The sequence below is a fragment of the Pseudorca crassidens genome, chromosome 9 (genome assembly GCF_039906515.1).
Source record: "Pseudorca crassidens isolate mPseCra1 chromosome 9, mPseCra1.hap1, whole genome shotgun sequence".
NCBI classification, from domain to species: Eukaryota; Metazoa; Chordata; class Mammalia; order Artiodactyla; family Delphinidae; genus Pseudorca; species Pseudorca crassidens.
The window spans coordinates 70161355-70297708 of record NC_090304.1 but is presented as its reverse complement, the minus strand read 5'-3'; the positions used below and the strand labels follow the sequence as shown (position 1 = coordinate 70297708).

General features: G+C 45.6%; 1 long non-coding RNA gene and 1 pseudogene across 1 annotated transcript; one reads left to right on the top strand and one right to left on the bottom strand.

The window, feature by feature from the left end:
- Positions 1-37082: 37082 nt before the first annotated feature.
- Positions 37083-38447, bottom strand: LOC137229678 (germ cell-less protein-like 1; annotated as a pseudogene).
- A 20823-nt stretch (positions 38448-59270) lies between these two features.
- On the top strand, positions 59271-128542 carry LOC137230731 (uncharacterized). Its single transcript, XR_010946235.1, has 3 exons — positions 59271-59415; positions 109244-109314; positions 128457-128542. It is a non-coding gene; the product is annotated as an uncharacterized lncRNA (long non-coding RNA).
- Positions 128543-136354: the final 7812 nt, after the last annotated feature.

The following is a 136354-nucleotide window of genomic DNA, read 5'->3' as shown; positions in this document are numbered from 1 at the left end:
ATAAAGATGTTGAAGAAATACATTTGATTTGATTTGAGTGTACGTTTCAACAGTATATACTTACTTCCATTTTACTGGTGACTGAGGTCTATTAAAAATGAAATTCTTGGGCTTCCCTGGTGGCGCGGTGGTTGAGAGTCCGCCTGCCGAGGCAGGGGACGCGGGATCGTGTCCCGGTCCGGCAGGATCCCGCAGGCCGCGGAGCGGCTGGGCCCGTGAGCCAGGGCCGCTGGGTCTGCGCGTTCAGAACCTGTGCTCTGCAACGGGAGAGGCCATAGCAGTGGGGGGCCCGCGTACCGCAAAAAAAAAAAAAAAAAAAAAAAAATCTTTCTTAGAATTTCATCTTGTGTCAAATGGAGAAAGGGTTATCAAAATTAACATTCTGGCACATATGATAGAAGAGAAGTGTCAAGAGACAGCCCTAATTACTTTAGGAAGTTGCTCAGTAGAAATAGCAATCTTTACCAGCTAAGTCTTCACAGAGGCAGTGGGGCTTTGAACTGGCTTCTCTAGGATGTATTGGATTTGAATAAATGGATCAGAAATGGATCAGGAAAACAGAAAGATGGGACGTGGTGCCAAGAATAGGTAGAATGAGTAAAAACAAGGAGTACTGGGGGGAAGTGAGTAGATCAATTTGGCAAAAGAGAAAAATTCATGCAGGGGGAATGAGGAACATAAACTTGGAAACTTAGCTTGTGGAGAGGATCCTGATGATGCTTCAGATTTTATTTATTTATTTTTTGCGGTACGCGGGCCTCTCGCTGCTGTGGCCTCTCCCGTTGCGGAGCACAGGCTCCGGACGCACAGGCTCAGCGGCCATGGCTCACGGGCCCAGCCGCTCCGCGGCATGTGGGATCTTCCCAGACCGGAGCACGAACCCGTGTCCCCTGCATCGGCAGGCGGGCTCTCAACCACTGTGCCACCAGGAAAGCGGCAGATTTTATTTTATAGGCAATGGAGAGCTACCTTTCATCCTTGGAGTGTAAAGATAAAGATGTATAGCAGCAATGGTCAAGATGCGTTGGTGGGAGAGAAAGCAGTTAGGCCATTATTGCTGTGGTTTGAGTTTTGATGATAAAGGCACCGGTGGGTTGCTGGATCAGTCAGGGTTCAATCAGGAAAGCAGATCCACTCTGAGTATATGGAATAAGGATTTGTTATAGATACAGACCTTAAGTGTCATGAGAGAAGCCATGGAAGTAAGCGTCTGAAAGGGGGAGTTGGAACATTTGAGAAAAGTCCACTTACTAGTCTCCCTGAAGCACTGGCACAGGTGGAAAAGTTGGAGCTTCAGTTTGGAGGATAGGTATGTGTAGCCTCCAGGGTGGGACCACGAAGGAGAGGTGGTAGAAATCTCTATGGGAAGTTGCATCTCTGTGTAGCTCCTGTTTCTGTAGGTTTCCAGCCATGTGTCTGGTAGTGAGCCCAGGCTACTGTTAGTCATAAGGGCCAACAGCTGGGAAAGAGAGCCAATCATGAAGTAGATGAGAGCAAGACAGCCAGATGAGAAAGAACCCCCCTCCAAAAGACCACCTCTGCATCTGTCTGTCTTCACTTCTCATCATTATGACCTTCAGAGAGCAGTGGCTGCTAATTCACCTCACCTTTCAAAACTTGCTCAGATTCTTTGAATTACTCTAGGTCCTCTGGGAAGTAGAAGCCAAAGTGGGGTTAACAATGCAAGAGACTTTTTTTTTTCCTGGCTGCGTTGGGTCTTCGTTGTTGCATGCGGGCTTTCTCTAGCTGCGTCGAGCGGGGGCTACTCTTCGTTGCAGTGCGTGGGCTTCTCATTGCAGTGGTTTCTCCTGCTGCGGAGCACAGGCTCTAGGTGCGCAGGCTTCAGTAGTTGTGGTACATGGGCTTAGCTGCTCTGTGGCATGTGGGATCTTCCTGGACTAGGGATCGAACCCGTGCCCCTTGTATTGGCAGACAGATTCTTAACCACTGTGCCACCAGAGAAGTCCCTGCAAGAGACTTTTTAAGGGAACCATCTGTGAAGGAAAATGGAGAGAGAGCCAGGGTAGGAGGGAGGCTGAAAGAACCATCAGACCATGAAGCAGGTCTGGCCCTGGGTAAAGGAGAGAGGGAAGAAAGGAAGGTTGGGTGGATCAGTATAGTTCTAAGAGAGTTTGGCAAAGCCACTGGGGAGTCCTTAAACAAAATCAGAGGAAAGTCCATCAGAGGAATGTTCCATCTCACAGTACAAGCCTGCTTTAGTATCCCTGCCATGCTCAGTCATTGTCTGAGAGTGGCCCATGGGAAGTGTGACTTGTGTGCTTACATGGTGACGGATTTGAGAGTCCAGCATCTGGGGCCAGTCAGTTGCCCTCCCTCTAGCTAGAAATCCAAGAATCTTATTCTCATGGCCACCACATTCTTCTCTTGATCAAGTCTCACCTGGAACCCTATAGGGAATGGATTAAGTTCCAGCTTAACCAAACTGGCCACTGTTGGTAATAGTAGGGATAAGCAGAGGACTTGGGAAATGCCTCATTAAGGCAGAAAATGACAGGATGGTGACTGGATGGATGAAGGGGCCCAATAGAAGACTAAGGTCAAAATGTGTCTTGTCTAGGCTGCGGGGGATCCTTAAGAGAAAGAGACAAGGAAATTAGAAGCAAGAGCTGGTCTGGAGGACAGCTGACAAATCCAATTCTAGATGAACTGGAGGTCCCAGAAGGAGATGCAAGTAGAAATATCTAACAAGCATCTGGAAACACTAGACTGGCTCTTGGGCAAAAGTGCAGGGAGAAAGATTGGATGACCCTGCATGTAGAAGAATTTGTGGAAGGCATGAGAATACGTGGGTTCTGAGAGAGTGGAGAAAGGAGAGAGGACTTAATCCAGGCTTGTGCCCACAACTAGGGGGACTCAGAGAGTAAAGGGACAGAAGGATCATTCCAAGATAGAAAGGAATTGAGAACCAAGATCACAGGCTGCCACCAGGGCCAGAGAAAGTAGAGTCTCAGGGAGGAAACACCAGCAACGTCAATGCTCCAAAGAGGCCAGGAGATGGAGGACACACCACAGCTGCCAGGAGATTTGGGATTAGAAGCTCATTTGTGGTTTTGCATAGTGTAATTTCCAAGGAGAGGTAGAGGCAAACGCAGATCTCTGGACATGAAGAAATGAGCAGCGGGTTACAAAAATGAGGGATGTGAATGTAGGTTAGTGGAGCCGTCTGACCCGCATGGAGAACCAATGAAAGTTTCTCCAGCCAAGGCAGATTTGACCAGAGTTGTACACAGAGAAGGAGGAGCCAGTGGAAAAAAGAGAGACTGACAATATTAAAAAGGACAAAATCCTGAAAGAGCCTGGAAAGGTGGAATCAAGAGCTCAGGGGAAGGAGAGGTTAATGTCAGAAAGAAGACACGTGTATTCTTTTCACACATACATATCCCCTCCCCTGCTCCCAGCAGAGGAAATCCTGGCTCCTTCTCTAGAGGTCATGCCCATTATCCTCAGACTAATTAGCATCATGCATTTTTACTACTAACAATACCTCATAAGCCGATCGTACGTTCACAAAGTAAAAATGTAAGTCGCTTGGCTTTTGCTTATGAAAACTAACTGCATGGAACAATTAATAAAGAGAAATATCTTGCAACTCACTAGAGAAGAATCCTCCATAGACGTCAGGGTTCTGGTATTTTATTCCTACATTAAATTTAAGGACATGGGGGCTTGTTAAACTGGCTTTCTATTTGGAGATTTGTGGAGTTAGCATATTCCGAATGTCTTTGGCAAGATAATTTAGGTAAGAAAGTTTGTGCATATCTTTTAATGCAGGTGACAACATTCCAATAACATATTTTACAGAGAGCAGAACACAGTCATTAATAACGCAACATCCTCACCAGTCATGCATATTTCTTTTTTGTAACAAGCATCTTGTTTGGTAATGGCAGGACAGCAGAGTGGCTATCTTGCCACACTGACATTCATGAAGTCCAATCCATTTTATGAAATGCACATATAGAGACTTTCTGCTCGACTCTTTCTAAACTGCTGTCTCTATTCTTACGACTTAGGGATTTGGGAAATACTCTCCTGGTAAAATACTTTAAAATGCATCTCCCCTGCTGTATATCCATTATGTCAATTGAACTACATAAGAAATTCTTAAAATATAGCCTGCTTTATTTATTTATTTTTTAAAAACTTTATTGGAGTATAATTGCTTTACAATGGTGTGTTAGTTTCTGCTTTATAACAAAGTGAATCAGTTATACATATACATATGTTCCCATATCTCTTCCCTCTTGCGTCTCCCTCCCTATCCCACCCCTCCAGGCGGTCACAAAGCACCGAGCTGATCTCCCTGTGCTATGCAGCTGCTTCCCACTAGCTATCAACCTTATGTTTGGTAGTGTGTATATGTCCATGCCTCACTCTCGCTTTGTCACAGCTCACCCTTCCCCCTCCCCATATCCTCAAGTCCATTCTCTAGTAGGTCTGTGTCTTTATTCCTGTCTTACCCCTAGGTTCTTCATGACAATTTTCTTTCTTAAATTCCATATATATGTGTTAGCATATGGTATTTGTCTTTCTCTTTCTGACTTACTTCACTCTGTATGACAGACTCTAGGTCTAACCACCTCATCACAAATAGCTCAATTTCGTTTCTTTTTATGGCTGAGTAATATTCCATTGTATATATGTGCCATATCTTCTTTATCCATTCATCTGATGATGGACAGTTAGGTGGCTTCCATGTCCTGGCTATTGTAAATAGAGCTGCGATGAACATTTTAGTACATGACTCTTTTTGAATTATGGTTTTCTCAGGGTATATACCCAGGAGTGGAATTGCTGGGTCATATGGTAGTTCTATTTGTAGTTTTTTAAGGAACCTCCATACTGTTCTCCATAGTGGCTGTATCAATTCACATTCCCACCAGCAGTGCAAGAGTGTTCCCTTTTCTCCACATCCTCTCCAGCATTTATTGTTTCTAGATTTTTGGAGGATGGCCATTCTGACTGGTGTGAGATGATATCTCAGTGTAGATTTTTTTTTTTTTTGCGGTACGCGGGACTCTGACGGCCACGGCCTCTCCTGTCGCAGAGCACAGGCTCCGGACGCACAGGCTCAGTGGCCATGGCTCATGGGCCCAGCCACTCCGCGGCATGTGGGATCGTCCCGGACCGGGGCACGAACCCGTGTCCCCCGCATCAGCAGGTGGACTCCCAACCACTGCGCCACCAGGGAAGCCCCATTGTAGTTTTGATTTGCATTTCTCTAATGATTAATGATGTTGAGCATTCTTTCATGTGTTTGTTGGCAGTCTGAATAATTTCTTTGGATAAATGTCTATTTAGGTCTTCTGCCCATTTTTGGATTGGGCTGTTTGTCTTTTTTTCATTGAGCTGCATGAGCAGCTTGTAAATTTTGGAGATTAATCCTTTGTCAGTTGCTTCGTTTGCAAATATTTTCTCCCATTCTGAGGGTTGTCTTTTGGTCTTGTTTACGGTTTCCTTTGCTGTGCAAAAGCTTTGAAGTTTCATTAGGTCCCATTTGTTTATTTTTTTTTATTTCCATTTCTCTAGGAAGTGGGTCAAAAAGGATCTTGCTGTGATTTATGTCATAGAGTGTTCTGCCTATGTTTTCCTCTAAGAGTTTGATAGTTTCCGGCCTTACATTTACGTCTTTAATCCATTTTGAGCTTATTTTTGTGTATGGTGTTAGGGAGTGATCTAATCTCATACTTTTCCATGTAGCTGTCCAGTTTTCCCAGCACCACTTATTGAAGAGACTGTCCTTTCTCCACTGTACATTTCTGCCTCCTTTATCGAAGATAAGGTGACCATATGTGCATGGGTTTATCTCTGGGCTTTCTATCCTGTTGTTGGAAGATTTTTAATCACAGTTTCAATTTCAGTGCTTGTGATTGGTCTGTTCATATTTTCTATTTCTTCCTGATTCAGCCTTGGCACGTTGTGCATTTCTAAGAATTTGTCCATTTCTTCAAGGTTGTCCATTTTATTGGCATAGAGTTGCTTGTAGTAATCTCTCATGATCCTTTGTATTTCTGCAGTGTCAGTTGTTACTTCTGCTTTTTCATTTCTAATTCTGTTGATTTGAGTCTTCTCCCTTTTTTTCTTGATGAGTCTGGCTAGTGGTTTATCAATTTCGTTTATCTTCTCAAAGAACAAGCTTTTAGTTTTATTGATCTTTGCTATCATTTCCTTCATTTCTTTTTCATTTATTTCTGATCTGATCTTTATGATTTCTTTCCTTCTGCTAATTTTGGGGTTTTTTTGCTCTTCTTTCTCTAATTGCTTTAGGTGCAAGATTAGGTTGTTTATTCGAGATGTTTCGTGTTTCTTAAGGTAGGATTGTATTGCTATAAACTTCCCTCTTAGAAATGCTTTTGCTGCATCCCATAGGTTTTGGGTCGTCGTGTCTCCATTGTCATTTGTTTCTAGGTTTGTTTTTTTTTTTTTTTTTTTTGCGGTACACGGGCTTCTCACTGTTGCGGTCTCTCCCGTTGCGGAGCGTAGGCTCCGGACGCACCGGCCCAGTGGCCATGGCTCACGGGCCCAGCCGCTCCGCAGCATGTGAGATCTTCCTGGACCGGGGCATGAACCCGTGTCCCCTGAATCGGCAGACGGACTCTCAACCACTGCGCCACCAGGGAAGCCCTCTAGGTAGTTTTTGATTTCCTCTTTTATTTCTTCAGTGATCACTTCGTTATGAAGTAGTGTATTGTTTAGCTTCCATGTGTTTGTATTTTTTACAGATCTTTTCCTGTAATTGATATCTAATCTCATAGCATTGTGGTCGGAAAAGATACTTGATACAATTTCAATTTTCTTAAATTTACCAAAGCTTGATTTGTGACCCAAGATATGATCTATCCTGGAGAATGTTCCATGCGCACTTGAGAAAAATGTGTATTCTGTTGTTTTTGGATGGAATGTCCTATAAATATCAATTAAGTCTATCTTGTTTAATGTATCATTTAAAGCTTGTGTTTCCTTATTTATTTTCATTTTGGATGATCTGTCCATTGGTGAAAGTGGGGTGTTAAAGTCCCCTACTATGATTGTGTTACTGTCGATTTCCCCTTTTATGGCTGTTAGTATTTGCCTTATGTATTGAGGTGCTCCTATGTTGGGTGCATAAATATTTACAATTGTTATATCTTCTTCTTGGATCGATCCCTTGATCATTATGTAGTGTCCTTCTTTGTCTCTTGTAATAGTCTTTATTTTATAGTCTATTTTGTCTGATATGAGAATTGCTACTCCAGCTTCCTTTTGATTTCCATTTGCATGGAGTATCTATTTCCATCCCCTCAGTTTCAGTCTGTATGTGTCCCTAGGTCTGAAGTGGGTCTCTTGTAGACAGCATATATATGGGTCTTGTTTCTGTATCATTCAGCCAGTCTGTATCTTTTGGTGGGAGCATTTAATCCATTTACATTTTAGGTAATTATCGATATGTATGTTCTTATTACCATTTTCTTAATTGTTTTGGGTTTGTTATTGTAGGTCTTTTCCTTCTCTTGTGTTTCTTGCCTAGAGAAGTTCCTTTAGCAGTTGTTGTAAAGCTGTTTCGGTGGTGCTGAACTCTCTCAGCTTTTCCTTGTCTGTAAAGGTTTTAATTTCTCCATCAAATCTGAATGAGATCCTTGCTGGGTAGAGTAATCTTGGTTGTAGGTTTTTCTCTTTCATCACTTTAAATATGTCCTGCCACTCCCTTCTGGCTTGCAGAGTTTCTGCTGAAAGATCAGCTGTTAACCTTATGGGGATTCCCTTATGTGTTATTTGTTGTTTTTCCCTTGCTGCTTTTAATATGTTTTCTTTGTATTTAATTTTTGACAGTTTGATTAATATGTGTCTTTGTGTGTTTATCCTTGGATTTATCCTGTATGGGACTCTCTGTGCTTCCTGGACTTGATTAACTATTTCCTTTCCCATATTAGGGAAGTTTTCAACTATAATCTCTTCAAATATTTTCTCAATCCCTTTCTTTTTCTCTTCTTCTTCTGGGACCCCTAGAATTTGAATGTTGGTGCATTTAGTGTTGTCCCAGAGGTCTCTGAGACTGTCCTCAGTTCTTATCATTCTTTTTTCTTTATTCTGCTCTGCAGTAGCTATTTCCACTATTTTATCTTCCAGGTCACTTATCCATTCTTCTGCCTCAGTTATTCTGTTATTGATCGCTTCTAGAGTATTTTTAATTTCATTTATTGTGTTGTTCATTGTTGCTTGTTTCCTCTTTAGTTCTTCTAGGTCCTTGTTAAATGTTTCTTGCATTTTCTCTATTCTATTTCCAAGACCTTAGATCATCTTTACTATCATTATTCTGAATTCTTTATCAGGTAGACTGCCTATTTCCTCTTCATTCATTAAGTCTGGTGGGTTTTTATCTTGCTCCTTCATCTGCTGTATGTATTTCTGTTTTCTCATTTTGCTTATCTTACTGTGTTTGGGGTCTCCTTTTTGCAGGCTGCAGGTTTTTAGTTCCCGTTATTTTTGGTGTCTGTCCCCAGTGGCTAAGGTTGTTTCAGTGGGTTGTGTAGGCTTCCTGGTGGAGGGGACTAGTGCCTGTGTTCTGGTGGATGAGGCTGGATCTTGTCTTTCTGGTGGGCAGGTCCACATCTGGTGGTGTGTTTTGGGGTGTCTGTGGACTTATTATGATTTTAGGCAGCCTCTCTGCTAATGGGTGGGGTTGTGTTCCTGTCTTGCTAGTTGTTTGGCATAGGGTGTCTAGCACTGTAGCTTGCTGGTCATTGAGTGAAGCTGGGTGCTGGTTTTGCAATGGAGATATCTGGGAGATTTTCGCCGTTTGATATTACGTGGAGCTGGGAGGTCTCTTGCGGACCAGTGTCCTGAAGTTGGCTCTCCCACCTCAGAGGCACAGCACTGACTCCTGGCTGCAGCATCAAGAGCCTTTCATCCACACAGCTCAGAATAAAAGGGAGAAAAAGTAGAAAGAAAGAAAGAAAAAGGATAAAATAAAATAAAGATAAAATAAAGTTATTAAAATAAAAAATAATTATTAAGAAAAAAAAATTTTTTTAAGTAAAAAAAAAACAGACAGACAGAACCCTAGGACAAATGGCGAAAGCAAAGCTATACAGACAAAATCTCACACAGAAGCATACACATACACACTCACAAAAAGAGGAAAAGGGGAAAAAATCATAAATCTTGCTCTCAAAGTCCACCTCCTTAATTCGGGATGATTGGTTGTCTATTAATGTATTCCACAGATGCAGGTACATCAAGTTGATTGTGGAGCTTTAATCCGCTGCTTCTGAGGCTGCCGGGAGAAATTTCCCTTTCTCTTCTTTGTTCGCACAGCTCCCGGGGTTCAGTTTTGGATTTGGCCCCGCTTCTGCGTGTATGTCGCCTGAGGGCTTCTGCTGTTCGCTCAGACAGTACGGGGTTAAAGGAGCAGGTGCTTCGGGGACTCTGGCTCACTCAGGCCGCGGGGAGGGAGCGGTACGGATGCGGAGCGAGCCTGCGGTGGCAGAGGCCGGCGTGACGTTGCACCAGCCTGAGGCGCGCCGTGCGTTCTCCCGGGGAAGTTGTCACTGGATCACGGGACCCTGACAGTGTGGGCTGCACAGGCTCCCGGGAGGGGAGGTGTGGATAGTGACCTGTGCTCGCACACAGGCTTCTTGGTGGCGGCAGCAGCAGCCTTAGCGTCTCATGCCCGTCTCTGTGGTCCGCGCTTATAGCCGCGGCTTGTGCCCGTCTCTGGAGCTCCTTTAAGCGGCGCTCTTAATCCCCTCTCCTCACGAACCAGGAAACCTAGTCTGCTTTATTTATATAAGGATAATTATTTTTGGAGGATGCCATGCTTAGAAGGAGTAGGGGGAAGAACTAATCGCTGTATTGGAGGACCATCCTGGGACTCAGCATCTTTGGAAGAGCAGCTAGGAGACCATTCAAAAATATTGGTTTGGCCAAAAACCTCGTTCGGGTTTTTCTATAACATCTTACACGGAAAAAACCTGAACGAACTTTTTGGCCAACCGAATACATCAAGCAAATCAAAAGATCAGCATTCCTCTCCTTTTGTAAATGAAAGGGAACAATGAAGAAGGCGCATGCTCAGCATCGCTCTGGTTAAATTCCTTCCTGTGGGCTGACCTGCCAAACCTGGCTTATGGAGACTAACTGGAGAGAAGTGTCTGATTTATAGAATGTTTTATAAGAAATGCACTTAGTAACTCAAACCTAAATGCAAATGGTGACTCAAACCGGGTACAAATTTTGCCAGGTGGGTGTCCTGGAAGCACCCGTTCCCAGACTGGAGCCGACAATGCTTTGTAATTAGCATAGCGACTGTGTGTGCGGTACGTTGATGCTCCTAAAGGGCCGTCTTTAAGCCCATTTCTTAATCTTCAATATTCTCACTGCAACTTTGTTTACCCTAGTAAGTAAACTTTTGGAAATAAACTTTACTCATGTCCCTGTTCCATGAACTCAAATTTAGTGGGACCTCAATTAAGGAGGATTTATTTGTGTGTGTTTGTGTGTGTGTGTGTGCACGTGCACATCTGTATGCATGTTTTTAGCCATTTTATTTTTAACCCAGGAAGGAGAAAAAGAAAACACCAAGACACCACCAAGTTATAGGCCACAATGCCATATACGTTCTGCACACGGTGATAAGGGCATGGTCCTCAAGGGAGGTGAATTGATAGTTTTTGAATGTATGCCAAGTTCCAGACCCTGAATTAGGTGATTTTATATTAGAATCTAGGATTTATAAATCTCAGCCCAGGGATTCTTGTAATATAATATCCTAGTCATCTAATTCTTGTAATATCAAAATACGCTCCCTTGAAAAGACGCAAAGAAGCTCAGGAGATAGCAGAGTAATCAGGAGTCACTTAGGTAGCAGCCTCAACTCGCTGAAAAAAGTAGATGACCTAGAATAAAGACAAAGAAGAAAAAACAACCAGAAAACGTGTGTCCCTGAAAACAAGACAACAAAAAACTCTGAAGCAAATCAAATACAGAGCAAGTAAAATATACGGACTCAAATCAGCAAACTTGAACTCATGCACTTTTCTTATAGTAGAGCTCCACGACTTCACTGAGAATCAATATATTCTTATATTGGACCCAATTTTAAGTTGCTTGAATGAGTGCTGTCTTAGCCAGCTGGAGATTAGAAGCAACCTGTTCCATTAAGGTGCTGTTGGTGGCAGCTCTAATTCTAACTGAAGGAAGAGCTATCGTCCTCTATGTCTAGCAGATGTCCAAACTCAACACCTGCCAATCTAGGATCTCTGATGTAGAGGATGAAGTGCTTCAATAATCCCCACATGTATTTCTATATTATAGCACAGAGAACTATGACCCACATTTAAATTTTATTTTACTTTTAAAATTTTTATTGAAATACAGTTGATTTACAATGTTGTGTTAGTTTCAAGTGTACAGCAAAGTGATTCAGTTTTTTATATATATATATATATATATGTTCTGTTTTACATTCTGTTCCATTATAGATTATTACAAGATATTGAGTATAGTTCCCTGTGCTATATAGTAGGTCCTTGTTGCTTATCTATTTTATGTATAGTAGTGTGTATATGTTAATCCCAAATTCCCAATTTATCCCTTCTCCCGTTAAATTTTATTGATGAAGAATATTTCATTTGTGACGGAGATGGAAAAACACTATTTTTTCTTTTACTTTCATTCATTCTTTTCCTCAATCATTTACTTGCTCATTATTTTCATCCACTCAACAAAATCTGATGTGGCTGAGGTGTTTCTATATTAAGACGTTAAGGAAATACTGTATTTTCAGGTGGTCTGACTTCCGATTGATCTTAAATCACTTACACAGATCTAGCAACTTTTAGGATCCAAATGCAATCTGGGGAAATGTTTCCCTGATGAAAGGGAAACGAAGAACTCTGGAGTAGCCATGAGAATGAAACCACAATCCAAGGCAGTTCTTTAGAGAAAATTTTAATTGTGAGTGAATGAATGCTCTTTGTCATTAATATAGATCTTGTCCATATAAACAGAGAAAAACCGCTGAGGCAATGTTATAGATTTAAAAGAATAAAAGGGAAAAGGAACAGAAGAGAAACAAAGAAGAAAGAAAAGGAAGAAAACATTAAATAAAACAAGAGGAGGTCCCACTCTGAGCAATGCGAATACGCATTAAGCTACTTCTCAGCTCAGGATAAAATAAACTCTTCAACTGCACCAAAATAATGTACCGACCCAATAGGTACAGAGAACCAGCCGGAACTATGTCCTAAGGCAAAGTTTACCTTTGCTTGAAAACTCTCTTTCAGAATTCGGTTCCATTTATATATTCAGTTCTGTTAAGCTAATTTCTCAGACATTTATTGAGTCTTAAAATAGTGTAGGCCTATTCAATCTATGCACGCTGTTAAAACTGTCTCTTACCAATTAGTTCCAAAAATATTTGGAGATGTTAGACCTGCGCGGTCTCCTAGGAGTTTCGACTCGCCCAGGAAACAACAAGAGTCGGAAGTCGATGCAAAACGCAAGAGGTTTATTGAAGGCCGGTGCACCGGGGTTCCTTGGTCCTCACGCAGGAGGTCGAAGAAGGAACCCTTTTGGGCGCGAATATGTCAGTTTTATAGGTTCCCACTTCCCCGTATGTAAATTATAGATTTGGTTGTGTTCTCCTGCTGATTGGTCCCGGCTTAGGCTCGGACCAGAGAGGGAACTTGTCCCCAGCTGCCTGATTGGTCTTTGACAGACACCTTTTTTACATTTTATCTCCCTCCTTCTCCCCAGCTGTCTGATTGGTCTTTGACAGACACCTTTTTTACATTTTGTTATCTCCCCTCCTTCTCGGAAGGGGGCCGGACATCCTGGAAATTCACCCATTGTCTAAGAAGCCCCTATTGTCTGGAGAGTTTCTTAATCATTAGCTGGAACAATGTCCCTCGAGTCCCACAGAGACACACACACACACAAACACACACACGTGCCTACATTTTTATTACTTTTAAATAACCCTAATCAAGTGTGCCACTTCCTTGTGATTACTGTCTTTTCTTTTCCTAAACAATTGGAAACCAGAGATGTCAAGTCTTACACAAAACAGCTAAAAGTAACTATAATAAAACGGATTCAATAAATCTGTGAAATTGGCTAACTTGATTTTCTTTGCTTTCATGACTTGCCTTTCCTGTAACATCATTTAATTTCCTCATTATTGAGCACTTACTGTCAGGCATTAATAAACATTTTCTCAGAAAATATTTTGATATCAGTTATTTATTTACTTATTTATTTGTTTATTTACTTACAAATGAATATCTATCCATCTGAAACAGGAGGGAAGGGAACAGGGCACAACCTTTAAAAGAATGACATAGCCATAGGACATGACAAAAACTGGTTAGAACCAACCAAAAACTGGTTAGAACCAACTAGTCCAAGATGGTAGAAGACTGACTTCCAGTAGACCTTGAGCCTCATTATACACTCATTGTAATACATTAGCATCTACATGACACACCCACCAGCACCATGACAGTTCTGAGGACAACCATAAAAGGCCAAAAAGTGGGTGTGGCCCAGTTCCTGGAAATCTCCACTCCCTCCCCAAATAATTGCAATAATCCTCCCACTCATTAGCCTATGAAATTACCGAGCCCATAAAAACTAGCCATGCCGTATTTCAAGCTCTCTCTCACCTTCTGAGATGACCCACACTCTGTGAAGTGTGTTTCTCTCTAAATAAATCCACTTCTTACCTATAACTTTGTCTCTCACTGAATTCTTTCTGTGATAAGACATCAAGAACCTCAAATTCACCTGGAACATTATCTGTCTATCTATCTATCTATCTATCTATCTATCTATCTATCTATCTATCTATCTCTTCTTTTAAGTGCCAGGCTAGGTACTGGTGTTTCACCAATAAACAAGATAAATATATTTACAGTCCAAGAGTATGGTCTGTAAATCAATGTGCTGTCTTCCCCAGGGTATCTGCTTTTAAACTCTCTCAGATTGCAGAATAAAAGGCTTCGAGCTGTAAAAAATCGGAGGAAAAAACTATTTCCCTACCCTCTTATCATGTGTCTGAGGCCTGAGAATTAAACGGACAAAAGACAGACTAAGAGAAGAAAAGTCATACACATTTTATTTGATGTTAATATTTTAATTTTTAGCGCATAGAGACCTTCGCAGAAAAGAAATGAAGACCCAAAGAGGTGGTTACACCTGGGGGCTTATATACCATTTTAACAAAGGGCAATATATATTTAGAAAAATGACAAGACAAAGGAAAAGGGGTTTGGGCTTCTGGGAGCAGTAAATTGTGGGAAGGTAAATATATGGGGAAAACTAATGGAAGATAAGCGTTATTTTATTAAGACTTGTTTGTGCAGACCCATCTCGGGGCTGACTTTCTATCTCCAGTGGTAAGGGTTGTTCTACACCTTGTACGAGAGAGAGGAAGGAGAAAATGTTCCCAAAGGAAACTTTTTAATCTGCTTTTAGGCAGATAGGGGGAGGGCAAAGAGCTCCTTCTGTGTTTGCTGCTTCTTAATTTCTTCAGCTCAAAAGTAATCCTTATGCCAAAGTGGCATATTTTGGAGTGGCATATTCTGACCCCTTTCAGTACCTTATTAAAGGACTCGTTATAGTAAAGGGGTGGGGTATTGGGGCCTGGAGACTGAATGGATGGGGACCACATCCCCATCTGGATGAAGGCATTAGGAAGGTGGAGGCTTTCTTTCTGGAACAAGTTACTGGTTATCTGCACAGCATACTCTCCAGTAAACCTTCTGCGATGGTTTCTTCTAAGCTGTTGAACTTGCCTTCTTCTTTTAATCAGGCTTTAATTTGGGCTTCTATTCACTGAACTCCCTGGTTCCACCCCAGTGTTAACGCTCTTCGTTTTCCATTTCCCCTGTCTTCCCCACACTCCACCCCCCTGACCCGGTGGAGCTAATTTCCTTGGGCTGTGAGCTTTCCTATTGGTTATGAATGTAGGTGAAAAGAGGGCCTTGGAGACAGAAAATCAACACTCCTTAGTCTATAACTCAGTGACCTTGGGCAACTTACCTAATTTTCTAAACCTAGTTGCTTCAGCTGCAAAAGGCGGTGTTAATAACTTCTGCCCCAATGTCTCTGTGAGAATTATATGTATGAGAAACTCTCAACTAATAATAGCTAGTGTTTATTGCATACTATGGAATGCCAGGCACTTTTCTAAATACGTGAAGTGTATTTATCTCAGTAAATCATTAACAAAAATTGTATAAGTAGAAATCATTCTTTTCAATCTCCTTTTTTAGAGGAGGAAATTGGGGGCAGAGGGGAAGCAGAGACACCTGAGGTCATATGGTTATTTAGGTGCTAGAGCTGGGTGTGGGATCCAATCTGTCGGTCTCCAGAGCTCTGTTTGTAACCCCTATCTTATTGGCAGCCAGCACAGGCTAATTTTCTCTCATTTCTTTGAGTGTTTCCAATGCTTGCCTACCGGCCTCCTGGTCCTCACTGTGGACCCGTAATGGACACCAACACAACAGCACCAGTAGTCCCTTGGGCCACCGAGGGCTCCCTTTCATTAAAGCTTGTGGCAGATGAAACCTGGCAGGAACCTTCTCCTCAGGGATCCCCCTCTCCCTGCCCTATTGCATCACACCAGCAATAGCCAGTCTCTGCCCACAGGTCTAACCAGCTGCAGAAACCCTGAGTCTCTGGAAGGCAAACACGAAAGCTCACAGGGTCTGGCGTTCAGATCCTTCTCTTCCAGTTTTGACCCAACTCCCCAGAACAGTCACTTAGACATAGTGCAGCGAAACTGGTTTGATGAGTGATTTCCAGACTTCGGTTTGTTCTCTCTCCTGATAGCTGTTCTCACGTAGCTGAAGGCCCGTGGACTGGAAGAATAAGAAACTCTCTCTGCGGAGCCCAATGAGAAGAAACTACCAGAGGTCAATTTCAGCTCCACGCAGAGGAGACATTTTTTTTTTTTTCTTCAACAATTGAGCTTGTTTCCATCTATAGAAAGGGCTCTCAGAAGGATGGACTCTCTGCCTGTGGAAGTGTTCAGGCCCAAGGAGGACTCCTAGTCCAAGGCACTGGAACGTCATGGTTCCCAGTAAAAGCAACGTGGACTTTGAAATCAAGCTGAGCTGGGATCCCAGCAACACAACTTTCTCGTGCATTGAATGAGTCACTTAATCTTGCTGAGTTTCCTTGTGTATGAAACGGAGTAAGGGCTGGTGAGAGGGTTGAATGATAAGACACCTTGACTGGTGCCACACTTAGAGGGCACTCAACAGATGGTGTTTATTTATTTAACTGACACTCGTAGAGGCCTTATTATGTGTCAGACATTATTCCAATTGCCTTGCAAATATTAACTTATTGATTCTCATGATAATCTTATGAGGTAGTACTCTTTATTATATCTGGGTGGAATATTGGATGCAGTGATTTCTAAAGTCCTTTGCAACTCTGAGAGTCTATGACCAGGATCCTGTCATGGTGATGCTAATAACAGATCCAGCCGGGCAGCTCTTGGTGAACAGAACTGCTTCTCGAAGGACTGTTTGATTATATTAGCTACTAGCTTTCCTGATCCTAAGGGTCAGGCATTTAGATGGATGCACTCCTCAACTCTCATACAGCTCAGGGCCCATGAAAATACCTCCCAATCAAGCATTTTCTCCCTTACAGTCAAGTCCATTAACAAAATTTTCCAGTGTCTTTGAAAGCATACTCTGCCTGCCTGGAAAAATGTTCTCCTTTTCCCCCTTCTCTCCCTTCTCTGCCTTCTTTTGCTTCTTAAAATTAATTGCTACCATGTACTTAATACTTATATATGCCAAGATCCATGTTAAACTATACACATGTATGTGCATATCTATACACATACATATATACGTACATACACACATTTTTGAGTGATGTGAAACAGCTGTGTTTTGGTAAGTTCTTAAATATGGTCCAGTCTGATTTCATTCAGGTCCTTCGCTTATTTACATAGCTGCTTTATGTGCCTGGGATCTATTCCTGTCCCCGAAGATCCCTTCCTCCCTGTCTGGGAGCCCCTGCTCCAGCTAAGTAAATAGCAAAACTCAGGTTTCCCCTGACAACAACTTTCTCATTATTTAGAAGAAAGGAAAAGTGCTTTATAATGAAAGGTGATCAAAACAAGATTGAGGTAAAAGACAAGGCAATCAGAAGGTAGAAAATGAACATGGCATCTGAAGAACTGCATAAGGCCGTGAGAGACCAGGCCAGTACAAGCTGGTAATTATGTGTTAAGACTGAAGCATTACTCACAAGCTAACATTTTGCATGATGGATTTTCTGTGAGTAAATGCATGGGTCGTTTCTTTTGTTGTTGTTGCTCTTATAGATTTTTTTTAAACCAGAAACATAGCCTAGAAGGAGGGAGGAATAAAAGGAGAATCATTCCTTCATTATTGATATAACTATTCAGTAGTCATAGATGAAGTTTTTATTTTGGCTAGTTTGGGGTCCCCTAGTATGGGAAGTATTTGGAAAACTATAAAAGCAAACAAATTGATAAAAGGGTAAAAAAATGGGCTTTGCTAAAAGGTGAACAATGGTTATCCATTCAAGAAAAAATATGGAAATTTACCAGTCAGTGCCTTTAATTATAGGAGAGGTTATAATAAACAATAATGGTCAATAATTTTTCTTTGTCAGGTGGAAAAAATAAGAAGAAATAGGTCTCAGCTACAGCAAGAAGAGTTGAGAGGCTATAATGGAATCTCATTATAGAATTATTAAGAGCCCGTGTGACTGGGCTGTGTTAGCACAGCGCATGGCTGTGAGATAAGGACCTTCTCACTCTACTTTCTGTTGGTCTCATTACTCACTACACCCACACACCCTCAATCTCAGTTCCAGTGGGACAGATTGTTGGAGCTGCTCCTGCCACCTGCCTAATCGGCATTGCTGGGCGGCCTCTGCTGTGTCTGATTTGACTCCCAACATCACACCTCCCAGGCTCCAGCTGGGGCAGGGGACAGGGCAGCAAGCCCAGCATTAGGGGACCTGGCTGACAGGTCCTGCTCCCCAGGTTGCTTTCCTTCTTTGGACCTCCGTTTTCTCATCTATAAAATAAGCAAGTTGGTCTTAATGCTAGTAGTTCTCCAACTTCGGTGTAGTGAAATCTTTACAATTATTGGATTTTTTTTTTTTTTGGAGACAGTGCTTGTTTAAAATTTAGAATTCTACCTGTTTCCCCACATAAATTTTTATTTAGTTAGTCTGGAGTGAGGCACAGGACCCAAGATCCTGTGTATTAATAAGCATCTGATATGAGGGATCCTGGGCTAGGGTACTGGTTTGCTTGGGTTGCCATAACGAAGTACCACAGACTGGGTGACTTAAACAACAGAAATATATCTTCTCACAGCTCTGCAGGGTAGAAGTCCAAGATGGAGCTGTTGGCAGCTGTGGTTTCTCCCGAGACCTCTGCCCTTGGCTTGCAAATGGCACCTTCTTGCTGTGTGTTCCATGGTCCTTTTCCCTGGTGTCTCTGTGTGTGTCCTAGACTCCTCTTAGAGGGACAGTCAGATGGGATGAGGGCCCGCTCTTGTGACCTCATTTTAACTTAATCACCTCTTTAAGGGCCCTATCTGCAAATATAGTCACATTCTGAGGTGTTGAGGGTTCGGGGTTCAACAAATGAATTTGGGAGGGGGACACAATTCAGCCCCTACCAGCTAGATAATCTCTAAAATTCTATGACTGATGACAGCTAGTTCATACCTCTTTCCACGCTCAGCTTCCTTACAAGTCTTCTTATAGAACTATCATGGAATAGCGAGACGCCTATTTTTATAGTCTCTCCACTTCTCCAGCCAGAGTTCCCAGCATTACTTTGGTGACATCTGGCCTTAATCTCCTGGCCCTAATTGCTATTACCACCCAATCTAAGGTGCCTGCCACCCCGCCCCCCCAACTCCTGCACTGATCTGAGGTCTATTATTGCTTTATTAATTTGTTTCCTTATTTCCTATCTTTCTCCCCTGCTAGACTGTAAATTCTACAGATCAGCCTATCTGTATAGTGTGTTTTGTCCCTAGTACCACACACAGTGCCTAGCATACTGTAGGCAGTCACTAAATATTGATGCATGAATCAATGACTGAAAAACTGATCTGAGTTGCGATGACCTTAAGGTCCAGTCAACCACAGATTTACCTTTTCCTCTTTATTCTTTCACAGGGACAACGTTTAAGAGACTTCTCCCCAGCCAGAGGGAATAAAATCTTTGGAATACTATCCACCATATCTATGTAGACGCCTGGGAGAGGTGAAAATTATGCTCACTTATCATTCTACTAATGTCTTAGTCACCAAAGTCCTCATAGTGCCCTGGATCTAATGTACCCAGACTGTACTACCCTGAGACAGGTCAGGGACAGAGGGAGGCAGCTCATGAGCCAGGAACAAACGCCACACACCACCCGTGATGTCTAAAGTCCTGCACGGATGAGTCTGCACGTGAGACAGGCTGGGACCTGGGACACTCTACCAGAGTGCTTGCACCTGGACAAAGTCTCCTCAAGCAACAGAATACAAAGAAACCATAAAGGCCTAAAGGTAACTGCACGCAGGCATGGCTGGGGCAATGATGAACAATAGGATACCAAAAGGCCACAAACCAACTGCCATTTCTGAGGTGCTGGGAGCAAAAGCAGGGTATTACGCGTGATCCCTGAACACAGCACCACCATGGGGGTGGGCAGACCACCTAAGCCACACCTCCTGCCCAACCCACCCATCCCCCCCACCCTCTCCCCATTTAAGGGACCAGCTCCCCCCTGCCCCTGGTTGGGGAGCAAGCAAGAACACCTGCTTCTTGTTTTTGCTCCCTTGTGCTGTAGCATAGCCCCTATAAAGCCTTGCCTGAAATTCTCATCTGGCCTTATTAATTTCTACTGATTAGAGAGTTCAAGAGCCTGGGGTGGTAACACATGGGTCCCCAACTGGAATCTAGATGTGATCATCCATCTTCTTGCAGATGGCCAAAAGCTCTTTTTTATAAACTTTGGGCCTGAGACATTTGCTAGGAAAACAATTAAGCTTTTTATTGCCTGTCATTCTTTTAGCTTGATGGAGTAGATGCTGGATTCTATCAATGAAAGCAACACTATTAATGCAATAAAACTAAAAATAAATTAAAAAACAAAGATATCAACAATAGTTTAAAACAGAGACAGTCTGTGGCACACTGAAGATAGGTGAATTTTAATCTCACGTTGGGTTGGATCTACATAAATGAAAGTGGGATCATATCTTCGGGCTACAAGGAGGCAATATTTTTAGATAGCGCTCATATGTATCTTCACTGAAGGCCTCAACCCCACATTGAGTTGATTGCTTCTTCCTTATATTTATTAAATTTGAGAGCAAATATTTGTTTCCATGCCTATTTCCTCTACTATACCAGTGGTTCCTAGAGAGAAATAATCACATCTTATTTATTTCTGCATCTCCTACACCTGCTACATGGCCTCAAAAATTGAATGAATAACAAGGAGATTTAAATATTATTGACTAGTAGATATTGCCAAAATGTTTTATGGCAGATTAGACTGAGACACATTAATTATTGCCATGATCATTCTAACAGCCCACTCCCAATAATTCTATTTACAGAATTAAAAAAAAAACCTGGTTTTAGTCTAAGGCTAAAATTCCTTAGAATGGAGAATGCCATGCATATTTGGGGGAAGAAAGAAGCCAGAAGAAGGATGCCTGCATGGCCCACCTCTGGGACTGCAAAATGATTTTCAAATTATCCCAAGTCAGACATAGTCAAAAAAGTAAATGTATTGGAGCGGAGTCAAATATCTGTAGGACAATGCAAAGCATTTTTAAAAATCATCTTGTGCTCCAAATTCTACACAGTGTCATGCCGCTCAATAATGTACATAATAGTGAATTAACTCTAATTATTAATACCAATAGTCCCATTCACTGAGAAATCAGTTTATAATAAAGAGTTATTTAGTTTCCAAGCTCCCGGGGCCATAGCCAAGCACCTACCTGCCAGAGAGGCAGTCATGGGGGATCACTATTAATTATCTGTCTTATTATTCCTCTTTCCCTAAGAAAGAGCAACAATATACGCTCCACATCTAACGAGGGCACGAAGGGTCCATCCGTGCCCACCTCTCTATTTCAGGGTCCTTCTATCAGGGAGATTGGCCTGCGTTGGCACCTAGGAACACTCAGCAGGTAACACAGCTCCTTAAGAAGCCTTTAGAGCTGCACAGAAATTCCCTTTTATTTTTTTTTAAGAAAACATCTTTAATCTTACAGTACAGTACCTTGAAAAGTACAGTAGTATGGTACAACAGCTGGCATACAGGGGCTGGCATCGAGTGAACAGGCAAGAAGAGTTACTAACTGGAGGAGGGAGAGGAGGTGGGAGATGGTAGAGCTGAACGATCGTCAGCAACAGGAGATGGAGGCCAGACTGTAATTTCACTTACGCCTGACGTTGATGGTACAGGTTCTGGTTCCTTGCTGGATTCGATTCTGTCTACCCTCTTGAAAAAAAAAAAAAAAAACGATCCAGTAATGTCTGGGTAATAGCTCTTTTTTTCTCGTCATAGACGACACGGTAGCCCTGTATTGCATTCTGAATGGCTGCTGCAACCTTCGTGTTCCATTCTATGTTCAAGAAATTCCCTTCTTGAGCTAATCTTTCTCACTGTGCTCCCAACCAAACTGTTTTTTTCTTGGTGGGGAGATTATAAAAGAGCCATGAATCATCCTTAAGTTGAACAAGGCTTTTACAACTGTCTTTTATTTATTTATTTATTTATTTATTTATTTATTTATTTATTTATTTATTTATTTTGCGGTACGCGGGCTTCTCACTGTTGTGGCCTCTCCCGTTGCGGAGCACAGGCTCCGGACGTGCAGGCTCAGCGGCCATGGCTCACGGGCCCAGCCGCTCCGTGGCACGTGGGATCTTCCCGGACTGGGGCACGAACATGTGTCCCCTGCATCAGCAGGCAGACTCTCAACCACTGCGCCACCAGGGAAGCCCTGAACAAGACTTTTAAAAAAAAATTATGGTAAAATACATATAAAATGTATCATTTTAACCATTTCAAAGTGTACAGTTTAATAGCATTCAGTTCATTCACGATGCTAGGCAAGCATCACCACTACCCAAGTCCTGAAGATTTTCATCAGCCCAAAAGGAAACTCCGTCACCATTAAGTAGTCACTCCCCATTCCCTCTTCCCCCACACGTGGCAACCACTAGTCTGCTTGTTCTCTCTATGGGTTTGCCTACTCTGAATATTTCATATTCAGTCTGTGGCCTTTTGTGACTAGCTGCCTTCACTTAGCTAGGTTCATCCACTTTGTGGCATGTATTAGTACTTCATTTTTTTAATGACTGAATAGTATTCCATTGTGTCACATTTTGTTCTTTAGTTGATGAACATTGGGTTGTTTCCATCAACCAAACTTTTTTTTCTTTTTAAAAATTTTTTATACAATTTTTAAAGATTACTTTCCATTTATAGGTATTACAGAATATTGGCTCTATTCCCTGTTCATCAACCAGACTTTTTAAGGAAAGCCACTATGCATTATCTCCACCTCCTTAATCTAGTGGGGTCTGGCTTCTGCCCTAACAAGAATAACAGGCAGTATCGACAACAGCCGATGGTTATGGAGAGCTTGCTCTGTTCCAAGCATTGTGCACAGTGGTTTACGAGTATAACCCCACTTAATCCTCATAGGGCAAAAGCTTGTGCAGGTTAGTCTTATACCAGGCAGCCTAGCAGAGGGGCTGGGGACTGAAATCCAGCTGAGATTCCACTGGCTGTGTCCATCCTGTGGGAGAGGCACTGGGCTCCCCAGTGTGCACAAAAGCAACTGTGTCAACAGCACTTTGGATAAATATTATCATTATTCACAACCTATACTTAAGGAAAGTGAGAATTAGAGAGTTTCCATAATATTCAAGATTATACAAAGATCTAACAAAAAGGAAGACACCAGGGCTTAAACCCAGAGGCAACTGAGTCCATATCCTCTGCTACCATCCTGTACCAGGATAACGTTGGAAAGGACTTCTGTGGTCTCCCTTCTTCTTCCAAGATTTTCTTCTACCATAATCCAAAGTAAAATATGTATTTTACACTGTGACCCAGTACCTAATGCACATATATAACAAAATAAATTTCATGAAACTACACTTAACCTTAGTAACTGCAATGCACTTTTCCATATTATTCCATTAAAAAAAATACTGGTGAAGCTCCACTAAATTGACTTCTAACAGACAGTCACTCACACTTTAAAAACCATGGCTGAAAACTCAACCATCCATTTTTTCAGTTTTTTTTCACTTGAACTTCTGGTGACATTTGACACTGTTAGATGGACCTCTACTTCTTGAAATTCAACCTGTTTTTGGATCACTCCCTCCTGAGCTTGAGAACACTGTTTCCAGCTCTTTCCCCACAGCTCCTAATCTCAGTTAATGCCTTCTCTACCTTTCCAATCTCTCAAGGTATATAAAGAGCTCTTACAACCAAAAGATAGAACAGACGCTTCAAAAAAGCATATATACAAATGAACAAGCACATGAAAAAAATGCTCAACGTCATTAGCCGTCAAATAAATGAAAATTAAAACCACCATAAAATACCACTATATATCCACAAGAATGTCTAAAATTGAAAAGACCAACAATGCAAGTGTTGGCAAGGACATGGAGCAACGTATATTGCTGGTGGGAATACAAAATGGTGCAAACACTTTGGAGAATTGTTTGGCAGTTTCTTGTAAAGTTAAGTTTATATTTATCATGTGCTCTAGCAATTCACTCCTAGTTATTTCCCTGATGAGAAATAAAAACATATTCCACACAGAGACTTGTATAGAAATGTACATAACAGCTTCATTTGTAGTAGCCCCAAATGGAAACCAACAGAAACATCCATCAACAGGTGATCATCGGTACATATAAACAAATAGAATTTGGTACATCCACTCAACAGAATACTATTCAGCAAAACAAAGGCACAAACTACTGACACAGACAGTATTCTATATGAATTTCAAAAATATTATGCTGAGTGAAAGAAACCACACACAAAAAAGAGTGCATACTGTAAGATTCTACCTATATGGAATTTTAGAAAAGAAAAAACTAAGTTCTAGGGACAGAAAACATATCAGCGTTTATCTGGGTTGGGTGGCGTAGGGGACTTGTTTACTGACTGTCGAGGGCATAAGAGAACTTTTGAGATAATGAAAATACTTCATGTCTTGGTTGTGTATATATTATATATGTATTATATTATATATTACGTATATATTATATATATATTATATATGTGTATATGGGTATATATATTTGTCAAAACATCAAAACTATATACTTAAAATTGGCACATTTTAATTTTATGTAAAGCATACCTTTATAAAGTTAATTTAACCAGTCAACTGGAATTTTTTAAAAAGTGTTCAACCTCTTCCTTCTCTTCCTTTTTGTCACCTCCTACAACTAATCAGTTATTCAGTTGTCCTGCCTCAACTTCAAACATTTCTCTCAAATGAGTCTCTCCTCTCAGTCTCTATTGCCTCGTCTTAGTTCGGGTCCTCAATATCTCTCTCCTGCACCGAGGTGAAAGCATTCCATTTTCCCCCACTCCCTCTCCCCTCAACTCCAGCCAATGCTTTCCTTCTCATCCATCTAATCATATCCTGTCACTCCCTTTATGAAAAGCTTCCATTGGCTACACTTTGTCTACAGGTTGAGATACACTTTCATACTTTCCTCTCTCCCTCTCTTCATCCCACAAATAATTATTGGCAAGAGGCATTCAGCACACCATGCAGAAGCATTCACAAACTAGACTCTCTCCAGGCTCACCTTTAGTCACCTGGAACTTTCACAACTCCATATCTTAATACATTCTGTACCTGTCACCTGTTTTTTGCTCTTCCCTCTCGCTCTTCTTATCTTTTTCTATGTCTTAGAGATTCCCCTTCTGTGAAGCTTTCCCCCACCTACCCAGGCAGATATAGGTGTCTCGAAACCTTTTACTTAACCCTAACATAACATTGCCTTGTTATCATTTCACGGTCTATGAAGTCTGTTCCCTTTTTATTTTCTTTTAAATTTTTTAAAATTAATTTTTATTGGAGTATAGTTGCTTTACAATATTGTGTTAGTTTCTACTGTACAGCAAAGTGAATCAGCTATATGTATATATATATATATCCCCTTTTTTTGGATTTTCTTCCCATTTAGTTCACCACAGAGCATTGAGTAGAGTTCCCTGAGCTATACAGTAGGTTCTCATTAGTTACCTATTTTATACATAGTATCAAGAGCATATATATGTCAATCCCAATCTCCCAATTCATCCTGTTCCCTCTTTCCCCCTTGGCGTCCATACGTCTGTGTCTCTATTTCTGCTTTGCAAATAAGATCATCTATACCATTTTTCTAGATTCCACATATATGCGTTAATATGTGATATTCGTTTTTCTCTTTCTGACTTCACTCTGTGTGACAGCCTCTAGGTCCATTGTTCCCTTTTCAGACGGTATGATTTGTTGGTACAGACTGCTGTATTCATACCTGTGCCTCTAACAACTAACATGATGGTGCTTAATAAATGTTTATTGAATTAGAAGAACCAGGCACATACATTGGCTATATTTCTGTTGATGATGAAGTTAGTTAGCAACATAAATTCTACTGTTAAAATTAATCTTTCCTTCTCCTGTCCTCCCATAATCTTTTGTCAATGTCTCTCCTGTATCACTTATTATTTCCTCACTTGATTGTGAACTTTAAAAAAGTTTAGAAATATTTTAAGCACCTCAGAAAGTGTAGAGTGAATAATAAAATAAACTCCCAGGTACCCATTCTTGTCAAATCTTAGCACTTTTGCTCTATTTGCTTCAGATGTGTTAAAAGGTTAAAAATAACTTTTATAGATACAGTTGAAGGTTCCTAGGACCCTTTCCCAATGTCTTTCCCTTTCCTTCCCCTCAAAGGCAATCGCTGGGCTTCCCTGGTGGCACAGTGGTTGAGAGTCCGCCGGCTGATGCAGGGGACATGGGCTCGTGCCCCGGTCCGGGAAGATCCCATATGCCATGGAGCAGCTGGGCCTGTGAGCCATGGCCGCTGAGCCTGCGCGTCCGGAGCCTGTGCTCCGCGACGGGAGAGGCCACAACAGTGAGAGGCCCGCATACTGCAAAAAAACAAAACAAAAAGGCAATCATTCTCTTAAATTTGATGTTTATCATTTCTTTGCATATTTTTATACCATGTACGTACAAATTCACAAACAATGCATGGTGTTTTTACATATTTAAAAAATTTATATAAATAAATATAATACTGCACATATTATTCTGCAAGTTGTTTTGTCTTAACATTATATGATGATTTGTCCATGTTGATACCTGTAACTCTAATTTAAATGAGTGAGATAAAAAATATATGGCAGGGAATTCCCTGGCGGTCCAGTGGTTAAGACTCTGCACTTCCACTGCAGGGGGTCCGGGTTCCATCCCTGGTCGGCGAACTAAGATCCCACGTGCTGCATGGCGCGGACAATAAATAAATAAATAAATAAACTTACACATTAAAAAATATATATATGCTAGCATAAATGTTCAACGAGGTGTAATCTAACTTTGTGTAAGCAGAGAACGTGTTATATTGTGCAGTCATGATTCTCATAATTTGCCAGCTACAATATGTGACTTACCAATCATTAGCCTGCCTTCTGCTGACTGCCGTACTGGAGACCATGTCACAGTATAGTACAGATATCTCTGAAGACACATTACATTAAGAATCAGAACTGGACAGCATCTTTCATAAACTATAGAGATGGACTAAATCTACAGGTTTGAAATTTATCAAGGACAAGTGTAAGGTGCTGCTTTGGGGTAAAAAAAAAATCCAATGGCACAAATATAAGAGGGGAAGATGTGGCTTAGAAGCAGAACATGAGCAGAAAATGGTTTTTTTTTTTTAATTGACAAATAAGAAAGGCTGTGAAAGGCAGCTCCAGTGGGGAACCGCTGAGCTGGAGTCTGGAATGAGGAAGTTGGGCAATGGAGGGCTGCTTGGACCTTACCGGAAGGCAGGCTTCAGTTTCTGAATGTGGAGCTTGTGCAGAAGAAACTAACGAGAATGGTTGAAGGAAAAGGTAATGTTTTCAAGAAAAGAGGTTGAGCCCCATGGGGATCTTGATGTATGATTTCCATGATGGAAAGGGAGTTCCGTGTGGCCCTGAGAGAGGCCTGGGCCAGTCCTGTTCCTCTTTCTGAATTGCTACCTCGGCACCACCACCTGCCCTATCACAGAAGCTGGAAACCTGGGAAGCGTCCTCAGCTCTCCCTCACATCCTGCCTTCCTACCTACCTGACCATCATTTTACCTAATCATTCAGCAGCTTTGGATATTGGGACCAGTCTTCCTGCATGAAACACTATCTTCTGTTGGTTTTGTGGGTCGCCTGTATTCCTAAATTTCCTCCTACCTCTAAGAACGCCAGAGGTGCAACTGGATTTTGTGGAGCCGGAAGGAGTTTCAATTTGGGGGTCTTTCTTTAAAAGAATACCAAATTATTAGTAAAAGGCCTTGAATGGGGCCCATACAAGAGAGAGAATTATTTTTCAGCAAATCCATCTCAGGCCTTTTTACACTAATCTTCTTTCAAGCCACATGGTAAAATTCCTGAAGACACACCCAAACCCTTTTCTCTTCTAATGCTGTACACGTTCCTGGTTTGGAGGAATTCGTATCTTAATTGTCCATGACTACCTGGTGACTCCCAAGATTATGTCTCCAGCTCTGGCCTTTCTGTCTCCAGTCCCATGCTCAGACTTCGCCATCCTGACTAAGCTATCTCACAGACACTGCACATTTCCTGTGGCTGAAACTGAAAGGTGGCCTTCTCCCTCACCACCTGGTCCTTTTATAGGGTCCCCATCTCATCAAATGGCACCAGCATCTACCCAGCTCTGAAAGCTAGATGCCCAGGCACCATCCTGAACACCTCCTTCTCCCTCAACTTATATACAGTCACAGTTAACTTTATCTCTTTTCTTTCTCTATCTACATTACCACCTTCCCAGCCAAGACACCATCAGGTCTTGGCTGGACCACCACAATGGTCTCCTGACTCATCTTCCTACATTACTATCTGACATCCTCCCCCACCCCTTCTCTCCTCTACACAGCTGCTGCGGTATCTTTCCAAAAGGCCTTTCTGACCAGATATGAACCTGATCTTAGAATGTTTTGAACGCATCTATTACATTTAGGATAAAGATCAAATCCTTAACTAGGCCCTAAAGGCCCTGCCTGGTCTAGTCCTGCCCAGCTCTCAGCTCCCCTCCCACCAACCTGCCTCTGCTCTTCCGTCTCTCAGGCCCTCCGGCATCCTAGCCTTTGCCTGGAAATCTCTTCCTCAGCCTCCCACTCCTGACTCCTCAATCTAGGTCAGGTTCCCTGGTTACTCTCTCTTAAAGAGCATCATTTCACTCCCGAGTCTATGGACTCAGTATTACACATTCACTAGTGTGATTGATTTGATTGATTTAATGTCTGGCTTTCAACTAGACTCGGCTCCATGCAGGCTTAGACCATGCATGTCTCTGTTTGCTTTTCCATGTGTCTAGACCTTGCTCATAGCAAGTCCTTCGATACATAATTGTTAAAGAGTGAATAGACCCCTGGGAAGTGGATAAAACAAAATAAAATAGGATGATGCAAGCCTAGCTTCTAGGTCTTGGGCCAGAGAATCTTTAACTTTGAACAAACAAGATTCAAGGACACTATAAGTTGTGGAGGCATGTGCCCTGCTACGCCAGAAAATATATTCCTCTCCAAAGGTTAGGATTTGGCAATTCCCAAAGTCCAAGGACACGGCTTTGCTGTCAGGGCCATCTGTCTGCATGCCTGTAGCTTTAATAGACTGTTTTCCAAGTATGCATTGACGTCAGCGGGAGTTCCTTGGGCTCAGAGCACCTGACTCAGCCTCTGCAGTGCAATTTGGAGAGAAGGATTTGTCCTGAAGACATTTCACCTGCTACCTCTTTGGGGCTTAAAGTGAAATTTAGCTTTTATATGTTTTTTTTTTTGCCGTGGTGTAATTTAATCTTCAGTTGCTCTTTGTATTTCCTATTTCATTATTTACAGACTATTAAATAAAAATCTAAATGTGGAGCTGGGGCTGGGGGAGGGGAGCAGAATCAAATTCTTTTTGGTCTTTTGCCAAAGTTCCAAACTGGCACAGTTAAAGGTACAAGGAGAAATGTTTTGACACTTTAGGGCACGATAGAGGCTGCAGGATTTTAAGTGTTCCATGCCTTTTTTATTATTAAAAAAAAAATCAAAAAAAAAATCACCTTCAACCTTCAAAATAAAATGGGATCCCAGAAAACCCTCGCCAAAGGACTAATCAGGGCAACATATTATAATACAAGAAATATGCTTGTAGGGCTTCCCTGGTGGCGCAGTGGTTGAGAATCTGCCTGCTAATGCAGGGGACACGGGTTTGAGCCCTGGTCTGGGAGGATCCCACATGCCGCGGAGCAACTAGGCCCGTGAGCCACAACTACTGAGCCTGTGCATCTGGAGCCTGTGCTCCGCAACAAGAGAGGCCGCGATAGTGAGAGGCCCGCGCACCGCGATGAAGAGTGGCCCCCGCTTGCCACAACTAGAGAAAGCCCTCGCACAGAAACGAAGACCCAACACAGCAAAAATAAGTAAATAAATTAATAAACTCCTACCCCCAACATCTTCTTTAAAAAAAAAAAAAGAAATATGCTTGTAATGAAACAGATATCCTGTCAACTGTTCATAGAAAGTAGTCACATGAAACCTTACATTTCATACGGGCTTCTTTAAAATACAATATAGCAAGATACTACAATATTGTCAGAAATGTTTGCAAAGGCCTCAAAATAAAATTCTCCTTCATTAGTGCTCTCAAAGTGTCTTGGACGCACCTTCATATAGTGCCTCTCACGGCACTGTGATAAGTTGTTTGAGTCTCCTTGTTGAGACTGGGAACCCCCTGAGGCTGGAGCACATTTTTTAGCTATTTGTGATAGGCCTAGCTTCAGGGTGTCTGGCACATGGTAGGTGCAAAGAGAACAGGAATCAGATTCAGAGAATTCTGTGCTCCAATCCTGCTCTCATATTTTCAGACTCTATGACCTTGGCAAATTCCTAAACTCCTCAAGTTCCATCATTCTGTAAAATGGGGAATCACATTTCCTCACAGAGCAGCTATGAGAATGAAATGTGTGTGTCCTGCATGTGTGTCCTGCATGCAGTAGGTACTCAATAAATGTTATTATTAAGGACTTAAGAACTAGGATTCTGGGCTCTGCCTTTTGCTAGCTCTGTGACCTTGGGCAGTCCCATAACCACTCTGAGCCTTGGCTTCTCCATTGCAAAATGGGAATAATAATATCTACCCATCAGAATTGCAGTGAGGAACAGATTTTAGACTATTGGATTCAAAGGACCAAAAACAGTCTAGTGACTAATACACGGTTGTCAATCATTTATTTTTTCATGTAGGAATGTTCCAAAAAATAAACGATCATCTACCCTCACCATAAAATAAAGAGTATTTTAACACCAAAAGAATAGGAAGAATTAATTTCTTTAAATGAAGATATCTTTAAAGAAAAATGTTTTCCAATGGCTTTATTTTAGACTGATGACAACTTTAGTCTTGTGCCAGCACTAGTCCACATCCAGCCTTTGGAAACCATTCACTATGAGGATTAAATGAGATGATGTGTGTTAAATAGCTGAGCATAGAGCCCAGCACACAGGAAACACTAAATAAGTTTAACTTCTCCTATTTAATATTATTTTATCATCATCATAAATTAAAATACATAACTCTTTCATTAAAAAGACTGATAACTGAATGAACAAATGCCTGTTATGTTTGTAATCAGTGGAGCTAAAGAAGGAAAATAGGTAATGATACAAATGACTGGTCAGAGGCTTTGGGAAGAAGAATATTATCGGTAAACATTCACTGAGGACTTCCTACGTTTCAGGTACTCCTCTTAAGTAATTTACACGTATGATCTCATCTGTGCTTCATAAAAGCCCCACTTTTACAGATAAGGCAACAGAGAGGTTACAGAACTTGGTCCAGGTTACCCGTTAGGAAGTGGTGAGGCTGAGATTCCAACCCAGACAGACTCCAACACCATAATCTTCTGCCTCCCTCTAATAAACATAAATATAAATTCCAATGTAAATGATACGTTGAAAAAATAGAGAAAAGAAGTAAAACACGATTGAGAGGGAGAGCAGCAGACTGTGTCATTGAACTAGATGCTGGGCAGCAAAGAAAAGCATTAGAAGATGGGCACGTTGCCCCATAATCATACCTAGTTTTATGTAAAAATGTCATGCTCTGGAAACGTGTCAGATACCATTTTCAGTGCAGTTCTGAAGAATTTCATGTGTCAAGGGCTTGACACATCATCTTTATTTTCTGCTGTGCTTCTCCCTCTGGGTTTTCTGAAGTGTGTCATACCTTTGATAGCGATGCTTGGAAGGGGTTAGGGGTGAGAGTGAGGGGGAAGCATGCCCCTTTGGCTCTGAGTCTTGTTGAAGTGTTTTCAATCCTCGGTATTGCCAAGACCACTAGGGGGAAGTGCTGGGAGGGCACCATGTTCCAGCTGGGGTAGGGGTGAGAGGCCAAGTGGACAGGGGTAGCCTCCTTGGCACCGGTCACCTGCGTAGAACCCAGGCTGGTGAATCAAACTGCCTGAGAAGTAGCCACTGCTTCATTGCTCTCCACCAGCTCCATGACGGGGGCCGAAAGCCCGCTCCGGAGACAGGCCCGTGCAGAATAGAATGAAACAAGAGGCCACATTTTCCCAGAGCCTCACTGTCAACACGTGGCCAGCGCCTAGCTAAAATTGGCAGCCGTGGCCACCCAAACCTCCCTCCAGCCCAAAGCAGAGAGACTGGCTTCTTGGAGATGGTTCAGTCACAGCCATGCCCCGGATCGTTCCCAAGCTGATGCTCCACAGGGACCCGTGGAGGACCCAGCCAAGGTCCCAGTGTCTTGGAGGGGGCTGCCAACGCCAGTTGCTCTTTTGAAGACCGGATACCTCTGTGTGGGTTGAGATCAAGGTTCTGGGGCTCACGGGATGCCAAATCACACATGCTTTCTGCCGTCTCATTATCAATCTTGTTTCTTATTAACCCAAACAAACGCTTTAGCCTTGACATCTGTGTTAGTCAGCACAAAAAATTATCCCCTCTTTGAGGTTTAAATTGATAGCATTTTCTGTGTTCCAGGCACTGAACCAAGCACTTTATGTGGATTATCTACTTCTCCCAGCCACCCTTCGCAGAAAGTGATGGGAAAGCACAGAGAGGTGTAGTAACTCACCAAGGGGCACACAGCGAGTGTGCTTAGAGACCAGATTAACTCCAAAATCTAAGAGCTTTAACCACACATCAGCATCTCTCTCCCGTGAGGGTTGCAAAAAGAACGATTATTTAAGTGTTCAAGTCTCTATTTCTTCCTGAATGAATTACAAGCTCCTTGAGGGAAGGGACCATTTCTTACCAAGGTGCTTCCATAATGTCTCCGTCATCTTGTATTGCTGTAAAAAATGCGACAGGCTGGGTGGTTTAAATAACGGGCATTTATTTCTCAGGCTGGAGGTTGGAGATCAGGGTGGTGCCAGCCTGGTCAGGTCCTTGTTGAGGGCCCTCTTCCTGGTCATGTCCTCACATGGCTTTCCTTGGGGAGTGCATGCAGAGAGAGACCGTTTCCCCCTCTTATAAGGGCACAGATCCCATCCATAAGGGATGAGACCTAATCATGACATAATCATCTCCCAAGGGCCCTACCTCCTAATACCATCATATTGGGGGTTAGGATTTCTACATACAAATTGGGAAGGGGATGCAGACATTCAGTCCATAATACATAGTATTCATTGGTGCATTGGGGAAACATTTATCAAGGACCTATTATGTACTAGGGACTGTGCTAAGCATTTGCCAAAGCAAAGATAAAAAATCATCAGGTCTGTTCTTCGGAAGCTAACAGTCCTATGAGGGTAATACCCAGGGAAGTCGATGAGTTATTACAAAATAACCAAGTCTACCTGGAATGACATATGCCATGCTAGCAGATCTGCGCAGTTTTTTACAGACTATTAACATATTTTACCTTAGATGCAATAAACCAGAGTGTTATGATCAGATAAAATCCTTAAATTAGTCCAGTGGTGGGTGTAGCATAATCAGAAATATATATTTGGTCTTTATTTTCAGTTCCTGACACAGAGCTCCTAAATCCTTTTGGAATTTCCCGAGTGATAAGGATGCTAGGATATTTTTTGTTCTAATGAGGTACTCTTGGTGGGGCCCCCAGATAGCTTCAGGATGGGGGCATGTTGCCAGAAAGACCAAATCTTGATTAGAAGCCTGTAAATTTCAGCCTCATTCCCCAGCCTCTGAGGAGGGGAGAGGGGCTAGAGATTGAGTCAATAACCCATCATGCCTACATGATGAATCATCCAGGAAAAAAAAACCCCTAAATAACAAGGTTTGGAGAGCTTCTGGTTCAGGGAACAGATCGAGGTACTGGGAGGATGGCATCCCCAGAGAGGACAGGAAAGCTACGTGCACTGCCCTTCACTTTCAGGCCCTCTTCATCTTATCCCTTTGGCTGTTCCTGAGTTCTAGCCTTTATAATAAGTTGATAATATAGCAAATGAACTGTCTTCCTGAGTTCTGTGAGCCGTTTTAGCAAAGTATCAAACCTGAGGGGGTGGTGGTGGGAACTCCCAACTTCTAGCTGGTCTGTCAGAAGTACAGATGCCTCAGGACTTGTGACTGGCCTCTGAAGTGAGGGCAGTCTTGTGCAACTGAACCCTTTAACTTGTGGGATCTGATGCTAACTCCAGGTTGGTAGTGTCAGAATTTAATTTACTGGTAGGACACCCAGGTGGTGCCTGGAGAATCAGAATTGGTCGTTGGTGTTGGAAAGCACCTCAGTGGCATTCTTGAGAGAACAACATAAATTTGTTCATCATTAAACGCGATGAACATCAGAAGACACAAACTTTTCTGTCAAAAGTGGGTAGTCAACTCGAAAGCACATACAATTTTATTTTTTAAAAAAATAAATAAATTTATTTATTTATTTTTGGCTGTGTTGGGTCTTCGTTGCTGCGCGTGGGCTTTCTCTAGTTGTGGCGAGCAGGGGCTACTCTTCGTTGTGGTGTGCGGACTTCTCACTGCAGTGGCTTCTTTTTGTTGCGGAGCATGGGCTCTAGGCGTGCAGGCTTCAGTAGTTGTGGCACACGGGTTCAATAGTTGTGGCTTTCGGGCTCTAGAGCTCAGGCTCAGTAGTCGTGGTGCACGGGCTTAGTTGCTCTGTGGCATGTGGGATCTTCCTGGACCAGGGATCAAACCCATGTCGCCTGCATTGGCAGGTGGATTCTCAACCACTGCGCCACCAGGGAAGTCCCACAATTTCATTTTTTATGAATTGTATTAAGATCAAAATAAGAGATGGGTGTTCAGACATTTTACCTTGTGTAACCTCGTGTCCAGATTCTTAAAATGCCCTCCTAACTCATCTCCCTGCTTCCACTCTTGTCCTGCTCTAATCTTTCTTCACTGAGCAGCCCGGGGATATTTTTGTTTTGTTTTGTTTTGTTTTGTTTGTGGTACGCGGGCCTCTCACTGTTGTGGCCTCTCCCATTGCGGAGCACAGGCTCCGGACGCGCAGGCTCAGTGGCCATGGCTGACGGGCCCAGCCGCTCTGCGGCATGTGGGATCTTCCCGGACCGGGGCACGAACCCGTGTCCCCTGCATCGGCAGGTGGACTCTCAACCACTGTGCCACCAGGGAAGCCCCCGGGGATATTTTTAAAACAATAAATCAGACCATGTCACTTGATGTGCAAACTCCTCATCAATGACTTGCAGTTCTTTTTAGATTAAAACACAGATTTCCTACCACGGGCTGCAGTGACCTGCATGATCTACCTCCTAACTCTACAAACTCATATGATGATGATGATTGATAGACAGATAGCACTTATTGAGCATCTACTATGTACTCTACACCCTTTGTCTCACTGAATCATTTCGACAGCCCTAGCTCTCCTGCTCTGAAATTTACAAAGCAGCCACACTCTGCTCCTTTCTATTCCAAATACCCACAGAGCCCTGTCCCACCTCTGGACCTCAGCATTTTCTCTTGGTCCCAGAGGCTCTTGTTCCAGTTCTCATGGCTGGCTCATGTGCATCCAATCAGGAGTCTGTGCAAACGTCACCTCTTCAGAGAGACCGTCCTTGACTTAATCTAAGCAGCTCCCTCCCATTGTGAAATCCTTTCCTGTGATGACTTCTTGCTGATGAGGACTTATTGGAGCCTGCCATGGCTACGTTTATTTCTTTTCTTGTGTTCATTTGTTTTTCCACCTAGAACATTTTTTTTTTCTCTAACAGCTCTTGATTTTAATACTGTTACTGGTTTTTCAACATAATGAATACATTTAAAAATTCATAACAAAATCCATACACCTGTGGTCAATTAATGACGACAATGGAGGCAATAATATATTAATACAATGGAGAAAAGACAGTCTCCTCAACAAGTGGTGGTGGGAAAACTGGACAGCCATATGAAAATCAATATGAACACTCCGTCACACCATACACAAAAGAACTTCAAAATAGCTTAAATACCCAAGTATAAGACATGACACCACAAAACTCCCAGAAAATAACATAGGCAAAACACTCTCAGACATAAACTGTAGCAAAATTTTTTCTTAGATTAGTGTCCCAAGGCAAAAGAGATATATAAGCAAAAATGAACAAATGGGACCTGACCTAAAAAAACTTAAAAGCTTTTGCACTGCAAAGGAAACCACAAACAAAACGAAAAGGCAACCTAGGGAATGGGAGAAAATATCCGCCAATGATGTGACCCACAAGGGGCTAATATCCAAAATATACAAACAGCTCATACAACTCAATAAAACAAACAACCCAATCAAAAAATGGGCAGAAGACCCAAACAGACACCCCTCCAAAGATGACACACAGATGGCCAACAGGCACCTGGAAAGATCCTCAACATCAATAACCATTAGAGAAATGCAAATCAAAACCATCACGAGATATCACCCCACACCAGTCAAAATGGCCACCATCAAAAAGTCCACAAACAATAAATCTGGACAGGGTGTGGGGAAAAGGGAACCCTCCCACACTGCTGGTGGGGATGTAAACTGGTGCAGCCCTCATGGAAAACTGTGTGGAGATCCCCCCAAAAAACAAAATTAGAGCCACCACACCCAGCAATTCCACCCCTTGGCATACATCCCCAAAAGATGAAAACTCTAATTCAAAAAGATACATGCACCCCAATGTTCATAGCAGCACCATCCACAAGAACCAAGACACTGAAGCAGCCCAAGGGCCCATCAACAGATGACTGGCTTAGGAAGATGTGGCATGTTTACATGCAATGGAATATGTATTACTCAGTCACAAAAAAGAACTAAATATTGCCATGTGCAGCAACATGGATGGACCCAGAGAATATCACACTAAGTGAAATAAGTCAAACAGAAAAAGACAAAGATTTCACTTATATGTGGAATCCAAAAAAATAATACAAATGAATACAAATAATACAAATGAAAAATAATACACAAAAAATAATACAAATGAATCTATCTTTGTCTGTGAGAAGAACTCACAGACAAAGAAAACAAACTTACGGTTCCCAAAGGGGAAAGGGAGGGGTGGTGGGATAAATTAGGAGTATGAGATTAACAGATACAAACTACTATACATAAAACAGATAAGCAACAAGGATTTACTATATAGCACAGGGAACTATATTCAGTACCTTATAATAACCTATAATGGAAAATAATCTGAAAAAAATATATAACTGAATCTCTTTGCTGTACACCTGAAACTAACACAATATTGTAAATTAACTATATTCCAGTAAAAAAAAAAAATATATATATATATTTAATGAACAATGCTATGACGCACCATACTTACCCTACCTCACTGTCTTGTTCTGCTCGGAACATAGCAAGCCACTGCTGTTTATACACAGAAGATAGCCATTCTGAAGGTACTAGAGAATCTTGTTCGATAATTCTCGCGGAGGCCAAATCACTGATAATATACTGTAACCTTAAATGTCTGAATACTGACACAAATGGTTTTCCTTGCTCAGTTTCAAGGAAGGTCATACCTTCAAAATCTTTTCTCCTCTTAGAAAACCAGACATCTGTTTCAGTCAAAAGCTGTTTTAAAGATCCATTCCAAGAAAGCACAAGTTGAAGGAACATCCACTTTTTTTTTTTTTTTTGCGGTACGCGGGCCTCTCACTGCTGTGGCCTCCCCCGTTGCGGAGCACAGGCTCCGGACGCGCAGCCTCAGCGGCCATGGCTCACGGGCCTAGCCGCTCCGTGGCATGTGGGATCTTCCCAGACCGCGGCACGAACCCGTGTCCCCTGCATCGGCAGGCAGACTCTCAACAACTGCACCACCATGGAAGCCCAGGAACATCTACTTTTTAAGGGCTGTGTATACATTCATCTCCACTTGCATCACAAATAAGTTAGATGAACCAATGAGTTGTTTCATGATATTTATACTGAGTTCTTTAAAAAGTTCAACATTCTGGTGAGTCATCAAATTGTTTAGAAGCCATTCAAGGCACTTTTTCTTTAAAGAATCCAGTCCATAGGTCCCTGCCGATGTGTAATGGCCACATACGGGTTTTCACATTAATTATTTCCTTCATTGTCTCACCACACTGCTGCATTAAACCATCCAACTGTAGCATACGAGCTGCTGCCAAAATGGCAATAACTCGACTGGGCTTTATTAAGACATCATCTCGATACAATGACCCAAATGCCACCTGCAGTGCTTCTATATCAATATTCTGGCCTGGAGTCTCCAGTTCAATAATATTCATGCTGGACTCCTTCCATGAACCACTGAACATACTAGGAAAGTAGCCAGATTGACATAAATACATTTCGTGTAAGCTCCACTCTTCTAGAGCACAAATCTTAATGTCACTGTTTTCATCATTTAAAAATAATGTTTGATAAATATATTTGGATGTACTCTTCAGTGTTTTCCTCCGAGGGGTGTTGAGGAGTCGCTGCTGCCCGTCCCCTTCCTGCTCATCCTCGTGTGTCTCGGAACCAGGGTGACAGTAGCAGAAGGCCCCGCTGCTCCGCTTGCGCTTGCGGCTGCCTGGACAGTAGTAGAAGCCGTGCGCGGCCGTGTCGCCACCAGTCTCCGGCCTCCAGGGCCGAGCGCCCAGCCCCAGAACCCGGCTCCTGCTGGGCTCGGGCTCGCCCCTGGTGGCGCAGCACTCGGCTGCCCAGCGAGCGCATGGGTCACGGCTCGCAGGGACTTCAGAGAGCGCACCTCAGCGAGCCCGACGAAGGCGGTTTCCCGCCATGGCCCGGCCGCCACCGCCGGCCTCCACGTAGCCCGCGTGCCTACACCGCCACCTTCTCATGTGCAGCCCGGACCGTTGCAGAGGGCGCTGCTGCCTCCATCCTCCGCCCTGCTCCCCGCGTCTGCCTGCGCCGCGCGCCCGGACCGCAGGTGAACATTTTTTTTTGAATTTTAGTTTTTTTAATACAGCAGGTTCTTATTAGTTATCTATTTTATACATATTAGTGTATACATATGTCAACCCTATCTCCCAATTCATCCCACCCCCCCCAATGTTTTGCCCCCTTGGTGCCCATATGTTTGTTCTCTACATCTGTATCTCTATTTCTGCCCTGCAAACTGGTTCATTTGTACCATTTTTCTAGATTCCACATGTATGCATTAATATACGACATTTGTTTTTCTTTCTGACTTACTTCACTCTGTATGACAGTCTCTAGGTCCATCCACGTCTCTACAAATGACCCAATTTCATTCCTTTTTATGGCTGAGTAATATTCCATTGTATATATGTACCACAACTTCTTTATCCATTCATCTGTCGATGGGCATTTAGGTTGCTTCCATGACCTGGCTCTTGTAAATAGTGCTGCAATGAACACTGGGGTGCGTGTGTCTTTGAATTATGGTTTTCTCAGGGTATATGCCCAGTAGTGGGATTGCTGGGTCACATGGTAATTCTATTTTTAGTTTTTTAAGGAACCTCCATACTGTTCTCCATAGTGGCTGTATCAATTTACATCCCACCAACAGTGCAAGAGGGTTCTCTTTTCTCCACACCCTCTCCAGCGTTTGTTGTTTGCAGATTTTCTGATGATGGCCATTCTGACTGGTGTGAGGTAATAACTAACTCATTGTAGTTTTTATTTGCATTTCTCTAATAATTAGTGATGTTGAGCAGCTTTTCATTTGCCTCTTGGCCATCTGTATGTCTTCTTTAGAAAAATGTCTATATAGGTCTTCTGCCCACTTTTTGATTGGGTTGTTTGTTTTTTTGATACTGAGCTGCATGAGCTGTTTATATATTTTGGAGATTAATCCTTTGTCCGTTGCTTTGTTTGCAAATATTTTCTCCCATTCTGAGGGTTGTCTTTTTGTCTTGTTTATAGTTTCCTTTGCTGTGCAAAAGATTTTAAGTTTCATTAGGTCCCATTTGTTTAATTTTTTTTTATTTCCATTACTCTAGGAGGTGGGTCAAAAAAGATCTTGCTGTGATTTATGTCAAAGAGAGTTCTTCCTATGTTTTCCTATAAGAGATTTATAGTGTCCAGTCTTACATTTAGGACTCTCATCCATTTTGAGTTTATTTTTGTGTATGGTGTTAGGGAGTGTTCTAATTTCATTCTTTTACATGTAGCTGTCCAGTTTTCCCAGCACCACTTATTGAACAGACTGTCTTCTCTCCATTTTATATCCTTGTCTCCTTTGTCATAGATTAGGTGACCATAGGTGCGTGGGTTTATCTCTGGGCTTTCTATCCTGTTCCATTTATCTATATTTCTGTTTTTCTGCCAGTACCATACTCTCTTGGTTACTGTAGCTTTGTAGTATAGTCTGAAGTCAGAGAGTGTAATTCCTCCAGCTCTGTTTTTTTTCCCCCAAGATTGCTTTGGCTATTTGGGGTCTTTTGTGTCTCCATACAAATTTTAATATTTTTGTTCTAGTTCTGTAAAACATGCCGTTGGTAATTTGATAGGGATTGCATCAAATCTGTAGATTGCTTTGGGTAGTATAGTCATTTCACAATATTGATTCTTCCAATCCAAGAACATGGTATATCTCTCCATCTGTTTGTGTTGTCTTTGATTTCTTTCATCAGTGTCTTATAGTTTTCTGAGTACAGGTCTTTTACCTCCTTAGGTAGTTTTATTCCCAGGTATTTTATTCTTTTTGTTGCAGTGGTGAATGGGATTGTTTCCTTAATTTCTCTTTCTGATCTTTCATTTTTAGCATATAGGTATGCAAGAGATTTCTGTGCATTAATTTTGTATCCTACAACTTTACCAAATTCATCGATTAGCTCTAGTAGTTTTCTGGTGGCATCTTTAGGATTCTCTATGTATAGTGTCATGTCATCTGCAAACAGTGACAGTTTTACTTCTTCTTTTCCAATTTGTATTCCTTTTATTTCTTTTCTCTGTTTGCCATGGCTAGGACTTCCAAAACTATGCTGAATAATAGTGGTGAGAGTGGACATCCTTGTCTTGTTCCTGATCTTAGAGGAAATGCTTTCAGTGTTTCACCATTGAGAATGATGTTTGCTTTGGGTTTGTCATATATGGCCTTTATTATGTTGAGGCAGGTTTCCTCTATGCCCACTTTCTAGAGAGTTTTTATCATAAATGGGTGTTGAATTTTCTCAAAAGATTTTTCTGCATCTATTGAGATGATCATATGGTTTTTCTTCTTCATTTTGTTAATATGGAGAATCACATTGATTGATTTGTGTATATTGAAGAATACTTGCGTCACTGGGATAAATCCCACTTGGTCATGGTGTATGATCCTTTTAATGTGTTATTGGATTCTGTTTGCTGGTATTTTGTTGAGGATTTTTCCATCTATAGTCATTAGTGATATCGTTCTGTAATTTTCTTTTTTTGTTGTATCTTTGTCTGGTTTTGGTATCAGGGTGGTGGTGGACTTGTAGATTGAGTTTGGGAGTATTCCTTCCTCTGCAATTTTTTGGAAGAGTTTGAGAAGGGTAGGTGTTAGCTCTTCTCTAAATGTTTGATAGAATTCACCTGTAAAGCCATCTGGTCCTGGACTTTTGTTTGTTGGGAGATTTTTAATCACAGTTTCAATTTCATTACTTTGTGATTGGTCTCTCCACCTAGAATATTTTGTAAGCTCTTTACGGCAGTTTCCTCATCAGTCTTGCCTGCTACTCTATCACCAATACCTAGTGTGTGCAAGGAACAGAGGAAGTGCTCAATATGTATTTTAAAAAATTTTTATTGGAGTATAGTTGACTTACAATATTGTGTTACTTTCTGCTGTACAGCACAGTGAATCAGTTATACATATACATATATCCACTCTTTTTTACATTCTTTTCTCATATAGGTCATTACAGACTATTGAGTAGAGTTCCCTTTGCTGTACAGCAGGTCCTTATAGCAGTCATCTATTTTATATATAGTAGTCTGTATATGTCAGTCCCAATCCCCCATTTATCCCTCCCCACATTCCCCCCTGGTAAGCTCAATATGTATTTGGTGAATGATATCTTAAGAATATTAAGTAATAAATTCTAAAAAAATCCTATACATTTCTTTGTAAGTAGTGACCACCTAACCATGTCAATATTTGTAACTTAACATGCCTGGTTTTAGTACGGTCACTAGATAGGCATGCATTTGTTGCCTGAGTAGCCATACAAAAAGCAGGTCAGGTGAACCTTGGGGAAACATACCTAAGGGTTTCAGATGTAACTGGATGATCAGGTGAGTACTGCCACGCAGTTAAGAGCAGAGACCTGTGAGAGGAAGGAGTGAGAGCTGTCTGGGGCTGTCAGAAAGTCAGCTGGTACGTGCTGTTTTGTTGGGGAGTGGTTTGGCGTGGGCTGGGCCTTGGGATAGAGGGTTAACGATGGAGGGGTGAGGAGTGGCAGGAGATTAGGTTGAAGGTTAGACCACAAACCATGGAGAAGGGTGCTGAATGCCACGCTAAAGAGGACGAACTTTGCGCTGGAAGCATGGTTGGCCGTGGAAGTGGGAGAGAGCTTAGGAAATCAGAGTGATTAGATTAATGCCACACAGGTGAGGGAACATGGATTAGAGAAAGCAGAGCCTGTGGGCAAGACATGAGGCCTGTGGTGCAGTAAGAATGAAGAGGATGCTGGGCATTGAGTTAATGTTCAAAGTGTTTGCTCAGTAAATGGCAGATGTTCAAAATATGCAAGATGAAATATACAACACATCATATGAACTGGTTAAAGGAAATCTGGGTGGTGCGATAGAGAGGCATATGCTTCTTTAACCCCAGTGTGACTGTTAATGTATAGACAAGCATTGTGTGTCCTTGAATGAAGGATTGTAGATACAATTTGTAGGTAAGGCACAGCATTAAGAACTAGAAGGGCTTCAGAGTGGACCTGTGCCCTATTCTCATTCTCACCTGTGTAGCCTTGCTCTTTTTTTTTTTGTGGTATGTGGGCCTCTCACTGTTGTGGCCTCTTCTGTTGCGGAGCACAGGCTCCGGACGCGCAGGCTCAGCGGCCATGGCTTACGGGCACAGCCGCTCCGCGGCATGTGGGATCTTCCTGGACCGGGGCACGAACCCGTGTCCCCTGCATCGTCAGGCGGACTCTCAACCACTGTGCCACCAGGGAAGCCCTAGCCTTGCTCTTTTCACCAGGGCTTTTTTCACATTCCCTGACTATGTCACATGCTTGCCACCTCCAGATTTTTGCCCCGATGGTTTCTTTCCCCTATCCCTGCTGGCTGAGATCCTACTCATTTTTCTTGGCCAAGATACATAGTCATGTCTGATGCCTTCCTTACTTTCATTCAGATGAAATCCATTGCTCTGCTCTATGCTCCTGTGTCATTCGCATTGAGGTCTATTATGTGAATATGCACTGGGCACAATCTGTGGTGAGTAACAGGGTAGACTCTTTTTTAAACTGAAGTTTAGTTGATTTACAATATTGTGTGACTTTCAGATGTGCAGCATAGTGATTCAATATTTTTGCAGCTTATATTTCATTATAGGTTATTATAAGATAATGGGTATAATTCCCTGTACTGTACAGTAAATCCTTGTTGCTTACCTATTTTCTATATATAATAATATCTGTTGATATCATGGTCCTAATTTGCCCCTCCCCCCTTCCCTTTCCCCTTTGGTAACCAGAAGTTTGTTTTCTATATCTGTGAATCTCTTTCTGTTTTGCATATACATTTATTTGCATTAATTTTTAGATTCCACATATAAGTGATATCATATAGTATTGATATTTGTCTTTCTTTGTCAGACTTATTTCACCAAGGATAATATTCTCTAGGTCCATCCAATTTGCTGCAAATGGCAGTATATCATTCTTTTTTATGGCTGAGTAATATTCCATTGTGTATATGTACCACATCTTCTTAATCCAGTTGTGTGTTGATGGGCACTTGTGTTGCTTCCATGTCTTGGCTATTGTAAATAGCGCTGCATCAATCTTTTCAAATTAGTGTCTTTATTTTTTCTGGATCTATACCCAAGAGTAGAATTGTTGGATCATATGGTATTTCAATTTTTCATTTTTTAAGGAACCTCCATACTGTTTTCTATAGTGGCTGCAGGGTGGTCTCTTAAACCAGACTACCTATGTTTGCTCTTGACTAGCCAGGTAAGTGACTGAACCACCCTGTGCTTTAGTTTCCTCATTTGTGAAATGAAGGTAATAATAGTATGAATAATACTATCCACTTGTACGGTTGTTGGAAGGATCTTATGAGCTAATATGTATGAAATGCAAGAACAACCCCTGGCACATAGTAAGGCATTGAGTGTGTTAGCTACTTCCCTATTTGACTGTGGGTTTCTGAGAGTAAGTGGTGTAGGTCTTACTCTTTTCTGTGACCCCAGAGCCTGGCCAGTGGGTGGCTCACTGTGGTCCTCAGAGAGTGCTGCTGAGTGAATTGACGGCACAGGTGAGGAAACTGGGGCTCTGAGCAGTTAAGGGGCATGTCCACAGCCCCACGGGAGCATGCACGCAGGGCCTCCTGAGACCCAGGTCAGTGCTCTTAGGTTGGCCATTGAATTGGTCATGTATGAATGTGGAGTAAGCTATTCTGTCTGTGTGCCTTTAGCACAGAGGACTCAGTGCATTTAAACTCACTTTTCAAGTTGCCTTTTATGACATCTAGGAGAGAGACATTTACAGTTACAGAACATAAAAAAAAAGTGAATGTAAATGTAACCTTCTGAAATTACTGTGATTTAGGGAATGATAGGTGTTATTTTTTCACAAGCTTTATGTACTGTGAGTGCATGCTATAGAATAATCTGAACAACAGTTGCAAATAAGCCTGAAGAGTACTTATTTCTACGATAGGATATGATGGCAGTGTGTGCCTTATCTTTCAAACGTTTGCAAAATGTGTGGCATTTCTGACAGTTTAAGTGTGAGATATTTCCTCATGATATTTATTGGCCTAAGACGCTGTGAAACAGAGGCATACGCATGTTTTGGGGCCCTGATTCAGAACCTCCATTCCCTAAGTGTGTGTGCTAGGGAGAGGCAGGAGGGCAAGAGAGGGTCCAATTTCCTTCCCTCACAACGAAGACCTCTTGTCCTCTACCTGCAGGTGTCCCCTCTGCCCCGACTCTGGGTCCAGTTCTGGTTTGAGTGGGAATTTAAGGAACCCAGATCCATTGCAGGTTAGCTCTGCTGTTGGGCCTACTGATCTGGGTCCTGATGCCAGGTAAGGAAAACAAGTTATGGATTGCCTTATCTATGTCAGGCTCCTACATGCTTTATCTCACTTACTCTTCGTAAGAAAGCCACATGTGATGAAACAGGTGCCTAGAGAGGTTAAGTGACTTGACTTAACCAGGATTCAAAATCTGGTGCATGGTGGAAACAACCCAAATGCCCATCAACTGGTGAATGGATTAACAAAATGTGGTATATCTGTACAATGGAATAGTATGCAGTCATTAAAAAAGTGAAGTACTGTTACATGTTATGTGTATATATATATATAATATATAACACCTATATTATAATGTATATTAAATATATTAATATTGGTATACCTATATATCTCCTACCAATAGGAGACATATAAAATATATTAATATATTATACACATAATAAGGAATTACCTCACATGGTTATGGAGGCTAATAAGTCCCAAGATCTTCAGCCTGCAAGCCAATACTCAGGAGAGCCAATGGTATAGTTCCAGTCCAAGTCCAAAGGCCTGAGAACTAGGAGAGCCAACGGTGTAAGCTCCAGTCTAAGTCCAAGTTCATGCTTGAAAACAGGCAGAGAGAGACAGAGAACAAATTTCCCTTGCTGAGCATTTTTGTTCTCCTCAGCCCCTCAATGGATTGGATGAGGCCCACCGTCACTGGGGAGGGCAATCAGCTTTACTCAGTCTACCAATTCAGATGTTCATCTCATCCAGAAACACCTTCACAGACACACCCAGAATTAATGTTTAACCAAATATCTGGGCACCCCATGGCCCAGTCAAGTTGACATATGAAATTAACCATCACAGGTTACTCCATGGATGAAACTTGAAACCATTATGCCAAGTGAAAGAAGCCGGACACAAAAGGTTCCCTGTTGTATGATTCCATTTATGTAAAATGTCCAGAATAGACAAATGCAGAGAAACAGAAAGCAGATGAGTGGCAGCCAGGAACTGGTGGGCAGGTGGAATGTGAGTGACTGCCTAATGGGTATGGGGTTTCTGTTGAGGGTGATGAAAATGTTCTGGAACTCGACAGTAGTGCTGGTGGCACAGCACTGCTAATGTAATTAATGCTACTGAATTGTACACTTTAAATCAGTTAAAAGGATAAATTTTATGTTCTGTGTATCCTGCCACAATTAAAAAACCAGCACATCTATCTTTGAAGACCTTGTTATTCTCATACAGCAGGATGTGCTTCGGCTGCGTCCCTGATTCACAGTGATTTCTCTCTGGAGAAACTGCTTAGTCTTCCAGTCCCCCTACTGCAGGGGCTCCTTGCTTTTTAAGGCCACCCCTCCATGTCTCTCCTCTTCCTGCAACAGCCGGGTTGGAGCTTTGTCCTGGGGGGCGGGGGACCTATGACGTCACTCATTCTGACTTCCTGCCTGCTTGTAGCTTTTGGCTGGGTGCTCCTACGTCTCTCTGGTTCCACCTGATACCTGCTGCCCGTCTAAACGCTCATCTTCGGCCTGTCATTTTGCGGGCTGGATTTCCATAGTCTGTTGCTGGGCCAGCTAGGCCTGGCCCCATCTCAGGGAGCTGGTCAGGCTGACCTGAGTCAAATGCTTTACGTGTCCTCCTCTCACTCACCTTATGCCCTTTCCCTCGTAGACACTTCCTCACTCTCCTACCCTACTCCTGACTCACCTGTTCTGCTTTTCTGACTGCCTGTACCTGTCAAAGTGTCCCCAGAGTGACAACTAGTCCTCTGCAGAAATTGGGTGAAGCCTACTCATTCTGGTGTTTCTTACCCTTCACCAGCTGGGCCCATCTTCCCAGAAAACCAGTGTCACCCATACCCACCCCACCCCTAATTAATCTTCCTAACATGTGCATCTAAGGCAAGACAGTGTAGAAGGGAAGAAGCCACATGATCTAAAACAGAGAAGAAGTGAAATGATAGGAATTTTCAACACAGAAGGAATGAAGAAACCATCACAAGCTCAAAGGAACATGGTAGGGGACCCTTGGGGTCTTACAGCATCACTGAAATCACATGATACAGGCAGCTATGGCTTTCATCCAATTCCCCCATCCCAAGGCCCCTGTCCTCTCCTGTGGGTGCCTAATGCTACTGAACCCTTTCCTCCTGCCAACACGATCCACACACCACCTCCTCAGCAGCCTTCGGTCACCGGGAGACAGGGCACAGCCTGCTGATTCTCTGAATAAGCAGCCATACTTCATTTGCCATGAATTTCCCAATGTCCCCGCCTGAGAAGGATGATGTCATTAGACATGTAAAGGGAAAAAAGAACGCTTTTCATCTTCCAGCTACAAAGGAAACAGGCTGCCTCTGGAAGAGGTGGTAGAGCAGGAAAAAAGCCCTAAGCGAGGCTGGGCTCACCTGTGCGGGGCAGGCTGCGTACAATGACTTGGAACCTTGTCAGGCTTCCCCGGGAGGAAGGAGAGGTACAGAAGCTGGGCAATAGGCTCAATGCTTTGGCCTGAAAAAAATCGGTCTCCTGCTGATTGAGAGAATCAAGCACTTTCCATCTCTCAATCCTATCAGGTCCTGCAGTAAATACAAAGAGGAAAAGGACACAGTCCCTGCCCTCAGAGAGGATTTTTGCTGAAGGGGATGGGGGCTGGGGGCGGCAGGGAGGCAAGATACAGCCTCTCTGCCAGGCGACCCCTGCACATGGTCAGTGACCAGTGGGTGGTGTAATAAACCGGGATTCAGAGGAGGCCGGAGCACTGGGGGCCGAGAAAGCTTCTTGGAGAAGGGGGAGCCGTACCCCGAGGAATGGGGGGATTTGGGACCGAGAAGGGAGAGCCATTCTGGGTGGAGGTCCCTTGTGACACAGTCAGGGGACGGTGAGGAGAAGCCCGGCTGAAGCTGAGTACAGAAATGGCCGAGGAAGGATGGAAAGGAAGGTGGCAGGGAAATGTGGGGAGGGCTTGCCCAGTGTGCGACTTTGAATGACCTCGAGCCTGATTTCCCCATCTCCAAATGGCCGTGAAAAGACCATGATGCTCATAAGCATCATTTAAGGCACTTGATGGGAAACCTAACCAAGCACTCACCACTGTCCGGGGCCTCAAAAAACGGCAGTGCTGGGCTGAGATGCTTGGGCGTCATCCCGCAGGCTGTGTGGAGACACAGGGGTTGCTGAGCAGGAGAAGGATTTCAAAACCCAGGCAGAGAGGGAATTATGAAGGATGTGAGAGGGGCTTGTGAAAGGTTAATCCTCGTCTGCTCTGACGGAGGCTGGCAGAGACCGAGAACTCTGATGGGAGACACTGAGGTCCTGGAGTTACTGGAATGGGAAGCCTTTCAGTGATCTCTCAGACCCTGCTTGAGGCCATCAGATCATGTCGGAAATCTTTTCCCGAAAGCTCTCTAGAGCTCTCAGGCGGTAGGGGCTGCCAACCCCCAGTTCCCCCAAGCAGAAGCAGCATGTGAGGGATAGGACAGGAGAGACCCTCCTCCCTTATCAGTCATCACTGCCAGCCGTTTTTCACTCCAGCAGAAATTTAGCAGGTATATTAAAATGCATCCAGGCACAATAAAACCTTGTTTGAGGTTTAAAATACAGCTTGTCAGATGAGTATTTAGTGGTGTGTTTTAATATGCGTAAGTGCAAACCGGAATTTAATGTGTAGGCTAAAGTACACATTAGCAATTTCGTAAGTGAGCTAAAATTGTAGTGTACATGAGCAACTCGGGGGGCCTGTGGGGGGAAGGGGAGAGAGGAAACAAAATAGCATAAAACTTTGGGATCTTTTTTTCTCTTTATTATTTATTTTATTTTTTTAATTAAATTTTATTTATTTATTTTTTATACAGCAGGTTCTTATTAGTTATCTATTTTATACACATTAGTGTATATATGTCAATCCCAATTTATTATTTATTTTATTTTTTTAAATTTAATTTTATTTATTTTTTATACAGCAGGTTCTTTTTAGTTATCTATTTTATACATATTAGTGTATACATGTCAATCCCAATCTCCCAATTCATCCCACCACCACCAACCCCCGCTTTTCCCCCTTGGTGTCCATACGTTTGTTCTCTACATCTGTGTCTCAATTTCTGCCTTGCAAATTGGTTCATCTGTACCATTTTTCTAGGTTCCACATATATGCGTTAATATACGATATTTGTTTTTCTCTTTCTTACTTCACTCTGTATGACAGTCTCTAGGTCCATCCACATCTCTACAAAGGACCCAATTTCATTCCTTTTTATGGCTGAGTAATATTCCGTTGTATATATGTAGCACATCTTCTTTATCCATTCGTCTGTCGATGGGCATTTAGGTTGTTTCCATCTCCGGGCTATTGTAAATAGAGCTGCAATGAACATTGGGGTACATGACTCTTTTTGAATTATGGTTTTCTCAGGGTGTATGCCTAGTAGTGGGATTGCTGGGTCATATGGTAATTCTATTTTTAGTTTTTTAAGGAAGCTCCATACTGTTCTCCATAGTGCTGTATCAATGCACATTCCCACCAAGAGGGCAAGAGGGTTCCCTTTTCTCCACAACCTCTCTAGCATTTGTTGTTTGTAAATTTTCTGATGATGCCCATTCTAACTGGTGTGAAGTGATAGGGATATTTTTTCTTCATTCCTCTAAGTAGGCCCTTGAATTCCCAGGTGACTTTATAATGGAGTTTCCTCTGACTTATTGACTTTTTAAAAGATTTATTTATTTAATGTATTTATTTTTGGCTGCATTGGGTCTTCGTTGCTGCGCGCAGGCTTTCTCTAGTTGCAACGAGTGGGGGCTACTCTTTGTTGTGATGCGTGGGCTTCTCATTGCAGTGTCTTCTCTTGCTGTGGAGCGTGGGCTCTAGGCGCTTGGGTTTCAGTAGTTGTGGCACGTGGGCTCAGTAGTAGTGGCTTCGGGCTCTCGAGCGCAGGCTCAGTAGTTGTGGCACATGGGCTTAGTTGCTGTGCGGCATGTGGGCTCTTCCCGGACCAGCACTCAAACCCATGTTCCCTGAATTGGCAGGCAGATTCTTAACCACTGTGCTGCCAGGGAAACCCTGATTGATTATTTTACCGTATGTTTTACTGAGATAGAATTCACATAATATAAAATTAGCCCTTTTACAGTGGATAATTCAATGGCATTTAGTACATTCACAGGGCTATGCTCTGCATCCATCATCTCTTTCTAGTTCCATAACATTTCCATCACCCCAAAAGGAAACCCTGCATCCATTAAGCAGTTACCTCTCCTTTCCTCCGCCCTCTGGTGCATGGCAACCACTCATCTGCTTTCTGTCTCCATGGATTTAACTATTCCAGATCTCTCTCTCTTTAATTTTAAAATTTATTATTAAGTTTTTGCTTTTTTCTGTCTTATGATTCATAGAAGTGTGTGTGTGTTCCTCTGGGTCACAGGCAATAATGCCTGCTGCTTTGGAGAAATTCAGAGGTAGCAATGCTGGGAGCCAATATGTCAGGTTGTTGAAAGGAGAGGAACTACAGGATAGAAGGTATACGGGTAAGGCTGTAGAACCAATACCCGTAAGGCTAGGAGACAGTCCTACCAAATTTTTCCCAAGGGGGCTAGTAACCTTTTTGTATTATCAGCCCCTTGGCAGTCTGATGAAGCTCTTGGACCTTTTCTTAAGATAATAATTTAGATGAAATAAAGCATACAGGATTATAAAGGAAGCCAATTATACTGAGATGCAGTTATAAAATATTAAAGTATTTGGTGATCAAGTGTTCTGTATACCTCGTTAATACATTGACTAATGAAACCTAGCTGTGGATCTAATAACACTGTAATTTTAAAGTAGTGAGAGGTGTAAATTATATTTTGAGATATCTGCAACACTATAATGTGATATGAAAATATCTGAGTTCTATTGATGCCAAAGTCACAGGTATTGCTAATAATACTGTGGTTTGTTGCTTATATTCATAATGGAAAGGAACAAGCGTGGAAGCTAGTGAAAGCAAAGATATCATTTTCCCCCAACCAGATTTATCCACAGACTTTGCTTAAGAATCCTTGTTCTGGAATCAGCGGTTTCTAACCTATTTTCAGCCACGGATTCTTTGAGAATCTAATGAAAGCTATCTGTAGGCCATCTCACCCCCAAAATGCATTATCTACAGGTATAAAAATTATATCATATTTGTGGAACTCCTAATGGACATCCATGGACCATTTCCAACCATGGACCCCCGGTTAAGAACTCCAATTCTACATGTACCAGCAGTCAAGGGCAGTGTATTATTTAGCATTTCTTAGCTGTAAATAACAGAAACTAACTCTGGAGCCGGGCAGTTTTAGAGGACCTCTGTAGCAGAAGTTTCTGGACAGTCTTATCTGTATCCCATATCTAGAATAAATAAGTTCCATCTGGGGCCAGGTTTTCAACCCTTGATCATTGTTCCAATGTCTGAGTGGGCCTAGCTCAGGTCAGGTGCCCATCTCTGCACTAGAGGAGAGCTGGGCACCTTGATCAAATACCTCAGCAGACTGTATCTAGTGAGGAAGAATAATTTCTCAGAGGAATTTGAGGCACTATTATCAAAAAAGAAAGGAAGAAAACAGAAAAGAAAAAAAAATTACTGTGGCTATAAGGCAGGCAAAAGAGAAGATAAATTTTAAGTCCCATGAAAACTAATGATGAGTACTGATTTTTAAAATTATTATTATAAGACATACTTTTTGGGAACATGTTGATGTTTCTGAAATCAGGATATCGCTCTCAATATGTGTATACACTGAAAGCAGCTCTCTCCTCCCAATGCCCAGAGAAGTAAACTGTTGTTCAATCAAATCAGCGTTGCATCTTACAGCTGAGTCTTAGAACCGGGGAACTGTGGTCTCTCAGAGTCAATCAAAGCCATACAGGCCAGATTTCCTGAAGCTTCAGAAAGTGCTTCTATTCCTATACTCATCTGTGGCCTCTCCCGTTGCGGAGCACAGGCTCCGGACGCGCAGGCTCAGCGGCCATGGCTCACGGGCCCAGCCGCTCCGCTGCACGTGGGATCCTCCCGGACCGGGGCACGAACCCGTGTCCCCAGCATCGGCAGGCGGACTCCCAACCATTGCGCCACCAGGGAAGCCCGCCGTTTTCTTTTAATCTCTGCTCTTCTAAAGCATACGTACTTTGTCTAGTGGGGCTCTTCTTTCATATCAGATGTTTACCACACAAGTAAACGCTGAGATGAAATCCAATTCAATTAAGCAGGTGTTCACTGAACAGCAGCTACGAGGCAAGCTCTTTTCTAGGCACTGTGGGCATCGCGTAAGGAGAATAAAACAGAGTCACCTGCTCTCCAAGAGCTTACGGCTTAGGTGTAGAGGCTGCACACACACAGGAACCAGGTAAGCCACTCACCTGGACTGGTAACCTAAGTGATCCTCACTTGATGTGCTCACCCAAGTGCCGCCGCCGGGAATCAGGAGTTGAGAGAGCGGAGTGTGGGTTGAGTAGTGAAGGAAGACCATCCCTGTCCTGTGTCTGTACCCGTGAGGCCACAGGTCTCCCAGGACCCCTCTCTGAAAGCAATGAGGTACCGTGGAGTTGCACTCCTTGTCCTGGCCATCATCCAAGAAATACAGAATCCCTGGGTGAGGAGGACCACGTACCCCAGCATGGGCTCCCCATGGAGCCACCCCCATTCATCTCGCAGGTCTCTGCTTTAAGGTCACTTCCAGAAAGGTCCTCCCACACCTCTCAATTTAGAATTAGGTCCTGTTATTAAACTTTCTCAAGGTGCCTTGTTCTTTTTCTTCAAAACACTTAAAATCATTTGTAATTACATGTTTATTTTTCTCTCCACTGGTCTGTGAGCTTTTCTAGGGAGGGAAAGGACTGTGTCTTTTTTGCTTGCCTCTGCATTCACGAAACTCAACAGCAGTGCCTGCACATACGAAGTGCTCAGGAAATACGCGTGGAGTGATGGGAGAGTTAAGTATAGGCTAGAAACCGCATCAGTGCTTTCTGATGATGATGAAGCTCCTTTGAGGACAAGCGCACAGTTGATAGGAAATGCCGTTTGATGTTAAAAAATGTGCCAGACCACAGGGGCAGCTGGTATATGAGTCATTGATGAACATCTTAAGGGTTATGAGTCTGAGAGTTAAGGTAGTTAAGAAACATTGCTTTTTGGTTTGGAATTGAAAACCTGTGGTGAAATGCTTACAACCTATGCAATAAAGGTGGGGTCTCCTGCTCTGTTCCACCCACGCCAACCATTCCAACCGTTCTGCCTTTAACGGGGCTCTGGGGAGTTGTGTGTTACTGTGGTCTTACTTTCCCGACCCCCCCCCAAAATGCCATGAAACCCTGAAAGGAATTAGATGACCATGAAGACAGGCAAGTTAATGAAGCTCTTATTTCTGTTGAAATAGAAACTTAACACTTGTCAGCAGGGAGAAAGTTGTGAAGAAATTAAGTTGAAAGAATCCACTGGTGTTGCTGGCTTGAGAGTTTGCTTTGGTTGCTAGCGGTGGGGTGGAGTAGGGATTCCTTTCCATTCTTTAGCTGAAGACTTAAATTTCAGAAACCCAGAAGCAGTGAGCATGAAGATCTTGGTTGAACTTTTCATTACTGCTCCAATGTCTTTGTACAAATGAAAGCAGAGATCCTAAAACTTTCCTTATATGGGATTTTACAGCTTTATGAAAATGGGCAAGTCTCCCTTTACTGTAGAATTGAATAGGTATAAAATTTGGTTTCAAGTCTTTATTTTTTTAAAAAAGTATATATGTATGATATTACTACCAGTGAGAAAAAGACTTTTTTTTTTTTTTTTTTTGCGGTACGCGGACGTCTCACTGTTGTGGCCTCTCCTGTTGCGGGGCACAGGCTCCGGACGCGCAGGCTCAGCGGCCATGGCTCACGGGCCCAGCCGCTCCGTCACATGTGGGATCCTCCCAGACCGGGGCAGGAACCCGTGTCCCCTGCATCGGCAGGCGGACTCTCAACCACTGTGCCACCAGGGAAGCCCCCAAGACATTTTTATTATAATACTTGATACTTATGCAGTAGTCTTCTCTGAGGAATTCAAATTCCAGCTAAGAGTATGAAATGGGTAGGTGGAAATGTAAATGTATGGGACTTAATGCTACACCACTTGTCAAATACAAGAAATTGGGTATTTTCCTCAGTTTAGGGAAGATAAATTTCACCCCTTCTCTAGTTCTAGAAGAGTCTTTCCAGAATGTCAGCTTCTGGGAATTCTTATTGGATTTAACTTTAACACCAGTTGTGTACCTGCGGAGGGAAACATTGCCAAAGGTGTTAACTGTTTGACGTCTGTATTCAGTTGGGCTTTAGGTGAATTACTTAAGTGTGCTAGGTCTCAGTTTTCCCCTTTGTAACACAGGGATTAAAAACAATATCTCCTCTTAGGAGTAAGTAGCCCGCCTCTGTTGGAACAGTGTTGGTGACCTAAGAAGGACTCCCTTTGTCACAAGCACACACCTACATGCCTGCATGCATACACACGTGCACACGCACATACACACGTACTCTGTCATTGACCAGACCCCAAGCCCAGAGCCTCATTCCTGACCGGACATCTCCGGAGCCACCACCAATCTCCTCCTGACCCATGGCCACAGACGTGGTCCTGGGAGTGAAGCCTCTTTAGGCTGTACATTCTAACCAGCTAATGTGTCTGCCACGTAGGCGACAGGCAGGAAAGGAAACAGAGGCACGATTCAAACAACAACAGCTGAATGAGTGATGGTCTATTGAGTCTGCTGAGCCTTTGCAGGGGTCACCCAGGTCTCTGAGATTGTAAGGTAGTAACGTCCAAGGCTTTCAGATTGCATGGCCCTGTAACATTACAAAGACGTTTAGGGGGGTACTGAGATTGCCAACTTTTTATTTTGCTGAAAAATGGCTGAAAACAAAACCCCAAGCTCTCACAAGTCTCATATTCATTGATACAAAAATGGAATGCTTTAGCTTTACATTGCTCTGATAAGATCTTGGTTTGCCCCTGAGTAGTAAAAACATCTCCAAGGACCTGCGGCCGTCAGCAGATGAGCCTGGAACCCTGCTGTAGAGGCTGCACAGCCGGGTACGGAAGGGGCTGAGGGAGAATTTTATGAACATACGCGGCTAACCTGTGCTCCTGGCAGCTGCAGCCAGGCCACGAACCCAGTTTTAGCTTTGAGGCTTCCTACTTCTGCAAACACACTCTGAGGCACGCTGCCTCCACCATTCTAGACCTCCCCTTTCTTACTTCACTGCTTCTATAATTTATCTCTCAAGACTGGCACAGCCCAGCGCAACATGGCACATCTAATGCACAAGGTAGTGTTTCCTCCTTCATCCTGAGTGTGAGTTCCTGTCCTCTCCACAGTGTCACAACAAGGTGTGTCTTCCACAGACCTATACCCTCATGTTCTCTTTGTTTTTTTCACCATTCTTACAAAGCTAATGTCATGCGGACTGAGTCAGAAGAATCATAAGGCCCATATTATTCATTCATTCATTCATTTAATAAATATTGAGAGCCGATTATGCCCTAGGCTCCACACCAGGTGTTGGGGATATAGTAGTGGGTAAACAAGCACAGTCCCTTCTCTCGTGGAGGGAGACCATGACAGAAACAAACAAACAAATAAATATATATTTATAAAATGTGATGAGAACAGTGAAAAATCAGGAGTGTCATGAAAGAGTATCACAGATGGAGTAGTTAAAAGCTTCCCCGAGAAAATGACATTTAAGCTGAGGCCTGAGAGATAACATAGTGGACATTCATTGGCTTTGGTCACCTTCCATCCACTTTCTCTTCTTTTGGTAACAACACCTGATGATTAATTTTGGGGGATTTCATTCGGGGAGCCCCATTCTTCTTGGGTTGGGGTTGTGATCAAGCTAGGTCATGTGACCAAGCCAGGTCAAGCTGGCTTTCAGTCAGGGCTTGGAATCTTGTGTGGAGTGATGCGAGGACAGAAAAAAATTGGAGTGGGCAGAGTGTTCTGAGGGATGGGTTTGCCAAACGAATGTCTCTGGAGGGCTAGCTGCACCAGACCCTGTGGGGCAAGATGAAGACTTTGGATTTTATCCTAAATGCAAAGGAAAGTTGTAAAGCTCTTTTCAGCATGGGGAGGATATTTTTAGTAGCAACCAATGTCACAAAGAAAAAACAACCCACCAAACAATCCAATCCAAGGAACAGCATAAAGATCTTTGAGTTGGTCATCTCAGTTTTGCTCTGAGCCAGCTCCAGGACCCTAGGAATTTGTAAGGCTCTTCTAATCTCACTTAGCCCCAGTGGCTTTATCTATAAAATGAGGTGGTAGATTAGCAGATCTAACTTCCCTTCCTTCTCTGATGTTCATGATCTATAGTCAAACCTTGTCAAATTGGACAGGGTGTCCGTCATCAAGAAGTTAATAATAATATAGAGAGATAAGGACTTCCCTGGTGGTCCAGTGGTAAAGAATCCACCTTCCAATGCAGGGGATGTGGGTTCCATCCCTGGTAGGGGAGCTGAGATCCCACATGCCACGGGGAAACTGAGCCTGCACAACTACTGAGCTCACATGCCTCAACGAGAGAGCCCACGTGCCGCAAACTACAGAGCCCACGCGCTCTGGAGTCCGCGCACCACAACTAGAGAGAAGCCCGCGCCCGCAACGAAGAGCCTGCGCCCCGCAACAAAAGATCCCACGTGCCGCAACTAAGACCCGATGCAGCCAAAAAAAAAAAAAAAAAAAAAGAGAGAGAGAGATAAATACCCAACCTCTGTAACACCTGCTGTGCTCCAAGGAGTTATAATGTTTAACGTTGTTTTTAAGCTGATTTTGCCAGCTTATTGTCCTGTTGGCTGCAAAAGGATTTTAACCAGTACTAGGCTCAGTAGCCATTCAGTGAAGAATTTTGAAAGAAGGAATGACTTAAAGTGTGATACTCTGCTAAGCGGAGACACATTAACTTCAACTGAATGCTTCATGACAGAAAACACTAGTGAGAGTATTGACTCTTGGCCGAATTTCACCGAGACCTTGCACCTGTCGAAACGCCTGTGTGTGATGTGTCTATCAGTTATCTATTGCTGCCAGCACTTAGTGGATTAAAGCAACCACCATTTTATTTCTCACAACTGTTGGGTTGCCTGGGTCATTTTGGCTAGTAGCGCCTAGGCTCACTCATGTGGCTACCTTCAGCTGGTGGGTTGGCTGGGGTTTGCTACAGCTGGGATGGTGAGCCTCTCTCTGCCTGAGTCTTTCATTTTTAAGGAGGTTGGACCAGATTTCTTCACTTTCTTCACAGTGTTTCAAGAAGGCAAGGAGCGAGGCACACGTGCTCATCAAACATCCCTGCGTTTGCCATGTTTGTTGATGTCCCAGTGGCCAAAACACGTCGTGTGGCCAAGCCCAGGGTTAATACGGGAGGGGGCTACATCATGGGCATGGGTAGGTGGTGTGTTACATTAGAGGTCCACAGTATGTGGACTTTCCCTCTTAGATATGCATTGCAAGATATGCAACTTTAACTTATAAATTCTGGTACTCTCACAAAAACACAATGTACATGTTATTTCTAGTATAAGGAAGCATTGGGAGTCACCTTATTAAGGGACTGAACCCTACATCAAATGGTTCTGTTTGCCTCACAAAATTATTCATTAATTTTTTGCAGTGGTCTTGGAAAGTTATGTACATATTTAGAGGAAAATGGCATTTACAATTATAATGAATTAAAGCAACCTATATTGCAGAAACACTGCCCCAATTTGGAACTGAGGCTTGCTAATTTCATATTAGCAGCATGTATATCCTCCCAACCCCTCTGCCATAGCGTGTGGGTGCCTGTCTCATCCACTAGACCTCAGACTCCTTTGAGGGCAAGAATCGTACCTCACCAATGTTTGTTTCCCTCACTCTTCCAGCACCTACAACACTCAGTGGATGCTCCCTAAATGCTTGTTAAATAAATGAATCGATAGTTGCCTTTTATTAAACACCTATATGTTCCAGGGACTTCACTCACAGACTGGATCACCAATTCTCTCAATGTCACAGATAAGCATCATTCTCCACAATTTACAATTGAGGGGACTGAGGTGCAGAAAGCCCAAGGCGGATGGGCTGGGATTCCAGCCCAGTCCTGTCTGATGCCACTTCATTGCACTCACTGCTGTTTTATGTGCAGAGCAGGAAGGAGACTGTTAAAAATGAAAAGACGGCCTCAAGGTGTTGAGAGAGGGCAAGGAGAAAACAGGAAGAATCTGTAGACCACAGGGGCCCTTAAACATTGACTGCCTTTGCAATAAAATAAACACTTGTTCATTAAGAGATTGGCCACCGAAACCACGGAGGAAAACCTACAGGAGAGCCAGTTCTACAGCTCTTAAGACCAGCTCATAACTGGTCTTAAAACCCAAGACCCGTTAATTCTTCGGGGTGGGGAAGAAGAGTGACTGGAAAGGCCTTGCTCCCGGGGCTGGCTCTCCTGGGTAGGTGACAATACCCCACATACAAGGGTATTAAGGTGTCCCCAGATGAAAAGGTAGCCATTATTTTAATTTTTGCCTGTAGTTTTTATTACCTACTAGATTAGTAATAATAGTAACAGCAGCTACCACTTAGGTACAGTATAGGTGGGGTGGAGGGGTTGAGCAAAGTGCTTTACACAGAGTGCAGGATCTCAATTAATCCTCACAACAACTCCATGAAGTAGATTTTATTACTCTTAATTTATAGATGAGGTAACTGCCCAGGGAGATTAGCTTTCCCGAGAGTTCCCAGCTTTTAAGTGGTAGATCTATGTAAAACCTAAGTCTGTTTGACTAAAGGCCCTGAGTAACTTAGAGCTGCGGGCCTTGTGCAACTTTGGTGCTAGTCTGAGGTGGGGAATTGTGAATCCTATTTATTCATGCAACGCTGCGCAAGCGTGTGTGTGTGTGTGTGTGTGTGTGTGTGTGTGTGTGTGTAATTTACAACAACAAAAAATCCAGGTGGGGATATCTGTCCTCTGGAGGTTTAGAAGCCTACGTGGGTGGAGAGCGGCCCAAATCTCTACTCATTCATTCACCCTTTCACTGCTTCAAGAAGTATTTGTTGCGCCCTTGGGTACTCCAGGCAGGGCGCTAACCTAGCCCTAGGAGAGAGAATGACGAACACGAGAGACGTGGTGTTTGTTCCCCAACCCTATTTTACTTTTTTGTAGGCGAGGCATTCAGATTTAGAGAAGCAGGAAATGTATCGACCCAGGTGGGGCACGGAGGAAGGGCGCCGAGAGGCTGGCTGGTCAGGGCAGGCTCCCCGGAGGCAGCGGCGGGGCCGGGGCCGCCACAAGGGAGGGTCTCCGGCAGAGCGGAACCGGGCTGGGAGCGAGCCTTGGGGCGGGGGCGGCCGGCGAGTTAGGGTTAGGGCGAGAGGATTCGCCTTCCCGGCGGCAGAGGGCGCCTGGCGCTGCGGTCCGGCGCGCCGGAGCCGCCCGCGCGGACGCCGAGAGAAGAGGCGAGGCGGGGAGCTCGAGCGGCGGCCACTGCCACGTCTTCCCGGCAGTGGCGGCGGCGGCGCGGGAGGAGGTGAGCGGCGGCGGCGCGGGCGGGCAGGTGGGCAGGGAGCGGCGCGGGCGGGCACCGGGCACCGGGCGGGGGTGCCGGCGCCGGGACAGCGCGGTTCCCGCCACGCCGGCTCCTCCTCTGCGCCGGGCGGACAGCCGAGGCCCGGGCGCCGAGCGAGTCCCGAGCGCAACTCGTGCCGGCGGGGCGGGCCGGGGCCGAGGGGACACGAGCCCGCGCGCCATTCGCGGCGCGGGACGCGGTATCCCTGCCGCTGCGGGGCCGGCGCCGCGGCCGGGAAAAGTTGGGGCGGACAGAGCCCGAACGGGCCGGGCGGGAAGTGCGGGTGCACGGCTGACACCCGGAGCGCGGAGGGACGCGGGGAGAAGGGGGTCTGGGCCGGAGGCGGGAGACGCGGGTCCTCTGCGGGCGGAGAGAAAGGGGTGCGCTCAGATTCTCGAGCTGGAGCAGGCAAGTGTCCGGCGGGGACCCCGCGAGTGAGGAGGGAGGGAGGCCCACGGGGGGCGGCCACTGGGGGGACCGGAGGCGAGTGGGTGGCGGGGTAGAGCGATGGGCAGTGGGCTTTGCCTCCTCGCGCCTCTGTTGGGGCAGACGCTGAAAGAGGGGTCGGGCTCAGAGTGGGGGACGCCTCTTGGCGTCTGAAGATCCGGTGGGGAGTTCCAGTAACTGGTGGAGGAGGGAGCGGAGCGGTGCTTCCTCTAAGGCTTGGGTCAAATACCGTCCCTCCCGGTCTGCCAGATTCACCTCCCAGACTGCAGTGCTTTTGTCCTGGGGAAGTTGAGGAGGGACCCCTGAGTGGATGGGATATTTAGATGTTCCCAGGGGAGTAAGATTGGGCTGCATGAAATCATAACTGTTGCCGGGAGAAAACGCAACTCTGACCCTCCCCTAGCCACCCCCCCCCCCATTCCCTCTCCAGTACCGGCAACGTCTGGATTCCCTGGGCTGGGCTAGCAGATCCCCAAAGCCCTGCAGCGCATCTGCTCACAGGTCGTGGGTATCCTAAAGGGGCATAAGACATGGCCTTTTATTCTCTGGGACTGAGGTTGGCTGTTTCAGAAACAAGTGGTTCTGGAGATGCTGGATGCTTTATTAGAACAATCTGTGTGGTGCCCCTTGACAAAGGAGATGACTCATGTTAGCTTTTTTTTTCTTCCCCTTCCAAATAAACTTCGTATTCACGACACAAGTATGCCAGATCATTTGCAACAGTGATAGAGCTGGAGATCTACATTGTAGGCCTTGCTAGTCCTAGATATATTAGCAAGGATTATGGCCTTGGATGCATCACTTCCCCTCTCTGGAACTCAGTTTCCTTATCTGCAAAATAGTGTATAAATAAAGAGCTAGACAGTCTGATGGCGCAGGAGAAGGTGTCTGAGGGAGACTGACATCTTTTTCCTTGTAAGTCGAGATCGGCCACACAAAATCAAACTCAGCCTATTACGAAGAAACTAGGGTGGACTGAACACAGCTAAGAAGCAAGAAAGGCTGCATAAAGTAAAACAAACCCCAAAACTAATAATAATTGGTATTAGATTTACAGTATGGATATTGCTCTCATGTAGGCAATTAGTGTACATGGCTGTCCAGCTGTCATTACCATAAAGCTGTTAACTGTGCTTAAAAAAATTACGTATGTTTCATCTGTGGACCTGAATTTTATTCTTTTGTTTGAATCTTCAAGCCTGGAGTAGATGCTCAGTTGGATGGGTCTTGGCTCAGCCTTCCTCGAAGGACCTCCCCAGGATCTCTCATTGCCATAGTAGCCTAGATTTCCTCCTGTCTGACTGATGCTGCCTTCCTTGTACCAACACACTTCTGTCATCTTTTCCGTTCTAGCTTGAGAAGTGGGGAGCTGATCCCTGTTGCATCTGGCATTTCTGAACTTCCCAGGTTTCTTTCCAAGTGAGTAAAATTAAGTGAGGCAAACAATGCATTAGATGCAGCACATTAAAAATAGCTCAAGGTAATAATGTATCTGCCCCAGCCCTATTCCCTAGACCTCCTGGGCGACCTCTCACTAGGACATCCGTGTCACTTGCCGGCCATCTCGTTTTGGACGCTCAGGGTCATCACAGAGCTGAAATGACATGGTTGGGTCAAACAGCACATTCATGATCAAGCCGTGATGCTGGAGGGAGAGGAGGATTTTTTGTGTATTTTATCATAACTGAATGCTCCTGCCGTGTTCTCTTCCATTCGTAGCTGTCAAAGTCCGTATTGGGTTTGACCACATCACGTTCAGTAATCCTTTTCTGTCAGTGTCTTGGCAGCAGCAGTTAGTGGTTATCTCTAAGTTTGAGGTAGTGGTAAAATTATATCCTCTCTAGCAGGTAATTAAGTTGAATCTTTAAAATATCTGTAGTTTATATGTGTGTGTGTGTGTGTGTGTGTGTGTGTGTGTATAAATTTTACTTTAGCTGAGGGCTATTAAATGAATAAAAATCATGTTGCTAATAATAGTTGTCATTTGAGCCCCTACCATTGATCTTGCGCTGTGAGGTGAGGAAACAAAGCTTCGACAGGGTACAACTCTAAGTGCTACCACTGGCTTTCACAAGTTACTGGTGATCTTTGAAACCAAACAGTGTTTTACAATAGTGGAAAAGTAATTCTTAACTATCCTATAGGGCTGTGATATTGAATGAGATCTCGTATATGAAAAGCAATGTGGAAACTTGTAAAGCGCCCTCCAACCTAGGACAGTGTTTTACCCTAAGCACCTGGGGATACCCAGGTGCTTAGGGTAAAGCTTATGAGTCCATGAGTCTTGATGTCTGATGGGCCTGGTGTACATGCTGAGCCCATCGCCTGATCCCTCTGAGCCCGATTTCCCCGTGTGTAACATCAGGATGATAGTATCTGCCTTGCATTAAATGAGATGCACTTGTGAGTTGCAGTGGGTGCTCAGTGATGGTTGGCATCCAGCCCTTTCTCTCCCCTTGCCCATGGGCACTTGGGATAATGGGATTAAGTCTTCCAGTAGGAATTGTCCTCGAGGGAGAAAGGCTTTTAAAGTACATTTTTGTACTTATAAATAATTCTTTTAGCTTTTAGCTGCCCACTCCATCCTCAGCACATGCAGTGGATATTCTAGGACCTACTGTCATCTAAAAGGAGGGAATTGCTGGGACTGGCACAGCATTGTGAATCAACTATATACTTCAATAAAAATTTAAAAAAAAAGAAAAAAAAAAAAGAAAAGGAGGGACTTGAACCAAGCCAGAAGCCAGAAGGGACACGTCTTTGGTAGGAGGCTGAAGATGGATGTAGCTAGTTTCCCCTTTGCCCATTGTGTGCCCTTCTCTCCTCTTTTATTCATTTTGTGGGACAGGGAAAAGATACTGAGTTTTGGGACTTCGAGCTGGTAGGAGGCATTGTTAGAGCTATAGTATAAGGTGGGAGGGCAGTGCAGATGTGGGCTGGGAAGGAGATGGAAGAGTTGACTTTGCCAGTAAAACCTGGACAGTTTGGTGTGGGGGAAGTCTCTTTTAGTTGTAGGATTTGGCTAAATATGGGGCCAATTTGTATCGAGTGCTATAGGCTGTCTTGTGGGGCTTGGAAGTTCTTATGCTCCAAGCAGAGTTTGACTGGTTGCGGTGGCATCATAAATGAGTTGCCATAGTAAGTTGTATGCGGAAAAGGAAATTAAATTCCAGGAGGGTGTTTGTTGTGACTGATGCCAGAATTTCTCTGAGAATTTTATTAAGATTCAGTCAGTCTATAAAAGTACTTCTTAGTCCTCTGAAGGTATTAATTAAGAAATAGTTTTTTAAAAAAAACCAGAAGGGTCTCCTTTGTGAGCTTTTGAAATGTAATCTTCCTAAATCTTTGGAAAAAATGAAGTCTTTAAAAAAAAAATCACAGAGCTGTCTATTTTAAAAGCAGTCCCTCCAGAGTAATGTTTCCTTCTCTTCCCATCCCTTCATTCCTCTCACATTATTTTGATAATGAGTTAATTTTGGGGTCCTCTACATCTTGGGAGCCTAATGTGTACGCCCCTTCATTTTTAGATCTCGGATATGCCTTCTTCTGCGTTTACTCGTATTCATTCGTTACGAGGAGGTAGCACCGCAAGGTGGTGAAGAGCAGAGAGGCTGGAGCCAGCTTGGGGACAGGGAGAGTCGTGGTCATTCTTGGAGAGCTGGGCTCTCCTCAGCTTGGATTAACCCCCGTAGAAGCTCTGGAGGGCGATCCTGTTATTCCCGTTGCACAGATGAGGAAACAGAAGCCTGCGCATCCTCATAGTTGGGGGCGGGGTGGCATGTGTCACAGTCCGAGCGGCAGCTGTGATCTCTGTGACGGCACAGGCTGGGCAGGCAGAAGTCGCGCCCACCCTGCCAAGGTTGGACTCCGTCCGGAGGCTGTGGTTTAGAAGGGTGGCTCCGTAGGCTGTGTGGACTATGAAATGCCCTGAAGAGAGACAAGGCCATCAGGGTAATGGGCATGAGAGAGGATGAGGGCTTGAACTCAAGACGTTAAGACGGTGGCAGGGGTGATGCAGCAGAGGGAACGGGCCAGCATGGTTGGTGCTCAGTGCTCTGGACTGGGGTTGGGAGAACGAGCAGTCAAGCCCTCTTTTCTCTCCTCACCCCTTCCCTGTTGCCCCTCTCATCCTCACAAGCTGGGTAGTGGAGACACTGTCTGTAGACTGCAGGCATCTCTGTAGAAACTCAAATTTGCCTCCTTTGGTCTCTCATGACAGCCAGAGAAAGGTGCCTGAGGAAAACCCCAAAGCGCCTTCCCCTGTCTTTGCCCACCCACCCTGGCCTTAGTTTCTGCCTTTCCTGGAGCATCTCAGGATGGAAGTCAGGTTCTCAGACCCCATTCAGAGAAGTGCTGGTTTGAACATTCAAATGTATAGTGAAACTGTTGAAGGGGAAAAGCCCCCAAAGGAGGAAGTCTCCCTGGGGTGCAGTCGGCACCCCACAGTTCCCTGGTGGACCCAGTGGACCACAGTGGCTGTGGTCCTCAGTTTGGGCTGTTCCCCAAGGGCTGATCTGCCTCTAGGCGGGGGTGACTTGTGGTCACCAAACATGCAGGGGCTGGTCGGGAACGGGGAGTGGAGGTGGGCGAGTTCTCAGTGGTGGCCAGCCCTGCAAGGAGGGGAGAACACCCTCCCCCGAAGGGTGCAGCCTCGGTGAGGAGCTGAGCCATACTCAGGAGAACCGGAGTCAGAGCGAGGGGACACGGTTGGTCCTGGTTGCTAGCGTCCGCATGTCCCCATCATAGGATGCACCACTGCCGCATCAGAAATATGCTGGTGCCGTGCCCTCTCCCCTAGTCAGTGCCAGAGTCTGTAAGAAACTTGCCCAGGCGTCCGTTTTCCAGAGTGCATAATAGCCGTGCCCTTCAGATAGTTTGTTCTTGCTGGGCTCTGGCCAGTTGGTCGGGTTCTGGCTTTGCTTGGGCTGCGTCCTCATGGAGAGGAGGCTGAGAGTTACTTTATTGGTCTGCCTGCTTCCTGGTGTCCGCAGTCATGGCCATCTCTGCAGTGAGTCACTGCACAAGGACTCCGCTCCCCTACTGTTCGATGGTCACCCCTTTCCCTCCGAGATGGGACTTCTTTTCCTTGTCCTGTGGGTAGCCCCCAGCCGTGGACTGTTGAAGTGCCCAGTGAGTGTGGCGCACTAACAGGGTACCTATTTAATGGGAGGAGAGCGTTTTGTGTGGGGATGTCAACTGTCAGGCTGCCTCCTGAGCAGCATGTCCTAAGCAAAGCCCCTCTGTTTTCCTTTTTGCTCCATGTTTAGCTGCGTGTGTGTGTTTGGGCTGCGTGTTTGTTTTAATTATTACTAGGAAGCCAAAAAAGGTATTTATCAAATGTTTGAATTTACAGAAGTGTTACTATGGACAAGCAGAAATAGTAGCTATATGTTTGTCCAGGATACCACTGATTTATCTCTCCTTATTCCACCTTGTTGCTGTTTTGTTGGAAGAACCCTCTGATTTGTATCCTGGTTCAGTTTGGATTTTACTGTTGAATGTGAATAGAGGCTGGCCTGGTTGTTTGCTGAAGTGGAGGGACTCGAATGGGTGGGCTTCAGGCTGCCAGCCTCGGCTGTCCCTGCAGCCCCAGGAGCCTGACACGCAGTGCCTTTGTCGGGAAGGTGGAGTTTGGCCAGGCTTTTTCTTTGGCTTCGCCTGGGAGTAGCTCTGCTGGCGACAGCAGGTGGCCTCCTCTCTGCTGCGGGAAAGGGAATTCTCTCTTCATCTGGTTTTTACTTTCTTCTCATCCTATGGAGGTGAGAGGGAAGAGAGTCTCAGAAAAGTGCATCCTGGAGCCAAGCGGGTTCAGGGCAGGACAGGTTTGCAGCTTCCACAGAGCTTACCCCAAAGTTTTCCTTGCACCCGGCATTTCCCTTCTTCCCTGTTGATCCCGATCCAGTCTTGTCATCTGTGGCTTAGAGACTGCACTTGAACTTTATCAGTCACTCTTGGGAAGACCTTGGAGTGTGGCACTAAAACTTGTCCAGATTGCTCTGTCAGTTTCACACCAGAACACGAAACCCTGTTTCGGTGGCTGTGGTGCTATTTTTAAATCAGTTCGATGGCTTTTTTCTAAATGATATAGGGGATACATGAATATATTATGCTCGTGCACCTCACCCTCCCGTCCAAATAGTGGAGAAGTGAACAGCAGATGTAGAGTCCTCCTTCCTCTGGCGCCCTTCCCCCCTGTGCCGCCTCCCTGCTGGGTCCTCAGCACTAACTAATTGTAATTTCCATCAGCCTATACAGACGCAAACACATACAGTTTTGTTTCTTTTGTAAGCATAAATCTGATTGCACGATATATATCGTTTCATTATTTTATCTTTTCACAATGGATCTTGTAGATCTTTTCTTGCATGTAGTTCTTCTCGCTTTTAATTTGTCTACAAAACATTTTATAGTATAGATATATCATAATTTATGAGTCAGTCCCCCATTGATAGGCATATAAAGGGACTCATTAGTTTTGCTATTATATCTTCATACATACATGCTGTTATGCACACATGCGTGTGTTTCTCTAAGAGTGGAATCAGTATGCCACAGGTTCTACTCATTTAAACTGTTACAGCAAATCCCGACACTGTGCTCGCCAGGGCTGTACTGGTTTAAACTACCAATAGTGTATGAGGCTGCCCATTTTCCCACAGGCTGCCATTCTGCTAGGTGATAGAAATGGACAGTGTTTAGTAGGCATTTCACCCATCACTGGTATGGCTATGAGACTCGTTTGGCTTCCGGATCTTAATTGGGCGGGGGGAGGTGTCTATCATAACCATGGAGGATGAGGGAGCTGAGCCCCCGAGGACCAAGGCTCTGCTCAGGGTGTCCTGCCGCCAGGGGTGGCAACGTGGCCCTGGAAGCCAGCGCTCCTGGTTTCACGTTCTCTCCGCTTTTCCCAGAGGCTGGGCACTGTAATAGAGCACTATAATTTTGGTGTCACCTGCCAGAGTCTTTCTGCGAGCCTCTCCCCGAGGAAGCAAGTGCTTATAAGCAGCACATTGATACCAGTTGTGTTCTGCACAGCCAAGGCAGGGATTCCAGGCTGGTGAGCTGAACTGGGGGAACGTATAAGGATCACATGGTGGAAAATCAGACTCTCTTGCTTCTGAAATAGCCTCCATGCATGTAGTGAAGCGCGGTTCTGCGTGTGGTAGGGCTTTCCTTCCAGCAGTGTGGTGGTCCGTGCCCCACTTCCCTGGTTTGTTATGGGAATATTGTGATGGTTTGTCTCTGAGCAGGGTTCCTTAGAAGGTGTTCCAGGGGCCTGATCTGGTAGAGGACACATCTGGAGGCCGTCACCTGGGCCGTCCCTGCAGGCTGAGCAGCCCAGTGGGTTTTGGGAGGCTCTGACTTACTGAATGACAGCGTCCTTTACCTGTGGTTCAAAGAGGGCCAGGGAGAAGGAGTGATGGAGGGGCAGCCCGGGGTGGTGAAGAGACTCTAGGATCATTTCCAGCTCCCACTCCATCGTTTATGGCTGTGTGACTTAAGCACGGTTATCCTTTCTCCCTGGGCCTCGGTTTCCTCACCTGTAAACCAGGAATAGTATCAGTACCCACCTCACAGGGTTGTTCCGGGGATTCAGAGCGTAATGTTTGTAAAGCTCTGAGCGTATTACCCAGTGAGTACTCAGCAGTTGTAAGCAACTACTACGCTTGTTTGTGTCCTCCTGTCCTTAATAAGTGTTTTTTAAATGCATGAATGAGCGTTACATTTGCTGAATGTAAAAATGCACATCCTCTAGTAACGAATGTCAAGGAGGGCAGAGGCAGGCCTGGATCAGCTGGGGTTGTGGGAGGGTAGCCGGCGAAGGTAGCAGGTTGGGCAGGAGCGCACATTTGATGTCCTTTTCCGACACCAGTCCTGCTGTGAGACGCCGAGGCCCCAGAGCAGAGGCCTTCCCTTTTCTTAAGTAGATTGTGTGCTGGGGATCCTTCGTGCTGCCTCTCCCTTTTGTTTTGGAGGAGGCCGAGCCAGGCCCTGAGAGGTGAGGTGCAGCTACGGGCCTGGTCGTTCAGAGCAGAGGTGGGACCAGGTCTCCAAGCCCTGGGAGGTTGAGGCTCCTTACCCTGCTCTCCACGCAGGGTAAATGGGCCACGTGCTGCCCATTTCAAGATGCAGGAAAAGAGAAGCACACGGCGTTGGGCGCTTTGCAGAGCCTGCTGTCTGCTGCTACTGAGTTTGCTGTGAGCTGAGGTCGCTCAAGTGCAGGGAAGGTAACGGAAGCGTAACCCGCAGTGGGGCGGGGCTGGGGCTCACGCCTGGGTCTGCCTGGCTCATGCTTTACCTTCTGCCTCGTCACAGCCCTAACAGTGCTGGCCCTGGGATGCTGTCTGTGCGTGTTTCATACCCCCGACCATGCACGTGTGCCTGTGCATGTACGACGGCAGGTTCGTGTGAAGCCCCTGATTTGTTTGCTGATGGTTTACCCAAACTGGAGAGACCTGCGGTTGAGTGTGGGGAGGACTGTACTCAAGGCTCCAGAGCCGCCCAGGCCGCCCAGGCGCAGGTGGGCAAAAGGAAACCTCACTCCTGGGAGTGGAGCTTGGTGGAGGAGCCTGGTGTCTGCGGGCCTGGGAGGACCAGAGCTGGCTGGCGAGGACACGGGCAGGGCCTGGGCAGACTGCAGGGCTTACAGAATGCCAGGTGCAGAGGCCCGAGATGTGAGTCCAGTAGTGTGTGTGGAAGGGAACTACGAAAGCAAGATCAAGTGGCCTGCGGTGTGAGAGAGGTTTCAGAGTAGCGCGTGGTGCGTGCCGGAGGTGCTGCCCTAAGTGTGCATCAGCGGCACGGAGATGTCACCTCGGCTCCCGGGGCCTGAGAGGGCCTCTCAGAAGTGGCACAGATTAAAACAAGCCTTGCTTGCTCCTTGGAGAGCAAGTCGACCTGGCTTGTGATCCACCCTCAATTTGCAGATGTGGACCCTGGGACCTGGTGAGCTCCCTGGTTCGGGGTCACAGCCCTAACGAGGACAGGCGAGCCTGGAGCCTGCCCTGCCTGCCCTCCTCTCCACACGTGTGCTCACGGAGTGCCGCATATAGCAGCTGTTTGCTCGGCACCTGGAGTTGCTCAGGGTTACTTCTCAAAAGAGCAGGCTGGGTCCCAGTTCAGTTCTGGTCCTGGCTCTGCTGTCTCTGAGCAGAGCTGGGACGTTAGCCCCTCAGTTTTGCCCTCTTGTAGGGTGGGTATAGCACCCCTGTCTCCCTTCTAGGCTTGTCTTTGTTCACTCAAGAGCTGTTCGGCAAATACATTCTTTTATTCAGCTGGATGCTATTCTGTGTGTCGGGCGTTTTGCACCAAGCAAAGGATGTCAAAATCTTGTTCTCCTGGAGCTTATTTTCTCCTGAGGGGCAGCAGACAGTAGCTGGTTATAGTTGATGGTACGTGTCCTAGTTTCTTAGGGTGCTGTGACAAAGGACCACAAGCCGGATGGCGTAAACCTCAGGACCTTACCCCCTTGTGCCCTGGGGCTCTGAGGGAGGACCTGTTCCCTGCTTCTGCCCCAGCGTCTGGTGGTGCCGGCATGCCTGGTGCCTGGATCTTGTGGCTGCACAGCTCTGCCCTCTTGCCTCCCTTACCACACGGCCTCTTTCCCGGGTCTGTGGCCCCTCTTTTCTTATGAGGGCCCACCCCCCTCCAGTGTGTCCTCATCCTAACTACGTACTTCTGGGAAGACCCTCTCTGCAAATGAGGTCACATTCTGAGGTTCCAGGTGCACGTGGATTTGAGGGGACGCTGTCCGACCCAGAACGGTATGCGAGGTAGTAATGGCTGCTGAAAAGTCCGGGCAGTGCCTGGGGCAGGGGTCGGTGAGGTGCTGAAAGGTGGTGCAGGCGGGCCTTGCTGAGCAGGTAGTGTTTGAGCTTCCACGTGGAGGAGGGGGGAGGGGTGGAGGAGCTGAGGTATGGAGGGGATGTGGTCCAGGCCGAGGGAACAGCAAACACGGAGGCCTTGAGGTGGGCATGTGCGCCTGCCAGACTGGTACGGGGACAGTGACGTGGAAGTCGTGTGTGTGTGTGTGCATGCACGTACGCGCGCGTGTGTGTTCATGAGGCTTTGGCCTTTTGCCCCCGCGAGATGGGAGCCACTGTTGAGTCTGCGAGCATGCCGACAGCAGCGTTGGCGTGTGGACCAGCTCGTCAAGGGTTTTTCCAAGTTCAGACGGCCATCGCAGCGCCTCGTCCGTGCGCCGTGATGTTTTGCAGTGATGGTTACTCGGCAGTTTCTTTTTGAAACGTCAGTGCTGTTGACCCTTGATCCACCGCCCTTTCCAGTCGGTTCTCTGTTCCTTCTGGATGCCTTTCCACCCACCCGCTTCCCCACACTGAAACCACAAGCATGAAGAAGAGAAAGTAGACAAGGCTGGGGGTGGCCAGGGCTGCTGGGAAGCCCGGCACGCGTGGCAGCCCTGGTGGGAGCTGCGCCTTCCCGCCAGCCCCGGGCCATCTGGTGAACGCTGTGCCCATGGTGAAGGTGTTCCTCGCCCTGGCAGATCTAGAAACTGCTGAGGTCAGTGTGAGGTCAGTGCGAGCTCAGGGCGCTCAGCTCCCCGCATCCTTCTGTGGATCAAGTCACTATGCCGTGAAAAGAGGTGAGTCAGCCGCCTCGGGCAGCGGCCTCCCTTGGCCTGGAAAATACAGGGCAGGGAGGGACTTGCAGAAGCACCTGCGGAGAGCCCAGGAGCCTGTCGGGCAGTCACTGCACTCACTCGGCCCGGGGCCCTCACTGCCACCCACTTTGTCACTGGCCTGCAGAGCTTTACATTCTCATTCACATTTGCTGTAAAAACAGTCAGGCCTGCGATGCGAGTGCCGTCATTACAGAGAAGAAGGCACCCCAGGTGTGGCTGGCCCCATGGTCCGGGGCCCATGCCAGTTTGGTTCGTGTGGTCCTGGGGGGAATCATAACTTTGGATTCCCTGGCGTCAGAGCTGAAGGGAATCTCCTTATCTGGCTCACATTTAATTTCCTCCCTAGGCCTCCAAAGGAAAGGGCCTGGCATGTCTGTGACTGGGGCTCCGGAGGAGCGGGCCACGGGTGGCCTTGATTTCAGGCGCTCTTCCCGGCCTCCGCCTGTGAGGGCGGTGCCAGGAGCAGCCCGTCCAGGGAGGTGATCCGGGAGCCCCCTGGCGCCGCCGCCCCTCCGGGGAGCACCGCTTTAGAAGATAGTTCCGTGTAAGCGGAGATGGAAATAGAATTCCCCGGCGCTAGGAGCAGCTGCTCCTCTGTAGGATTTCAGGAGCTGCCTTTGGGCACCAGTCACTCACTAACCCCTGCCTCCCAGCAAAACACACACCCACGCAAAATGAAAGTGAGGCAGACTGTGCCTGGCTAGAGACGGAGCGTTAGAGTGTGTTTTGTGGGACTGTAGTTCCTCTCCAGAGTCTTTTCTGAGGGTGCTTCCCCAGTACAGCAGAAGAGCTTCCTTGTTTGCCAGACGCTACAGGAAGCTTTGAATCAGGTAGCGTCCCCAGGAGTCTGTGGAGTCTGGCCTCGATTCCGCATTAGAGGCAGGGAGGCCATGCCCAAGAGTGGGAGCCAGGCAGGACCCCAAGGGTTCTCGTAGAACAGGCCACTTGTCCTGTGCCCAGGTGGCCTTTGTCTCTGTGCTGATGGATCTCAAGCACTTGGTAAAGAAGTGCTTGTACATAAGTACAGGATATGGGCCCTGATTTTTGTTTGTTTGGTTTTGGTTTTTGTTTTTTAAACTGGGCATCTGTGAGTTAGCTCAGGACCCTGAGAGCTCAGTCTCCTGGCCCCACAGCGAGACTGGTCTCATCCCTGCAGCCTTGGGGCATCTTTAACCTGGGGGTTGGATGACATGGTTGTCACGCGTGTCTCCTTCCTTGTGCTCCTCGCAGCCCTTTGCACAGGTCCTGGGGTGATTTGCCTGCACCTACGGTGGGAGCTCCCTGAGGGCAGTGGGAGCCTGGCACATGCGGAGCTTCCAGGAGCTTCCCTGCGGCCCTTGTCCTGCTTGGCCAGATCCCCAGTGTCTTGCTTTCTGGGTGAGCGTTGAGGTGGAAGGAGGAACAGGTGGGGGGATTTGATGTGAACCCCCCTTCTGGCTCTGGGGGCAGGCGTCCCCAGCTGTTCAGCATGAGCTCCTTGTTCCCGTCTCAAGTTTCATGCAACTTTTGATCCTTGTGCTAAACAAAGTGCCTTTATTTCTGGATGTTGTCATGAGAGTTGTTTTTGCAATTATTGGTGAGGCAGAAAAGAACGGATCATGACGACAGAGTTGTCTATATATTCCAAATTTAAGAAATGTCTCTGCATTAGAAAAATACTACAAAGAATTTAATTTCAGTGGTTGTGTCTGGATTTTGGTATTACAGGAGGTTTTTTATCTTTCTGTTTTTCGGCATTTTCCATGTTGAGCATGTATTGTCTAGATAAAAAAAGCTATAAAAATTACTACAAATAATAAATAGCTGTGTATTAGGATCCAGTATGTGCTGTACACTGTAAGAACTTGCCATTACACTCTTATTTGATCCTTACTATGAACCTGTAAGGTTCTCTTTTTAAAAAAATACAAATGCTGACATATTTTATTTTATTGTGGCGAAATCTACAAAACTTACCTTTTTAACCATTTTTAAGCTCTGTGGCATGAAGTACATTCACCGTGAGATCCTTTCTTTAAACTCCTTATTTTATAAATGAGGAAGCTGAGATTTGGAGAAACACAGCTGCTTAAGGTCACAGAGAGTAAGGAGTTCCAGAGGCGGGATGTGGATGTAGGGCGATGATACTCGGAGGTCTGGGATCTCTGGTTTGTGGCTGTTGGAGTCTGTGATTACTTACCCTGCCCCACGATCGCCGCTTGATCGCAGAAAGCCTGTGTGTGTCTCATGTGTGTGTCTCATGTGTGTGTCTCCTTTGACAGCTCTAGGGTTGGGCTTTGCGTTTTTACAGGGAGGAGCGTGGTGAGCCTGGCTCGGGGCACGAGTGGCTGACATAAGTGACACCAGGGTTGATGATTTCCGTAATCCTGTTTGCCTTTGTTCGACCCGTGGAAGCGTGTGTGTACATGGGGTGGCAGGGTGGTGAGGCCTGTGTGTTAAGAGTTCTGTCTCCAGCAGGTGCTCAGCCGTAGGGGACAGTGGAAGGAGCAGTGGCCTAGAGCTTAGGTACCTGGCTTCCTCAGGTCTGGGCGCACGGCGCGGGGTGATTTTAGAGAAAGGGCATTGCACTTGGAGTTACAAGGTCTGTGCTGCAGTCCTGATTTTACCACGTGGTTGACACGCTTTGGCCTCAATTTCCATATTTCTAAGTGGGTGATGAAAATGCTTGTTCTGCTTGCCTCCCGTGATTGCAGAGGATTAAATGTCATGATGGGGGAAAAGCGCTAAGTAAACGAAAGGCCTACCAAGGAAATGTCTAAGATGGGAATTTTGAGCGCTCAGTGGTGGGGGGAGGAGTGTCTGTGGCTGACCCCGGAGACTTGAGAAGGGAGGATTTGGATGTGAAGAGTGGCAGGTTTGCTTTGGCTTGTTTTCTTTGGTTGGGGCCATCAGCGTGCTTCCTCCACCATTGCTTAGTTGGTAATATATAGGGTCCCATTGCCTGCCTGTATGTTGGGATGCTCTGGGATTTTACTGGCATGTGACTCTGCCAAGGTCCTTGGTCCACGCCCCCCACCCCCAACCTCCCCAAGACTCACATCCGCCTAGTGAAATGAATTGTAACAGAGGAGGTCATTTTGTAGCCATGTGGTGGTTGAAACTGTGCAGCAACTTTCCCTAGTTTTGTCTGTCTTCCTCGTCTTTACAGCAAGTACCAGTCTGTCTGTTTCTATTCCCTAACCTTGAGGAGACACACACAGGAGTGGGTGGGGCCTGGAGGATTGTGGCTGGTGAGGGAAGGCTCTCCCCATCTTACGGTGGATGCAGCGCTTGCGTCTTTCTGCACCAAGACACCGTGCTATGCAAGACACTGTGGAATATCACAATAAAGAAGACAGGGTCTCAGCTCTCAAAGAGCCCACTGTGTCCTGGAGAAGACGCAGCTACTCCAGAAACATCTAGGAGGGTAAGGGCTAGGTAGCTTGCAAAGCAACTGTCAAGAGAGGTGGTAGCCCTTTGTCTAAATGAATGAAAATGCATCATAGGGGCTGGTCAGGGGGCTGAATTGTCAGCATGACTTTGGGACTCTTTGCTTTTTAACAACCACTTGAATCAGCTGTTTTAAAGCTAGGGCTTCTGTCTGGCTACCCCCAAGATAATTTTTTGAGCCATCACTGTTTCAGTGCACATTTCAAATGACAGGAAAGCCAAGGATTCTGTGTAGGGCCCTGCGGAAGTCAGTGGTCCCATCTCACCGCCTGCTTGCTTTTGGCTTTGGGAATGGTACTAGAAGACTAAGTAGGTCACGGAGATCTATTTTGAACTGAGCGTGGCTGGGCTGCCTGGACATTTAATTTCCGGATCAAATCCTGTTGGACTTGTTTGCCCCGGAGGTTGGCAACGGGCATTCTCTGGTCAGTCGTGTTGTATATTTATAAAGTGTGAAGAGTCTGGAGGTAGGGAGACATGCCAGCCACTTCTCCGTTCCTGTAGGTGCGCCGGTGGTGGAGAGGTTTCAGAAACCTTCCAGAAGCCAGGGGAGTGTAGTTTTCCCACGCTGCTTCCTTGAATTTTCTGAAAATGGTCAGTCCTCGCTAACTTCATGAAACCTTTTTCTTTTAAAGAATGAAATTTAGTTAGTACCCAGAGCCGGTTGGCTTCTGTTTATATTAGTAAGAGCTGCTAGTTGCTGATTGGACCTTTTATGTACATTATTTTTTTTTAATCCTCACAACAACTTTGGAAAGTGGGGATTACTGTCCCCGTTTTGTAGGCCAAGAAACAGAACCAGAGTGATGCAGTAATTTGCCAACAGACCCGGTGTGTAAGTAACAGGGCCAGAGATTTGAACCCAGGTCCTTCTGACCAGAGTCTGGCCTTTTGTACCACGCCACACTGGTCTTGGGAGCCCTGGGAATGGAAGACGTGCCCCGTTGGGAGTGGGGAGTGTGGTAGCAGCTCCTGGGCCTGTTGTGAGGCAAGGTGTGACCTTCCTCCCAGGAGGGGCCAGCCGTGGGTGTTGAGGTTGCAGACCCCCCAACTCAAGGGGGCTTCTGTGTGCAAATGGAGTTATGTTTTAAGCTATCGCTCTGATATAACTGGACCACAGAATCCTCAGAATTTTTACTCTTTGTTGGATTTGTCTCCCGTTTCACTCTTTTGCTCTGGGTGTTCTTGCCTAAGACCTAGGGTGAGTGCAGTGAGGGGGTGAGGTCCATGAGAAAATGTAGGTGGTGATGGAGTCATTTAAACCTCCTCCCCTGTGTGCACGGGCTGTCCACCTGAATATCCCTCTATCTTCCCTACATTTTTGAGAAGAAAACACAAGCTTTTGGGTATGCGTTTGCTTTGTCTTGCTCTGCAGTTTCTTCCCCCAAGCTGCTTACGGAGTCCCAGCAGTAATGCCGCTGCTCGAGGTTGTTTATATTTGTAGATGTGTTGGAGTTTTGGGTGCTTTGCACAGACATGGCCTCACCTGATGTTCCCAGCGAGCCTTCATCACCCCCAGTTCACAGACAGGGATTCTTAAGGGACATCACAGACCTGAGACTTTGAGGTAGCATACGCCATAGCCTCCTCTGAAAGTATCGGACACATCAGAGGAGGAGTTTATTTAAAATCAGTTGTCTGGGGACTTCCCTGGTGGCGCAGTGCTTCAGAATCCGCCTGCCAAGGCAGGGGACACGGGTTCGAGCCCTGGTCCGGGAAGATCCCACATGCCGCGGAGCAACTAAGCCCGTGTGCCACAACTACTGAGCCTGCGCTCTAGAGCCCGTGAGCCACAACTACTGAGCCCACGCGCCACAACTGCTGAAGCCCACGCAACTAGAGCCCATGCTCCGCAACAAAGAGAAACCACCGCAATGAGAAGCCCGAGCACCGCCACAAAGAGTAGCCCCCTGCTCGCAGCAACTAGGGCAGCAACGAAGACCCAACACAGCCAAAATAAATAGATAACTAAATTTAAATAAATAAATAAAAATAAAATCAGTTGTCTTCTGAAAGTGAAAGCATGCCCCCTTCAAGTGCTGTCCCCACTGGCGGGTATGCAGTGGGGCTTGGGGGCAGCATCCTAGTTGGCTGCTGGACCCAACATAGTTTCCCTCCCAGTCATTTCCTAGCTTTTTACTTAACCTCTGAGTCTGTATCCTATAAATTGGGCATGATAATAATATCTAAAAGAGCTGGGTGAGATGTAAATGACACAGTATACATGAAATCACCCAGACCTCAATGAACAGGTTATTATTTTCTTTTTTATTTTATTTTATAGTTAATTTGGGTTTTAATTTACCTTCATTATGTAGAAAATGACACTCTTAAAAAAGAGAGAGAAAAGAAAATGGCATTCTAGACCTGAAATTCAATTCAGAAGCAACCAGTAAGACAATTATTGGATCTCATTCTTACAGAATTCTGAGCAGATATATAAACTATGTGACACCATAAGCAATCTATTATAATATTAAACACATGTTCTACACATGTTCCGTCTTTGTTTTAAACCAGCATGACTTGGAGAAATCAGTCCTCAGCTATAGGAGCAGAGACCTGGGAAACTGTCCCCTCCCTAAGAGCCTTAGTAACTGACCTCTCCCGTAAACTCCCTCCTCCAAAGCAAGAGGGAGAGGATGAACTATAAGGACCCTAATTTTAACTAGAATTTTCCCAAGATTTTCCTATTCTTTTTGGTTTTGCAGTGGAGTAGCTGATGTATGCTTCATTTGCTGGGACCAGAGCTCTGAGGAGTCCTTATTAATAACCACAAGGCCACTCTCAAGTGCCCAGGCCCAGTATTTTAAAAAATGAAGAGATGCTGAAACAGGATTTTAGAAACAGGTATTTTAAATTTACACCCTGGACACATTAATACTTTTAGCCTACACACATGCAATGACTGTATAATTATCTTGAGATGATTTTTTTTAACATCTTTATTAGAGTATAATTGCTTTATAATGGTGTGTTAGTTTCTGCTTTATAACAGAGTGAATCAGTTATACATATGTCCCCATATCTCTTCCCTCTTGCATCTCCCTCCCTCCCACCCTCCCTATCCCACCCCTCTAGGTGGTCACAAAGCGCTGAGCTGATCTCCGTGTGCTATGCGGCTGCTTCCTACTAGCTATATTTTACGTTTGGTAGTGTGTATATGTCCATGTCACTCTCTCACTTTGGCCCATCTTACCCTTCCGCCTCCCCATATCCTCAAGTCCATTCTCTAGTAGGTCTGCATCTTTCTTCCCATCTTGCCCCTAGGTTCTTCTGACCATTTTTTTTTCTTTTTTTACATTCCATATATATGTGTTAGCATACGGTATTTGTTTTTCTCTTTCTGACTTACGCCACTCTGTATGACAGCCTCTAAGTCCATCCACCTCACTACAAATAACTCAGTTTCGTTCCTTTTTATGGCTGAGTAATATTCCATTGTATATATGTGCCACATCTTCTTTATCCATTCATCTGTCGATGGACACTTAGGTTGCTTCCATGTCCTGGCTATTGTAAATAGAGCTGCAGTGAACATTTTGGTACATGAATCTTTTTGAATTATGGTTTTCTCACGGTATATGCCCAATAGTGGGGTTGCTGGGTCTTATGGTAGTTCTATTTTTAGTTTTCTAAGGAACCTCCATACTGTTCTCCATAGTGGCTGTATCAATTTACATTCCCACCAACAGTACAAGAGGGTTCCCTTTTCTCCACACCCTCTCCAGCATTTATTGTTTCTAGATTTTTTGATGATGGCCATTCTGACGGGTGTAAGATGATTTCTCATTGTAGTTTTGATTTGCATTTCTCTAATGATTAATGATGTTGAACATTCTTTCATGTGTTTGTTGGCAATCTGTATATCTTCTTTGGAAAAATGTCTATGTAGGTCTTCTGCCCATTTTTGGATTGGGTTGTTTGTGTTTTTAATGTTGAGCTGCATGAGCTACTTGTAAATTTTGGAGATTAATCCTTTGTCATTTGCTTCATTTGAAAATATTTTCTCCCATTCTGAGGGTTGTCTTTCATCTTGTTATGGTTTCTTCCCTTTGCTGTGCAAAAGATTTTAAGTTTCATTAGGTCCCATTTGTTTATTTTTGGTTTTATTTCCATTTCTCTAGGAGGTGGGTCAAAAAGGATCTTGCTGTGATTTATGTCATAGAGTGTTCTGCCTGTGTTTTCCTCTAAGAGTTTGATGGTGTCTGGCCTTACATTTAGGTCTCTAATCCATCTTGAGTTTATTTTTGTGTATGGTGTTAGGGAGTGTTCTGACTTCATTCTTTTACATATAGCTGTCCAGTTTTCCCAGCACCACTTATTGAAGAGGCTGTCTTTTCTCCACTGTATATTCTTGCCTTCTTTATCAAAGATAAGGTGACCATATGTACGTGGGTTTATCTCTGGGCTTTCTATCCTTTTCCATTGATCTATATTTCTGTTTTGGTGCCAGTACCATACTGTCTTGATTACTGTAGCTTTGTAGTATAGTCTGAAGTCAGGGAGCCTGATTCCTCCAGCTCCGTTTTTCTTTCTTAAGATTTTTTTGGCTATTTGGGGTCTTTTGTGTCTCCATACAAATTGTGAAATTTTTTGTTCTAGTTCTGTGAAAAATGCCAGTGGTCGTTTGATAGGGATTGCATTGAACCTGTAGATTGCTTTGGGTAGTAGAGTCATTTTCACAATGTTGATTCTTCCAATCCAAGAACATGGTATATCTCTCCATCTATTTGTATCATCTTTAATTTCTTTCATCAGTGTCATACAATTTTCTGCATACAGGTCTTTTGTCTCCTTAGGTAGGTTTATTCCTAGATATTTTATTCTTTTTGTTGCAGTGGTAAATGGGAGTGTTTTCTTAATTTCACTTTCAGATTTTTCATCATTAATGTATAGGAATGCAAGAGATTTCTGTGCATTAATTTTGTATGCTGCTGCTTTACCAAAATCATTGGTTAGCTCTAGTAGTTTTCTGGTAGCATCTTTAGGATTCTCTATGTATAGTATCATGTCATCTGCAAACAGTGACAGCTTTACTTCTTCTTTTCCGATTTGGATTCCTTTTATTTATTTTTCTTCTCTGATTGCTGTGGCTAAAAGTTCCAAAACTATGTTGAATAATAGTGGTGAGAGTGGGCAACCTTGTCTTATTCCTGATCTTAGTGGAAATGGTTTCAGTTTTTCACCATTGAGGACGATGTTGGCTGTGGGTTTGTCATATATGGCCTTTATTATGTTGAGGAAAGTTCCCTCTATGCCTACTTTCTGGGGGGTTTTATCATAAATGGGTGTTGAATTTTGTCGAAAGCTTTCTCTGCATCTATTGAGATGATCATATGGCTCTTCTCCTTCAATTTATTAATGTGGTGTAACACGTTGATTGATTTGCGTGTATTGAAGAATCCTTGCATTCCTGGGATAAACCCCCCTTGATCATAGTGTATGAACCTTTTAATGTGCTGTTGGATTCTGTTTGCTAGTATTGTGTTGAGGATTTTTGCATCTATGTTCACAGTGATATTGGCCTGTAGTTTTCTTTCTTTGTGACATCTTTGTCTAGTTTTGGTATCAGAGTGATGGTGGCCTCGTAGAATGAGTTTGGGAGTGTTCCTCCCTCTGCTATATTTTGGAAGAGTTTGAGAAGTTTAGATGTTAGCTCTTCTCTAAATGTTTGATAGAACTCGCCTGTGAAGCCATCTGGACCTGGGCTTTTGTTTGTTGGAAGATTTTTAATCACAGTTTCAATTTCAGTGCTTGTGACTGGTCTGTTCATATTTTCTATTTCTTCCTGGTTCAGTCTCGGAAGGTCGTGCATTTCTAAGAATTTGTCCATTTCTTCCAAGTTGTCCATTTTATTGGCATATAGTTGCTTGCAGTAATCTCTCATGATTCTTTGTATTTCTGCAGTGTCAGTTGTTACTTCTGCTTTTTCATTTCTAATTCTGTTGATTTGAGTCTTCTCCCTTTTTTTCTTGATGAGTCTGTCTATTGGTTTATCAATTTCGTTTATCTTCTCAAAGAACCAGCTTTTAGTTTTATTGATCTTTGCTCTCGTTTCCTTCATTTCTTTTTCATTTATTTCTGATCTGATCTTTATGATTTCTTTCCTTCTGCTAACTCTGGGTTTTTTTTGTTCTTCTTTCTCTAATTACTTTAGGTGTAAGGTTAGGTTGTTTATTTGAGATGTTTCTTGTTTCTTAAGGTAGGCTTGTATAGCTGTAAACTTCCCTCTTAGAACTGCTTTTGCTGCATCCCATAGGTTTTGGGTCGTTGTGTTTTCATTGTCATTTGTTTCTAGGTATTTTTTTGATTTCCTCTTTGATTTCTTCAGTGATCTCTTGGTTATTAAGTAGTGTGTTGTTTAGCCTCCATGTGTTTGTATTTCTTACAGATTTTGTCCTGTAATTGATATCTAGTCTCATAGCGTTGTGGTCGGAAAAGATACTTGATATGATTTCAATTTTCTTAAATTTACCAAGGCTTGATTTGTGACCCAAGATATGATCTATCCTGGAGAATGTTCCATGAGCACTTGAGAAGAATGTGTATTCTGTTGTTTTGGATGGAATGTCCTATAAATATCAATTAAGTCCATCTTGTTTAATGTATCATTTAAAGCTTGTGTTTCCTTATTTATTTTCATTTTGTATGATCTGTCCATTGGTGAAAATGGGGTGTTAAAGTCCCCTACTATGATTGTGTTACTGTCGATTTCCCCTTTCATGGCTGTTAGTATTTGCCTTATGTATTGAGGTGCTCCTATGATGGATGCATACATATTTACAGTTGTTATATCTTCTTCTTGGATGGATCCCTTGATCATTATGTAGTGTCCTTCTTTGTCTCTTCTAATAGTCTTTATTTTAAAGTCTATTTTGTCTGATATGAGAATTGCTACTCCAGCTTTCTTTTGATTTCCATTTGCATGGAGTATCTTTTTCTATCCCCTCACTTTCAGTCTGTATGTGTCCCTAGGTCTGAAGTGGGTCTCTTGTAGACAGCATATATACGGGTCTTTTTTTTGTATCCATTCAGCCAGTCTATGTGTTTTGGTTGGAGCATTTAATCAATTTACAGTTAAGGTAATTATCGATATGTATGTTCCTGTTATCATTTTCTGAATTGTTTTGGGTTTGTTTTTGTAGGTCTTTTCCTTCTCTTGTGTTTCCTGCCTAGAGAAGTTCCTTTAGCATTTGTTGTAAAGCTGCTTTGGTGGTGCTGAATTCTCTTGGCTTTTGCTTGTCTATACAGCTTTTAATTTCTCCATCAAATCTGAATGAGATCCTTGCTGGTTAGAGTAATCTTGGTTGTAGTTTTTTCTCCTTCATCACTTTAAATATGTCCTGCCCTCCCTTCTGGCTTGCAGAGTTTCTGCAGAAAGATTAGCTGTTAACCTTATGGGGATTCCCTTATGTGTTATTTTTTGTTTTTCCCTTGCTGCTTTTAATATTTGTTCTTTGTATTTAATTTTTGATAGTGAGTAATATGTGTCTTGGTGTGTTTCTCCTTGGATTTAACCTGCATGTGACTCTCTGTGCTTCCTGGACTTAACTATTTCCTTTCCCATATTAGGGAAGTTTTCAACTATAATCTCTTCAAATATTTTCTCAGTCCCTTTCTTTTTCTCTTCTTCTTCTGGGACCCCTATAATTCAAATGTTGTCCCAGAGGTCTCTGAGACTGTCGTCAATTCTTTTCATTCTTTTTTCTTTATTCTGCTCTGCAGTAGTTATTTCCACTATTTCATCTTCCAGGTCACTTATTCATTCTTCTGTCTCAGTTATTCTGCTCTTGATCCCTTCTAGAGAATTTTTAATTACATTTATTGTGCTGTTCATCACTGTTTGTTTGCTCTTTAGTTCTTCTAGTTCCTTGTTAAACGTTTCTTGTATTTTCTCCATTCTATTTCCAAGATTTTGGATCATCTTTACTATCATTATTCTGAATTCTTTTTCAGGTAGACTGCCTATTTCCTCTTCATTTGTTAGGTCTGGTGGGTTTTTACCTTGCTCCTTCATCTGCTCTGAGTTTCTCTTTCTTCTCATTTTGCTTAACTTACTATGTTTGGGGTCTCCTTTTCACAGGCTGCAGGTTCGTAGTTCCCGTTGTTTTTGGTATCTGTCCCCAATGGCTAAAGTTGGTTCACTGTGTTTTGTAGGCTTCCTGGTGGAGGGGGCTAGTGCCTGTGTTCTGGTAAATGAGACTGGATCTTGTCTTTCTGGTGGGCAGGTCCATGTCTGGTGGTGTGTTTTGGGGTGTCTGTGGCCTTATTATGATTTTAGGCAGCCTCTCTGCTAATGGGTGGGGTTGTGTTCCTGTCTTGCTAGTTGTTTGGCATAGGGTGTCCAGCACTGTAGCTTGCTGGTTGTTGAGTGGAGCTGGGTCTTGGCATTGAGATGGAGATCTCTGGGAGATTTTTGCCATTTGATAGTACGTGGAGCTGGGAGGTCTCTTGTGGACCAGTGTCCTGAACTTGGCTCTCCCACATCAGTGGCACAGCCTTGATGCCTGGCTGGAGCACCAAGAGCCTGTCCTCCACATGGCTCAGAATAAAAGGGAGAGAAAGAAAGAAAGAAAGAAAGGAAGAAAGGAAGAAAGGAAGGAAGGAAGGAAGGAAGGAAGGAAGGGAGAAGGAAAGAAAGAAAGAAAGAAAGAAAGAAAGAAGAAGATAAAATAAAATAAAGTTATTAAAATAAAAAATAATTATTAAGAAAAAAACATTTTTAAGTAAAAATAAACAGACCGAGACAACCCTAGGACAAATGGTGAAAGCAAAGCTATACAGACAAAATCACATACAGAAACATACACATACACACTCACAAAAAGGGAAAAATATATATATATCGTTGCTCCCAAAGTCCACCTCCTCAATTTGGGATGATTCGTTGTCTATTCAGGTATTCCACAGATGCAGGTACATCATGTTGATTGTGGAGATTTAATCCGCCGCTCCTGAGTTTGTTAGCGGAGATTTCCCTTTCTCTTCTTTGTTCGCACAGCTCCTGGGGTTCAGCTTTGGAACTGGACCCGCCTCTGCGTGTAGGTCGCCTGAGGGCATCTGTTCTTCGCTCAGACAGGACAGGCTAAAGAAGCAGCTGATTCGGGGCTCTGGCTCACTCAGGCCGGACGGAGGGAGGGGCACGGAGTGCGGGGCGAGCCTGCGGAGGCAGAGGCCGGCGTGACGTTGCACCAGCCTGAGGCGCGCTGTGCGTTCTCCCGGGGAAGTTGTCCCTGGATCCTGGGACTCTGGCAGTGGCGGGCTGCACAGGCTCCCCGGAAGCGGGGTGTGGATAGTGACCTGTGCTCCCACACAGGCTTCTTAGTAGCGACAGCAGCAGCCTTAGCGTCTCATGCCCGTCTCTGGGGTCCGCGCTGATAGCTGCGGCTCACGCCCGTCTCTGGAGCTCCTTTAAGCGGCGCTCTTAATCCCCTCTCCTCGCACACCAGGAAACAAAGAGGGAAGAAAAAGTCTCTTGCCTCTTTGGCAGCTCCTGACTTTTTCCTGGACTCCCTCCTGGCCAGCCGCGGCGCACTAACTCCTTCAGGCTGTGTTCACGCCGCCAACCCCAGTCCTCTCCCTGGAATATGACCTCCGAAGCCCGAGCCTCAGCTCCCAGCCCCTGCCCACCCCGGCGGGTGAGCAGACAAGCCTCTCGGGCTGGTGAGTGCTGGTTGGCCCTGATCCTCTGTGCGGGAATCTCTCTGCTTTGCCCTCTGCACCCCTGTTGCTGTGCTCTCCTCCGTGGCTCCGAAGCTTCCCCACTCCACCACCCGCAGTCTCCGCCCACGAAGGGGCTTCCTAGTGTGTGGAAACCTTTCCTCCTTCACAGCTCCCTCCCACTGGTGCAGGTCCCGTCCCTATTCTTTTGTCTCTGTTTTTTGTTTTTTTTTTGCCCTACCCAGGTACATGGGGAGTTTCTTGCCTCTTGGGAGGTCTGAGGTCTTCTGCCAGCGTTCAGTAGGTGTCTGTAGGAGTTGTTCCACGTGTAGGTGTATTTCTGATGTATTTGTGTGGAGGAAGGTGATCTCCACGTCTTACTCTTCCGCCATCTTGAAGTTCCTAGAGATGATTTTTAAAGTCTAAATTTGCGGCCTCTGGACTTGCCTCTCAGAAGGCCTACTTAAGCATCTAGCAGATTCAATCTCACATTTTTTTTTTTTTTTTTGCGATATGTGGGCCTCTCACTGTTGTGGCCTCTCCCATTGCGGAGCACAGGCTCTGGACGCGCAGGCTCAACGGCCATGGCTAACGGGCCCAGCCGCTCCGTGGCATGTGGGATCCTCCCGGACCGGGGCACCAACCCGTGTCCCCTGCGTCGGCAGGCGGACTCTCAACCACTGCGCCACCAGGGAAGCCCCAGTCTCACATTTTTGACCATCTAATGGGAGGCCTTTCATCCTACTTACCCTCCCTGCCTCTTGTAAGTTTGATTCTAGACAAGTATAGAGCAAGTTCCAGAGGAACTGGAAGAGTGGTCAGCAATTTTCGATCATTGGTGATTCCAGTTTTGTGAATACTTGTCATGTGATCTTGAGCAGTTCACCTTGCGTCCAGCCTAAGGAACGTATCGTCTCATCGGGGGGCAGCCCTGGAGTTGTGACGGTCCTGATATTGCTGTGGGTACAGACAAGGATGCTTTTCTTCCAGGCTTGAGTCTTGGCTTGGTGGTGGTGGTTTCTAATTCTTAATACATGAGCAATTTGTTAGCTTTGTTTTTTTCTACTAAAAGAATTATAAATAGGATTGTGGAGTGGACTTTTCAGCATGAGCTGCTCTCTCCTTGGGCTCCTGGGCTTCAGTTACACCGTCTGGCACAGTGGGTTACAGTCACCTGTTTACCATTCCATCTGCCCAGCTTGACGGCAAGCTCTGCAGGGGCAGGCACTTGGCCTCGGCCCTGTTACAGCTTACATGTCATGCTTTCACGTGGGACACAACAGTTACCTACAGAAAAGATTTGAAGGCGTTGGGATCACTTGACATGGTGGAGAGGCTGTCGGGGGAGTCGTCAACTGCAGCCGTTTATTTTGCAGAATTGGCTGTCAACCACCAGGGGGCGTTGGGAGCTGTGTGGGCCCAGAGAGGCTAACAGTCCTCTGATGTTCAGGCCAGTCCTACAGAAGAGGCTTGTCTCCCTTCCCCACCCCATGCCCATAGCACCTCTGTTGAGGAACGTGGAACCAGGTACCAGGCAGGTGTCTTATAACAAGCCCAAGGGGTGAGTAGTATTATCTCCTATTTTATAGGCCAAGATCTGGAGCACTCACCCAGCTAATACACAGGCAGGTCAGTCACCATTTGAATGCAAGTCTACAGATTCCAGATCCCAGGCCCTTAACTAACATGACACACTGCTGCCTCTGCCCTGGAGATATATCCAGCCATACATATTTAATTAACCTGACAGCCCAAGAAACTTAAATTAGACGTAAGGGAGAACTTTCTGATATTTCTTGCCTTTTTTAAAAAAAAACTTAGAGTTAATGGGGCATTCTAGAGCAGGACTTTTCAAGCTGTCATCCAGAATCCGTAGTCACAGAATGAGTTTAGTGGGTTGACACATTAAAAAAAAAAAGGAAAGGGACCTAGGGGTAGGAGATTAAGAGATACAAGCTGCTATGTATAAAATTAATAAGCAACAAGGATATTCTGTACAACACAGGGAATATAGCCAATATTTTATAATAATTTTCAATGGAGTAGAATCTATAAAAATATTGAATCATTATGTTGTACACCTGAAACTGTAATATTGTAAATCAACTGTACTTCAATTAAAAAAAAAAAGGAAAGAATTAAAAATATCAATGCCTCACACATGGTAAGGCTTAGTATATGTGAATGTGTCCCAGATTGTGATGGAAATACATTTCTGACTGGAAATACATTTCATGGCCAGAAATGCCCTAGAGAGATAGGGATTGGTTTAGATCAGTATAGGTTAGATGGTAAAGTCCTTGGGGGTAGGGATCTGCTTCCTCTTCCTTTTTATGCTCCCACCATCCTTGACCCAGTGCTGGGTACATAGTTGGTCAGTTGGTCTGTCTGGGAGAACTCGTTAGAATTTTCCCTTCAGACTGGAAGAAGTCAGAACCCACCCTGCACTCTCCTCAGGAAGAGATGACAGTGGCGGTTCTTCCTGGGCTTTGTGTGTGAGGAGAGCAGAGAGCCACCCGGTGTGTGATCGTTTAGAGCTCGGCTCTGAAGTCCGAGCAACCTGGGTTTGTATCGTGTGTGCAGCGTCCAGGTGTGTGGCCCTGGGTCACTCTCTTAGCTTCTCTTACTAAGCTTCACTTCCTCTGTCTTTAAGCTGGGCGTAGTAACGAGGGCACCTACCGCAGAGTATGGTGAGGATGAGAAGAGGGAACTTGAGCTGAGGGCCTTTAGTACAGTGCTTGGCATCCGTTGAGTGGCAGGAAGCCTTATCTGCTGCTCTTGTTTCTATGATTCATATTAAGAGAGATTAAGTGACTCATGCTGGACCTACTGCAGGTGGCCCCTTTTTAGGGCTCCAGTTCTGTGAGGGTTGTGGATCTTGAACGGAACTAGCAGCCCAACCCTGTGGTTTGGTTGTGTAGTAAAAGGACGTGGTTGTTGCAGTGGAGCAGGTGTCTGTGCAGGGAGATGTTCTGGTTTCATAGTTTCGAGAGAACAAAGCATCTTCCGCATACAATGGGATGGCACTATTGTTGTAAAATCTGAGAATATGATGGCATTTCTTAGAAAAGTCAGGTGCTTTTTATTTAATCAAAAGGCATCAGTTTCAACTTAATGTTATTTTTTTTAAACCACAATTTTCAAAAAGTAACTGTTTTCTGAAACTGAACATAGCCATGTATATGATTAAACTGGTGATTTTGTAATGTTTTTTTTATCTTTATTGGAGTATAATTGCTTTACAATGGTGTGTTAGTTTCTGCTTTATAACAGAGTGAATCAGTTATACATATACATATGTTCCCATATCTCTTCCCTCTTGCATCTCCCTCCCTCCCACCCTCCCTATCCCACCCCTCTAGGTGGTCACAAAGCACCGAGCTGATCTCCCTGTGCTATGCGGCTGCTTCCCACTAGCTATCTGTTTTACGTTTCGTAGCGTATATATGTCCATGCCACTCTCTCACTTTGTCATATTCGAAGCTCCAAGATCTGGTACATACTGTTTTCTGAAATCGCCACCTGGGCCTGGCAGCACCACCGTCCAGTCAGAATTTAACTATGTGAAAATAAATATGTGACTTGTTGAAGGTGTAAGACACTGGGCAAAATCCCAAAGGGACGCGATTTTGGCTTCAGCTTCTAAGTTTTCAGGTCTGAGTCTGATCAGTTCTGTTGTCTAGGCTGGAGAGTCTTGAGCCTTCTTTCTCCCCATAGTTAAAAATATTTTTGTTCTTTATATCCCTTAGTGCTAATTGGTTTTTTTTTATGTCTTGGAGGGAAAGGTGATAGACACTAAAAATTATCCGGTGAAAGAACGTTTCTGGTGTATACTTTAGTTGAAAATGTGATTTCCTCCCTTGCTTGGAAGCAGTCAAGTATAAATGTTAAGAGCACGGATTTCAGCTAGACCTAGATTTCCATCCTGCCTGTGTAGCCTTTTTTCCCTCTTATTTTTTTCCTGCTTCATTAAGGCATAATTAACAAATAAAAAGTGTATATTTTTAAAGAATACAGTGACATGATTTGATATACATATACATTGTGAAATGATCGTCACAATTAAGTACATTGACACATCCATCGCCTCACATAGTTACCACTTTTCTGTGTGTGTGGCGAGAACGTTTAAGATCTACGTAGCAAATTTTAAACATACAACACAGTATTATTAATTAGTCTCCATGTTGTACATTACACCCCTAGAATTTATTCATCTTATAACTGAAAGTTTGTACTCTTTGACCATCATCTCCTTGTCTCCCCGCTCCCCCAGCAAGCACCATTCTGTTCTCTGCTTCTCTATGAGTTTTGACTTTTTTAGATTCCACATATAAGTGAGATCATACAGTATTTGTTTCTCTGTGTCAGGATTATTTCACTTAGCATAATGCTATCCAGGTTCATCTATGCTGTTGCAAATCTGCCTGTGCTTCTAACAAGCTGTGTGACTTTGGGCAAGTAGCTTAACCTCTCTGTACCTCATCTGTGAAATGGGCTAATGATAGTACTACTGCCTTCTAGTTTGTTGAGGACTGAATGGGATAATATATGTAAAGCCCTCATTGTAATGTCTGCTCGTAAACTCTTCAGCACATGGGTGCTATCGTCGTCGTCATCATCATCATCGTCATGAATATTGTTTAGAGGAAGGCCTTCCAGGAGACCAGGATTATAGACCTGGCTTTGCCATTGTTAACAGTTGGTCCTGGATATGTTGCTGAACCTCTCTGTACCTCGGTATTGTTTTCTCTAAAACAAAGGAGTGGCACGGATGCCTCACACTCCTTCTGGCTCTAATACTTGGCTTTGCATGCCAAGCATTCTGTTTTTTCTTGGGCCCGAGTGATGTGATGCTGGTTGCCAGGAGGATCCCATTTTCTGTGAAGGAACTGTAGCTCTCTGCCAGCTGTTGGTCCTGATAACCTTTGTTTTTCTTTCCTAGGTTTTATATTCTCAGCGAATATCTCTTCCCCTAGCTTCTGTCAAATGACTCCTTGTGCTTTTCTATATTCCTTCCAGTGTATTCAGACCATACGTATGCCTGGTGGGCTGGAGTTCTCAAGTCTCCGTTTGATAGAGCCTTGCATGTAAGGGTTGTTACAGATAAGGATGATCCCATCACTTTGCTGTTGGTTTTTAAATCACGTCTGTGTTTGTCTTTATCACATTCCCCTGTCCAAGCACCAGGGCTGCCTGTATCTGAAGCAACCAGGGAAAGCCACTCACAAGAAAAGCATGACTTGTTTGATTCATAATAAGCTACCTTCTCGCTTTGTTTCCTTCCTGGGTTTAGTTCGAACTTCAAAGGGCTTACTAGAACTAATCTGGGTGTGATTTTATCTTTTGCAACTGCATCTTTGCTAGCCTCTGCTTTTGCCGAAAGTGGAGCTGTGGAGTTAATCTCTGGCCTGCCGCTGGTATTTCAGGTGTATCTTTGTGTTCTCTGGGACAGGCGTGCACAGTGAATTAATTGAGTTGTTGTCAGCCCGCTTCCTAATCGAACACCTGCCCAGCGAATGCCACCAGCATGCCTGCCTGTTTCCTGACTTGCCAGCCGTCCCAGTCATATCGGTGTCTTGCTTGTATCAGAAGAGTCGGTTTTGTCATTTGTGGTTAGCTGACTGTGCCTTCAGAGAGCTATTTTCTTCTTCACTTAATTTAAAGGTGGCGACGTGTCCTCTTTTGGTACAGTCCCTCTGCGTTCCCATCTTGCTACTGTCCTCCCAGCTAAAATCATTGGTGATTATCAGCCTCATAAAAGCTTCTGGAAGCAGATGTAGAGAGAGGGTATATGTGCACCCTGGGCTGCTTCTCAGGCTTGCTTCACTCTCCCTTGGTCCCAGACTAAGTTTCAAGCGAGTCATTCTTAAAGTGGTGCTCGTGGTTTAGAGCTGATTCGAAATATTACTTTAAGGGACAGGACGTACAATTTTTTTTATTAAGACTTTACCTTTTTAGCGCAGTTTCTGGTTCACAGCAACCTTGAGCAGGAGGCACAGTGATTTCCCACGTTCTACCTGCCTGTCCCCACCACATATGTAATCCCCCCATTATCAGCCTCCCCCACCAGAGTGGCACGGTGGTTACAATTGACGACCCTATGTTGACACATCGTAGTTGCCCAGAGTTCATAGTTTCCCTTAGGATCCACTCTTGGTGCTGTACATTCACTGGGTTTGGACAAATGAGTAATGACATGTATCCATCATTACGGTATCATACAGAATGTTTTCATTGCCCTGAAAATCTTCTGTGCTCTGCCTGTTCGTCCTTCCTTCCCCACTAACCCCTGGCAACCACTGATCTTTTTTTTTTTTTTTTGCGGTACGCGGGCCTCTCACTGTTGTGGCCTCTCCCGTTGCGGAGCACAGGCTCCAGACGCGCAGGCTCAGCGGCCATGGCTCACGGGCCCAGCTGCTTCGCTGTATGTGGGATCTTCCCGGACTGGGGCGCGAACCCGCGTCCCCTGCATCAGCAGGCGGACTCCCAACCACTGTGCCACCAGGGAAGCCCAACCACTGATCTTTTTACCATCTCCATAGTTTTGCCTTTCCCACAACGTCGTATGGTTAGAATATACAGTATGTAGCCATCTCAGATTGGCTTCTTTCACTTAGTAATATGAACTTAAAGTTCCTTCATGTCTGTCCATGGCTTGATAGCTGATATCTTTTTAGAGCTGAATAATACTCCATCGTCTGGATGTATCACAGTTTATCCATTCACCTACTGAAGGATGTCTTGGTGGCTCCCAATTTTTGGCAGTCGTGAATAGAGCTGTTATAATCACCCAAGTGCAGGTTTTGTATGGACATAAGTTTTCACATCTTTTGGGTGAATGCCAAGCAGTGTGATTGCTGGATTGCTGGTAGAATGTGTGTAGTTTTGTGAGAAACTGCCAAGCTGTCTTCCAATCCAAACTGCTTTATATTTCCACCGGCAGTGAATGAGGGTTCTTGTGGTCCCACATCCTCGCTAGCATTTGGTGTTATTATTGGTGTGCTGGGTTTTGGCCGTTTTAATAGGTGTGTAGTAGAATCTTGTTGTTTTAGTTTGCATTTTTCTGATGACAAATGATGTGGCAAGATGGTTTTTTAAAGGGCGCTGGGGGGTTTTTTGGGGTTTTTTTTTTTGGCACCAAGGGTTTGTCTTTCCCAAAAGAAAAATGGTTTTACTAAAAATGAGAGCCAGAGCAGAGAATCCAGTCTTCCCTGATAACAGGAAGCCTTCCCAGTTTAGGGCCTGTGCTGGGTCCTCTCGGCTGTTTTCTTTGGTTCAGAAGTCTCAGAGCCCACCTCGTGGTTTTGAGTGGACCCTTGGCTTGGGTGTGATTTTGTTGTTAAAAATATTGTGGAGACACTGCAACCCTTGTTAATTATTTGCTAGAATTGCATTTCTTAACTTTCTCTTCTTAGTGTTTTTGGCCTTTTAAAAAGAAGTGTACCGTTTGGGTTCCTTCTGCCCAGATTTGAACTTATGGAAAGAAGGGGTGAAACTAGAAAAACATTTTTTTAAAAAACTTCTTTGATCTCACTGAGGTTTTGCATTTTGCTTTCAGTGTCCTTTTGGCTTTTTGGAGTATTTCATATTTTCAAAATATTTTAAAGGGTTCCTCAAAAAGTTAAATGTAGAATTACCGTAGGATACAATAGTTCCACCCTCGGTATATGTGTGAAAGAATTGAAAACAGAGATTCAGATCTTTATACACATGTCCATAGCAGCACTGTTGACAATACCCAAATGGATACAACCCCGATGCCCATCAGTGGATAGATGGGGAAACCAACTATGGTATATCCATACAATGGACTGTTACTCAGCCATGCAAGGGAATGGAGTACAGGAAGACACTGCAGGATGGATAAACCTGGAAAACGTTATGCTGTAGGTGAGAGAAGCCACAAAAGGCCACATGTTGTATGATCCCATTTATATGAAATATCCAGAGTAGGTAAATCTATAGACAAAGAGGAAGCAGGTGGTTGCTAGGGGCTGGGGCGAGGGGAGCATGGGGATTGACCATGCTCATCACCCCATCATTCTTTTGGGGTGATGAGAATGCTTTGGAACTAGATAGAGGCAGTAGTTGCATGGCATTGTGAATGTCCTAAATGCCACTGAATCAAACACTTTACCGCGGTTAATTTATGTTATGTGAACTTCACCACAGGTAAAAAAATCTTTGGAGGGCCAGCCGATATGTGTCCTTGCCAAGGGTGGCTTTTCCAGTGCCAACACAGAAGAGTCGCTCTCCAGTGAGGGTCTTCAGTGCGGGTGCAGCAGGGAGTGTGCGGCCCCCCTTCTGGGGCTGGGCTGGGCCTCGCTACTAGGCTCAGCTGATCACCAGCGGGGAGTTAGTCCAGAGAGCTGCCTGCCCTCCCCCCCTCCCCTCAGCCTTTTCCCTCTTCTGTAAAGAGGGCTTGCCGTGAGCATCAGGTGAGACAAGGGAGGAAGAGCTTGGCACCCTGTGAGTGGTCAGTAAATACCAACCTTTGTCTCTGGTCTGTGGAAGGAGACAATGAAGTGGACTCAGCTCAGGGAGAGAAGCAAAATGTTGGAACTAGAGAAATGGGGGTGATTTCAGTCATCTAGGTTTACGTTAGACCTTGGAGAAAAGTATCAAAAACTCCCACTTCTTAGATTCCTTTTAGAAGTCACCATAACCACGTGCGGCCAGGGGAGCCAGCGACAACAAAGAATATTTGTAGAGCACGAAGAACTGTGCCTGGCAGGTAGCGAGGGCGAGAGAAGTGTTTGATTAAATTAAAGGAGAAGAGGGACTTCCCCGGTGGTGCAGTGTTTAAGACTCTGCACTCTGAATGCAGGGGCCCCGGGTTCGATTCCTGGTCAGGGAACTAGATCCCATATGCATGCCACAACTAAGAGTTCACATGACACAACTAAGGAACCCACACGCCGCAACTAGGCAGCCGGCGAGCCACAACTGAGGAGTCCGCGAGCTGCAACTAGGAGCCTGCCTGTCGCAGCTAAGAGACCCAGGACAACCAAATAAATAAATAAAAAGAGGACTCCCCTGGTGGTGCAGTGGTTAAGAATCTGCCTGCCAATGCAGGGGACATGGGTTTGAGCCCTGGTCCGGGAAGATCCCACATGCTGCGAAGCAACTAAGCCTGTGTGCCTCAACTACCGAGTCTGCGCTCTAGAGCCCACGGGCCACAACTACTGAGCCTGTGCTCCACAACTACTGAAGCCCGAGTGCCTAGAGCCCGTGCTCCGCTACAAGAGAAGCAGCTGCAATGAGAAGCCTGCGCAGTGCAACGAAGAGTAGCCCTCACTCGCCGCAACTAGAGCCCGTGCGCAACAACGAAGACCCAATGCAGCCAAAAAATAAAAAATAATAAATAAATAAAAAGAGAGACACGTAGATCTCTTAAAAAAAAAAAAAAGGAGAAGGAAGAAAACCCCGGGTGGGTTGTAGCCGTGCTAACGAGGCAGCGGCCGGGTCCGTGCCTCCTGCCCACTCCTTTCCCTTACGCGGGGCCCCTCTGGGGGCTGAGTGCGTTAGCCCGTCAGTCTCTGCAGAGAATTGCGCTCCCGCCTTCAGCTCGGTGGACTTGGGTTTGTGTTTCTGATTCCTGCTTCCTTCCTCAGAAGGGACTTTAGCAGTCCTCTGTGCAGAGTAGAGGACTAAGAAGACGTGGACCTAAGGAGAGACCCCCTTCACTCAGTTGTAAGAACGGAGAAGGGAGGAGGGGAGGAAAGTCTGACGTTCATTGATGAAGAAACAGAATGTGTATTTCTTCCTAGCACAAAATTCTGGCGTGGAGATCTCTAGCTTTAGGATATTACTCAGATGTAGATGGGTACGTTGATCTCTCTTTTCTAATTCTGTTTGTACTAAGCGTCTTTACCGCACGATTAGCACCGTATTATGCACTGGCTGTTCTTTACTGTTGTTGCTTCACATTTTAGTGCCAAGTAACGTCAGCTTTGGTGTAGAACGAGTGAGGTCACTGGACTTGGGGTCTGAAGAGCAGTGGCTTAGCAGTTGTGTGTGCAGGATTTCTACTTCTTTTTATTATTTAATCTGCCTTAAATAAGCCTTCTTCCTTCGTTTGGAACTGATACTTCTTCCCCCTTCTGGAGAAGTGCTTCTCTTCTACCTACTCTTGGGACCTGCCAGGTGTGGTTCCTGATTGGTCCCCTGTGCCATCTGTGGACCACTGACCCGACTGGGCCAGTCGGGGCCCTCCTCGAATCTTTTTTTTTTTTTTTTGTAAAAGGGAAGAATTTATTATGAGGCCCCAGGTATCTCAGAGACTCCAAGGCAGTAATTTCAGCCATGTGATAAGGAGGTTAAAATGGGGCTTGACCCCGCCTGTTTCTACAGAGCTGCCAGTGCAGGGCTATCCTGTACCAAAGGCAGCAGCCTCCTATGTGGAGATTACAAAGGAAAAGCGTAAAACCGGTTTTACCACTTTGGGAGCCCTCAGCCAGATCAAAGAAATTAAGGGGAGGTGGTGCAGACTGTGGAGAGGGGAGAGGATTTGATGGAGGGATGTCTTAGGACATCATTTCAAATGCATCTCCCTGGAGATTTGAACTCGAGGCCCACGAGCCTCTTTGTCTGGGGTGGTGAGGCCAGGGACATGGGGGTCTGGCACTCCAGTGGCCCTGGTTTCCTGTCTGGAGGAGAACGCTGGGCTGCCCGGGGGTGGGAGGAAGCTGCAGGCAGAGAGAGGCCAGGAGAGGGACGGGGTCGCTGGGAGTCCCTAGTTGCCCCACGGCCCCGTCGCTACAGCTAGTTTTCTCTTGTGCCCGCACCACTCAGAGGTGCTTTCTTTTGTTGCTTATAACAGAGTTCTGAGTAATAGGCATCGTGACCCTCAGCGACTCACTGAACTTCTCTCAGTCTGGTTTTCTCTCACGTGTGCAGCAGGTAACCATAATTGCCTCAGTGACTGAGATGTTCAAATAATGTATGTGAGAGCGTTGGGCAGAGTGTTACATAGGAGATAAGCCGTTACGAGTTTTGTGATTATTTTATTAACTACTTGACACTAATGATTTGATTATTCTGAGCGTTGTTTGTTTCTTAGTTTAAGTTAAACATTCTTGTTTTTGAAAAGTTTATTTTTATTTTTTTTTGGCCCCGCTTGTGGGACCCTAGTACCGGGGGCCGCTGCAGTGGAAGTGCGGAGTTCTAACCACTGGGATGCCAGGGCATTCCCTAAACACTCTTTCAGAAACAAGTGATGCCTTTAGCACATTCCATTTGTTGAAGTCATGGAGTTAAAATAATCTTGACGTATGTATTTGTAGGAAGTGAATGAATGGGTCTTGTTAAATTGTGGCCTTCTCAAGCCTAAAAAAGCTTTCTCCGAGTTGAGCCCTGTTTATGTCTTTGGTGAGTATGGAGTGTGGACTTCATATCAGATGGGCTGTTTTCCAGCCTCTGTGCCAGGGAAAATAGTGCCAAAATTCTAGAGTGATTGCATGCTTATTTGACTTTGGAGTTGAGCAGCCTTGGGTTTGAATCCCAGTGTTGCCACTTACTAAACTATGTTGTCTTTTTGAAGCTCAATCTTGTCATCTGTAAAATGGAAATAATAATCCCAACCCTGCAGATTGAGGATTGTAGGAGATGTATTTAAGGTCCTTAGTTGTGCGTTGTATGTGGTAGGTACTTAATAAATACAACTGTTACTATTAAAAATGACAGCTTTAGTAACAGTTGCAACTAAAGGGGGTAAGACTAGAAAACATGAATCTATTTGGAATCTAATGCCAAAATAAATTAATCAGTATAAAAATCAGTCAACTACTATGGGGTGCCTTGTCTGTGCAAGGGATGGGGGTGGATGAATAAGAAGGTGTGTAATACCGTTCCTGTCTGTTGGGGGTATAGGTCATGTATATGTAGGAAAAACAGGTGACATACAAGGAACTGGGCTTTGGAGATGGCAGAGGATCGGAAGCAGAGAGGCATGCCATCGAAGGCCTTGAGCTGATGGAAGAATGTAGCAAGCGAAGTGATGCAAAGAGTTAAACATCCAGCATGACCTTTGGACGTTTCCTGTTTTATATTTGGTCTTCCTGATTCTCTCCCAGACCCGCTTAGTGTTTCTCATCATTATGATGAAGATCCCACACCCATCGTGCATTCCAGAGTCTTAACATTTTTTGAAGACTCGTTTTCTCTGTGAACAGTTGGCCTTTTGTTGGCTCACACCCTTAAGTGACCAGAATTCTCCTGGCAGATTCTGCCTCCCCACTCCCATCTGCCGTGCCTTGTCTCAGTTTCCTGAACTGTAAGTGGCCTTTTCGGGAGTTTTATCCTGTTGCATCGCTGAATTGAGCACCTACCAGAGGCAGTGGGTAGGGCAGCGTGCTGGGGAGGCCTGGCGAGCAGAAAGATGGTGGGGTGAGCCAGGGTGGTCCCTGCCCTAAAGCAGCTCACTTAGTAGAGGAAACAGTTGGGCAGACGGACTCTAATTAAATGTGTTTAGTGCTGGATGTTGGTCAGATAAGGAAAGACATTTGGCGGGAGCCCCAAGTCCCCGGGTCCTCCATCAGGCACTCACTCACTTCTGGGCATGGTTCACAAAGGCTGTCCACCTCCCCAGCACAGTCTGGAAAAACGCATTCTGTATCAGTAGCTGTGGTTCTGGTGTGAGATCTCTCTACGTGGTTCCCTGCTTGGTGGAAAGCGTTTAAGTGAAGGCTCCCTTTGTCACCTCACCCAAATCCTCCCGGCAGGAAGTTTAGAACGTAGAGTCTGATCTTTCCATCTCCTCCCACAGACGTACACCTGGTTCCCCGCCCCCCCCCCCCCCCCCCCCCCCGCCGCCACCACCGCCAGGTTCCCGTCTCAAATGGTACCATCATCATTCCAGAGGCTTGAGAGTCACCTGACACCTCCCTCTCTCCCCTGTAACTGACTAATCATTCCCCAATCCTATCAGTTCTCTCTCCTCCATTGTCATCACCCAGGTCCAAGCCATCATCTCCAATTGGAGGTCATGACCCCAGTGACTGGGTTCTGAAATTAATTTAGAGGGTCTTTACCAGCGTTAAAAAAACAAACAAAAAAAAGAAGTAGAACGGAAAGCATGAGAGTGGAGTACACATAGTAAGGTTGAGTTTTATTTTGTGAAAGTTGTGTTTGTGTATAATAAGAGTTTTACAGAAAAAGGTTAACATTGTGAAGGGCTTTTCATACACTGACTTACTTCTCCCTGCAACAGCTGATGCAGTGGTATCGTTGTTGTTATCTCTGCCTCACAGGAGAGGAACTGAGGCTCAGGGAAACTAGCCAGGTCAGGCTGGTAGCCTGCCTCTCAGACCCTGTGTGTGTGGACACATACTGGGTTACACAGTAAAGTGTCTTTCTCACTCTGCAAGTTGTGGTAAAAACAAAAGTTGGAAAGTTCTGTGTGACAGACATCTGTACCTTTACTCTTATCCTCTCCCCCTCTCCAAGCTGCAGCCCCAGTACTCTACATTGCAAATTGGATGCTGCGGCTTCTCTGTAGCAAGGCCCTACGCTTTTAGGAGGGTGTGTAATCTATGGGGTCACAAGGCCTGCCTGCGCAGCCTGGTCCTGCTGACCTCCTGAGCCTCGCAGCTCTTCCTGGCTCGAAGGAAGGCTTTGAGAACCGCCGGGACCCCTGCCTGTGCTCCCACGACCTCTCAGACTCAGGCCCTGCATGCAAGTTCCTAGCACCTACTACATCTATAGAGAAATAGTTCCTTGTTCACTTGATGTCTGTCTGGGGTCCAGGGGTGCAGAGACTGGTGTTCCATTAGCTATGGGTGGTGAAGAAAGGTGGAGCCTCGCGTTTGGCTTGAAGACCTGTTGGTCCACGTCTGTTGGGTGGGCTCTCAAACCCCCGTGAGGGTGGGCAGTGTGGTCGAGTGAAAGAGTCCTGGGCCTCACATCAAGAGATAGGGGTCGGGGCTTCCCTGGTGGCACCGATGCAGGGGAAACGGATTCATGCCCGGGTCCAGGAGGATCCCACATGCCGCCGAGCGGCTGGGCCCGTGAGCCATGGCCGCTAAGCCTGCACGTCCGGAGCCTGTGCTCCGCAACGGGAGAGGCCACAACAGTGAGAGGCCCACGTACCGCAAAAAAAAAAAAAAAAAAAAGAGATAGGGGTCCTGGCTACACCACTTCTTTGCATTTCAGCCCTGAGATTTAAAATGGGGGTGATGACACTGTACCCATCCGTATCCTGGCTGATTATCACAATCAGGGGAGATAAATTGTGCATGAAAGTTACATGACAGTGGCGTTGGCTGTTTCGGAAGGTGGTGGTTTGACTTTTTCTCCCTTCTTACTTGGGACTTCTAGTGCTTGGCATGTCCCTTTGAGATTGGAGACGCCCTCGGGGCCCGGTGGTAACAGGCCCACAAGGTCAAGGGCAGTTCTCTCATCTGTTGAGTGAGTGTAGCCCTGGGCCAAAGCCATTCAAATTCCTTCTTTAAGCTCACATATTGGTGATTTTTCAAACCATCATCTTTGACCTTGGGAGCTTTCTGGCTTAGAGTAGCGTAGTGTCAACTCTGTATTCTACATAGGCCCTGAAATCATAATTACAGTGAGAATAATTACAGCTTGCGTTTACTGAGCACCTGTCACATGCCAGCTGCACGCTCACTTCCCTCTTCTGCCACCAACTTTGGGGAGTCCATGGTGGACTCCCAGTCTTGCTGAAGAGGAAACTGAGGCCAAGTTCGAGAAACTTGCCAAGCTCTTCTAGTTGAGTTCTTTAGAGCACACCATTCTCATTTTAGTTATAACTATCCTATTGATTTTTTGTTTTGTTTCTGTTTTCTTGACTTAGAAAATAATGACTCTAAGCTCCTCGAGAGCAAATTTTAATAGCTGTGTTTGTCTCTTCTCTGTGTTCTTGATTGGCGTAATCCACCTTTTCCTGGGTGAGACTCTTGTCCAGGCGAGCATTTCCGTTCCAGTGGTGGACTCTGCACGGGCCGCCTTCCTCTCCAGGTGCTTCCTGCACCCTTTGCCCCCTGCCCTGTGGTGGAGTGGATAGATTGCACGCTCTGGAAATAAGAGCTGATTTTCCCTCCTCCCGACTTCTGTTTATTTCTAAAGGCTTCTGTTTGTCTTCTCTGGGCTGCATCCATTTTCCCTCTTTATTGCTGCGGTTTATTGCTCTTACTGGCTCCTTTATTTTTATTCTTCAGACTTGCCCCAAATGCATCTTGATTTTGGTCTCTTTCGATTTTTAAAGCCCTGGACTCTGTTACTGATGATTTCCCTCATTTTGCAGTATTCTAGTTGGTTGCAAGTCTATTTTGCAAGACCCTGCTTCTTTCGCTTCCATCATTAAATTTTAATACATTCTGTTCCTACTCTTTTATAGAAATTTATATTTCAGTTTTTAGATTGTAGTAATGGACCTTCAGTGTGCTACAGTTTGACTTCCCATCAGACTGACTTGCTTTTAGAATCATAAGTTCATGGAGCAGAGGGCAGCTTTATGTTGTCCTTGCTCTTTCTTTAGAAGGCAGATCTGCCCGTGTCACTTTGGTGCACTACACCCCTTCTCTGGTTCTTGTCTGATCAGTTCTGAACCCCTCATCACAGTGCGGGAGGCCACTGCTAGCCCTCTCCTGCTGCCTCTTCACCCTTCCCTCCTCACCACCCATGACCGGCAGCTCGCCAACTTTTCGTTTCAGGACCCCTTTAAAAATTCTTAAAAACTAGTGAGACCCTCAAAGAGCTTTCAGTTATGTGGATTATATTTAGCAATATTTACAATATTAGCAATCAAAATTGAAAAGATTTTAAAGTATTCATTAAATTAGTTTAAATATAGCAATAATAAACGCATTACATAACACAAATAACACTTTTAATGAAAAATAACTATTTCTAAAGCAAAAAACATTTAATGAGAAGGGCGCCATTGTTTTACTCTTTTCCAGGTATCTTTAATGTCTGCCTTAATGGAAGACAGCTGGATTCTCATCAATGCTTTTGCCTTCATTCTGTTGCAGTATGTTGTGTTGGTTGAACTGTATGAAGAAAATACAGCCTTACATGGAATGTAGTTGGAAAAGGGAGGAATGGTTAATAACCTTTTCAGTTAATTGTGGAGAGTCTTTGAAAGTACATCGGAGCTTGACAAGTGATAGTTTCTTAAAGGTTTGTTGCAGTATAGAATCTGAAACCATGTATCAGTGAACTTCTCATATTCTGTTACATTAAAATCTTTTGGTCTGTCTTGCACTTTAAAAGGATCTTTTATGCATTTTGTAACATCATGCATGACTTATTTGGATAATATCACGTTTGTTAATGTCACTGCTGCTGTCATCTGAAAAGCCAAGTACTGAGATGCTCTAAAGCTCACAGTGGCCAATACAAGTTTTTCCAAATTTTAATGTTTGCTTGAAAGCTCAAATTTTTCTTTAGCAACAGATACTGTCAGTTTTCCTTGAAATAACAAGCTCACTTTATTCCTTCTAAAAATACCCAAATCTGAGTCACCGAAGTTTTTCTGTCAGTCATTCTTTCAGTTTAAAATGGTGTTTGGTGGAAAGAGTGGCTAATTCAGCTTGCGGCTCAGTCGTACGAGTGCTTTGTCTTCCCGAAAACCAACCACCATACTTTGGCTTGTAGCAGAAGTGCTTTATGAGCGCTTCTCATTTTGTCACAAGGGATTTTAAAAAGATGTGTACTCGAGGTTAATATTTAACGAAATTAATAATTTTTACTGCTTCATTAGGATATTCTTAGTTGAAATTGACCTTTTTTTTTTTTTAAACCGTGAAAGTATGGCAGTAGAGAACACAATGGCCACTAGTACAGTCAGATGCCACTGCCTTGATTCTTGCTAAGGTACCAGCAGTTTTCCCCACCATTGTTTTCACACCATCAGTGAAAATATCACACCGTTGAAGTTAGTTTTGACCTGGCAGCACCCTCCGAGAGGGTCTTGGACCATACTTTGAAAACCACTGGAGAAGAACAAACTGTCTTCATTCCTCTGCACACATTGGACGCTCTTGCTTCCCGTCTGCCTGGAACACTCTCTCCCTTCTTGTGTCTAAGAGTGCAGATATTCACATACGTATGTATCTATGTATGTATACATGCATATATGCGCATGTGTCTGTCTGTCACTTCAGTTAATACTGGTTGTACTCATCGTGTGCTCGTGGGTCTCTTCCAGTAGACGGTAGACTGTGAGCCAGGTTTTGCATTTATCTTGGGTGGCAGTAGCACCAAGTACCATGCCTATTAAATGTTAACTTGTTTAATGTTGCCTGTCTTCATCATCATCATATTATGATCATTTCAAGGGCTTAATAAATGGTCTTTGAACAAATGAAGAATTTGTGTTAGTATTTTCCCCGGGTTACCTTAGAACATTCGTTCTCTGATATCAGTAAGTGTTAATCATGAAAGGGCTTCTGTGGTTAAGTTGATTTGGGAAGTTCAAATAGGTATTTAATTGAAAGCTTTCCCATATTCTTTATTATGTAATATGCATTGTGAATTTTTAAGGGAGATGGGAGGCTACGGAATGTAATATTTCTCCTGTTGAATAGCACGTGAACCTTCTTTTCTTGGTATATCTCATAGGATTAGTTTCCTTGGAATTTTCTTTGGGAAATAATTTTGTAGACTGGCTTTTCCGTTTTTACAGATTATGAAATTGATTACCCGTGTTTATTCATGCATTAATTTATACCTCAGGTATTTAACGAGTACTTCTTAAGGTTAGACGCTGGTAGGTTTAGGCATACAGTGGCAAGCAAAAAGAAAAAAACAGACTTTGAGAAAATAGTAATACACTATTTGTGTGAAGTAGATGGTTAAGTGGGAGATTCACGTATCATCAACTGATCCCCCGAAATTACAAGTGTTGTGTTGATAGTATGTTGGAAGGTACAGCTGTCTGTTGGTATCCAGGGGAGATTGGTTCCAGGACTCCCGCAGATACCAAAATCCCCAAATGCTCAAGTTCCTTGTATAAAATGGCGTAATATTTGCATATAACCTCTACCCATCCTCCTGTATACTTTAAATCATCTCTAGATTACTTATAATACCTAATACAATGTAAATGCTACGTAAGTAGTCGTAAATACAATGTAAATGCTATGTAAATAGTTGCCAGCGTGTGGCAAATTTGTTTTGCGTTTTGGAACATTCTGGAAATTTTTTTTCTTTTTTCGAATATTTTTGGTCTGTGGTTGTCGAATCGGTAGATGTGGAACCTGCAGACACAGAGGGTGGACTGTACACAGTGCTAAACCATTTGCTTTCTGTTGTTTTCATTTTCAAAGCTCTGCCGGTCCTGTTTAGGTATCCCTCCCAGCATTTTGCTGCTGCTGGCGTCCCTGTGATCCAAAAGACTGATGAAGAAGCTCAGTAATGATGGGGGCCGTTTGCCCAGCCGCATCATCTGAGAGTATAGCGTGTTGGAGATAGGGTCTTTTAAAATGTGAGCCAACCTCTTCTTAGTGCCTGGCACATAGTAGGTGCTTTTATATGTTGATTGGCTGGACAAAGAGCGAATAAATGTGCTCAGAGACTAAAGGATAAACCCCACGCTGTGGTCCCATTACTCCAGTGCCCGAGCTTGCTGCGCGGTACAGGGTGGGCTGAATAAAGCCATATATATGCTTTTCATGCCTCGCGGCTCTGACCTGGCCCACGTTGGAGGGAACCAGTGAGTTTTACCTTCTCTGCACCAAAAAACAACACACGAAGCACATCCTCCTTTCTGTTTTGATCCAGTTCTGCCCATATATTGCGGGAAAATGTTAATACACTCTTTATATGAAAATATTTAATCAAAGGATGTGATGTTGATACAGTAAAATTGGGCTTTGGTCCTCTGACTGCCTGGACAGATGATAGCAGGAGGGTTTTGCAACACAATAGGATTGGACTCCGGGCTTCGGTAAGAAGATTAAGCCGGTGTTTCATGTGATGATTCATTCTGTGAAGTCACCTACAGAGAAGTCAAACATTTCCGTGCTTATTAAACAGAGCTCTTGGTTTTTGGTGTGTGGCCCACACCACTTTGGGCTGGATGAGCTCTGGGAATGCGTAAAGACCTCCGTCTGGTCCCTCCTCCCCACTGCCACGTGTGGATAGAGAGACAGGAAAACATGCAGCAGCTCAGATTATCCTCTTGTTTCAAAGCCTGAAACTTCTTCAGCCACGTCATGTTCCTGCCAGAGTCTGAAAACAAATAGGCTTTAGAGAGGCTGAGGGTTGAGTGGAGTCACTTAGGGAATGGAATGCACCTGGGTGGCTGATTTTTCAGGTTTTGTTCTGAAACTGAATTAAGAAAATTCTCAGGGAGTTTTCTTGATTTCTGATTTTTATGATTGAGTTAGAATTGCAGAAGTATGATGAGTTGCTAATTAAAAAAATTTTTTTCTTCGTTTCTTTGTAAAAGGAATTCACATTAATTGTAGAAATTTGGAAAAATACCAAAAGGCATAATGCTGAAAATTACCCATAATTCTAGTATTCAGAGATAATCACTACAAAACGTCTTGTTGTATTTGCATGCATTTTTATATGCATAATTAAGATCATTGTGTATAAATTTTGATTTCTACTTTTCCCATTTAACATATGAATATTTTATCTTGCGTTGAGAGCAGTACAGCATGGGAGCTTGTGTTAGTTTCCTGTGACTGCAAATTTCCACAAACTGGTTGGCTTAAAGCCACAGAAATTTATTCACTCAGTTCTGGAGACCAGAAGTCTGAACCAAGGTATAAGGATTGTACTCCCTGTGGAGGCTCTAGGGGAGAATCCATTCCTTGACCCTCTCAGTTTCTGGTGGCTGCTGGCATTCCTTGGCTTGTGGCCCTATCTCTTCAATACCTGCCTCTGTTTTCACATGCCTTTCTTGTGTGTGTGTGTGTGTGTGTGTGTGTGTGTGTGTGTGTGTGTGTGTGTGTGAGATCTCCCTCTGTCTCTCTTTGAGAGCATTTGTGATGGCATCTAGGGCCCACCCAATGATCGAGGATATCTCTCCATCTTAAGGTTCTTCATCTGCGGAGACGCTTTCTCTATCTAAGGTAGCACATACAGGTTCTAGGGTTAGGACCTCTGGGGCCATCACTGTATTCAGACTATCACAGGATTTAAGAGTATGGACTTTTTTTTTTTTTTTTTAGCTTATGATGGTCTGCTTTATTTAATATCATGTTAATGTATGTTTTCTTCAATGGATATATATATTTTTATTTTTCAAATTCTTTTCCCATTTAGGTTGTTACATAATATTGAGCAGAGTTCCCTGTGCTCTACAGTAGGTCCTTGTTGGTTATCCATTTTAAATATAGCAGTGTGTACATGTCAATCCCACACTCCCTAACTATCTCTTCCCCCCACCGTTCCTACCTGGTAACCATAAGTTCATTCTCTAATTCTGTGAGTCTGTTTCTGTTTTGTAAACAAGTTCATTTGTATCATGTCTTTATAGATTCCACATATAAGTGATACCATATGATATTTCTCTTTCTCTGTCTGACTTACTTCGCTCAGTATGATAATCTCTGGGTCCATCCATATTGCTGCAAATGACATTATTTCATTCTTTTTAATGGCTGAGTAATACTCCATTGTATATATGTCTCACATCTCCTTTATCCATTCCTCTGCTGATGGACATTTAGGTTGCTTCCATGTCTTGTCTATTGTAAACAGTGCTGCAGTGAACATTGGGGTGTATGTATCCTTTCGGACCATGTTTTTTTCCAGATATAAGCCCAGGAGTGGGATTGCAGGATCATATGGTAGCTCTGTTTTTAGTTTTTTTAAGGAACCTCCATACTGTTTTCCATATTGGCTGTACCAATTTACATTCCCACCAACAGTGTAGGAGGGAGGGTTCCCTTCTCTCCACACCCTCTCCAGCATTTGTTGTTTGTGGATTTTTTGATGATAGCCATTCTGACTGGTGTGAGGTGATATCTCACTGTAGTTTTGATTTGCATTTCTCTAATACTTAGCAGTGTTGAACATCTTTTCATGTGCTTCTTGACCATCTGTATGTAAGAGCATGGACTTTTGAGTCAGACTGTGTGGGCTCAAATCCCTGTGTGGTCTCTTACTAGAAGGATGATCTTGAGCAAGTGTCTTAACACTTGGTGCCTCCATTTTCTGATCTGTAAAGTGGGAATAATAACAGTACCTACTGGGAATTCCCTGGCGGTCCAGTGGTTAGGGATGTGTTCTTCCACTGCAGGGGGAACGGGTTCCATCTCTGGTCAGGGAACTTAAGATCCTGCATGCCGTGCAGCGCAGCCTAAAAATAAAAATAACAGTATCTACCTAAGTAGATTAAGAAGGTTCATATATGTAAAGCACGATAAGCTTAGGACAGTTCCTGGCCCATGTAAGGATTAACTGTTATTATTGTAGTTGTTACTTTTATTAGAAATACTTTGTAAAATGTCATTTTTATGGCTGTGTAAAACTTGATTCATGAATCTACCATAATTTGTCTAATCATTTCCTTTTCTTGGCTATTAACTTCATCTCTAATTTTTTAAATCTCATATATAACCCTGCCATGGATATCTTTGAGCATTAAGTTTTGTCCCCATTTCAGATTCTTTCCCTAGTGTAGAGGTCTGAAAATGGAATTACAACATTAAAGGGTGCGTCCAATTTTAAGCCATTTAATAAGAATTTGTCAAATTGCTTCCAGGAAGATTGTGCCTGTTACACTCCTACCAGTAGTTGAGTGATGGGAGTGCCCGCTTTGCTGTGGCCAGACCTGCATCAAGTGTTATCATTTTAAACATTCTCTGGTATTTTGACATGGTCTGCGCCTTAAGGCTGAAATGTAACATAGCAAAAGGAGTCAACATAGTAGTTCCTTTGATAAGGAGTGTTCTTGCAAGGTAAGAAAACTTCTAATGAGAAATGAAATCCTTGCTTTGTCAAATTTCCAAGCGCTGCCTCCATCCTGTTATGAAGCCTGGAAACTTCCTGAGTGTTTTCTGAGGTTACAGGGCAGGATGTTGGGGGAGAGGATATGTCAGCAGCAGGACAGGTACACAAGGATTTTAATAAACCAGTTTTGTTTCTGTTCTCAAAGTTGGACATTGAAAACTCTGAGCATTTGATGGGACGAGGGAGGCGCACTTGAACAAAAAACCCTGATAAATTTAATCACTTTACAACTGAAGCCATTTGAGGGACGGGAGGATGGAGCAGGGAGGGAGCGGCTTCTGCACTGCCTGCAACGTAAGGTGGGAGACCAGCCTTGGGAAGGGCTGAGGGAACAGTGTGCACCTGCCCCTCACCGCCCTGCCACCCGGCAGCCTCCTTTCCTTTACCAGGGGTGTCCGTTGCCGTCTGGTCTTGCCCGGGCTCCTGGGCTGCAGAGGAAGAGCTGGGGTCACAACTGAGTGAGAGGCAGGGCAGCGTTTTTTTTCTCCAGCAGTGAACTGATATGAGTGTACAGTGCACAACATGTACAACTGGTCACGCATGAATTCCACAGTATCCAAAGCAGTTGTAGTCGGCGGTATGATGGCCCCAAAGATGGGTTTTGCTCTTTACATTTTCTTATATTATTGTTGTATATTTAAGTTTGGTTCTAATATGCTGTTGAATTCGGTTTGCGAGTATCTTGTTGAGTATTTGATCAGGACTCTTGAGAATGAGGAGATGTTACACTGGCTTCATTTACTCATTTATGTGTGTCCCTGCTTATATCAGGGCCCTGGAAGGCAGGAATTGAGAAGCAGCTTATGTCTTTTGTATACCTGTGTTAGGAAACGTAGTGTACCCTGTTGCTCCCTCCCTCCAGGGTGATCTCCCTTAAACCACGTCATTACGTTGCCTTAGCAACTGCTATTTGCTATGCTTTTCTTTTCAGAAAAAGTTGTATAAGCTTTTCCAAATAAGGTCCAAGTAATGTGACCTTATTTGGAAAGACGGTCTTTGTAGATGTAATTAAGATAAGGATTTTTTTTTTTAAGAAATTAAGATTTTATTCTAATGAGAGTCCACCAAGATTTCTACCCAAGGAGTGACATGATTTAATTAACATTGCTTAAATCTTGTTGTCCTTTCTTTTTTCTTTGGCCCTGCCATGCGGCCTGTGGGATCTTAGTTCCCTGACCAGGGATGGAACCCGTGCCCCCTGCAGTGGAAGCTCGGAGTCTTAAGCACTGGACTGCCAGGGAAGTCCCAAGATAAGGATTTTTGAGATGAAGTCATCTTGGATGACTTCTCTAGTGGGCCCTAAATGCAATGACAAGTGTCCTTATAACAGAGAGGAAGAAAGAGATTTTACACACACACACACATGCACACACGCACGCACACACAGAGAAGGCAGTGAAGCTGAGGAGTGATGTGGCCCCAAGCCAAGGAAAGCCAGCAGACACCAGAAGCTGGAAGAGACAGGGAGCATTTTCTTCTTCCCTAGAGTCTCTGGAGGGAGTGTGGCCCGGCCGACGCCTTGATTTCAGGCTTCTGACCCCCAGAACTGTGACAGAATAAATTTCTGTTGTGTTATGCCACCCAGTTTGTGGTAATGTATTGTGGCATCTGCAGGAAACTTGTACACCAGTCTGTGATCTGTTCAACAAGACATTTCCACTGATCGCGTGCTTGGCTGTGTAGCAATGTCATAAGCAGTAAAAGCTTCAAAGCTGCCCTTAATTTCTGTACTTATTGTGAGCCAACAGCAAGGAGGTGGTGGATGGCACTGGTTTGCAGACCACCCTCTGAGTGCCACAGGTCCTGTCTCCCTCCCTGGTTTTGTGGACAAGGAAACTGAGGCCCGGAGGGGAGAAAGTGGGGCTGAGTTTAGAGCGCAGGTGCCTCTGCTGCTGGGAATGGACAGATAGGATGTGGCACCAGCCTCCCAGGGGCCAGGTCTGGGGTGAGCGGACAGGATTGCTGCCCTTCAGCCTGTCCTGCAGGCCCGCTGGTGTCCCTGTCGCTGTTCTGCACCCTGCAGAGTGAAAGTTGATGCTCCAATGAGCCCCTGGAGCACTGAGCTGCCTAGAAGGCCCAGAAGCCTTTGCTGCAGCTAATGAGCCGAGAGTAGCAGGCGAAGCACCCTGTCAAGGGTGGAAGTCACAGCTCGCTGTCGACTTAATTTCTAGCTGACTGCTTCAGTCTTTGTGGTTTGGGTCATATTTTCTCTCTGTAGCCCAATTTTAACATTCTACATTTTCGGAGGGGTAATTATCTCTTAGAGAATATGGGATTAGACTACAGTCATCTAGACTCTTAATGCTGCTTGAATAAAGTCCGTCCAACTTAACCTGGCATTCAGACCCCCTGAAGACCCTTCTGCTCTCCAGCCCTGCCTCCCAGCCCTCTGTTTCACACACCCTCATCTTTGAACTTCACAAAAACCATGCTCCCTAGCAGAGGGGACTAGAAGGTGTTCAGAGTCTTGAAGCCCTACAGTAGGTGAGTTCATGGTTGACCAACTCAAGAACCAATGGAAAAGTAGGTCAAGGGGTTAGAGGGCATAAATCTTTCAAGATCTCAGGAAAAAAAAATGTTCACATTTACTAAAGTAGACTCTAAAGGCAGCACAAACAGCTAGTACCAATCACTAGCATATGAGCTAAGGCATCTGGTCTACCATCCGGCTCCGTTGAGCCACCACATGACTGTAGCCACATGAGTAGACCAGAAGAAGAACCACCCCGCTGAGCCCAGCACTAATTGCTGACCCACAAACCATGAGTAAATAAAATGTTGATTGTTTAAGACAAAAAAAAAGCACAGCGCAGTAAATCAAGACTTATCCTTGAGTTATTACATTTCTCTTTTTAGTAATGATAGGCATTGTATAGTTACTCAATTATTCCTTACTTGCTATAGACACTTTCAGAGTCTCCCACCTTTGTATTTCATTGAAATTCTTATTTTGTTTTGTTATGGATAGTACCCATATTAAGAGCCCCTTTTCCCCAGTATCTGGGTCTCCATCTTAATATTTAATACTGCCGGGACTTTCTGAATTATTTGTTGGATCTACTCTCTGGGTTTCCCACATCTCTCTCTTCCTTTCCTCTCAGGTGTTATGGGACAGTAGTTCAGAGGCCCAGGTCACTCCCTCTCATCTTATTTTTCCCAAGGCTTTGTTTCAGAAGCCTTTATTTCTTCACCCTCTGCTTGTGTTTGTTTTCTTAGTCCCAACCCTGGATCTCTTATTTTTAAATAAGTAATTTTTGTTTGCAAGGAACAGAAATGCTCTCGTGCCAGCTGTAGTTAGCAGAGGGTCTGTTGCAGGAATCTCAGGAATGCAGGGAGCAGGCTGGAGCAGGAAGGCTCCTCTAGTTCAGGGGCTGTGCGGTCCTGTTCATCTCATGTGTGTGTGCGTGCGTGCGTGTGTGTGTGTGTGTGTGTGTGTGTGTGTGTGTGTGTTTCTCTGGATCAGGGCTCACTGCTGCCTGCCTAAGTTTGCATGTCTTTATTCTCAAATGAGGAAAGAAGGAAGGGAGGGAGGCAGTGTGGCTGCTGCAACATGCCAGTCCCTCGGCGGGGGGGGGTGACTGACGCGAACGGACTTGGCGGGGGTGTCACAAAAAAGAGGTCTGTGGAGGTAGTCCCACCAAACCTATTATACCTCTTTTTCTGATTTCTCAACAGGAATAACCCAAGTCACCTTTCCTGGAAATCAGTTTGCTGAAACTATTGAAACAGCAATTCTTGAAGAAAAGGTAAATAGAAGTGAATCTGTGTCCTACTGAAATTCTCTTAAGAGGGAAACCATGTTTGGAGGGTTGACCGTCCCTGTCGTTCCTTAAACACACCCAGTTCTGTATGTATTATTTTACCTTCCTCTGCCTGGCCAAGTTCCTAGTCATCCCTCAAGGCCTTTATCAAGTGCTGCCTGTTTTGAACCCCACAATACTCTCTCCTTCTAACTGACACGTATCCCAACGGGCTTTACGTTACCATTCGTGCCCCTCCTCTGACCGTTCTCTTGTGGCTGTATGGAATGCAGGCGCTCCTTCTCTGTGGCCCCCACCCCGTCGTAGCACTTCCACACTTGATTGTAGTTGCCTGTTTTCCCCGGTTACTTCCTCGAGACATATCTGAATTGGGCCTTGGACATAGTAGAGGCTCCGTAAACGTTTATTGAATTCACAGTGAATTGGCCTCCACTCTAGACGGTCAGCTCCCATGCGGATTCACTTTGTACCTCCACCGCTACACCCTTGTAGGGTCTGTACTATAAATCCTCAAATCGATTCTGTTCTTTGAGCATGCATCCGAAATTGTTAATCTTCTCTAGTTGTCCTTTGAGTTTTGGCTGGTGGTGAAATGAAGCAAAGCTTTTATATCTAGTTTTTATTTTCCATGGGCAATTTGGGTCCATGTTAAGAGGAGTAATCCAGAAGCGGGAGGAGAAGGGAGGTGACAGGCGGGTCAGGGAACCAGTGACGGTGGGAGCATGGCTCCCCACCCTGCCTCTGCCTCCCTGTGGTTGAATGGGATTACTCGAGGTGGGGTTTGGTCATGCCCCTCTTGTCTGCTGGATGGCAGATGCCCTCCCCCATCCATCCATCCATCCATCCATCCATCCATCCATCCATCCATCCATCCATCCATCAATCCATTCATCCATCCATCCATCCATCCGTATGATCTTCCGAGCTACCTCAATCAACAGACAGTTGCATCTGAACCCACCTCCCTGCTCCAAACCTTTTTTGCTTTAAATCATTGAGTCAGCGGATTCCTTTTCTCACCTGCTTTTACTGCACCTGCTGAATATCCTGAACACTTTCCTCACTAATGTAGGAATGTCATGTAATGTTATCTGTTTTGTTGGTCACTATCCTCTTAAGAGGACTTGTCCCAGCCTTTCCTACCTGACAGTAACCAGCAGTTGTCTCTTCCATTTGAGGAGTTCTTCTCCTTTTAGAGGGTGCTTCTACACACAGCACCAGAGTTTCTTCTCCTACCAATTCTAGGAAACAGGCAGGGGCAAACGGTAACTTCCCATTTCAGTAAACAGGCTCAGAGCAGCTAGGCGTCCTGCGTGAAGCCACGTCGCCAACGCGAACGGCGTCTGGTTTTTCTCTCCCCTGCGCCACCTTGCGCATTCCCCTTGGAAGCAGCCGCTGCTGTCACAGAACCCAGGGGCTCTGTCTCACCCACTCCAGTGTTCCTCTCAGTGGGGGGAGCTTTGGCCTGCTGTGGAGAGATGCCATCTGACCCTGGTGTTTCCTCTACCGCCAGCCATGCTGCTTTCTTGAAAAAGTAGGTCTCTTCCTCCCGAGACCTTCCAATCAGTCTTATAAGTTTTATTTTGGTTGGGGTTTATTTAAATGCAGGAACTTTTCATTAGTTTACATGAATGCTGTGCTGTCTTACTCTAGGAATACATAGGAAGACACTCACAGGGGCTAGAGCAGCTTAATCTAGCTGTATCTAATGCCTTTCTTCCCTTGCCTTCTCCTTTAAATAATTGCAGATGGTACCATCAGTCAAGGTGGCAGAGCACACTGCTTTATTGCCATGTAGAATTGTTTAGTTAACTGTGATTTTTAAAAAAATGGCTCAACTTTTAATTAGAAAGCAGATCGTCAAAGAGATTGGAAAATAGACCCATCATGATAGGAAACCAGGTTCCGGTCCAGAAGGGAGCGTGTTAACTTAAGAGCAGGATGTGATTTCAGTGAGTCATTGTTTTCCTAAAAAAGGCCATCTTCTCCGGTGTTTTTTTGAGAGAGAGACCTTCCTCTACATCTGTACTGCCTTAGATTAACATTTTCCTGGGGGAGATTCTACTTGGAATCCCCCAAACAGGATGGTACAACCCAGCAGCGGAACTGTCAGGGCACAGGGCTAGATACCGAAACCCTTCTGCCGGGACTCCTTGAAAACATCAGTGTCAAGAAATCAGCAGACCTGTCACGATGCTTGTAATTGAAGAATTATCAGGCTACATACTTTACTTCCCATTGTGGTGTGATGCAAATCCCATTTTACTGTTAACAGCACTGTTTTCTCAGCCCCAAAGCTGGTGGTATCTGCTTTACTACTGGAGATCATCTTAGAAGCAGCTTGCACATGTCCTGGCCGAGTTTGGCCCCATGAGCTCCCTGTGTGGTGCACCCCCCCACCTTGAGCTGGCACAGTGGTGGACACACGAGCACCCCGAGAGGAAGGTGGGAAGGATCACCTGTGAGAACGGCCCCAGGCGTCCATCGCTCCACACGACTCCTCTGTGCTTTGTAGGTCCTTTTATACCTTTGATAGCAGCTAGTGAACTTGGATAGGTCATGCGCACCTCAGTTTCAACTCTTGCTCTCCTATCACAGACCCTTTCCAGACCTCCCTTCCCCCCATTTCATTAAGGTGCACAGCTGTTAATTCACTTTCTCAAGCCAGAAACTGGGGAGTCATCTGTTATCTCTCACCTTTCTCTTCCTCCAAATCACCAAGTCCTAGTGGTGCTTCTGAAGCAGATCTTGAATTCTTCTGGCTGCCCTTCCACATCCGTCTCCCAAGTCCAGTGACATCGTCATTTGCCTGAATCACTGCAAAGGCCTTTGAACGGTTGCCCTGCTTCCACTTTCCCTCCATTCTGCTCACCATGTTGGACCCAGGGCATCTTTAACAATGCTTGTCATATCATCTCACTCCCTTGCTCAAAGCTGTCAGTGACCTCCTCCCGCACTGGGATGGATCCCATGTGCCCAGCATGGCCCACAGAGGGGACTGTGCGATCTGGGCTCCGGGCCTGGCTGGAGATCCCACAGCATTGCTGCCATCATGTTGAAGTAACTTGTGAGATGCTTTGCCCTTTCACTTTTGACTTCCTCGGCAGATCGCAGTGACTGATTTTCCAGGTCGCGTTCCATGCAGTGGAATGCTCCCGGGGGACTTTACACTGGGGAGATCCTGGACGTTTGATTTTACAGTAGGGATTCTGTAGGCTGGGTCTCTACTTCTGAGGCTCCCTCCTGGATGGCAGTGATCTGATTCAGACACGCAAGTCCTTTCATCAATTCCCACAGGTGTGGGACTCAAAATTCCACAGACTCCCAAGTTTAAGGCATGACTGCAGGCTATCTACTAGTAATCACAGGGATGTCATTAAAAGTTACTGGAAAAAAAACAAACAAACAGGGTAATGGTGCGATTTTAAGGATTGGATATGATGCGATGGCCACTGTCTCTAACTTACAAGATGCCTTCCTCCCTCAGAAGAGGCAAAACCCACCTGCATCTAAAGTGGAAGCCCACCAAGGTCAGTCACAGGGTTCTCAACCTCCTAAATAGGGTTCAATGGGTCATCTTCAAAACTACTTCCAATATAAAATAAATGGCAAAGTGCAACTTACTTAAATTTAATGAGAATTTAATACATAATACTATGTACTGTTTGCTAATGCTGAACTTTTCTATTTTCATGAACTTTCAATACTTCATAAAGTTGTACATAATCTTAAGAATAAATCTCAAGATTAAGGTTATCTTGAATAAATTTCATCTAGATAAAACCACAAAAAAAAAATGTGATTGATGTTAAATTACAGTCCATCCTCCATGCAGGTTCTGCACTGGGGGATTCAACCAACCATGGATAGAAAATATTTGGGAAAAAAAATGCCAGAAAGTTCCGAAAAGCAAAAGTTGAATTTGCCACATACCAGCCTATTCACATAGCATTTACATTGTATTAGGTATTACAAGTAATCTAGAGATGATTTAAAGTATATGGGAGGATGTGCCGTAGCTTATATGCAAATACTATGCCATTTTATAGAAGGGACTTGGGTACATGGGGGAGGCGGGGTCCTGGAACCCACCGCTTGCGGATCCCGAGGGACGACTGTACTGCAGGCTGGAGTTTCTGGATGACTGCCTCATCCTCCACTAGGAGTCTGGCTGCCTCGCCACGCACGCAGCGGTGTGTTCCAGGCTCCCATGGAGCGTGGACTTACACAGGCCCTTGGATTTCCCGTAGAATTTGGAAACAGTACCCTAAGAGTGCACTGTCACCACCGTCTTGAATTTGTGACAGTTTTTAATTGCTAGGAATCTAGATGTTTAATTGTCAATCACTGTTAGCTCGGCTTTCTCATTATTAGTTTAGCACCATTTGGTTGGTTGTTTACCTTGAAGAGGGAAGTGGTGCATATTTACACCAGGGATGTGTTTTGGCTAACAAGTTTCCAACAACTGGACTTTAAAACACGTGTGAGATTTAAACGAGTCATTCGTACCCCTTTCCTGAAGCAGACGTGCACCTCTCCTGCATTTGCTTCTACGGTGATTCTTCACAGTTAACCACTGCATATGTTTTGCTGGGAAGGGGAGAGTGTGTGGGGCGGGCCCACACCCATCCACGGGCAGTGATTTTAGAGGGATTTAGAAGTGTTTGTACTATTTAGGGCTTGAGAAAGCGGCGAGGTAAGGCAGGGAAACACAGGTTAGGCTGTTGCAGAAATCCGCATGAACCAGACGAGGGCCTACTGGTAGTGGGGATGAAGCGGGAGGATGTGCTGGGAGATGTTTAGGAAGAGGGGTTGGTAGGTCTTGGGGGACAATTTGATACAGGGGATGGGGGGAGGGGAGACATCGAGGAAAACCCCCAAACCTCTGGCCTGGGCATCATTAGCAAGAGGAACAGGCTTAGATCATTCATCAAATACTTACTGAACCCCTGGTGGGGGAGGTGGACAGAAATGATGAACTCTGAAAAGAAAAGGGGGAACGGAAGAAGGGTTATTTTAAAGGTGTAGAAGTAGGTGAAAGGGCCCCTAATTTTGACTAAGGGGATCAGACAAGTTTTCTCAGCAGAGACAGTGTGTGATGCAGGCCACGACGAGAAGCCCCAGGCATAAGTGCGCGTTGGCTTGTTCTGTACCACGTGCAGCGGGACAGGAGTAACGGCTGCACTGAGGAATGGGGAGGCTGGAAGCAGGAAGACGTGCGGGGTGAGGCCTCGGTGAGGGCGGGGAGGACAGACGGGCTCTGGGTATGGGTGCAGCGTTGATTTCACTTGGAGGTGGGGGGTGGGATCTAGAGTTGGGGCAGGAGGAGAATAATCAGGCCCTGGTGAGGGCGGCGGGGGGAAGCGGAGGTGAAGGAGACCAGGGCTGCCTTAGGAAGCAGCCTCACCGTGGTCAGCGGGGTCTCTGTGGCGCCTGCAGATGGGCCACAGGCAGAATCAGCAAAGCCGATTTCATCTTCAGCGCTCCAGGGCCTCTTGTTCTGTGCCCTTTGCCCAAACCGTCCTCATCAACCGTTCAGGTTGGTAAACAGGCTTAAGGTTCAGCAAACAAGGCGGGCTTCAAATTAAAGATCAAATATGTATCACTTTGTTAGTGGCAGACCCCACTTCAGCAGCCCGAGTTCGTTGTCTGATGGGGTCCTTCTCCTCCCCCGACCCCAAGCTGACCCTTCGGAGACTCCAGAGAACACCTGGCATGCCACCGGGTAAATATTGGCTAGCAGCCCAGTTTACCGCCTGCCTTTTGCAGAGTATTTGGATTTTGGCAGCGGTCGGGGCCTGCAGTGAAGCACAGATGATGGGCTTGGAGCCTTCGCCAGCGGGTCTGTAGCGTCCTCTTTGGAGTGATCTGCTCGCCTCTGCTCCTCCTCTGGCTCACCGGCTGTCAGCCGCAGGCCCCCGTGACCCTGCATCGCGGTGCTGCAGAGGCACACTCGTTTCAGGCGCCCTCCTGCCCTAGTTCTGCTCGAGGCTTGCTCCCACCTTGTTTTGTGGCCTCTGCTCTCTAATCAGAGATGCAGCCCCTTGTAATGCTGTCTGTACTACAGCACGTCCCCCGCTCTCTGTCACCTTACGCTGCTTTGTCTTCCTTCACAGCACTTCACTCCTTGACACGCGACATATTTATTTGTCTCTCGTCTGCCTCCTTTTCCTGGAATGTACGTTCCGTCAGAGCCAGAACTTTGTGTTGTTCATTATTCCATCCCCGCTGCCCGGACAGTGCCTAGCGCATCGAGGTGAATCAGTACCTGATGAGATGGACCAGTCAGTTCATCCGTCTGTATATGCACAGCAGTTGAGCAGTGCCTGGCCTGTGGTAGGTGCCCGCTAAGTGTTTGATGGAATGAATTGGTGAGTGAGTGACTGTGTGATTGGCTCGTCCCCAACACTTAGGTGCCCAGCAGGTGTCTGTGGAATAAATGAATGGATGTGAGAGCTTGCCCGTCTCTTTCTGAAGCTGGCCCTCTGGGCGGGGTGAGCCCCAGTCTCTGTATCTGAGGAAGGCCCAGGCGTGCAGCCTTGGGCGCATGTTAGTTGCGGCTGCTGTTTGCATTTGACGCTTCCGCCAGTCCCTCACTGTCTCTCAGTATGTGTGCCATCAGCCAGGCGCTGTAATTAACTTGCTGTAATTTAGCTTAGGGATGAATTTTTCATTTTGAAAATGCCATAAACAACTGGTGCTTGTGATATGTTGGTTGTTAATGAAGCTCATGCCTAAGAGAACATGAGGACGGTGCTCCGCGTCTGGGAGAGAAGGGCTGTGAGCCCGCTCCTGGCCACAGGAGTGTGAGGAAGGCAGGGGAGTTCTGGTGGACCTGTGGCTCTGCATGCCCGGAGCGTTCCCCAGCGTGTAGGCAGAGCCCTGGGGTGTGTGTGGGTCCTGTTTACCCAAAGGTTTGGGGGAAATAACATTTAAAGAATATTAAAACAAATATGGTTGGTTGTTGGAGGAGAATTCAACATAGCTTCGTGGTTACAAGCAGGGCTCTGGAACCAGATTGGGTGCGTTTGAATCTGTCCCACCACTTATTTGCTTCGTGGTCCTGGGTAAGTTACATAACCTCTCAAAACCCCATTTCTCGCCTCTAAGATGGGAGCCTGGGACGCAGTGAGAGCCACGGCAGGCTCTTATCACAGTGCCATGCCCGTCACGAGTAAACAGCAGGGGATAATGCTATATATGATCGCTTGACATTTAAAATAAGACACAATTAAAATTTTATTCTTGCAGTGGCTTTGCCCCAGACTTGGCCTCCAGGAATGAATGTCCCCTCTCCATATTTGAGATGGAAAAGTTAGAGAAGCACTGCCTGAAAAAAAAATCCAAAACAGTGCATACAATTGGCTGGTGTGCATGTCTTCATGAATTTCCCCCCAACCTCACCTTAGTCTTGAGCTGCCAGAGTTGAGCTGTCAATAACAAAGGGATAAATTAGTGACTCTTGCTTTTAGTACCTGCTGTCTTAAAGTACCTAATTGAATAGCACATGAAATCGAGAGAACCTGCAGGTTTGGGTAAAGAATTGCTAGTTAAGGAATGACCACACCTAGAAGAGCTTGTAAGTTTTCTCGTTCATTACTTCCTTTCATTCTCCTAGGAGCTTATTATTCATCAAGGTAGAAAGACTGTCAGGGTGTTTCGGTGACTTCTCCTGGGAATGGGATTGAAACACTTACCAGCCCTTCCTGCCTTGAGGTCTTCTCCATCCAGTGTTTTTCGAAGGCAAGTCACTTTCCATGGGATTAAACTGACATTTTTTTCTAATGAAATGAAACAAAGGTGAAAATTTCCGAGTGTGTTGCACATAATAAGCTTACATACCATGGCATAAAACTTTGGTTTTAGTTTGTGCTGTTAATTGTATTTCTTTCTGTGCATCTTAACCGTTTCAAAGCAGTGTTTTGTACCTTCTTACGGGAATTTCACTTAACTTCGTTTCTGTTTAGTCATCTCCTTTGTCCTTTCCGTGGTTGAGTTTGCTTCAGGTCAACGAGTGAAAACAAATTACTGTGCTTGAAGTTGCTGATCGCTGTGAATTTAACTCTAACTTGTCTGGGTTACATAACGAGATCATCAAAGGCTTTTTTGCCCACCCGTCTTCAGTGGGAGGAACTGATGGTTGAGCCGCACCTGCAGAGCTTGGTGGAATTGCAAGGCAGGTCCCGGAAAGCCAATATTTCCCCAAGGCTGGGAGAGCCTCTTCACCGCTGGTTCTTGGAAGAAGCGTGCGGGGACTAGTCTGCCCTCGCGTGACCTTCTTTGTTCTCTGAGACCAGCAGGAGAGGCCTGGGAAATGTGACAGTAGCTTGAACAGAAAAGGGAGGGAATTGGCTTAGTGGAACGAACAGAATTGAGGCTCCTGCAGAGTTTTCCGCTCCTGAGCTCTGTGTGTGTTGGGGGTCAGGGAGGCGCACGTGGAGGGAGTGGGGCTCCTTGGACAGGCCGCTGAAGCCTGAACAGCGGCAGCGCTTCAGATGCCAGGTCCTGGGCCAGGCGCTTTTCTTTTGCAATCTCATGTAACCCTCACCTTGTGTCATAGTGGCCTGACAAAATCCTGTCCTGGTTAAGTCTAACATCCCCCGACTCCATCCCCTGTACCTGCACCTGCGCGTTGGTGCCAGCCCCCAGCCGCCTTGCTCTAAGCTCTGAGGCCTCTGACTGCAGGCTGGTGGTCACCCGTCGTGCTCCGATGCATCCATCCCGCTTGCCCGCTGTTTCAGAGCTTCTCTCTCTTCAGACTCCAGCATCTCCTCCCTCTTCCTGCCTCCCAAGCTGATGACCTTCTTCCCATTTCACCGAGAACCAGCAATAGCCCTGCGAGAACTTGCACAGACTCCCACCATCACCTTGGGCCCATCCGGGGCCAGCCCAGCTGGTGCTCCAGCTCCCCTGGGCCGCTCGCCAGCACTTCTTTTTCCTTCCTTCTCCTGATCCATCTTCCCCTGTGACACAAACATTCTATAAGTGCCTTAAAAAACAAACAAGTAGAACAAAACTCTTGTCCTTATATCCCCTTCTGATTCTGACCCTATTTTCATAGTGACGATGAGGATGACGTTGCTGATGGATGACGATACTTACATAGTAAATACTACGGGCCAGGCATTCTTCTCATATACCAATTCCTTAAGGGATTATTCTCCCCATTTTTCAGATGAGAAATGTGAGGCACGGAAAGATTAGGGAACTTGCCCGAGGTCACAGGGCTGATAAACGGCAGGACTGGGATTGCAGTGTAGACACTCAGCCCCCGGGTCCTGCCTTGAGAAGCGTTGGTGACTCGTGGTCTCCGTTCTCTAGCCTGCTCCCTCCCTCCCTGCGACCCCTCAGATCCGGGCCCCCTCCCCACCTCGCCACCCCACCAAAACTCTCCCCTCAGGTCACCGATTACCTATACGTGACCAAGCCTGATGAGCGGCTCCTTCTTCCTGGAACACTTTCTGCACTTGCCTTCCAAGACACCTTACGCTTTCAGTTTTCTTCCTTTCATACCCTTTTAGTCTCTTACTCGTTGCTCTTCAACTCTGCAAGTCCGAAACCTCAGAGCGCACTGGCCCTTCTCTGTCTGCGCTCGCTCCCCAGCCTGGCGGCTTGCAGTGCTGACAGCTGCCACGCTGCTGTCTCCAGCCCAGCTCTCTCCCCAAGCACAGCCTCATGCATCCAGCTGCCTGCTCAGTGTCTCCACTGGGGACAGCTAATCGCGTCTCAGACTTGACGCATCCCATTGTCCCCACACCCCTACGTGGTGCCGCCATTCCTGCACTTCCTTGGGCCATAGAGCCTTTCATCATTTTATGTTTTCACACTCCAGTTCCAATCTGCTGGTGAATCTTGTTGGCTGTCCCCTCAAAGTACCCGACCACTTTTCCCTACATCTGCCCCTCCCTGGGACCAAGCCACCACGTACCTCCTGAATAATTCACTCATGTCCTCACCGAGCTCCTGGCTTCAGCCCTTGCCCCCTGCAGTCAGTCGTCCAGCAGTGCTTTTCCTTAGCACAAGCAGAGCCCTCCGGTGGCCCCCGTCTGGCACAGGTCACTTCCTCACCTCCTTTGAGCCTCTGGTCCGGTGTCACTTTCTCATGAAGCCTTCCTTGATTGATTTCTCTAATTTTGCAGCCTCTCTTCCCCCAACCTTTATTTTCTCTAAAACACGTAGCATCATCTGACACATATTCTGTTCATTTGTTGGTTGTCTGTCTCCCACATTCCCTGTAAACTACCCAGCATGTCTCCCGACATACAGTTGATGCTCAAAAAATATTTAAACGCTAGGTAGTTTTATCCCTGTTTTACAGACAGAGTAATTGAAGGTCTAAGGGCCACAGACCCCAGAAGTGCCAGGATGGGGATTAACACCCAGACGTGAGCTTAATTGCTCTGTCTGCTATTTTTCTTGTGAAAAAAGGACAATAATAGGTAAGGTAAAGAGTTACCATGAGGAGGAAATGAATACTGCACAGGAAAGCACTTTGCAGGAATGTTACTTATCCGATTTACTGAGAACCCTAGCTCTTTATGTCTGTGTTATGCAGCAACCCACCCCAAAGTTCTTTTGTGTTCTCGGGTTTTTATTTAGGAGTAGCTGACACTGCCACCGAATTACATAGTTTCTTCTTCCTTCACCCTCGGTGAGAGAAGTATGTACACGTGTTTGTGCCTGTCAGCTTCCGTCTGTGGCTCTGACCCTCCCCACAGGCCGGCCGGTCGGGAGCTCCCCGACCTCTGAGGCCGGTCGGCAGCGGGGCGCTGGAGCCAGCGTGCGTGGCTGTCACTGCTCACGTCTGTGTTCCCGGGAAGGCGCTTGTGTTATCAGCTGGTGCCTAGCGGGTGTCGGGAGCCCCATCCCGGTCAGTTCTCCTGGCAGCCTGCCCAACCCCTGTCCCCGTCTCTGCGGCAGACAGAAGTGAGGTGATCACGGCCCATTACGGCTAAACCCCAGGGACGTACAGTGAAGTGAGCACACTCCATGAGCCACAGAGCTGCTGTTCTCGGCACGCAATTTAGGTTTCCCTGAACTCAGGGCAGCTTCCCTGGGCTCACGGTGTAGAGCATGGAGTGGTGCAGCCCTCCTGATGCCTCATGTTTATAATGACACAGCCAAGAGAAGAGCTGGTGGAGATCTGCCCCACATACACCCTTCTTACGTGTTGTTTATTCATTTGTGTTCCTGATTTTGCTGTAGGAGAAAAACGCAGCCATTTTCTCAGTGAGCATCTTACACCGCCTTTTCTGGAGACAGGAGAGCTGCAGGGCTTTGAAAAGGTGGACAGCGTGGAGGATGGGCGGGCAGTCTCTGGCCTCCATCCCTGGGAGCGGCCCTCCAGGCGGGCCGCCACCTGGGCCGGGTGTCTGTCCTTGCATTGACTGTGTGGGGAGGAGTGGGTGCAGCCGACACAGTCTGCGGCCACTTAACGGGCGGCCCTGCAACAGCCTGGGACATCCTGGGGGCCTTCCTACCGAGCAGCCTGGCCCACATGAGAGTTCAAGCAACCTGCAGTGCGTCTTTAAGCCCAGGACAGCTTCTGGGAGTCGGAGCAAGTAAGGAACAGGCTTTATCCGCTGCCAAGTGAGACAAGCACCTGGAGGGCCTGTGCTTCTGCTCACATACCCTCCCTCCTCGTGTCCTCAGCCTCCTGAGTTGACGGGCAGGAGCCCGCCGTGGACTCTTGACCCTGTGTCCCGTGACTCCATGGGATGGCCTGGCTACCTGGAGGCAGCTGGGTTGGATGGGAGGCAGACAGAGCTGGGTCTGAATCCCAGATGCACTCTGACTTACTACCTGGGCCCTTCCCTTCTCTGAGCCTCAGTTCCCTTGTCTGAAAAATGGGATAAAAGCCGCAGTGCGGTTTGCGTGTTTGTAGAGGGCTTTAGTGCGGTAGCCAGACAGGTAGTGCGCAGTGCGGTTTGCGTGTTCGTAGAGGGCTTTAGTGAGGTAGCCTGACAGGTAGTGAGCCTTCGGGATGTGATAGCTACTGTTCCTAATTGTGGGCTGACCTGGAGGCACTGTCACTGTGGGGTCATGCAGAGAGGATGGGTGCACTTTGGAATTAGGTCTGAGTTCAGATCCTCAGTCCATTCATTCACTCAATATTTAATGAGTGATTGTTATGGATTTTATACTAGGGTTGAGACTGTGCTGGTTTCCTAATGGTCTTTGATCTTGGGCAAGTCACCATACTTTTCTTTTTTTATTTTTTCATAAATTTATTTATTTTATTTATTTATTTTTGGCTGTGTTGGGTCTTTGTTGCTGCGTGCGGGCTTTCTCTAGTTGCGGCGAGCAGGGGCTACTCTTTGTTGCAGTGCACGGGCTTCTCATTGCGGTACCTTCTCTTGTTGTGGCGCACGGGCTCTAGGCATGTGGGCTTCAGTAGTTGTGGCATGCGGGCTCAGTAGTTGTGGCTCACGGGCTCTGGAGCACAGGCTCAGTAGTTGTGGTGCACGAGCTTCATTGCTCCGTGGCGTGTGGAGTCTTTCCAGAGCAGGGATCAAACCTGTGTCGCCTGCATTGGCAGGCAGATTCTTAACCACTACACCATCAGGGAGGTCCCCATACTTTTCTGAATCTCATCTTCTTCACGTAAAATGGGAGTGAGAATACCAATCTTGTGTTGAGAATGAAATGAGCATTTCTAAGTGGTAGCTAGCTGGTTTATTATCTTCTGCTATAACCTTTTCTCCTCTCCTGTAGAATTTTCTGCTGTAACTCTGTGCTTAGTACATAAGATGACTGCTTGTCCTCCAGCTTTGGTGTTCGATCCAGAGATGCTTGCTGAGCACCTGTTATGTGAGAGGCGTCCTGCCAGCCCAGGGCAGTATTATTCCTAGCAAGACACATTTGCTCCCAGATGAGTGCTTAGTCCAGTGGGGACATCAGGGGCCCAGCCAGTTAGGCGGCGGCCACCGGTCAGTGCTGCAATAAAGGCATAAACCGAGTGCCGAGACGGCACTGAGGAGGGAGTGCTGAAGGCCAGGCACAGGGGTGACCAAGGATGAGCGTCTATACCAGGAGGATGCTGGTGCATGGGGGAGGGCACGGGCATGGGATGTGAGCGTGTGGGGTGGGCACTCAGGCGTGTTGGTAGCCGTGGTCATGTGAGGTATGATGAGGCTGGAGAGCTCCATTAGGGCGGGGCTGTGAGGGCCCCGGCGTCCTCACCGCTGTGAGTTGAGGCTGTGATGTGGGAAGCTTATCAGGGGGCTGGACCTGGTGCGTATTGCATGGGGCAGGCACAGCACTGCCCAGTTGAAGTGTCATGTGAGCCACTCATGGAATCTGAAGCTTTTGAGTCGCCCACGTTAAGACAGTGAAGAAAAACCAGGGGAAATTAATTTAATAATACGTTTTATCGAACCCAGTATATCCAAAATGGTATCATTTCTCGTAATTAGTATGGAAGATTTTAATGAGACAGTTTATATTCTCTCTTTTGGTACGGAGTCTTCAAACTCCGGTGTGTATGTCACACTACAGCTCAGTTTGGCCCACAGCCACATTTCCAGCGCTAGTAGCCGCATGTGACGAGTGGCTGCCATACTGGGCAGTGCAGCATCAGCCTTCTGGGATCCGGGAGCTGGGGGTGGTCGCTGTGATTCTGAACCGTCCCTCAATTGCCCAAGCCAACCTTCTTCTCCCATCAAGCCTCTGGGAAAACCTGCCCAGCAGCAGACTGGTAACCGGTGGTTTTCAGCAGGGAAGAGAGAGAAACTGGGGGGGGGGGGGGGGTCCATCACCCAGGGGTTATATGGTTCAAAACCAGAAAAAGGGCAGCATTCCCTGGTACCTCCCTCCGTACGTGCATCTGCACTGGAAAAACCTCCCTGGAAAGGGAGTTACTCTGTACCATTTACTGAGCATCTGGTTTGCCCTGTTAATCAATACCTCAGATAATACTTCAATCTTTCTCTCCCGATGACTCTACAAAGCAGGTTTCCTTATCCCATTTTACAGAGGAGGAAAGTCAGGACATGAGAGATTAAGTACATTGCCCGGGGTTGTATAACTAGACATGGCAGAGCTGAGGCTCAAACCTGGTTTCAAACCCACGTTCTTACCTCTGCTCCTGGCTGTTTTCCTAATAGGTTCTAAGGCTGTCATGTACATTATGATTTCTAAGTAGGAAGAAATATACATAAGGATTTTAATAAGCGTGTGTGTGCACAGTATACGTATATATATGTATATAGAAAAAGGACTGGAACGATCAGCCAAAAAATCATAAAATGATTCTGTCAGAAAGGATGTGTTTCCCCTTCCTCTCTGCCCCCCCGCCCACCTGCCCACGCACCCTGGGGACCGGTTGGAACATTCCAGTGCTGACCAGTTGCCATGGGCTTGTTGGTGGGGGAGGGGCACCGGTGGAACTCAAGTGTTTGTGAAGTTTCCGATCCCTTGGTTAGGGGAGCCAGAGGCAGGGGGTGGCCAGGTGGCAGTCGTGGTCGGGTTGTGAAGCTGGAACTCGGCTAGTGGCTTCTCTGTCCTGCCTGGGCTGCTTGCTGGGAAAGAGCCAGACTGCACCTTACAAGCTTCATCTCTGATTTCCTCTCTGCAAGGGGCTGGTGAGCAATGACGTGGCCCCAGAGTGGGTAAAGGGCTGGGAAGGTACGTGGGGAAGGCACTGGAGGATGCTGACTCTTCAGGCTTCGGGGTCAGGCTGATGTGCGTTTGACTTTTGACTCTGACACCCCTAATTCTGTGACAGTGGCAAGGCTTTGGACTCCTCATTTGCAAAACTGGAGTAATCATTTTAGCCGGGGCTCCTTCACTGGAAGGTACAGAGACCCACTGGAGCCAGCTCAAGTTCAAAGAGATGTCTATCCTAAGAGTCAGAAACAGGTCAGCATAACTCAACTCAGGAGCCTGTATAGAGCTGGGCCTTGCCGGGGCTGTGCTGGAAAGGTAAGAGCAGAGTCCCCAGTGTCCAGCTCTCAGAGCGCTCCCCTCGCCTCCCGTCTCCTCTCCCCAGCTTGGCTTCCTCTGTTGTCTTCCGCACGTGGCATCGGATGGCCCCCATCTGCAGGATTTTCCAGCTTGTGTGCCTTCATGTTTCTTGGTTTAGATGTCTGAGATAGAGGCTGATTGGCCCACTCCACTGACGTTCCTCTGGTCAGTTCTCCAAGCCGCCGGATCCAATGGCCGCTGCCTTACCTTCACTTTGTCTCGGCGGCGTTTGGAAGCCGTGCTCTCTTCTTCACTCTTGGTCCCTGGGTCCACACTTCTGTTCTCTCTTCACTTGCGTCTTCTCCACAGGCTCCTTTGCTTGCCCTTCCCCTCCTGTTCTCTGACTGTCACATGCTCAGGGCTCGGGCCTGGCCCTCATCTCCATCTACCTTGTCCTTGGTGAGCTCACCTCATCCGTGGCTGATGACTTCCAAATATAGATCTTCAGCTCAGACCGAGCTCTTGACTCATGTCCTCAACCGCCTCCTTGATATTGCCATGGTGATGTCTAATAGGCATCCTCACACATGGATAGATGTGAACAGAGCACTTAATGTCCTTTCTCAAATCCATCGCCCCTTCCTGCCATTCTCCCTTCACCTCATAAGGCCGGATCACCATGCAGCCAGGTGCCCAAGCTCCAGACCTTAGGTCCACCCATTATTCTCTTTCCCTCACGCGCCACGTCTCATCTGCCATTAGGTACCCCCCAAATAAAAGCCCACTCCATCCTCCTGTCCATCAGCACGGGCCCTCCCTGCCCTGCTCTAAGGGCCTCCCTTTTCATTCCCCTGTACCCCAGTCTCCACAGACCGGCCAGAGGAGCTTTTTGAAACTTGCACCTCCCCGCGTGAAGCCCTTCAGGGCCTCGTGCTGCTTTCGGAGTGAAACCCGACTCCTCACAGTGGCCCGCCAGCCTGAGGATGGCCTGGCCTCTGCGCCCTCTGCACTTCCCCTCCTGTCACCCTTCTGGTTCCTTCCGCTCCCTCTGCCTGCGGCTCTTCCCCAGCCTGTGTCCTGCTGGGCCCTTTTCCCTTGCCTCAGCTGTCATCTCAGAGGTGTTTTCCCTCCATCGTCACCACTCTCTCTTCAGCCCCAGGGAAAGTGCGGGGCTGCGGTTTGAGGCCCACAGCTCAGGTGAGTGAGATCAGGGAGGCCACCCACTGGAGCCTGACCAAGACCCCAGACTTCAGGCTGGCGCGTTTGTCCTTTAAATCCTGACCCAGACCGGCACTGTCCCCAGTGACGAGGCCTTTTTTTAAGCCTTGGAGAACTTCTGAATGCATCTCACAGGTGTCAAGAGCTGGTCGTCACGGGGGCTGCTGCCCATGTATGTCCACCACACCTCTGTGGGAGGATGCAGCCAGCAGCCAAAGGGGTGGGGCTGGGGCCCTTGTTAACTCTGGGCCTCTGGGGCTACCTGCCTGCGGCCAGTCCTCTGTGGGGGCGGGGGGGCGTGCCCTGTGAGGGTCCTGTGGGAGAATCCTGTGAAGGGTCCTGTGGAAGAGTCCAGTGAGGGGTCCTGTGAGGGGCCCTGTGGGGGGCTGGGCGACGGGCCACAGCGGGGTCCTCCTCTTTTCACAGGCCATTAGGTCCACAGGGAAATAGCTACAAATCAGGGTGCTGCCAATGGCCTCTTTTTAGACAATCTCGTGCAGCTGTGTCAGGGAGAGCACAGACCATGGCTCATAGCTTTGGACAAGGGATGCCATCCACTGCTCTGTTAGATACTCTTTACAGACCAGCTGACTGTGCGCAAGACGTTTTTCCTCTTGCCCCTTGGTGTCCTCATCTCCGAGCGGGGGTAACGAGCCTGCCCGTCTCCCCGCAGGCTGTCTGTTGGGTGGGCTTCGGGAGCGTCAGCTCACGTGGATCCGGTGCCTTCCGTGCCAGGTGCCGTGTTACCGGGATTCTTGTCTCCTCCTCACCACGGTCCTGTGGGCGGGGCACTGCTATTACGCCACCTCCCCGGGGGGCGGCTGAGGCTGGTGAGCTCCGTGAGCTCTGACCAGGGCCCCGGAGCGGGCAAGGGGTGGGGAGGGAGGAAGCGACTGCGTCCGGCTGGCCGGCCCGTCCTGCCAGGTGTGGGCGGGCCAAGCACCATGAGGAGTGTTTTCTTTTCAAACCCTCAGTCACTCCTTCCGAGAGAGAAATTGTCCTCATTGTTCACATGATGACATCGAGGCCTCCTGAAGCCCAAAGCCGTTCAGCCCGGAAGTTGTATGTCCTTAGTTTGAACCCAGGCCTGCCTGCAAGTTCTCTGAAAGATTTGAAAAGGAGAATTTGTAAAGCTGGGGGTTCCTACACCTGTCAGGTCTTAAGGAAATTAAGAGTGGCTATTTTCAAAAGCCTGATAGAAGGCGTAAATTTGCCTAAATGGGGCTCTCCAGAACTTTAATATTTGCTTTTGGCTGGCATCATGTCATTCCACGGCAATAATTTCAGCCCTCTTGCACCAGGAGAAACTGCACCTGATTATGGAGAATAGGAAAAAATTTCCGGGGTCCAATCGGGGATGAGAGGAGTGGTGAGATTAGGATCCCTCTACCGACAGGGAGATTCGCACAAGACTTTTCCCGCCTCGGAACCCACATTCCACGTCCTGCCTGCCACTTGACATGTTCACTTAGGTGTAAATGTCATCTTCCTCATCAGGGTGGTGACAGGCCACCCACTGTCCTGGGGCAAAACTGGGTACACAGTATCATGATACAAATTCTCTCTGTTAGAGGAGTATTGGTGTACACTGCTCGTCTGCCTCAGAGAGCGCCTCTCTACCAGTCCCCCAGGATGTTTTATGAAGGACATTTGTCTGCTTCATTTCCCTGCCCAGCAGCCAACCCCCCCCCCACTCCTTCACTGTGTTTAGAAACACTCCCCCTGCTTATAGAGGTTGGAAGGCTAGGCTGCGGGTATATTGGGTCTCAGCTGGGCTGGTCACATGCACCTGGTGACACAGAAGCCAGGGCCCTGGAGAATTCGTCCTGAAGGCAGTGACAGCAGCTCCGTCTGGTTTCCAGGGGCAGTAGTGGTGGCCTCGGCGCCCCCTGCTCCAGCGGCAGTGTCCAGGTGATGATACAGCCTGAGGCCTCCTCCAGGCTCGTGGTGTGAGTGGGGCTCAGGTGACGGCTGCACAGCTCCTTGCCCTGCTCATTTCCTGAGCCAGGTCCTCTTTTCTGGGGATCCTACGAGGTGCCAAAGGCCTCTGTGTAAACTCCATCTCAACTTGAATCAGCCAAAGTCTGTTTCTGTTGCGTAAAGCTCCGAATCGGACTCGTATGGAGCTGTTGCTCTATAGTTACCCACGGCCTTCGATTCATCCCCCAGGCCCCTGACAGCACCGCTTCACCGCCTGAGCACCTCCACGGGGCACAGAATTTACGAGATCCTAGGCTGAGTGGGTGGCTGGACCGAAGGCTCAGCTGGTCTCTCTTTATCGTCTGTCTGACCCAGCTCTCGACTCTGCTCGCAACCTAGGGTGCACCCCTAGACCGTGGGCTCTGTGTTCCACCTCTTCCTCCACGCCTCGAGCAGAGCCTGGCACATAGGAGGTGCTCAGGAAGGTTTGGGTGGATGGGTAAAGGATCAAATGGAGATCAGAAAAGTCGGTGCCTCCGGGCTCTCTTCGGCCCCAGTGAGGCTGCCGCAGCCTGCGATCAGGCCCTGGGCTCGGGCAGGAAGGGAGCCACGGTCCTGGGATCTGCAGGCTGCCGGCGGTTCAGCGCTGGAGGTTAGCCGGGGAGATGGTAGGATTTAGAACAGTGAAGTAAATAGGTGGAGCCTTGGAAGGGAGAAGGGTGCCCCCCTTGCTGCTGAGAGGAGGCGGCATAGTTAGTGCTTCCCAGTCCCTTCGTGTCATGAAAGCAGTCTTGTTCATCTGGTGCCCAGCGCCTGGCCAGCTGCCCCTGGAGCTGAGAGGCCCTGTCTCAGTGTGCCGGTCACCTGTGCACAGCACACCTGCAGAAGCGCTGACGGTGATAGAGCCCCAGGAGCATCCTGCTTAGCTCTACCACCCACCACTCAGAGGGGCTACAAGACCTCTCCTGTCCTTAATCCTTGGGCTGCTAAGTTGCAGATACTCTTCCTGGTTTAGCGTTTGCCTTTGCCTTTGCGATTCCTTTTCCTTTCACTCCGTTCATTCTTGATCATGGTTCTCTCTACAGGAGATTCTGCACCTTGACCGGAGGAGCGTGACCCTTCCTTCAAATCCCTCTCCGGACGCACCCTCCTAGCATCCCCTAGGAAAGATGCGGCAGCTCAAGGGGAAGCCCAAGAAGGAGACGTCCAAGGATAAGAAGGAGCGAAAGCAGGCCATGCAGGAGGCCCGGCAGCAGATCACCACGGTGGTGCTGCCCACGCTGGCTGTGGTCGTGCTGCTGATCGTGGTGTTCGTGTACGTGGCCACGCGCCCCGCCATCACCGAGTGAGGGACCTCCCCCCCAGAGCGGAGGCACGGGAGGGGAGAGCAGAAGAAGAATGGCTTTCATCCGCAGAGATTTTCGTGATGCTGAGCTCTGAGCCAGAGGACCCCGTCTTCTCTGGTCTGTGACTTGATTAAAGTTTCTCCACTTTTCTTGGGAGGGAATAGGGAACGCTTTATCAGTGAATGTGCCACACACCTTATGGTCCACTTCATGTGCCTTTCAGACTTCAAAGCCGTGTGTGTGTGTGTGTGTGTGTGTGTGTGTGTGTGTGTGTGCGCGCGCGCGCGTGTGTTTCTCGCCTACAATCGATACGTAGCTCCGCCTGGTGAGAGGAGGAATCTCTGGGTCATGGATCAGTTGGAATCAGTGCTCACCCCATCCCCTTTGCTTTGAACATGACTCTTTGCTACACGTGTTCATGATTTCCAAAGGGACTGTATTTCTTCTCTGTGCTTCATGTGATTTGAAATATGTCGACTCAAAAGTGAAATATTTATTTTTTGAATAAAGGAGATAATAGCCTTAAACTGGATGTTTACTTTGTTTTGCCAGGAGGTGGCCTTGCTCTCCCGGGAGCACAGGAAGGTGCTGTCCGTGCGGGTCCCCTGGCTGGGAAGTATGTCCCTCTCACCTAAAGTCCTCTGGGCTTTCTCCATCTCCCCCTTCACTCCCTGCTGTGAATCACTTCCGGTAACATTGTGTTTTTTGACTGGCTCATTTTAAGTTTGAGAGACTCTTGAGAGGGCCAGAAAGGATGCATGAATTGGTCCGTTTCAGCAAAAATAAGAGTTCTAATTGGAATGAGACCACAACTGCTTTTAGCGAACAGCAGCAGCACAGACGTGGTCCTGGAGGTAAAGGTCAGGCTTGGTTCAGTTCCTGCAGGGGTACAAATTGTCAACAGTCCAGCTGAGTTTGGGATGCAAATTGGCTGTGCTGGAAGGGTTGCTTCATTGTATTTTAGGGCATGGTTAGCCGTCCTGGTGGCTGGTGGAGTGGGCCCCTTTTGGAAGTCAGATGCGTGGTAACTGCTCTGAGGGTGTCTGCTCCTCTGTCATTGCTGATTAGGGGGAGATCTGTGGGGAGACAAGTGCTTGTCTAATCTCGGTGGCTGCATGACTCGCTCACTGATTGCACAGGTGTGTTCTGGGGGCATGGAGCGTCTTGGAGTGAGTCTCTAAGAAGACGAAGCAGCTGCTGGAAGGAAGGGCTCCAGCTGAAGCTCGGATGCTGGGCTGGGCAGGGCCGACGGAGCTCTGCGGGCCTCCGAGGGAGACCCTGTGCTGCCCCACGTTCACTCCAGTGCCTGTGGCCCTGGAAAGAGATTCGCTGAAACATTTATCAAATGCAGAGGCTGCTAGCATCAAGTTCCTCTTAGGTTTCCGTTTTCCTCCCCCTTATTTGGTTCTCTGAGGAGCCTTAGTGCTTGCTGGTCTGAGAAAGCCTGGAGCCTGCTGCCCCCAGGACGGCTCATTGGGGTGAAGGAGGGGGCGGGGCTTCTGCACCATCCCCGCCCTCACGATGGCCACTTAGCCACGAAATGCAGAGCTCCGCCACCTCCCTCCCCAAGGACAGCCTGTGTGAGGACAGCCTGTCCGCTCCAGAAGGAAGAGCCCAGGCTGTGCTGGGTCCTGGCCTCATCTGTGTTCAGTTTCCAGCCTACCCCTCAGAGCTGTGGATTTCCCAAACCCCCGGAGCTCAGTTTCCCCATCTGTAATAGGCAGTCCAGGCACTTTCAGGGAAGTGGGCCTCTAGGGGAAACAAGGCTTTTAGAGCCAGCCTGACTTTTTATGCAGGTTTTGCTGCCAGAGCCCCTCTCAGTCCACTTCCTCCTGTGAAAATGGAGGCTCTCTTGCCTCGTAGGATTGTTGGGAGGAATCAATGGAAATAATACATTTGTGATGCCAAGTTTAGCACCTGGGATGTAGTAGTTACTCTGTAGTAATTTCTAGCATTTCACATGTATTCATGTAATCAGGTAATGTATATATGCAGTTTTCCACGTATTAACTCATTTATTTCTCATATAGCCCTAGGAGTAGGTACTGTTAGCGCTCAATGTTACTGCTGAGGAAACTGAGGTGGGCCAAAGGACTTGTTGATGTCATACAGCTAGTCAGCGGAGGAACCCAGGTTTGTTTATTTTAATGCTTTTTTTATGGGAAGTTTCGCACATACACAAAAATAGAACAGTAATACAATATACCTCATGTACACCTCGACCAGCTTCAGCAAACCGCCACACATGGCCACTCCTGCTCACCCATCTCCACTGCCCCTCACACGCAGACACCTTCCTGTGCACACGCACACCGGATTATTCTGCAGCAGAACAGGAGATGGGATTTAAACCCGGGCAGTCTGGCTCCAGAGTCCATGGTCTTCATTATGAAGACCTGTTACCTCTTAATAAACACTAATTTCCCCCTCTCCACTCTCCCAGCCTAAAGTAAGCTTTCCTGCCGAGGTGTGTGAACAGCTCTCACTTGCCCACAGCTGCCGTGAACAACCTTAGATGCCATCTTTGGACCAACAGGCCATAGTTTAGCTTTACCCACTGAGTGTCTGACACCCTGCTCAATCTCTCACCCTGTAGCGATCAAGGAGAAATACCTGTTTTGTGGGCTCCTTAGAAAAGCATCTCAGTATTCGTGCTTAGGACATTTCGGGTGTGATGTGAAAAGAGCCTGAGGTTTGGGAAGCAAAGACACGTGTGAATCCTCACCCCACCATTTTCTAACCAGATGACCTCAGTCAGGTCCCGTGACCTGAGCTGTAGTTGCCCCACATCTGTCAGGTAAGGTTCATTTTAACTATGTAGAGGATGTTGGGAGGATAAATGGAAATAAAAAAGGGGTGTGACATTGTTCCTAGGACATAGTAGATGCTCAATAAATAGCCATTCTCTGTTTGTCAGTGCGTTCAAACCTCACAGGACATGCATGAAGGAAGGCCAGCCTCCCAGGGTGTCACTTGCCAGACTGACACAAGACCTCACACTGGATGACAGATCCTGAGGTGCTTCTGGCCCTTATTTTCTCCCACTGTTTTTCTCTTTGTTGTCCATCGGGAAGCCCGGTGGAGTTGCACTGGATTTTCAGGTGAAGGCAATTACCAGGCAGGCTTGGTGAAAGCAGGCTGAAGATGGACTTCTGAAAGTTAACATAACTTTGATGTGAGCCCCCTCCTGGCAGGAACGAGGTGCCAATTTACTGTGGACTTGCTGGGTGGAATTGAACAATTCTCAGGGTAAATGGTACTCTCATGTGGAGGCACTGGGTGATGATTTGAGACACCAGCTTCCAAATTGTGCTCAGTTATTCAATGGCTTCAAGGTAAAACCGAGTGATTTATTAGGAGTTTCACAGAAGGTCATGCTGGGGTTCTGCAGCAGGATCTGGGGCTCTTGGCTTTCGGGGTCCTCATTTCAAAGCCTAACATTTCTCGAAGAGCAAATTCCAAAAGAGGAATCAGATTAGAAACAGGAATAGAAACCATTGTCATCGGTTTGAAAGGCGTCACTTGTTGTCTTTTAAGAAAATCATACCAAGATGTATTTGTGTATCTGCTGATTCTAAAACCGCCAGCTTAATTCCTTCTCAGTCGGTTCAAAGGCAGAGCAGCACACTCCCGTCTTTCCTTCCTGCATCCTTCATGAGGTAACAGGAAGGAAACCTGTAGCCAGACTCATCTGTAAATTGGAGATGGTTTTTAACCTGCCTCAGGTTTGTTTAGGAAGATTAAAGAGATGATTGTCTTTCCCTTTCCCCCCAAAGGATCTTACATCATTATTTACTTGCTAGAGGTAGAAAAAGAAGGAAGTCAATTATGGCTCTTGGATTTCGTTTTGGAAGGCTGCCATCACATATATGTGTGTGTGTATGTATTTGTGTGTGTGCATATACATGAATATATTTATCTTTTATAGCTCCGTGTTGAAAATGCCCCACATGCTCTGTCACCGGAAGATGTCTGCCTTACTTTGAATGCAATTTCTTTTTCAGGAACCACCTTTAATTCTGTGTTCTCTACAACAGCGGTCTCCAGCCTTTTTGGCACCAGGGACTGGTTTCGTGGAAGACAATTTTTCCGTGGACTGGGGGTGGGGGGATGGTTCAGGCGGTAATGGGAGCGATGGGGAGCGGCTGTAAATACAGATGAAGCTTCGCTCGCTCACTGCTCACCTCCTGCTGTGTGGCCTGGTTCCTAACAGGCCGCGGACCGGTAGTGGTCTGAGGCCCTGGGGTTGGAGACCCCTGCTCGACAATATTTGTCATGGACTTGCTTACGCATTAAAAATCAGATACAGAATCTTTGGATCAAGGAGATAGATGAGTACCTTCCTCAACCCTTCCAGAACATCTGTACTAGGATTGGGTAGGGGCTTGCACATCCTCGGAGGCCTGTCCCACCTGCCCGTGTGCTTCAGAGATCAGGGAAGAGCAGTTGTGCACATATGTTCTGCCTCACCCACTGCATCAGGCTTAATTTTTCCTTATGAGTCTATGTCATGCAGTAGCCAGGCTGTCCTCTTATGTTCTGAGTATTTTCTCATTACTCTACAAGGCAAATGTTTCTGACTTCAGAGTATGTCAGTTGGGTCATCTGTATTATCCCCCCGCCTGCCAGTTCTGTGGAAAGGAGCCAGTCTTTTCGAAAAGCTTTTAATCACTTGAGCTGTTGAGTAATAACTTCAGGAAGGTAGACCGGAGTGAGCTTTGGGTGCTCAGTGATGCCACGGTTAAGGGTCTCTCTCCTTCTTTTGTTCACTTCCTAATCATTGCGTGAAGGTTGTCTCTTTGAACGCTCCCAGGAAGGAAACTTCTCCAACCTGTGACTGTTCCTTTTCCAACTGAAACAAAGCACAGCTGGCCACACGGATCACAGCCACTCTTTCAGAAAGCACAGTGAACTCTTGGGGATAAGGCCCAACTCCCAAGGCATCAACTCGTTTGGATTGGAATAAATTAAGAAAGCCCACGATGAACTCCTCCTGCAAGGCCCTCCACCTGGAGTTACTTCTGCCTCTTACTGCATTACTGGTTAATTGAAAGTCTTCCATTTAGTTCATCCACCCACATTCTCCAGAGACATTGTAATTCCCTGCCTCACACAGTCCTCCCAGGTTGGGTTTTAAAAGATGTAGCAATATCTACAAAAGATATATTTAAAGCAAAAGTATACTAAAGATTGAAAATTTAAAAGATGGAAAAAATATATGTCAGGCAGATTGAACAAAAGCCATGGCAGCAATTTTAACATTAGCAAAACAGTTATAAGATGAATATGCCATAAGGGGTAAAGGGTGTCATATATTAGTAGTAACAAATGATATTTTATCGTGGATATGTGTGTTGCTAACAATATAGCCTCAAAATATATAAAGCAAGTGACTATCACCAGACTAGAAAGTTTTAGTTGAAGATTTTAAGATATACCGTGCAGAAATGGATAGATCAAAAGCTGAAAAGAGCAGAGATATAGATTTGAATTGTAAAATTAATGAACTTGATCTAGTAGATAAATATAGATCTTTTCACTCAAGAGAGAATAAAGATTTTTTTAAGAGCACACATGGTACAGAAATAAAAACTAGCTTAAACATTTTCAAATTTGATGAAAAATATAAACCCATAGATTCAAGATGTATAACAATTTCAAGTAAGATTAAACACAAAGAAAATGACACTTAGGCACCTCAAGGTCAAATTGCTGAAAACCAAAACTAAATTGTACTGGGGTAGAAATCAGAGAGGCCTCAAACTTCTCTCTTTTACCATTTGGCACTAGAAAAGCCATGCTGACAAAATTCTCAGAAGGAAAAAGCCCAACCCCAAATCTTTTTTGTAATTTTCCTTTGTATATTGTTCATTTAACAAATATTTATAGTGCAACTATGTGCCAGCTATTGTTCTTGGCATCGGAGATACACCAGTGAGCAAAACAGACACACGTTCCTGCCTGTGTAGTGTATACTCTAGTGAGGGAATATGTCAGACTGCCACTTATGTTTGAGTGTAATACATCGACGTTTATAAACATGGGAAAATTAAGGACTGTATTTCTTACGAGCATTTTATGAAAAAACTGCAAGAGGATAAGCTCCAAACAAGCGGTAAATGAGAAATCACAGCAAAGGAATTTGCTATAGGATGAAGACAGGATCCACAGTGGAAGTTACAGTTACAAAAGTTGGAAGTAAGAGAAGGTAAGAGATGGCATAAGTGTTCTGATTTCTTACTCTTTTATTATTAGGAGTAAAAAAGTTCATAATATACTTTTTCAATTTATTTATTTTTGTCTGCATTGTTTCTTCATTGCTGCACGTGGGCTTTCTCTAGTTGCAGCAAGCGGGGTGTGCATGCTTCTCATTGCAGTGGCTTCTCTTGTTGTGGAACACAGGCTCTAGGCGTGCGGGTTTCAGTAGTTGCAGCACGCGAGCTCAGTAGTTGTGGCACGCGGGCTCTAGAGCGCAGGGTCAGTAGTTGTGGCTCACAGGCTTAGTTGCTCTGCGGCATGTGGCATCTTCCCGGATCAGGGCTTGAACCTGTGTCCCCTGCATTGGCAGGCGGATTCTTAACCACTGCGCCACCAGGAAAACCCAGTAATATACTTTAAAGTATAAAGGTAAGTACTGAAAGAATAAATAGAAATAATCAGCTAATTTAGCGGAGAGGAGAGTATGAGGAAGTAAAAGCATACTATTATTTTATTTTTTATATATGGTGTCAGTAGATAGAAGCTAAGAAATAGAGGGTTCATCAATAAGATAACCGCTGAAAGGTAAGACAACGTAAAAATTTTTTGAATGATCAGAACACAGACATGAGCAAAGGAGACAAGCCATATATTGGAAGTTATTTTAAAGCATCAATGGAAATAGTTCGTGGAATGTAAAACATGATGACAGAAGCAAGACCAAACAGCCATCCTATCTGTAAATGTAAACGGTCCAGATATACTTAAAGAAAAAGGCTCAAATTGGATTATAAGGAAAACCCAAGTATATGCTATATAAAAAAAGATACACCTTGAAGTGATTCAGAACAGTTGAAAGTAAAAGGATGGGCAAAATGTATGTCAGTGATACATGTGGAAAATAACAATACCATTAAAGGAGTGCTGAGAGGAACATTCACAGCTTTAAATACTTATATCTGTAAACATGAAAAAATGACACTGTCAGAGAAGAAGGAAGCAGTGTTCACAGCCTCACTGTTAAAGTTGAATGGGAACAAAATATAAGAGGGAGAAAGGACACATGATGATAAAGTATGTAATTCATGATGAAGATCTAAAAATTATGGATATGTATAAAAATCCCATTTTTCTCAACAAAAATTACAGGAACTACAAAGAGCAATAGAAGCATATCAGTAAATGGAGACTTTAGTTCACCATTTTCAGCCCATGACAGAGCAAGTAAGTAAAAGATAAGGGTTTATAAGACCTAAACGACATAATAAAATAGACCTGACTCATATATATCAAATTCTGTCCTAAAGATAGAGGCTATGACTTTTCAAGTTCCAGAAATATTTACAAAAATTGTTACTTATGTTTGTCTACTTCCTGTAAGTGATGAGCTCTGTGAGATGAAAAGGGAAATTGTCTGTCTTGTTAACCCTTTATCCCAG